The sequence below is a fragment of the Molossus molossus genome, unplaced genomic scaffold (assembly GCF_014108415.1).
Source record: "Molossus molossus isolate mMolMol1 unplaced genomic scaffold, mMolMol1.p scaffold_m16_p_7, whole genome shotgun sequence".
Lineage (NCBI taxonomy): Eukaryota > Metazoa > Chordata > Mammalia > Chiroptera > Molossidae > Molossus > Molossus molossus.
In genome coordinates this window covers 73,524,815-73,668,993 of record NW_023425401.1, presented here as the reverse complement: position 1 = coordinate 73,668,993, position 144,179 = coordinate 73,524,815, and the positions used below count along the sequence as shown (strand labels likewise).

The following is a 144,179-nucleotide window of genomic DNA, read 5'->3' as shown; positions in this document are numbered from 1 at the left end:
ACTTATATGTATTTGTTCTGGGTTGCTTTTCCTTTCCCCATGGTACTGGGTTCTGAAGGGTATCAGGTCCAGTCAGGGTTGTATGCTCAGATTTCTGTTGGAGATGGTGCATGTTCCTTGCAGGAGAGGAAGACAGTCTCTTCCTCTCCTTCCAATGTCTCAGTTCTGCCTGGGTCACTGACGCCCCACCCTAAGCAAGTGAGAATAAAAAAAAAAATTAATAATAAGGTAATACAAAGAATAAATAAATAAATAAATAAAATTTCCTGTGTTGCTCTTTAATGTTTCAGCAAGGCCAGCTTGCACTGGGCAGGGCTTCTGCCCAGGTTCCCACCTGGCTAGACATTAGAATCCCCAACTCATCATTCTCTGCCACTGGGCTGCAGATTTCCTGCCCTATGCTATTTCATAGGGTGGGGGTTCTGCTCAGGCTCTTTTTCGGTCAGATGTCCTATTCCCCAGCACATGGGGCAATGACTCTGGGGTGCCGATTCAGTTCAGACTGTTCCCTGGGTGAAGAGAGGAGTGCCTCCTCTTTTCTCCAAGTGTGGAGAAATGGGCCTTTTTCTCCAGGCACCACTTGGATTCCTCTTTCCAGTTGCTCTCATTTGTGAAGCTTTATGTGGTGCTTAGTTCTTCCTTTCCCAGGGGGCTGGAGCTGCACCACTTCAACCCTCTCTCTGTCTTCCATGTCATGCTGAGCTGTGCATCTGTGCAAGTTCACTCACCTACTTCACTGTCTTCTCCTCTCTCCTCTCCAGGGCCTCCTTGCTCACATTATTTCCATTCAGCTATTTTCAGGTAGTTTTTCAAGTTAAATGCTCTGGAGTTTAGCTGCAGGAACAGTCTTGTGTTTGGAGCAAGTGGACAGGACTTCCTTAGGCTTCTGCCATCTTGCCCCCTCACACCTCTTCACTTTCCTTAATAAGTTTTTTTCTTTTTTGATTTTAGAGAGAGAGAGGAAGTGAGAGGGAGATAGAGATAGAAACATCAGTGAGAGAATATCAGTTGGCTCTCTCCTGCATGCTCCCCACTGAGGACAAGGCCCACAACCTTTCAGTGTCCCAACTGAAAATCAAACTGGCAACCTCCTGGTGCATGGGTTGACACTTAACAGCTGAGCCACACTGACCAGATGAATGTAATGGATTTTTTACATTGATTTTTGTACCATGAAACTTTATTGTATTCATTTATTGTTTCTAATAATATTTTTTGCTAGAGTCTATCATTTTCTGTATAAAGAATCATATCATCTGCAAAAGTGACAATTTTACTTTTTCCTTCTAATTTGAATGCATTTTATGTCTTTCTCCTGCCTGATTGCTCTGGTTATGACTTTAATTACTATGTTGAATAATAGGGGTGAGGGTGGGTATATTTGTCTTGCTTCTGATCTTAGAAACAAAGCTTTCAGTTTTTCACCATTGACTATGATATTAGCTGAGGGTTTATATTGTCAAAATACTTTTTTTCTATGCACAATTTACTGAGAGTTTTAATCATGAATGAATGTTGTATCTTATCAAGTGCTTTTTCTGCATCTACTGATAAGATCATATGCCTTTTATCCTTTGTTTTATTAATGTGGTGTATTGCATTGATTGATTTGTGCATATTGAACCATCCTTCTGCACCTGGAAGGAACCCCACTTGATCATGATGCATTATTTTTTGATGTATTGTTATATTCACTTTGTTTTAGGATTTTGTTTAGGATTTTTGCCTCTGTATTCATCAGAGATATTAGTCTGTAGTTTTTTTTCTTTTTTCTTAGTGTTATCCTTGACAGGTTTTGGTATCAGGGTTATATTGGCCTTATAAAATGTTTTAGGAATTATTGCTTCGTTTTCAATTTTTTTGAAAAGATTGAGAAGACTAGGTATCAGATCTTATTTGAATGTTTGGTTGAACTCACTAATGAAGTCATCTGGTTCTGGACATTTACTTTTTTGGAAGGTATTTGATGGTTATTTCAATTTCCTCACTGTTGATTGTTTTATTTAGATTTTTTATTTCTTCATGATTCAGTCTAGAGGATTATATACTTTTAAGAACTTGTCCATTTATTAGGTTATTGAATTTGGTGGCATATAGTATTTTATAGTATTTTTGTATGACCCTTTATATTTCTGTGATGTCCATCATAATTTCTCTTCTTTCTTTTCTGATGATTTATGTTTGAGCTGCTCTTTTTTTTTTTTTCCGTAGGGAGTCTAGCCAGATGTCAAATTTATTCATCATTTAAAAGTACTCTCTCTTTGATGTATTCATTTTTGTATTTTTTTGTTCTCCATTTTTTAAAATTCTGTTATAATTTTTATTATTTTCTTCCTTTTGTGACTTTGAGATGCATTTGTTCTTTTTTCTAACATTTTAATATATAATGTTAAGTTATTTAGAATTTTTCTTTTTTTCTTGAGTTAGGCTTATAATGATATAAATGTCTCTTATTACTGCTTTTGCTGCATCCAAAAAGTTTTGATTTGTCATATTATCATTCTCATTTTTCTATGTATATTTTGACCTCTCCTTTTATTTCTTCTTTAACCCAGTTATATTTTAGAAGCATGCTGCTTAATCTCCACATGTTTGTGGTTTACCTTGCATTCTTTTTGCAGTTGATTTCCAAAATCAAAGCATTGTGGTCAGAGAATATGTTTGATATGATTTTAATCTTCTGAACATTTTTGAGGCTAGTTTGGTGTCCCAACCTATGGCCTATTCTTAAAAATGGTTCCTGTGCACTGGAGAAGAATGTATAATCTGTATTCTGGGATAAAAGGCTCTGTAAATGTCAATTATGTACATTTTTGTCTAACGTGTCATTTAAGGCCATTATTTTCTTATTGATTTTTTATTTGGATGATCTATCCATAGTTGTCAATGGGGTATTTAGGTCCCCTATTATGATGGTGTTTTTGTCAATTTCTCCTTTTAGTTGCATGAGTAATTGCTTTATATATTTTGGTGCTCCCTGAAGTGTTATATCTTCTTTTAGGTATTGTCCTCTTTATCATTATAAAATGTCCATCTTTGCCACCTATTACTTTTTATCTTGAAAATATATTTTTTTAGATTAAGTACTGCTACACCTCTTTTGCTTTGGATGCCATTTGCTTCAAGAATTATTTTACAACCTTTCACTTTATGTCTATATTTGTCCTTGTAGTTGAGAAGTGTCTCCCAATGACACTTGGGTCTGTCTGTTTTTGATCCAATCTGCTACTCTATGTCATTTTTTTAGTGATTATTTATATATGAGAATTTCCTATAGCCATTTTATCTTTTGTTTTTTGGTAGCTCTGTGTCGCCATTGTTTCAACTTTCTTGTGTTTATGTCTGTTGTTTCCCATTGGTGGTACTCTATAATTATTTTTCTTTATTCTCCTTATTTATTTAATTTTTTTACCCTCACCTGAGGACATTTTTTATTTTTTGCATAGAGTGAGAGAGAGAGAGAGAAAGGAACAGAGAGAGAGAGAGAGAGAAACATCAATGTGAGAGGGACACATCAACTGGTTGCCACCCACATGTTCCCAACCAGGGTGGGGACAAACTGTAACCGAGGTATGTGCCCTTAGTGAGAACTGAACCTGGGTCTCTCTGAACTGTGAGCCAACGTTCTAACCGTTGAGCCAAACCGGCCAGGGCTATTCCCCCTTATTTATTTATTTATTTATTTATTTATTTATTTAATATTTGGTTATGTGTCTCAATTTTGGATTTTTTTGTGTGTGGTTACCATTAGGTATATGCAAAAGAAAGTTACATGCATACAGTGATATTTTTTTCTTATGAATGAATTTTACCTCCATTCCCTTTTGCAATTATAGACCTTTACCTCTTCTACTTTTTTCCTTTAATCCTCCCCTGAGGATATGATCATTGATTTTAAAGAGAGGAAGAGAGAGAGAAACATCAATGTGAGAGAGAAATGTAAATCGGTTGCCTTCCATACGTGCCCTAACAGAGGACTGTACCTGCAACCCAGGCATGTGCCCTGACCAGAAATCAAACCCACAACCCTTTGGTGTATGACATGATGCTCCAACCAACTAAGTCATCTGGCCTCAGCTACTCTTTCCACTTTTGTTTTTGTTGTCATACTCATGGTTCACATAATTAGTTAGCATGCCAGGGTACAATTTTTATCAAATTATTTATACAAATTGCTCCACCAATAAACAACAGTCATGCACCACCACCCATGAAGTTGAGAAGAGCTAACAATCTGTCAATCCTGAACATATCCTATTAGTAAAGGTTTTGTACTAAAAATTTAATAAGAATTATATTAAATTGTCAATATTGCATGTTAACAATTTAGGAAACTGAGAGTTAGAAAATTTGAAAATCAGCTAAAAGGTGGCAGAACCAAGATATAAACCCAGAGATCTTTATTTCTATGACTCTGCTTATAACTCCCAAATATTTAAATTAGTATATTATTATATCTGTAAATTTTTATTATTATATTATTTGCATGACTGTATGATTAATAAATTTAGTAAATGTAATAATTCTATGAAGTATTTTGTTACTAATTTTCTCGAATACATAACGATATATTTTAGGTATCTTGGAATGACTATTCATGGCTCATGGTCATTAAGTTTGCTAGAAAAAGTTATTTCTACACCCATTTCTGTTCTTGAACAGTTGATGTAATCACTACCTATTCTAGCTATGTGGATGAAGTGAGGCCTAAATAATTTTATATCCTTGTTTTAAGCACTATTTATATTTAATTTTGAAAAAATAATTATTTGATTTACTATTATATGCAATTCAAATTATTCAATAAGTTATAAAGCTTTTACAAAGCTGTAATTTTAAAGAAATTATAATGTTGCATTTTATATATATATAAAATTGTCACATCTCAAACACATGTTTTTTTGTTTGTTTGTTTGTTTTGAGAACTTAATGTAATGACTAATGACATTGGTTCAAAAAATCCATACAAGTTTCAAGTGTACAACTCAATAAAACATTGAAACATTACTGGACACTGAATCATGTGCCCATCACCCCAAACAAAGTGTCTTTCTGTCTCCAGGTTCCTCAACTTTACCTACCTCCACTTAGCCCACACCTCTCTTTTTCTCTGGCTAACATCACATTGTTGTCTATTTCTATGTGTTATATATAAAGGGGATTGTTTTGCTTAGTCATTCACTTTTTTTTTTTAATTCAGCATCCCAACCTCCCTCCCATCTAATAGCTGCCAGTCTCTTTCATGTATCCATGACTCTGCTTCTATTTTGTTCATCAGTTTATTTCATTCATTAGATTCAACATATAAGTGAGATCATATGGTATTTGTCTTTCTCTGAGTGGCTTATTTCGCTTAGTATAATAATCCCCAGGTCCATCTATGCTGTCACAAAGGTAAGATTTCCTTCTTCTTTATGGTAGAGTAGTATTCCATTGTGTAAATATACCACAATTGTTTGGTCTACTGATAGGTACTTAGGCTGTTTCCAGATCTTGGGTATGTTCAATAATGCTGCAATAAACATAGGGGTGGATACATTCTTTTGAATATGTGCTTCAGTTTCTTTCTTCGTCCCTTCTTCCTTCCTCCCTTCCTTTATTCCTCCCTTCCTCACTTCTTCTTTCCTTTCCTTCCTTTCTCCTTCCTTCCTTCCTTCCTTCCTTCCTTCCTTCCTTCCTTCCTTCCTTCCTTCCTTCCTTCCTTCCTTCCTTCTTGATATATTTTCAGAAATAGGGTCACTGGGTCATAAGGCAGTTCTATTTTAAATATTTTGAGGTAACTCCATACTGTTTTTCTTAGTGGCTGCCCCAGTCGGCATTCCTACCAACAGTGCATTAAGGTTCCCTTTTTTCCACATCCTCACCAGAACTTGTTGCTTCTTGATTTATTAATGCTAGACATTCTGACAGGTATGAGATGATATCTCATTGAGGTTTAATTTGCATCTCTCTGATGATTAGTGATGATGAACATCTTTTCCTAAGTCTATTGGTCATCTCTATGTCCTCTTTGGAAAAATGTCTATTAATGTCCTTTGCCCATTTTTTAATTGGGTTGTTTGTCTTCTTAGTGTTGAATAGTATACATTTTTTATATATTTTAAAAATTAACTACTTATCAGATCTTTCATCGGCAAATATATTCTAATATACATTGGGTCCTCTTTACATTTTGTTGATGGTTTGCTTGTTTTGTTTTGTTTTTTCGTTTTGTTTTTTTTTTGCAAAGTTTTTAGTTTGATGTAGTTCCATTTGTTTATTTTTTTCACTGATTTTCTTATATGAGATGATATTATCAGCAAAAAATATTGCTTCAAGAAATGTCTGAAATTTTACTGCCTATATTTTCTTATAGCTTTCTTTATGATTTCTTTTTTTTAATGTGTCTATTTTTCTCTAAATTTTATACACACAAAATATTTGCTGATATTCTGTTTAATACTTGGATTACAATTGTCAGATTGTATTCCATTGATTAGTATTCTGATTATCAGTATTAAGTATTGTTAATACTTAAAATGAGATTGCTTTGGTGTGCATTTTCTGTTAATTTTAAGAAACATAAGTTTTCAACTTTGTAACATCATTTGGATATATCCTAGAAATCAGTGATTTTTTTTTATTAATATATTTTTGATACAGATGTTCCTCTTTTTTTCCAGATTAACACCCTCCTCCCCATCCTCCCATCCTGTTCCCAGCTTTGTTGTTCATGTCCATTTTTATGTGTACATGCATATAAGATCTGTGGTTTATCTCTTTCCTCTCCCCCAAACCCTCTTCTGAAGGTTGTACTTCTATGTCTCTGGGTATATCCTATTCCTCAGACTGTTATGTTCATTACATTCCACAAATAAGTGAGATCATGTGATATTTGTCTTTCTTTGCTTGACTTGTTTCGCTTAGAATAATACTCTCTGAGTCCCTTCATTTTGTCTCAAAGAAAAAGACACCTTTCTTTCTTACAGCTTCATAGTACTCCAATGTGTATATGTACCACTGCTTTATTTGTCTACTCATGCACACTTGGGCTGTTTCCAGATCTTCGCTATTGTAAATAGTGCTGCTATGAACATGGGGGTACATATATTCTTTCTGATTGGTGTTTCAGGCTTCCTAGGGTATATTCCTAGAAGTGGAATCACTGGGTTAAATGGAAATTTAATTTTTAATTGTTTGAGGTAACACCATATTGTTTTCCATAGTGGCTGCACCAGTCTGCATTGCCACAGGGTACTAAAGTCCCCATTTCTCCACACCCTCGCCAACACTTGTTGTTTGATGATTTTGTTGATGGTGGCCATTTTGACAAGTGTGAGGTGATACCTCATAGTTGTTTTAATTTGTATCTTTCTGATGATTAGTGATGTTGAGCATTTCTTTATGTGTCATGGACATTTGTATGTCCTGTTTGGAGAGGTGTCTATTTAGTTCCTCTGCCCATTTTTTAATTGGGTTCTTTGTCTTCCTCTTGTTGAGTTGTGTGAATATATATTTTGAAAATTAATCCCTTATCTGATGTATCATTGGCAACTATGATATCCCATACAATGGATTCCCTTTCTATTTTGATGGTTGTTTCTTTTGTGGTGCAGAAGCTTTTTAGTTTGATGTAGTCCTATGTGTTCATTTTTTTCCCCCTTTGTTTCTGTTGCCTTAGGTGATGTATCAGTGAAAATTCTGCAGTGCATGGTGTCTGAAATTTTGTTACCTACATTTTCTTCAAGGATTTTTATGGATTCACGAGTCACATTTAAGTCTTTTATCTATGTTGAGTTTATTCTTGTGTATGGTGTATGTTGATGGTCTCGTTTCATTTTTTTTTTTTTTTTGCATGTAGCTGTCTAATTTTCCCAACACCATTTATTAAGGAGGCTCTCTTTACTCCATTATATGCTCTTTCTATCTTTGTCAAATATTAATTGAGCTCATTGCCTTGGGTCCATTTCTGGGTTCTCTGTTCTGTTCCACTGGTCTATATTCCTGTTCATGTGCCAGTACCAGGCTGTTTTTATTACAGCAGCTTTGTAGTATAACCTGATATCCATTATTATGATCCCATCTAATTTGTTATTCTTTTTCAAGATGCCGTGGCTATTCGTGTTATAGTAGCTTTTAGTATAACCTAATATCCGGTATTGTGATCCCACCTGCTTAGTCCTTCTTTTTCAAGATGCTGTGGCTATTCAGGATCATTATGGTTCCACATGAACTTTTGAAGTATTTTTCCTAGTTCTGTGAAATATGTCATTGGTATTTTGATGGGGATGGCATTGAATCTATGGATTGCTTAGGGAATATGGACATTTAATTATGTCAGTTCTTCCAATCCATAAAGAATATGTGCTTCGACTTTTTTATATCTTTCTGTGTTTCTTATTTCAATGTCCTGTATTTTTCTGCAAATAGGTCCTTTATTTCTTTGGTTAAGTTGTTTCCTACGTATCTGAATTTTTTTGCTCTGATGGTAAATTGGATTTTTTTTTAGTTTCATGGACATGCCTGTCTTGTTTCTGTTCTCAAGGGAAATGCTTTTAATTTTTGCCCATTGAGTATGATGTTGGCTGTAGGTCTTTCATATGTGGCCTTTATTATGTCGAGATATGATCCCTCTATTCCCACTTTGCTGAGTGTTTTTCTCAGAAATGGGTGCTGGATTTTGTCAAATGCTTTTTCAGCATTTATTGATATGATTATGCGGTTGTTATTCTTCATTGTGTTTATGTGGTGTATCACATTTATTGATTTGTAAATATTATACCAGCCTTTCATTCCTGAGATGAATCTCACTTGGTCATGGTGAATAATTTTTTTTTATTTTTTTATGTATTGCTGGATTCCATTTGCTAGTATTTTGTTCAGGATTTTGGCATTTATGTTCATCAGGGATATTGGCCTGTAGTTTTCTTTTTTTGTAGTGTCTTTTTCTGGTTTGGCAATTAGAATTATGCTTGCCTCATAAAGTGAATTTGGAAGTCTTCTTCTTGAATTTTTGACATAATTTGAGGACAGTCGGTGTTAGTTCTTCATTAAATGTTTGGTAAAACTCTCCTGTGAAGCCATTTGGACCTCAGCTATTGTTTGCTGGGAGAGTCTTGATTACCTCTTCAATTTCCTTAGTTGTTATTGGTCTGTTCAAGTTTTCTGTCTCTTCCTGGTCCAGTTTTGGGAGACTATGTGTTTCTAGAAATGTGTCCATTTTGTTTAGATTGTGGAATTTGTTGCCATATAATTGTTCATAGAATTTGTTAATGATCCTTTGTGTTTTTGTGGTGTCAGTTGTTACTTCTCTTTTTTCACTTTTGATATAGTGTGTTTGGGTTCTCTCTCTTTGTTTCTTGGTGAGTTTAGGTAAGGGTCCATCAATCTATTTTACCTTTTCATAAAAACAGCTCTTTATTTTATTGATTCTTTTTTTTTTTTTTTGTCTCTGTGTCATTTATTTCTGCTCTGATTTTAACTATTTTCTTTCTTCTACTTGCTCTGGGCTTTTCTTTTTGTTTGCTGTCTACTTCTTTAAGTTTTGAGGTTAGATAGTTAATTAGAATTTTTTGTTTTGTTTTGTTTTGTTTTGAGGTAGGCCTGTAGTGCTATGAACTTCCCTTTCAGAACTGCTTTCACTGCATCCCACAGATTTTGTATTGTTGTGTGTTCATTTTTATGTTTTTCAGGAAGTTTTTAATTTATTTCCTAATCTCCTTGGTAACCCATTCATAGTTTAATAACGTGCTATTTAGCTTCCATGTGTTCAAATGTTTTTGCATGTTCTTCTTGCATTTGATTTCTAGTTGCATGCCATTGTGATTCGAGAAGATGCTTGATAAGATTTCAATCTTCTTGAACTTGTAGAGACTTAGTTTGTGTCCTAACATGTTGTCTATCTTTGAGAATGTCCAATGTGCACTTGAGAAGAATGTGAATTCTGTAGTTTTGGGGTGTCATTCTCTGTAGATATTTATTAAATCCGTTTGGTCTAGTGCTTCATTTAGAGTCTCTGTTTTCTTGCTAACTTTTTGTTTAGAGAATCTATCCAGTGATGTCAGCGGGGTGTTAAAATCCCCTGCTATGATGGCATTGCTCTCAATTTCATCTTTGAAGTCCTCCAGATGATTTTTAATATATTTTGGTGCTCCTATGTGGAATCCATGTGTTTATCAAGGTTATATCTTTCTGTTGGATAGATCTTTTCGTATTATGTAGTGGCCTCCCTTGTCTCTAGTTATGGCCTTCATTTTGAAATCTAATTTATCAGATATGAGTATTGCTACTCCAGCTTATTTTTTTCTTTTTGTTTGCTTGGAAGAAACTTTTCCATCCCTTCACTTTCAACCAATATGAGTCTTTTGTTGTGAGGTGGGTCTCTTGTAAACCACATATAGATGAAGTATGCTTTCTTATCCAGTCAGCTACTCTGTCTTTTTATTAGATCATTTAATCCATTTGCATTTAAGGTGATTATTGATATGTACTTATTTATTGCCATTTTTGTTTAGTGTGGTTATATTTTTCTTCTTATTTCTTCTACTAATTACAGCAGCCCTTTTAGCATACTTTGCAGTGCTGGTTTGAAGTTAATATATTCCCTAAGCCTTTTTTTTTTTGGGGGGGGGTCTGAGAAGCTCTTTATTTGACCTTGTATTTTGAATAATAGCCGTCATGGATAGAGTAGTCTTGGATTCAGATCCTTGTTTTGTTTTTCATGACCTTGATTACTTCATGCCATTCCCTTCTGGCCTGTAGTGTTTTTGTTGAGAAGTCATCTGAGAGCCTTATGGGGGTTCCTTTGTAGGTAAACTGTTGCTCATCTCTTGCTGCCGTTAGGATTATCTTTTTGTGTTTAATTTCTGGTATTTCAATTACCATGTGTCCTGATGTGGGCCTGTTCAGGTTCTTCTTACTTGGATCTCTCTGTGCTTCTTGAATTTGAATGCCTTCTTCCTTCACCTAATTAGCGAAGTTTTCTATCACTATTTCTTCAAATATATTTTATATCCTTTGCTCATTTTATTCTTTGGGGACTCCTATGATGTAAATATCATTACATTTCCAGTTGTCCCACAGTTCTCTTAAGCTGTATTCCTGTTTTTAAATTGTTTTTTTTTTCCTTTTGGTTTTCTGATTGACTGATTTTTTCTACCCTTCTTCTAATTCACTTATCTGGTCCTCAGCTTCCTCTACTATGCTATTTAGTTCTTCCAATATGTTTTTATTTATGCTATGTCATTTTTCATTTCTTCTTGGTTGTTGTTCATTTCCAGTTGGTTAATTTTCAATGTTTCTATGTCTTTACTCATGGTGTTAATGGTCTTACTCATGCTGTTGAGTTTCCTCAAGATCATGGCTCTCAATTCTATCTGTTAACTTGCTTAACTGCATTTCATTTGTCTCATCTTTGGTAAAGGTCTCTAGTTCTTTCATTGGAGATTTGTTTCTTTGTTTCACTATTTGCGAATCAGTGGGTTTTTGAACCTTCCAAATTTTCCATGTTGATGATGGTGTTCTGCTGTTTGTGGTTCCTTCTACTGGGCTTGAATTAGTGTGGGAGGACCCATGTTAAACACCACTGTCAAGTCTTACTTTCCTAGTTTGAGTTGCAAGTTCAGGAATGATCTAGCTTTTTGCCTAGAGGCTATTAGTTGTGGTTACTTGAAGAGCCTTGTTTTGTCATTTGAATAAAAAACTCGTTCATGTGTTCAGCATAAGGGGATTTCCCGAGGGTGGGTCAGATACTGGTTGTTAATGAGCCTCAATTTGTACTTAAATGGCTCACCTTTTTAGGGTTGAACCTCTGTGGGAAGGGCTACAGCCTTTCCCCACAGCCCTGGGAAGGAGAAAGATGGCCACCATCCTGTGTGGCCACAACTCAGGTAAAGCTCTGAGTGCCCTCCAAATCTCAAGTGTCTTCATGAAGTTTCAGTCCAGTCTGCTCTCTCTCTGCTGAAACCCAAGGTGAGTATCTGGGGCTATTTTAGCACTCAGTTTTGGCTCTCTGGGCTGTGGAGCAGGCTTGGAAGTTTAACTCCAAGGGTACTGCTCACAGCTAAGACCGCTGCTGTCTGTGGGCTCCCACCTCCCATCTCGCGCCTCCACAATCCTATCAGTGTAGATTCAGTGTCCTTGATTATATGGCCCTCAAAAGCTGCTTTTCTGTTGCTTTTTCCAGATGGTTTGTCTTTATTTTAGTTGTAATTCCACTTTCAGCCTTGGAGATGGTCTGTGTAGCTTCCATTCACTCCACTGCCATTTTGGAATAATCAGTGATTTCTTAACTAACATTTGTTTTCTAATCCATTTTTAGTTCATTTTTTCCTATGATGTAAATTGGTGATCTAGTTTCAATTTTTTCTATGTATTTGCCCAATTTTCTCATTATTATTTATTGAAGAGTGTTTTCACTTCATTGTATGGTCTTGCCTCCTTTTTCAAATATTAATTGACTATAAAGGCATGGGTTTATTTTTGTGCTCTCTATTCTGTTCCAATAATGTATATGCCTGTTCTTTTGGAATCCAAGCTATTTAATTACCATGGCCTTTTAGTATAGTTTGATATCTGATAGTGTGATACCTCCAACTTTGTTGTTGTTGTTGTTGTTTTTTCTCAAGATTGTTGAAGTTACTCTTTACTTTTTGTGATTCCATAAAAATTTTTGAAATATTTTTTTCTAGATTTGTGAGATATGCTAATATTTTAAGAGGAATTTTATTAAATCTATCAATTTTTTGGGGTAGTATGGATGATTTAATGATGTTAATTCTTACAATCCCCAGACATGGTATATTCTTCCACTTCTTGTATCTTCCTTTTTCTGTTTTCAATGTATAGTCATTTTCTGAGTATAGGTTTTTTAACTCTTTGGTTAAATTTATTTCTAGGTACCTTATTATTATTATTATTATTTTGCTATAATAGTAAATGGGATTTCCTCATAATTTATCTTCTTGATAGTTTATTATTGCTGCATAAAAATGTGATTTATTTATGAATATTAATTTTGTATCTTTCTACTTTGTCTAATTCATTTATTCTAGTAGTTATTTGATGGAGTCTATAGGATTGTTAAAATACAATTTTGTCCTCTGCAAATAATAGCTTTTATTTTCTTCTATTTAATTTGAATGTTTTTATTTAATTTTCTTGTCTTATTGCCATGGCTAGGACTTCCAGTGCTATGTTGAATAAGAATGGTGAAAGTGAACATTCTTGTTATATTCCTAATCTCAGGAAAAATGCTTGTCTTTTTTTTGTCCCATTGAGTGTGATGTTGACTGTGGGCTTGTCTTATATGGGTTTTATTATGTTGAGATGTGATGCCTGTGTTATCACTTTGCTGACTGTTTTTGTCAAAGAAGGGTGCTATCACTGGCCAGTTTTCTCAGTGGTTAGATCATTGGACTATGAAAAGAAGGGTCACAGGTTTGATTCCTTATCAAGGGTAGCTACCTGGGTTGCTGATTTGATCCCCAGCTCCAGTCAGAGTCATGTAGGAGGCATCTAATCTATGTGTCTCTCTCACATTGATCTCTCTTTCTCTTCCTCCTTTTCACCCTATCTAAAAATTAATGGAAAAATATATTTAGGTGTGGATTAACAAACAAAAAAAGATGGGTGCTAGGATTTATCAAATGCTTTTTCTACATCTAGTGATGAACTCATGTGATTTTTATGTCATTTTGTTTATGTGATATATCACTTTTATTATTTGCAAATATTGTACTAGCCTTGCAACCCCAGAATAAATCCCACTTGATCATGATGTATGATCTTTTTAATGTATTGATGGTTTTAGCCCTGGCCGGTTTGGCTCAGCGGTTAGAGCATCGGCCTGTGGTCCGGAGAGACCCGGGTTCGGTTCCCGCTAAGGGCGCGTACCTCGGTTGCAGTTTGTCCCTGGCCCTTGTTGGTCGTGCGGGTGGCAGCCACTCGATGTGTTCCTTTCACATCGATGTTTCTCTCTCTCTCTCTCTGTTCCTCTCTCTCCCTCCCACTCTACCTGAACAAAAAATGGAAAAATGTCTTCGGGTGAGGATAAAAAAAAAAAATGTATTGATGGTTTTAATTTGCCAATATTTTGTTGAGGATTTTAACATTTATGTTTATCAGGGAAAATTTTCTCTCCTTGTAGTTTTTCTCCTTGTAGGTTTTGAAATTAGGATGCTTCTGGCCTTGTAGAAAGAGCTTGGACATTTCCCCGCCTCTTGAAAATTTTGGAATAGTTTGAAAAGAGTAAGTATTACTTCATCTTTGAATGTTTAAAAAAATTTCATTGTAAAGACATCTTGCCCAGGGCTTTTGTTTGCTGGGATGATTTTCATTACTGCTTCAATTTCATTAGTTGTAATTGGTGTATTCAGGTTTTCTGATTCTTTCTGGTTCAGTTTTGGAAGATTGTATGTGTCTAGTTATTTGTCCACTTTGCACAGGTGTCCAGATTTTTTGCATATAGTTGTCACAGTATTTTCATACAATAATTTGGATTTCTGTGTTATCAGTTGTTTTTTCTCCGCTTTCATTTCTAATTTTATTTACTTTGCTCTTCTTTCTTTTCTTTTTTCTTTTTTTAGTTTGGTTAAATGTTTACCAATCTTATTTAAAAAAAAAAAAAAAAAAAAAAAACAACTCTTGGTTGTTCAATTGATCTTTTTTATTTTTATTTTGGTATCTATGTTACTTATCATCTCTAATCTTTATTATTTTCTTGCTTCTACTTACTCTGGACTTCATTTTTTGTTATATTCTAGTTATTTTAGGTGTGGGGTTAGATTATTTATTTGATATTTTTCTTGCTTTTAGAGGTAGGCCTGTAAAGCTAGAAACTTCCTTCTCAGTACTGCTTTTGCTGTGTTACATAGAGTTTTGTTTGGTGTATTATTTTGTGTCTTGGTAACATTTTATTTCTGTCTTGTTCAAATTGTTAACACATTTACTGTTTAACAACATATTATTTAGCCTACATGTTTTCAAAATTTTTAAGTTATTTTATTGTTATTGATTTCTAGGTATGTGAATATTCTGTAAATATCAATTAAATCCATTTGATCTAATGTGTCCTTTAAGGTCACTGTTGCCTTGATTTTTTTGGCTGGAACATGTATCTATTAATATCAGTGGGGTGTTTAAATTCCCTACTATGATTGTATTACTGTTGATCTCTCCCTAAATGTTCACCAAGATTTTCTTTATACATTTCAGTGCTCCTCTATGTTTAAAAGGGTTACAGCCTCTTTTCGGATTGATCCTTTTAGTGTAATGTAGTGACCTTCTTTGTGTCTTGTTATGGCTTTTGAATTGAAGTCTATTTTGTTTTGTTTTGTTTTGTTTTGTTGTTTTTTCATTAATTAATTTCTGTTACAGATGTTTCTCCTTTTTCCCCCACTGATTCCCCCCTCCTCCTCCCTCCTTGACCTGTCCCCAGTTTTGTTGTCCTGTCCATTGTTCATGCATACATTGTTCATGCATTCTGTGGTTTATCTCTCCCCCACCACCCTCTCTTCTGGGGATTGTCAGTCTGTACCCCACTTCCACATCTCTGGGACTACCCCATTCCTCAGACTGTTATGTTCATTATATTCCACAAATAAGTGAGATCATATGATACTTGTCTTTCTTTGTTTGGATTGTTTCACTTAGGATGATACTTTTCAGGTCCCTCCATGTAGTCTCAAAGGATAAGAGATCTTTCTTTCTTACAGCTGCGTAGTACTTCATTATGTATATATACCACAGCTTTTTTTGTCCATTCATCTACTGATGGACACTTGGGCTGTTTCCAGATCTTAGCTATTGTAAATAGTGCTGTTACAAACATGGGGGTACATACATCCTTTCTGATTGGTGTGTCAGGATTCTTAGGGTATATTCCTAGAAGTGGGATCACTGGGTCAAATGGAAGTTCAATTTTTAATTTTTGAGGTAACACCATATTGTTTTCCATAGTGGCTGCACCAGTCTGCATTCTCACCAGCAGTGGACTAGAGTCCCCTTTTCTGTACAACCTCGTCAACACTTGTTGTTTGATGATTTGTTGATGGCGGCAATTCTGACAGCTGTGAGGTGATACCTCATTGTTGTTTCATTTGCATCTCTCTGATGGTTAGTGATGTTGAGCATTTCTTCATATGTCTCTTACCATTTGTATGTCCTGTTTGGAGACGTGTCTATTTAGTTCCTCTGCCCATTTTTTAATTGGGATCTTTGTCTTCCTTTTGTTGACTTGTATGAGCACTCTCTCTATATATATATATTGGAAATTAACCCCTTATCTGATATATCATTGGCAATTATGCTCTCCTATACAGTGGGTAGCCTCTTCGTTTTGTTGATTGTATCTTTCGCTGTGCAGAAGTTTTTGAGTTTGATGTAGTCCCATGTGTTCATTTTCTCGTTTGATTCTATTGCCTTAGGGGATGTATCAGTGAAAATTCTGCTGCATATAATGTCTGAAATTTTGTTGCCTACAGTTTCTTCGAGGATTTTTTGGATTCATGAGTCACATTTAAGTCTTTTATCCATTTGGAGTTTATTATTGTGTAGGGTGTTAATTGTCTAGTTTCATTTTTCTGCATGTAGCTGTCCAATTTTTCCAACATCATTTATTAAAGAGGCTGTCCTTACTCCACTGTATGCTCTTGCCACATTTTTCAAATATTAATTGAGCATATTGCCTTGGGTCCATTTATGGGTTCTCTGTTCTGTTTCACTGGTCTATATGCCTGTTCTTATGCCAGTACCAGGCTGTTTTGATTACAGTGGCTTTGTAGTCTAACCTGAAATCTGGTAATGTGATCCCTCCAACTTTGTTCTTCTTTTTCAAGATTGCTGTGGCTATTCGAGGCCTTTTTTGGTTCTACATGAACTTTTGAAGTACTTGTTCTAATTCTGTGAAGTATGTCATTGGTATTTTGATGGGGATTGCATTGAATCTATAGATTTCTTTGGGTAGTATGGACATTTTAATGATGTTAATTCTCCCAATCCATGAACCAGGTATGTGCTTCCACTTTTTTATATCTTCCTCTATTTCTTTTTTCCATGACCTGTAGTTTTCTGCGAATAGGTCCTTTTTTTCTTTGGTTAAGTTTATTCCTAGGTATTTTAATTTTTTGCCACAATGGTAAATGGATTGTTTGCTTAGTTTTTCTTTCTGTGAGTTCATCATTGGTGTATAAGAATGCCATTGATTTATTGATGTTAATTGTGTATCCTGCTACTTTGCCAAATTCATTTATTAAGTCTAGTAAATTTTTGATGGAGTCTTTGGGGTTTTCTATGTATAGTATCATGTCATCTGCAAATAATGAGAGTTTCACTTCCTGCTTTCCAATTTGGATCGCTTTTATTTTTTCTTCCTGTCTGATTGCTGTGGCTAAGACTTCCAGTAGTATGTTAAATAAGAGTGGCAATAGTGGGCATCCCTGCCTTGTTCCTCTTTTTAAGGAAAATGCTTTTAGTTTTTACCCATTGAGTATAATGTTGGCTGTAGGTCTTTTATATATGGCCTTTATTATGGCTAGATATGATCCCTCTATTCCCACACTGCTGAGCATTTTTATCAGAAAGGGATGCTGGATTTTGTCAAAGGCTTTTTCGGCATCTATTGTTATGATCATGTGGTTTTTATTCTTCATATTATTTATGTGGTGTATTACGTTTATTGATTTGCAAATATTATACCAGCCTTGCATCCTGGAATGAATCCCACTTGGTCATGGTGAATAATTTTTTTGGTGTATTGCTGGATCTGATTTGCTAGTATTTTGTTCAGGATTTTGGCGTCTGTGTTCATCAGGGATATTGGCCTGTAGTTTTCTTTCTTTGTAGTGTCTTTTTCTGGTTTTGGAATTAGAATTATGCTGGCTTCATACAACAAGTTTTGAAGTCTTCCTTCTTGAATTTTTTGAAATAGTTTGAGGAGAATGGGTGTTAGTTCTTCTTTGAATGTGTGGTAAAACTGCCCCGTGATTGAAGTTTATTTTGCATGATAGTATTACTACCTCAACTTTCTTTTTAAGTCCATTTGCATGAAATTATTTTTTTTTTATCTCCTCATTTGTTGTCTGTGTGTCTTTTGTTCTGAGCTGAGTGTCTTATAAATAGTATATATATAGGTCATATTTGCTTATCAATTCAGCTACCCTATGTCTTTTGATTAGAACATTTCATTCATTTATATTTAAGGTTATTGTTGCTAGGCTCTCATTTATTGCTATTTTATTATTTATACCTATCTACCTCTCTTTTTCTTTCTTTTTTTCTTCCTCTTAAAGAAGGCTCTTTAACATTTTTGGCATTAGTGGTTTGGTGGTAATAAACTCCTTTAGCTTTTTCTTTGGTCTGGAAAGCTATTAGTTTGCCTCAACTTTTAAATGATTGCCTTGCTAGATAGAGTAGTCACGGTTGTAGGTCTTTGCTTTTCATCATTTTGAATATTATTTGAATTGCCAATACCTTGTTTTAAAGTGGGGTTTTTTGTTTGTTTTTTGTTTTTTTAGAAATCAACAGATAGCCTTATGAGATGTCCTTTTTAGATTAATACCTATCATTCTGTAGCCTTATGAGATGTCCTTTTTAGAGTAATACCTATCATTCTGTTTCAAATCTTAAGATTCTTTCTTTGTCTTTAACCTTTCATACTTTATTTATTTATTTATTTATTTATTTAATCCTTACCCGAGGACATTTTTTCATTTTTTGTTCTGATAGAGTGGGAGGCAGAGAAAGGAAGAGAGAGAGAGAAACATTGACATGAAAGGGACACATCGAGTGGTACCACCCGCACAACCAACCAGGGCCAGGGACAAACCACAACCGAGGTACACGCCCTTAGCAGGAACCAAACCAGGGTCTCTCTCAACTGCAGGCTGTTGCTCTAACCACCAAGCCAAACCAGTCAGAACTAACTTTTCATACTTTAAATATGATCCTAAGTGTGCTTCTTTTTGGATTTATCTTTATTGAGAATCTCTATACTACTTGAACTTGTATGAGTTTTTTTCTTCACTGGATTAGGAACATGTTCATCCCTTATTTCTTCAAAAAGGTTCTCAATCTTTTGCTCACTCTCTTTTTCCTCTGGAAACTTTGATATTATAATGCTTGATGTTTCTCAGACTGTTCTAATTTTTAAAATATCTCTCTTTTTTCTTGTTGCTCAGCTTGGGTGCTTACTATGATCTTGTCCTCTAAATCACTGATTAGATTATCTGCTTCCTCTAACCTGCTCTTGATTCTTTCTAGTATATTTTTCATTTCCAATATTATATTCTTTATTTATGACTATTTTTTTTTTTATTTTTTAATTTTTTTTTTATTTTTTATGGTTTCTATGTTCTATTTCAATGCTTACTCTCTCTAAAAGTTCTCACTGAGATCATACATTTTTCCCCCAAGGTTCTTGAGTATCCTTATAAACATTGTTTTAAACTCTGCATCTTGTGTCTTGGTTGCTTCCATTTCATTTAATTATTCTTTTACGCATTTCTCTTATTCATTCATTTGGGACATATGTTTTTGTCAACTTATTTTGTCTCTGTATATTACTTAGATTAGCTATAACTTCCAAACATGTTGGCTTTATAATGTAGGTGTCTTGTTGGGCTTATGGTATACTTTTCTAGATAACTTGCACTCCATGGTCCAGAAATGTTTATTTTGAATTGTGTGCATCCTCTTGTTGTAGTTGAGTCTTGAATACTGTTGTCTCTTTTGTAGGTGACATTAACACCTCAGGCTGGCAGACAATAAGAATAAATCTCTATGCCCTGACCAGTTTTGCTCAATGATTAGAGCATTGGCCTGCGGTCCGACCTGGGTTCAGTTCCCGCTAAGGGCACGTACCTTGGTTGCAGTTTGTCGCCAGCCACTTGATGTGTCTCTTTCATGTCGCTGTTTCTCTTTCTCTCTGTCTCTTTTTTTCTCTCCCTCCCACTCTATCTGAACAAAAAATGGAAAAAAATGTCCTCAGGTGAGGATAAAAAAAAGAATAAATCTCTATCACTGTGTATAATTCACTCTGAAGGAGCTGTCCTTGTGGCAGAGTTGTTCTCAGCAGGGTCTGGTACTTTCTGAGATTTTTCTTTTTTTGTGCCACTTATGTAGCTAGTTGGGTTAAGCTTTAGTGTGGTCTGAAGTTTACCACTGGTTGTGTTGGTTCTGGGTTCATTTGGGCAATTTTAGTACAAGTTGATATCAGATGTTGTATTTAACTGGCCTTGTGCTACCTGTCTGGAGTTCCTTTGCTATTCACTGATTATAGCTGCATCTACTTGGCCTGGCTGTGTATAGGAGGGGCCAATCTGTGTACAAGGGTAAGCATCCTCTAGCTTAAGTGTGGAGCACTTCTATAAAAGATCCTAGGCTCCTTGATGTCAGCATCCCCCCTGTTAGCTATTCTGGTTGCCTGGTCTTCTTCCAGAGACTTCTGAAGAAATAATGTAGAATGTGTCCAGGTCTGCTTTAATACACAGACATGTCCACAGTTTATGAACTTAGTAGGGTGGGATGACCAGGGTCAAGAGGATGGCTAGTGGGACCCCTCTAAGGGGAGGGAGCAGCTGTATTTTTAGGCACTAAAATGGCCCCTACTCTGGAGCCAAGCCACTTAGTTTCTGCCAGAGTCTCTAACTCTAGCTCCTCCAGGAGACACAGGCCATAGCTTCAGCCCATTTGCTATATAGAAGCAAGCTCAGCAAGGAAAAGCCACCTAGGATAGGAAGGACAGATACAAAGGTCTCCAGTTGGGGGATAGTGCTGGTTGAGCCTGCAGGAGTCTGCCAATCACACTTTCCCAATACAAGACAATCGCTTTTGAGGGACACACACTCCAACAAATGTCCCAGCTCCAAGCAGCACACTCTTTACCCTACAGAATTGAGCTCAGCAAGGAGTGGCCAATGGGACTTGGGAGGACAAATCCAAAAAACTTCCTGTTTGGGGTAGTCCTGGCAAATCTGTAGGAGGTGGCAGCTAAATCTACCCCTTCAGAGGATAGGAAGGGCTGCGCTGGTAGGAAATATAGAAGTTGCATTCCCTACAATGTAGCCACACAACCCAGATTCCTGCCTATCTGATTCCCAGACAAAAGTCTTTCTGGAAAATATGCTCATAAAGTGCCAGCTCTGTGCAGTACTCTGATCCCTTTGCATGACTGAACTAAGCAGGGCAGGTCCACAGAGTGGAAGGCTAGGCCAAGTGATTCAACAGGTGATGCAGAAGGGGCACCAGCTGTGCCCTTGAGGTGGGAAAGAATGGTCTGATTTCTAAAGCTACACATTTTAATCACTGTCTGAGTTTTGTCAAGAGCTTCTCCAGAAAAAGAGCACCCCAAAGGTTCCTGCTTAGTGCAACCAACAGACCCAAACATGGCAGAGTGGTGGCAACAGTAGTTGGAGCACCAGGCAATGCACTCCAGAGGCTTGTGCTATAATAATAGGAGTGCTTGATCTTAGGAAGGTGGCATCCAGGTCTCTAGCAGACCCTGTTCTCTTCTAGGCAGACTGAATCCCCACTTATTTTCACCACCAGATGTTATGTGGGATCCTCTTCCTGATTCTGTTGCTCTGTGTTGAGATCCTGTGCTCCTGAAAATAAGGAGCTTTGCAACCTAGATATCCCTTCAGCTTCTCAGCCACTGCATATGCATGCAGGGAGTAGCCCTTTCTGTGTTTCTACCTATCTTACCAGTCTATATGTGGTTTCTTCTGTAAATTCTTGGTTATAATATTTCAGTTCAGTTAGCCTTCAGTTGGTTATTCAGGTTGATTGCTCTATAACTTAGCTGCAAATCCTGTTTGGGACTGGAAGCAGGGGAATGTAGCTTCCACCTAATCGGCAGCCATCTTTGACTCTCAAACATATTTAAATTTATTTTAGTAAAAGATAAATTGAAAGAATTATCTTACTCATGGTTAATACTTCAAATAGTACAGAATATCTTAAACTAAAATTAATATTTTTTCCTCTACAACCCTAAACTGCTGTTTATTCACACTGATAATACTATCTTTGGTCTTTCCAAGAATTTTCTATGCACATACATGTGCACATTTTTTATTCACTCAGCCATTTATCTTGGTTATCTTTTCATTTCAACACATTAAGTTTACTTGAACCCCCCTTTTTTTTTTACTTATTTTTTTATTATTTTGTTTTTGTTACAGATGTTTCTCCATTTTTCCCTATTGACACCCTTCTCCACATCCCCCCCACCCATCCCCAGCTTTATTGTCTATGTCTATTGGTTATGCATACATGCATATATGTTCTGTGGCTTATCTCTTCCCCCCAAAATCCCTCCTCTGAGGTTTGTCAGTCTGTACCCCACCTTTATGTCTCTGGGTCAATTTTGTTCATCAATTTGTTTAGTTCATTATATTTCACAAATAAGTGAGATCATGTGATATTTATCTTTCTCTGCTTGGCTTGTTTCACTTAGCATAATACTCTACAGGTCCCTCCACGTCATGTCAAATGTTAAGAGATCTTCCTTTCTTACAGCTGCATAGTATTCTAATGTGTACATGTACCACAGCTATTTTATCCACTCATCTGCTGATGGACACTTGGGTTGTTTCCAGATCTTAGCTATTGTAAATAATGCTGCTATAAACATAGGGGTACATATATTCTTTCTGATTGGCATTTCAAGTTTCTTAGGATATATTCCAGAAGTGGAATCACTGGGTCAAATGACAATTAAATTTTTAACTTTTTGAGGAAACACCATACTGTTTTCCATAGTGACTGTACCAGTCTGCATTCCCACCAGCAGTGTGATAGAGACCCCTTTTCTCCACATCTTTGCCAACATTTGTTGTTTGGTGCTGGATTTTGTCAAATGATTTTTCAGCATCTATTGATATGATCACATGTTTTTTATCTTCCATTTTATTTATATGGTGTGTCACATTTATTGATTTGCAAATATTATCCCATCCTTGCATCCCTGGAATGAATCCCACTTGATCCTGATGAACAATTCTTTTAATGTATTGCTGGATCTGATTTGCTTATATTTTGTTAAGAATCTTGGCATCTGTGTTCATCAGGGATATTGATCTGTAGTTTGCTTTCTTTGTAGTGTCTTTATCCAGTTTTGGAACTAGGATTGTGCTGGCCTCATATAATGAGTTTAAAAGTTTTCCATCTTCTTGGATTTTTTGGAATAGTTTGAGGAGAATGGGTATTATAGCTTCCTTGAATGTTCAGTAAAACTTCCCCGTGAAGCCATCCGGGTCTGGGCTTTTGTTTGCTGGGAGTTTTTAATTACATCTTCAATTTCTTTGTTGTTATTGGTCTTTTCAGCTTTATTATCGCTTTCTGTTTCAGTTTTGGGAGGCTGTGTTTCTAGAAATTTGTCCATTTCCTCTAGATTGTCCAATTTGTTGGTGTATAATTGTTCATAGTATGTTTCGGTGATCCTTCATATTTCTGTGGTGTCGGTTGTTACTTCTCCTCTTTTATTTCTGATTATGTTTATATGGTGTCTCTCTTTTTGTTTCTTGATGAGTCTGGCTAACGTTCCATTGATCTTCTTTATCTTTTCAAAGAACCAGCTTTTTGTTTCATTGATCTTTTGAATTGTTTTTTTAAGTCTCTATGTTGTTTATTTCTGCTCTGACTTTTACTATTTCCTTCCTCCTACTAGCTCTGAGTTTTTATTTTTGTTTAGTTTCTAGTTCTTTAAGTGGTAGGGTTAGAAATTCAATTTTTTTGACATAGGCCTGTAGTGCTATAAACTTTTCTCTCAGGATTGGTTTTGCTGCGTTTCAAAGATTTTGTGTTTGTTTTCATTGGTTTCAAGGAAGTTTTTAATTTCTTCCTTGATCTCATTAGTAACCCATTCTTTGTTTAATAACATGCTATTTAGTCTCCAAATGCTTGAATGTTTTTGTGTGTTTTTATAGTAATTGTGTTCTAGTTTTATGTCACTGTGATCTGAGAAGATGCTTGATATGATTTAAATTTTCTTGAATTTGTAGAGGCTTCTTTTGTGTCCTAACATTTGGTCTATCTTTGATAATGACCCATGTGCACTTGAGAAGAATTTATATTCTGCAGCTTTGGGGTGAAATGTTCTGTAAATATCAGTGAAATCCAACTGATCTAGTTTGCTTGTAAGGACTCTATGTCCTTGTTAAGTTTTTGTCTAGAAGATCTACCCAGTGGTGTCAGTGACATGTTAAAGTCACCCACCATGATTGTATTGCTATTGATCTTTCCCTTGAAGTCCTCCAGAACTTTTAAAATATATTTTGGTGCACCCATATTTGGTGCGTATATGTTTACCAGGGTTATATCCTCTTGTTGGATTGCTCCTTTTAATATCATGTAGTGACCTTCTCTGTCTCTTATTATGGCCCTTGCTTTGAAGTCTATCTTGTCAGATATGAGTATTGCTATACCAGGTTTATTTTCATTTCTATTTGCTTGGAAAATTTTTTTCATCTCTTCACTTTCATCCTATGTGAGTCTTTTGTTGTGAAGTGGGTCTCTTGTAGACAGCATATATATGAGTCATGTCTTCTTATCCAATCAGCTACCCAGTGTCTTTTGATTTAAGCCATTTACATTTAAGGTAATTATTGATAGATAGTTATTAGTTGCCATTTTAATTTTATGTCTGTGTCCCTCTCTCTCTTTCTGTGTTTCTTTTTCTTACAACAGTCCCTTCAGCATTTCTTGCATTCTGGTATGGTGGTGGTAAATTCCTTTAGCTTTTTATTTATTTATTTTTTATCTGTGAAGGTCTTTATTTCTCCTTCAATTTTGAATGATAGCCTTGCTGAATAGAGTACTCTTGTATTCAGATCCTTGCCTTGCATTACTTCGTACACTTTGTGCCACTCCCTTCTGGCTTGCAGCATTTCCATTGAGAAACCAGCTGACAGTCTAATGGGAGCTCCCTTATAGGTAACTTTCTGTTTCTCTCTTGCTTCCTGTAAGATTCTTTCTTTGTCTTTAATGTTTGCCATTTTTATTATGATGTGTCTAGCTGTGGGTCTTCTGGGGCTCATCTTCCTTGGGATTCTCTGTGTTTCTTGGACTTGTGTGACTTTTCCTTCACCAGGTTAGGGAAGCTTTCTGTCATTATTTCTTCTAACAGGTTCTCTATTCCTTTCTCTGATTCTTCTCCTTTTGCTACCCCTATATAATGTGAATGTTGTTACGTTTTGTGTTGTCCCACAGCTCCCTTAAACTCTCCTCCTGCTTTTTAAACTTTTTTTTTTTTCCATTTGCTGTTCTGTTTGGGTGTTTTTCTCTACCTTGTCTTCTAAGTTGCTGATTCGGTCTTCCACTTCTTGTAATCTACTATTGAACCCTTCTACGGTATTTTTCCTAACAACTATGTCATACTTTATTTCCTCTTGATTTTTATGCATAGCTTCTACCTTTTTATGTGTAGTTTCTACCTCTTTTTTTAAGCTTAAGTAGTTCCCAGTGTGCTCTTTATAATTCTTATTAAGTTGCTTCTAGTTCTGACTAAATTGTTGGAGTACCCTTAAAATCATTGATTTGAATTCTTTATCTGACAAGTTGCTGTATTCCATTTCCTGTAGTTGCTTTTCTAGTGGTTCCTCTTTTTCTTTCCTTTGGGTGTTGTTTCTTTGTCTCCCCATTTTAGCCATCTGGCTGCTTTAACCCAGTGAGAGATGTTTGGATGTGTAGGCTGCTCACTGTATATCAAATAAGGCTACTGTGCCTCAAAGACTGTTCTGTTGCTTCTCACCTCTTGCCTGCTGTGAATCCTGGAAGATTGACTACTGGGGGCTGGTATTGGTGTGTCCTGGTAGTTGCTGCTGCTAAATCATGTGGGCCCCTCTAAAGCTGTGTTACCAGCTGATCGCTTGTGCCACCTGTAGCTGTATGGCTCAGGCCCTGTTGGAGCTGCCCTCCCTGCCTGCACTGTGGGTAGCTGTGTTGCACAGGCCTCACTGGAGCCCTGGCTCCCCGCTGATCTTGTGGACAGCTGGGTTGTTCAGGCCCTGTTGGAGCCCCCACTTCCCACTTATCTGTGTGGAGCTGGATTGCACAGTGCCTTCTGGAGACCTGGCTCCATGCATATCTTATGGGCACCCGGGTTGCACAGGCTTTTGTAGTGCCCCAGCTCCTTACCACTCTTGTGGGCCACTGTGTTGCACAGGACCCTGTCGAGCCCCAGGTCCCACCACTGGCGGCTGGGGAGTGCCACTGCCCAGTGGGGCTCAGTTCCTACTCAGCCTTTGCTATAGTTTTTGGGGATGGTTCTCAGCTGCTGATCTGTGCTTCTGTTGTTTGGGGATGGATGTCTGCTCCCTAGCCTCTGTTGCTGGGGGTATATCTTGACTCTGATCAGGCTGCTACTGTGGGGGATGGTGCTGAGCTCCTGGCCATTTGCGGTTTCCACAGCAGGCACCTTGACAACTCTGCTACTCTGCACTGGTCTGTGTTGACACAGGGTGTCCACTAGACCTATGGTACCAGGTGCACTGGTGGGCTCAGGTTGCTGGGCTCTAGCTGCTCCCATTGCCTCCTCCCAGGGAAGACCCAGGATCTTCCCAAATGGTGAGACCTCCCCACGGCACAGGGGTAGCGCCCTGAAGAGCCACTTACCATGTTAGCTGGCTGCTCCGTGTCCACAGCACAGGAACCTTCTGCTCTGCATCTCTGCACTGTAGGAGTTTGGTCATCCACCTTCAAGTCCACTCACACTCTCTCACACACCAGTTCACTCTCTCACACACTCACACTCCCTCCAGTCCTGCCCACCGCCATCTTCCTCTATTTTAACCCTTTTAATAATCATAAAATATTCTATCATATGGGTATAATATTATTTATTTAGTTACCTATTGATGGCTATTTCTAGAGTTTTTTTTTAAAGTCTATCATAAACATATATCTACATTTATCTTTGCATACCTATCCCATACTGATAAGGCAGATTTCTAGCTGGAGCATTCTTGGTCAAATTATATATATGTTTAAATTTTATAGGTTTTTACTCAATTTCTGTCCCCAAAGTAGGTTTTATTTTTATTTTTTTATATGACTTTTTATTTATTTTTTTGTTACAGATATTTTACCTTTTTACCCCGTTGGCACCCCCCACCCTACCCCCCCTCCACCCCGTCCCCGGCTTAGTTGTCCATGTCCATTGATCATGCATACATGCATATAAGTTCTGTGGTTTATCTCTTCCCACCCCCCCATCCCCCACCCCCATCCCCTCTTCTGAGGGATGTCAGTCTGTGCCCTACTTCCATGTGTCTGGGTCTACTGTATTCCTCAGACTGTTATGTTCATTATATTCCGTATATAAGTGAGATCATGTGGTATTTGTCTTTTTCTGCTTGGCTTGTTTCACTTAGGATAATACTTTCCAGGTCCCTCCATGTCGACTCAAAGGATAAGAGATCTTTCTTTCTTACCGCTGCATAGTACTCCATTGTGTATATGTACCACAGCTTTTTTATCCATTCGTCTACTGGTGGACACTTGGGCTGTTTCCAGATCTTAGCTATTGTAAATAGTGCTGCTATGAACATGGGGGTACATATATTCTTCCTGATTGGTTTTTCAGGCTTCTTAGGGTATATTCCCAGCAGTGGGATCACTGGGTCAAATGGAAGTTCAATTTTTAATTTTTTGAGGTAGAACCATATTGCTTTCCATAGCAGCTGCACCAGTCTGCGTTCCCACCAGCAGTGTATTAGAGTCCCCTTTTCTCCACACCCTCGCCAACACTTGTTGTTTGATGATTTGTTGATGGCGGCCATTCTGACAGGTGTGAGGTGATTCCTCATTGTTGTTTTAATTTGCATCTCTCTGATGATTAGTGATGTTGAGCATTTCTTCATATGTCTCTTGGCCATTTGTATGTCCTGTTTGGAGAGGTGTCTATTCAGCTCCTCTGCCCATTTTTTAATTGGGTTCTTTGTCTTCCTTTTGTGGAGTTGTATGAGCACTCTATATATATTGGAAATTAACCCCTTATCTGATACATCATTGGCAATGATGTTCTCCCATACAGTGGGTTGCCTTTCCATTTTGATGATTGTTTCTTTTGCTGTGCAGAAGCTTTTTAGTTTGATGTAGTCCCATGTGTTCATTTTCTCCTTTATTTCTGTTGCCTTAGGTGATGTATCAGTGAAAATTCTGCTCCGTATGATGTCCGAAATTTTGTTGCCTACATTTTCTTTTAGAATTTTTATGGATTCACGGGTCACATTTAAGTCTTTTATCCATTTTGAGTTTATTTTTGTGTATGGTGTAAGTTGATGGTCTAGTTTCATTTTTTTGCATGTAGCTGTCCAATTTTCCCAACACCATTTATTAAAGAGGCTGTCTTGACTCCACTGTATGCTCTTGCCACCTTTGTCAAATATTAATTGAGCGTATTGCCTTGGGTCCATTTCTGGGTTTTCAGTTCTGTTCCACTGGTCTATATGCCTGTTCTTGTGCCAGTACCAGGCTGTTTTGGTTACAGTCGCTTTGTAGTATAACCTGATATCTGGTATTGTGATCCCACCTATTTGTTCTTCTTTTTCAAGATTGCTGTGGCTATTCAGGGTCTTTTTTGGTTCCATATGAACTTTTGAAGTATTTGTTCTAGTTCTATGAAATATGTCATTGGTATTTTGATGGGGATTGCATTGAATCTATAGATTGCTTTGGGTAGTATGGACATTTTAATTATGTTAATTCTTCCAATCCATGAACAGGATATGTGCTTCCACTTTTTTATATCTTCCTCTATTTCTTTTTTCAATGACCTGTAGTTTTCTGCAAATAGGTCCTTTACTTCTTTGGTTAAGTTTATTCCTAGGTATCGTAATTTTTTTGGCGCAATGATAAATGGGATTGTTTTTTTCAGTTTCTCTTTCTGTGAGTTCATCATGGATGTACAAGAATGCCGTCGATTTCTTGATGTTAATTTTGTATCCTGCTACTTTGCCAAATTCATTTATTAAGTCTAATAGATTTTTGATGGAGTCTTTAGGGTTTTCTATGTAAAATATCATGTCATCTGCAAATAATGATAGTTTCACTTCCTCCTTTCCAATTTGGATCCCTTTTATTTTTTCTTCATGTCTGATTGCTGTGGCTAAGACTTCCAGTACAATGTTAAATAAGAGTGGCGAGAGTGGACATCCCTGTCTTGTTCCTGTTCTTAATGGAAATGTTTTTAGTTTCTGTCCATTGAGTATGATGTTGGCTATAGGTCTTTCATATATGGCCTTTATTATGTCGAGATATGATCCCTCTATTCCTACATTGCTGAGCGTTTTTATCAGAAATGGATGCTGGATTTTGTCGAATGCTTTTTCAGCATCTATTGATATGATCATATGGTTTTTATTCTTCATTTTGTTGATGTGGTGTATCACGTTTATTGATTTGCGAATATTGTACCAGCCTTGCATCCTGGAATGAATCCCACTTGGTCATGGTGAATAATTTTTTTGATGTATTTCTGGATCCGATTTGCTAATATTTTGTTCAGGATTTTGGCGTCTATGTTCATCAGGGATATTGGCCTGTAGTTTTCTTTCTTTGTTGTGTCTTTTTCTGGTTTGGGAATTAGAATTATGCTGGCCTCATAGAACGTGTTTGGAAGTCTTCCTTCTTCTTGAATTTTTTGAAATAGTTTGAGGAGAATGGGTGTTAGTTCTTTTTTGAATGTTCGGTAAAACTCCCCCGTGAAGCCATCTGGGCCTGGGCTTTTGTTTGCTGGGAGAGTCTTGATTACCTCTTCCATTTCCTTAGTTGTTATTGGTCTGTTCAAGTTTTCTATCTCTTCCGGGAATAGTTTTGGGAGACTGTGTGTTTCTAGAAATTTGTCCATTTCGCGTAGATTGTCGAATTTGTTGCCATAACGATCTTTTGTATTTCTGTGGTGTTGGTTGTTACTTCTCCTCTTTCATTTCTGATTTTGTGTATTTGGGTTCTCTCTCTTTGTTTCTTGGTGAGTCTAGCTAAGGGTCCATCAATCTTGTTTATCTTTTCGAAAAACCAGCTCTTTGTTTCATTGATCCTTTGAGTTCTTTTTTTGGTCTCTATGTCATTTATTTCTGCTCTGATCTTTACTATTTCCTTCCTTCTACTTGCTCTGGGGTTTTCTTTTTGTTTGCTTTCTAATTCTTTAAGTTGTGAGGTTAGACAGTCAATTAGAATTTTTTCTTGTTTTTTGAGGTAGGCCTGTAGTGCTATGAACTTCCCTCTCAGAAGTGCTTTCGCTGCATCCCATAGATTTTGTGTTGTTGTGTGTTCATTTTCATTGGTTTCCAGGAAGTTTTTAATTTTTTCCTTGATCTCGTCAGTGACCCATTCATTGTTTAATAACATGCTATTTAGCCTCTATGTGTTGAAATGTCTTTGCATGTTCTTGTTGCAATTGATTTCTAGTTTCATGCCATTGTGATCTGAGAAGATGCTTGATATGATTTCAATCTTCTTGAACTTGTAGAGATTTAGTTTGTGTCCTATCATGTGGTCTATCTTTGAGAATGTCCCATGTGCACTTGAGAAGAATGTGTATTCTGTAGTTTTGGGGTGTAATTCTCTGTAGATATCTATTAAATCCATTTGGTCTAGTGCTTCATTTAGAGTCTCTGTTTCCTTGCTAATTTTTTGCCTAGAGGACCTATCCAGTGCTGTCAACGGGGTGTTGAAGTCCCCTGCTATGATTGTATTGTCGATTTCTCCTTGGAAGTCCTCCAGAATATTTTTAATATATTTTGGTGCTCCTATATTGGGTGCATATATGTTTATCAAGGTTATATCTTCCTGTTAGATAGACCCTTTCAATATTATGTAGTGGCCGTCTTTGTCTCTAGTTATGGTCTTCAATTTGAAATCTATTTTATCAGATATGAGAATTGCTACCCCAGCTTTTTTTTGCTTTCCATTTGCTTGGAAAATTTTTTTCCATCCCTTCACTTTCAACCTATGTGAGTCTTTTGTTGAGAGGTGGGTCTCTTTTAAATAACATATAGATGGGTCATGCTTTCTTATCCAATCAGCTACTCTGTGTCTCTTTATGGGAGCATTCAATCCATTAACGTTTAAGGTGATTATTGATATGTACTTATTTATTGCCATTTTTTTTTAGTGTGGTTCTATTTTTCTTCCCATTTCTACTGCTAATTACAGCAGTCCTTTTAACATTTCTTGCAGTGCTGGTTTCGTGCTAATGTATTCCCTTAGCCTTTTTTTTTCTGGGAAACTCTTTATTTGATCTTCTATTTTGAATGATAGCCTTGCTGGGTAGAGTAGTCTTGTATTCAGATTCTTGTTTTTCATGACTTTGATTACTTCATGCCATTCTCTTCTGCCCTGTAGTGTTTCTTGTGAGAAGTCAGCTGAGAGCCTTATGGGGTTCCCTTTGTAGGTAACCTGTTGCTTATCTCTTGCTGCTTTTAGGATTCTCTCTTTGTCTTTAATTTGTGGCATTTTATTTACTATGTGTCTTGGTGTGGGCCTGTTTGGGTTCTTCTTACTTGGGACTCTCTGTGCTTCTTGAACTTGAATGCCTTCTTCCTTCACCAAATTAGAGAAGTTTTCTCTCACTATTTTTTTGAATATATTCTCTATCCCTTGCTCATTTTCTTCTTCTTCGGGGACTCCTATGATGCGAATATTATTGCGTTTCCAGTTGTCCCATAGTTCTCTTAAGCTGTCTTCCTGTTTTTTAATAGTTTATTCCTTTTGTTTTTCTGATTGGTTGATATTTTCTACCCTGTCTTCTAATTCACTGATCCGGTCCTCAGCTTCCCCTACTCTGCTTTTTAAACCTTCCAATGTGTTTTTCATTTCTGATATGTCGTTTTTTATCTCTTCTTGTTGGTTTTTAATTTCCAATTGGCTCATTTTCAGTGTCTCTATGTCCTTACTCATGCTGTTCAGCTTCCTCAAGATCATGGCTCTGAATTCTAGCTCTGTTAACATGCCTAATTGCTCTACATTGATCTCATGTTCGGTGGAGGTCTCTTCCTCTTTCATTTGGCTTCTGTTTCTGTGTTTCACCATTTTGGCTATCACTGTGGGCTTTGGAGCCTGTCAAGTTTTCCCTGTGGGTGTTGGTGTTCTGTTGTTTATGGCTCCCTCTCCTGTGTTTAGATGAGCGAGGGAGGACCCACGTTGAACACCACTGTCAAGTCTTACTTTCCTGATTAAAGTTGCCAGCCCAGGAAAGGTACTGTTATCCTCTAGCTTTTTGCCTGGAGGCTAGCAGTCTAGGTTACTTGATGAGTTTTGGGTTGTCAGTTGATTGAAAAACTCCCTCTGGTGCTCAGCCAAGGGGCTTTCACGAGGGTGGGGCAGATGCTGGTTGTTAGTGATCCTCAATTAGCACTTCAATGGCCCACAGGGTGGGGTTGGATCTCCGAGGGAGGGGCTGCTGCCTCTCCTCAGAGCCCTGGGAAGGAGCAATATGGCCACCGTCCTGTGTGGCTGCACTCAGCCAAAGCTCTGAGCGCCCTCCAAACCCCGAGTGTCCCGACACAGCTCCAGTCCAGTCTGCCCTCCCTCTGCCGGAGCCCAAGGTGAGTGGCTGTGGCTGTTTCAGCCTCTTTCCCGGCTGCGCTGTGGAGCCGCCTGGGAGTGTAACCCGCGGGCACTGCTCCCAGCTGAGGCCGCTGCCAAGCTGCCGACCGTGGGCTCCCAGCCCCTTCTCGCGCCTTCGCAAGCCTACCGGGATCGAGTTGGTGTCCCTCGTTGTATGGTCCTCGCAAGCTGCTTTTCTGTTGGTTTTTCCCGTCGATTTGTCTGTGTTATAGTTGTAATTCCAGTTTGGTTCTGGGAGACGGTCTGTGTAGCTCCGTTCACTCCACCGCCATTTTTCGGTCCTCCCCCAAAGTAGGTTTTAAATTAACACACAAAAAATGAGACTCTAAACAAGCTATTCATACTTTAAAACTCACATTGAACTCCAAGGTGTGAATAACTTCTATTTTGTGGGCATAATATAAAAATTTTTCAAAGATGAACATTTTAGTCTACATAGACATTTTATTTCTGGGCAAAGCTTACCATTGCTCACTTATATTTTCAAGTCAATAACACACATTACTTGTATACATTTCTTCATGACAATTTTTTTAAAAATTACTAATGTTTAAAATAATATATGTGGGTAATTATTTGTTCTAGACATTGAGTCATGCTACTTCTTACGCTTGGAAAATCCACCTCACTTCAATCCTGCATGTTGATGTCATACCTGCTCCTAAAGGTTTATTTTCTAATATTTATTTTTTTGTTAATCCTTATCCCAGGATAATTTTTTATTGACTTTTAGAAAGAATGGAAGGGCTGGGGAAAAGGGTAGAGTAAGAGAGAGGGAGAGGGAGAGAGAGAGAGAGAGAGAGAGAGAGAGAGAGAAACAATGTGAGAGAGACATATCAATTGGTTGCCTCCTGCATGTACCCCAACTGGGACAGGGATCAAACCTGCAACCAGGTATGTGCACTTGACCAGGAATCAAACCCATGATCTTTTGGTGCTCAGGCCAATGCTCTAACCACTGAGAACACCAGCCAGCTCTCATGGTTTATTTTAAATAATACCTTCTCCCTGTTTTCTTCCTCAGAACTTCCAACACTTATATTTAACTGTCTTATAGTTCACATTTCACATTATAAGTCCCTTATAAATGGTAGCTACTATTATTATTATTAGACACTGGGTATTTTCTGTTCCATAAATGTTCTTATTCTCTCTTATTGTGCTTACCTGCTTCAAGGGATTTGTTTAGCTCAAACTACATATGTAGCATTGTGATACTGCATTTATTTTATTTTAAAAGAAACAGGCCAAGATATTATTTTTAATAACAACTGGATAAAATGATATTTTTATCCTTAAGTTTCAGGTTTTCTAGTACAGCCAAGTGTCTCTTTGGAATTCAGCTGATAAACAACATGCAACTTTAAAAACTGAGTCAAATTTAAAACACACTGGTGAGAGTAACATGGATGTTATATTAAATGCCTTTGGAGGCAAGCTGGCATAGTTTACATTCCAACAAACTTATTTATAGAGCTGACTTCTTCTTATAATGTCAACTGTAATGTTATACTTATTATATCCTCTGTATCTCAAATATCAACCTTACTAGTATACAGTTCTCTCTTATTTGATATCAGAGAGTCCAATGGAGCCTTCTGGAGGACCTAGTCAGACTAACAAAGATAACTTTTTAGAAGTTCCTAATTTATCTGATTCTCTTTCTGAAGATGAAGAAGTTAAAGCTACCTTCAAACCTGGTTTTTCCCCTCAACCTAGGAGACGAGGTTCTGATTCTTCTGAAGACATGTATCTGGATACTCCATCTTCAGGTACAAGAAGAGTTTCATTTGCTGACACCTTTGGATTCAATCTTGTATCTGTCAAAGAATTTGATTGCTGGGATCTACCAAGTGTTTTAACCAATTTCAACTTAAGAAAGGATATTTTCCACCCAGAAGAATATGTGTTATCTCTACTATTTGACTTGCCTTCTTCAAAAGATCTTATGCAACAACTTCAAGTACAGAAAGCAATATTGGAGTCAGCTGAGTATCTTCCTGAGTCTACAAGTATAAAGGGCATTATTCGAGTTTTAAATATTTCTTTTGAAAAGTTAGTATACGTGAGAATGTCCTTAGATGACTGGAAGACACATTTTGACATTTTAGCAGAATATGTCCCAAATTCATGTGATGGTGAAACTGACAAGTTCTCCTTTAAGATTTCATTGGTTCCTCCTTACCAAAAAGATGGCAGTAGAGTCGAGTTTTGTATACGTTATGAAACTTCTGTTGGTACATTTTGGTCAAATAATAATGGCACAAATTATGTATTGATTTGTCAAAAGAAAGAACAAGAGTTGAAGCCTGTGAAACTTTGGGAAGAAGTTCCTAACAGACAAATAAAAGGCTGCTTAAAGGTAAAATCAAGGTGAGAATATATCTTACATTCTTTACTCTTTAACATAAAGTTTTTGTCATTATTCCATGTGTTGTTAAGAGATAGCTGTTCTGTTTAAAAATATACTGCTTGTTATATATAAAACAATGCTGCTAGGCCTTAACAAGGTCAATGCTGTTTAAATAATAACACTGTGTTATCTGTTCTCCAAAAATAAGAAAAAATATAGTATAATGTTATAGGTGGAGGGGGGTGCAATGTGTATATTGCTTGCCTAATGAGATATAAATTGCTTAAGTTGAAACTATGGAATCTAGATTCTTAACATGTAAAACTATTTTGTCATTTAAAATATATTTATTTTCAGCAGTTTTTAAATGTCTTTGTTGTACTTCAAGTCATTTCTGATCAACATAAAACTGTGCTTCAATGTACCTAGTACTCAGAAACCTTTAGACTTCCCCTAAAAGCTGAAATAATTTGTTTTGGAGTGATACATATTAAGTTAAATCATTAAAGCTATGACTTTAATGATAAATTAAGAGCAAGACATAGGTATATGAGTAATGTATAAATTATACTTAAAACATTATAATTATAACCAAATGTAACATGGAACACAGAGTAAATGGATGAGAATAAAAATTTTAAAAACACCCAATTAGAAATAAAAATATTGTTTTAAAGATTAGAGATTTTGAATATGACCCTTCGTTAGTACCCTTGCTCTGCTGTTAATATGAAAAAAGAAAGAAGAAAAAGAAAGGAAAGAAAGAGAGAAAGAGAGAGAGAGGGGAAGGAAGGAAGGAAGGAAGGAAGGAAGGAAGGAAGGAAGGAAGGAAGGAAGGAAGGAAGGAAGGAAGGAAGGAAACTGGCATTCAGATCTTTATTTTAGAGTTGGCTAATTTCCATGACACTAGGTTAGTAGAGGAAACATCCAGGAAGAGATAAATTTCTTCTCTTCGCAGAGTGTCCCAATAAGAAATTCCACAGTGCTCCACCAGCCACAGGCAAATGTTTGATCATCCTCTAGGTTGTGCATACTGTCATTAGATCCAAATATTCTTGTAACTGCACCAGGCATAGTATAATATGATAAAAAGGGAACTTCATTAAGGATCAAGACACTCAGATTCTAAGCAAAATTTAATAAAGACCTAGGATATGATATGGGAAATTTTTAGCCTCTTTATACTTTAATATTTTGATCTAAATGTGTAATTTTAATGCATCGATACACTAAATATAAAATACCTGGAAGCAATTATTTCTATTTTCATTATCTTTAAAAGTCATTGGAAAGATTAGCTTACTACAACTTTGTTAATTATCCCAACTTTCTTAGTCTAAAGAAAACTTTCTCAGATTTTAACCAATTTTATTAAGAGAAAAATATAATCATATCTCTACATGTGCTAAAATAATAATTTAGACATTTATTAAATTATTTGACGTTAGTTATACAGACAAAATAACTTTAATACTATTTAACAAACTAAATTTTATACATAAATATATATGTATTAAATATTTCCCAAATGTGATCATTACCATGATACCTATTAAACATGCTGCAACTTGCTCTTTATGTTAGAGGAAAACAAAATTTAGAAATGGCACAGTCTTATTATCAAAGAGGTCATAAAAGAAGAAATGTTTGACCCAGAATTTTTCTGCAAATTAAAGATTCAGTTTTAAAATTACAAGCAATACATGCCAAACTATGGTATAGATAGGGAATTCCTTTGATAAACCAAACTTTAATTTGTTATCAAGAACAAAATGGGCAACTGATAGTCGTCATCTATCCCAATCATCATATTATTGGAACTGCTAGTCTAAGATATATATATAACTATATACAGGGTGGAAGAAAATTAAGTTTACAGTTGTTTGTATGCAAAATAATTAATAAATAATACAAGAGTGAATTCTGCTTCATGTACTCACAGCTGTAGGCCTACTTTTGCCACACCCTGTATACATATCCATACACAGATTTGTATTCAGAACAGGTATCATTGGATTCATAGAGGATACCGTTCAACTTTTAATATTGCTTTGGGGAAAAACATGAAAACTAGCCCTGGCCAGTTTGGCTCAGCGGTTAGAGCGTCGGCCTGCAGTCCAGAGAGACCCAGGTTCGGTTCCCGATAAGGGCGCGTACCTCGGTTGCAGTTTGTCCCCGGCCCTGGTTGGTCGTGTGGGTGGCGGCCACTTGATATGTCTCTTTCACATCGATGTTTCTCTCTCCCTCTCTTCCTCTCTCTCCCTCCCACTCTATCTGAACAAAAAATGGAAAAATGTCCCCGGGTGAGGATAAAAAAGCAACCAAAAAAACCGCAAATACATTTTCTGCACTTCTGTAACTTAAAATTTCAAGCCACATTTTGAAATAAAAAAAATACCAGGAAGAGACCTTTTGCTCTGAGTTTTAGTCCAACATGAATTTTTACATCTGATTTATATACCACTAAAAGTGAAATGTGTAAAGGAAATCCTGACAGATCTTTAGAACAGAATGTCCAATTATGGAATATTTATACAGCTTTTTCACAATATAATTTATATGCAGTGGAGTTTCAAATATTCCTAAAACTCACACAAGAGAACATTATCCAATTTCTAAATGAGTATTACAAGTGGATTTTATTGTGAGGTATTTGGTTAGAGAAAAATGCCACACCTTATTAATGCTATTTTATAAAATGTGTACTTGGCTAAAATAAAAATGAACTACTACTTATTTGATAAATAATTAAAGTCTCTAAAGTACCCTCCTCCCCCTAAAAAGTTACAGAATCTAAATGGGCCTTTTTTTTTAACATCCCCACACTTCCTATGTCGCTTAATTTGGAGGCCATTTGTTTCTGAAGATAGAGAAGGGAAATGTATGTGAATTTTAGCTTCATACATTCAAGTAGGTTAATAATAGTGTACAATATAAGTCAGAGTTGAAATGAAAATAAAGTTGTCCTAATGTAGAGAATAACATCTAACTTGAATTTCTATTAATACCAAACTTAATTTGCTATCAGGGTCTTGGAAACTATCTTTTGAGAGTGTCAATAAACCCTTTTAATAAGTTCAAAATGAACTGTGAGAACATGTTTAGTAAGGTAGAATTTCAGTTAAGTCCATCATCCTAGGCAATATGTTCTTTTCTATGGAGGTTTTTTTTTCAGATCAGAGATTGCCTATTTTCTTTGATGTTTGTTAATTTATCCACTTTGGACAAAAAGAAACACCTAGAGGGAGAAGAAAGCAGAATTTGTAACTCATAGATATGTGACTGAGAAGTATTTAATTGCACCAATAAGGTATTTAATTGCACCAATAAGTCATGCATCATGAGATACTTGATAAGTGTTATCATATATATAGCACTGAGATATGTGCTGAAAAACTAAGCAGATTTCCGATCTATATCCGATGGGCTTTATTCCAAAGAAATAAATGGCATTGATATAATTTACATTAAATATACATAGATAAATAGGCTAAAAGTAGCATACAAAAGCAGTATAATAATCTTAAAGTTAAAATTATGGACTTCAGAGTCAAACATATCTGGATTTGAATCCAAGCTTCATCAAATACTTGCTGTGTGACCTTGAGCAATTTAAACTTTGTTTCCTCATCTGTTAATTAGGAATAATAATAGTAATATCTCATAGGGTTTTTTGAGATACATGAGCTAATATGTATATAAACTTCTGACACAGTGTCTGGAACATAGTAAGTTATCAGTAAATATTAACTGATGTAAAAAGACAAGGCTAAATCTAGTTTTAGGTGGATCTGAAAAATCCTAGAAGGGCTCAACCTTTCCAAAAGTTCCTCGCCTCTTTTCTTTCAGAGTTCCTAAATTTTCAGCTTTCAAGAGCATTATATTTGTCTCTTGCAGGATTTCAATAAATAAGCAAAACTAATTTAATTGCAAATTTTCTGAGATGCGTGTCACTTTATATCTGAAACATCTTAAAGTTAAAAGAGATCTTAATGACTATTAATATTTCTATATTTAATAGATAAAACAATGGAAGACAAGATTATAAAGGTTAAAAAACCATTAATTTTTGTCATTAAAAAGACATGTTAAGCCCTGGTCGGTTAGAGCGCCCGCCTGCGGTCTGGAGAGACCCGGGTTCGGTTCCCGCTAAGGGCATGTACCTTGGTTGTAGTTTGTCCCCGGCCCTGGTTGGTCGTGCGGGTGGCAGCCACTCGATGTGTTCCTTTCACATCGATGTTTCTCACTCTCTCTCTCTTCCTCTCTCTCCCTCCCACTCTGTCTGTACAAAAAATGGAAAAATGTCCTCGGGTGAGGATAAAAAAAAAAAAAGACATGTTAATTAATTCCAGTAAATGTATACTTACTAGCTATGTGACCATGGACATATCACTTAATTTCTCAAAGCCTCAGTTTACTCACCTATAAATAGGATAATGATGCCTGATGTTGTGATGATTGAATAAAATTAAAATGAGATTATCTTTTGAAATTTTTCAGTTTGGGGCATATATAGAGTAGTCATCAAAAGCCAACTATAATCTTATTCAGTTACTTTCCTGATTCTTGGACTTGCATTATTTTCCAGACATCACAGTCATCCTTGTTCAGGTTCTAAAACTCATTTCACAAGTGTTTTAGGGCCTGTGTGTCAGTACTGTGTTGTTGAGTATCAGTATCCAACTGAAAAACATGGCTGGAAACATGACCCTTGAAAACAAGGAGAGGCTCCTAGGAAAAAGACTTCAAAAAAGATGAAACAAAGAAGTGGAGAGAGAGAACACCAAAACCAAGCTCAGATTCTTTGGGTATACCATGAAAGCCATGGATTAAAAAAAGAAATAAGACCATTTACATTACATTTAGACTTTTCTAGAATGTGTGCTCTCTAACTGATCTTGTGTATTGGGTAAGGGAGTTACTTTTTCAGCAACTCTTTTGTTTTTCTACCAGCTGCTAAATGTATGTTTCCAACCGTTTGGTACATAGACTAACTTTATCTAGTTTTGTAGTTTAGTAAGAGAAACCAATTTATTATTATTTTTTCATTTATTTGTTCATTTTTAATCCTCACCCAAGGATATTTTTTAATTTATGATCGGATAGAGTAAGAGGGAGGGAGACAGAGAGGGAGAGAGAAAAACATTAATGCAAGAGAGACACATTGACCAGTTGCCCCCTGCATGACCCAACCAGGGCCAGGGATGAACTGTAACTGAGGTACATGCCCTTGACCGGAACTGAACTCGCGACTCATTGGTCCATGGTCCGATGCTCTAACCACTGAGCATGGCCAGGGCCCAATTTATTATTTTAAATAAAGAAACAGCATGACATAGGTTTAAATGACATTTATAACTTGGCCAGATGAATGCAAGTAAATTCCTAAAAAATTTAATGCCAAAGGAGAAAATTGATCAGTGATTCATATTTTTAACTGAGGAATAGAACTGGGTACATTAAAAAATGGGAAAGACAGAAATACTTTCTAAGGCATTATTTTAAGATTATCTTTCAGGGTGGTAAATCATTAAAATGAGGCCAAGAAAAGCATTGAAAAATAGGGCATAAAATATGATCATGTCGCATGTTCCAGTCAATGTAATTGAATGGTGAGATTAATTTACATTTACAGTATAATCTGGGATCCTGGTAATAGTCCACAGAAGTGTAAATAGCCCCACAAGGTCTTTAAGGTTTAATGTATTACATAGCTAACTTGTTTTGAGTCTACACTAATTGTCAAGGGACCTCTGTTAAGGCCATATAGAAACATAAAAGACAGCTGCAAAGAACCCATCAAAAAAACTGTTTGAAAGCTGCCAGCTGGTTGCAGCAAGGAGCCAAAGAGCTTTGAGTTTTCTTGGAAATCTACCAGGGTTTTCTGGTTTTGTGGAAACTCATAACATTTGGCCTAGACTTTTCCTAGAGTATTTGTGAATCTTTTCCGAGAGTTGGAGAAGAGGGTCTGTTCATTCAGGGTTTCTTTTAAGTTCTAGCTGAAGGGAATCACTATGAATATCATGCCTTGCATGGATCCTCTGAGATCTCTCTGAACCTAACTTCCCACCCAAAGCACATCTGCAGCCTGTAGAAAATGGAGCAGGAATCAAGAATTCTGAACCAATAAAGCTCCAGAACTACAGTAAAAAAAAAAAAAAAAAAAAAGATTGTGAAATGGGATACCATTTTTTACCTTCTTCCCATTCTGCTGACAGTGACGTTTTGTTCCTAGTTTTTATCCCAGTACCTCAACAGAAATAACATAAGGGAAGTGACTAAGAGGCACACACTTAAGGTGGGCCTAATTGCCCACTGTCAGGGTTAAAAGATCCTTTCTACTGTGATACCACACTTTGAAACTGTGCCTGAAAAATATATATGTGAATATATGGATATATGTGTGCATGCTTATATGGATATGTACACAGACATATCACACACACACATACACACACACACACACACACATAACCCCCCCCCCCTTTTTTTAAATCCTCACCACAGGATATTTTTCCATTGATTTTCAGATAAAGTGGGAGGGAGAGGGGGAAAGAGAGAGAGAAACATTGATATGAGAGAGACACAACAATTGATTGGCTCCTGCACTACCCCAAGCAGGGCCAGTGATCGAACTAAAACCGAAGTACATACCTTTGACCAGAATCGAACATTTTATTCTTTGGTCCATGGGCCAACGCTTTAACTGCTGAGCCACACTGGCCATGGCAAATTTCCCCCTTTTAAATGCAAACACCTCTAGAATGTCAGGGGTTATCCCTGTCATACCCATTAAGGTCAGTTGCACAAATGGGCTTTGACTTTGAATTGAGACCATGGATATAGATAATTTAAGAGCAAAATGCACTTTTAGGTTTCAGGCAGATTTGAGTACATAGTTATGGCAAGGGCTCTGATGAAGCCTGAAGACTCTGACGGTGTGGAGTGTGTATATGTGTGTGTGTAAATTTGAGGGGAACAAGGACTCAAAAAAACTGAGACATAATGGAAATAGCACAAGCTTTAAAGTGGGGCAGATTTGGGCTTTCATTCTAACTAATTACTGTGTAAATTTGGATAAATTATATTTTGTATCTATTTTATTCAGAATTACTGATATATATATATATATATATATATATATATATATATATATATATATCTCCTATATATATATACACACACTGGCATATATATACATATATATATATATATATATATATATATATATATATACACATACATACACATCCCAGTTGCTGACACTGTAGGTACTCAAACGTATAGGTGGTAAATTTCACATTTTAAAATCTTGTGTCATATACCTAAGATTTATGGAGAAATGCTTGCTTTTCTCTATATCATACTGCTGCCAGGACCCAGGATAATACAAATACTTTCAAAACTGGTTATGTTATAGGTTCAATAAGTTTTTAGTCTCTAACCAGTAAAACAAATGGATATTATGACATTGCTTCTATGGAAAAAACTATTTCCAAATTCTAGCAACTTTTGGGTTACAAAAGATTTTCAAACATCACATGTTCATAAGTGGGACACTAGATACTTTTAAAAAGTAAATGACAACGCATATTTTTCTTAAAGTAGTTCTTCCTAAGGTGGTTCTTTTGGACTAAATAACTGAGTTGGCTGCACACAATTCACCCTATGATTAGAAAATAAAAATAAATTTTATATAAATATTTTCCTTCAGGAAAATATATTATATACCATTACATTTAGGCCACTTCTTTCTTATAAAACATTCTTTCTACCTCACCAGTATATAAAAAAGTAAAAGCTCCTCAGAACATTTCTCAAATTGTTTCACATTTTTATTCTTCTCTAATAGCTTTGCTTCATAACTGGTATGGTAGTGTTAATAACTGGTTTTGAAACCCTCATCATACTTTCCTGCTATTTAACGATTTTATGACAAATGGAAAAAAATAGCAAAAGTGTTCTGCATTGTTTAGTGAGACAGACTAACTTTATATTAAACAAACCTGCCTTATAAAATTTTACTATTCTCTCCCCCATTAACTTACTCTGAAAATAGTCCATGTGTGTTGTACAGGACTGCTATTCAAATCACAACTAGAAGTAGAATTCTAACATCCTAAGACAATGATTGTCCCATGTGCAGTTGTGGATCTTAATTTTGCTTATTTTTTTGAAATTTGTGGTAGTCAAGAAGATCAAAATATTTGCCCAATTTACATGCCAAATAGTAAATGCTTTCCCCATTTAACACTTATGGTATTCTGATCTGTTTAACAAAATTGAGCCATGATACAAACCTACCCTAATGCATCTAAATCTATAAGAAAAACTCCAAGCTGATTTTCATTCTTAAAAATTAATGTGGATGTCTTTACACAATTACAAATCACATAAAATTGCTCAGGTAAATTTCAGCCTCATAAGCCATATGTAAAATGAAGCTAGGAAAAAAATTCATATTTTGCTAACACATTCTTTTGAGAATTAATGTTCATAAAAAATGTGTAATAGATTGTTAAAACTTAAATTGTTGAGTATTTATCAGTTGAAAAATTGCACAGATTTAAAAACTCATGTTCAGGTGTAGCAGAAAAAGAATATAATCTTCACATATAATCTTAAGTAGGTGTATAAAACTATTGCATTTAGTGTAAAGTTTTAATCATTGTTTCCAATGATTTCTTGACAATTTTCACTGAATTTTATTGTTATAGAAAATACCATCTAATGTTATCCTTTGTTTTTAGGCAGAATAATTCTGAAAACGATTCAAGCCAAATGGTTATAAATTTTCTTCTTAATTATTTCCTAGGATGATAGTATTCTCCAATAATGCATTCTATAGGAAATTCTATGTATTTTATATAGCCATTCCTATTTTTCTATGTCTTTAATCTTGTCATTTGTTTACTCCAATTCTCACTTGAATTAAATGTTGGAGTTCATACCATTACACTTTAAAATGCAGCTGTAAGAAAGAAAGATCTCTTATCCTTTGAGAAGACATGGAGGGACCTGGAAAGTATTATCCTAAGTGAAACAAGCCAAGCAGAAAAAGACAAATACCACATGATCTCACTTGTTTATGGAATATAATGAACATAACAGTCTGAGGAATAGGGTAGACCCAGAAACATGGAAGTAGGGTACAGACTGACAACCCTCAGAAGAGGGGGTGGTGGGGGGAGGGAAGAAATAAACCACAGAACTTATATGCATGCATGCATGCATAACCAATGGACATGGACAACAAAGCTGGGGAGGGGTCGGGGGATGGGGAGGAGGGTGTCAATGGGGTAAAAAAGGAGAAACAGTTTTAACAAAAATAAAATTAAAAATAAAAATAAATAAATAAATAAAATTTAGTGAAATTACATTGTTTCTGTCACTGATTATTTTATGTCAAATAACTCCAATAACTCTAATTTTTTTTTTGAGGTCCTAACTAGTAAACTAATAAAATAGTTGTAGTATTTTAATTAAGAATTTAGAAAAAAATTTTTAAAAAAATCTCATCACCAACTGGGTTTTCTTAAGTGGTTAATTATATTACTATTATAAGGACTGTGCTTTGCCAGCACTAATGTACCAATGGACAGCACAAAAGATTAGTAGCAGACTAGCTAAGGAGCTCTCCCTCTTTAGATTTAGGACTAAATATTAGAGGTTTTAATGTTATTACTATACTTCCTATGGGAGTCAGAGAAGGGAAAATACTTTTTATTTTTTAAAATAAAAACTGCAAAATTAAAGTTTTTTGGAAGATTATTCAGTTTATACCTAATCCTACCTCAATCCTACCTAAAAAGATAACCATTTGAATTTTTAAAACCCTCTTAGACATATGAAAATAATTTAAAACACTAGTTGCATTAATTTCTAGATATCTACTTTTTGAATATTTTATTTATTGATTCTAAAAATTAACTTTATTATTGAGAGCATTAGAGATATTCCGCCCTTTTTATTTCTCCATTGCCCCATCTACCTGGTTACTGCCCTACCCCAGGCTTTCACTACCCTACTGTCTATGTCCATGGGCAATGCACATAAGTTATTTGGTTAATATCTTCCCACACTCCCAAATCCCCCTTTCCTCTGAGATTTGTCAGTTTGTTCCTTGTTTCCATGCCTCTATTTTTATTTTATTCATGAGTTTATATTGCTCATTAGATTCCACATATAAGTGGGATCATGTGATATTTGCCTTTCTCTGACTGGCTTATTTTGCTTAGCATAATCATCTCCAGGTCCCTCCATGTTGTCTCAAATGGTAATAGATTCTTCTTTTTCACAGCTGCATAGTATTCCATTTTGTAAATGTACCACACCTTTTTTATTCATTCATCTGCTGATGGGTACTTGGGCTATTTCCAGATCTTAGATATTGTAAATAATGCTGCTATGAACATAGGGGTACATATATTCTTTCTGTTTAGTATTTTGGGATTCTTAGGATATATTCCCAGGAATAGAATTACAAAATTGAATGACAATTTCATTTTTAATTTTTTGAAGAAACTCCATACTGTTTTTTATAATGGCTGCACCAGTCTGCAATCCCACCAACAGTATACTAGGGTTCCTTTTTCTCCACATCCTCACCAGCACTTGTTGTTTGTTGATTTATCTCATAGTCCTTTTAGTTTGTATCTCTCTGACAATTAGTAACATTGAGCATTTCAAGAATGTAATTGCATAAGTTAGATATTGAAAAGAAATCTCCATTAGATATGTGAAAATCAAATGTAATATAGGTCAGCTGAAATTTAAACTTGTTATAAGTAGATTCTTTTATAAAAAGGTTAGTACTGTGTCTGTAGGCAGAATTCATTTTAATATATGTTAAATTTCTTGATATGTGTGTGTATGTGTGTACAATTTTAACTAAGAGCTATTTATTTGCGTCAATGTACATGTGCAAATCTAGTTGATTATTTTTAGTAAATTGAACATAGGTAGCAGTACACATTCGAAACATTTATATTTAAATTATCATTGATGTGTTTCTTTTTTAGTGGAAAAAATACACTCACATGTATGCATACACTTTACTTAAAACTTGTGTGTATGTATGTGTGTGTAATAACTATAATAAAGACATTCTTCAGTTAGTTCATTTTTTTCTAGTATGTTACATTTTTGTATTAGTAATATGCCATTCAAAACTAGCTTTGGCAAACCAAATTAAGTATTAGACAATGCTAGTTATATGAACATATAAATATTTGTTGTTTGTTGATTTATTGATGCTCACCATTCTGGCAGCTGTGAGGTGATATCTCATAGTTAGATATTTGTTTAAGAGATTTGTTTCCAAAACTCATGTAGTTCAACAGGACCCCTATTCCTATTGTTGATTTATCCACACTTTGAGACTTACTTTTGCCCTTTCATTTCTTTGTTATACTTCCTTTAAATTACCAGTATTCCTAAGAGCATTTTCCTATGAAGTAGCTACACCTAGGGTACAAAAAACAAAAACAAAAAACATTTCTTAAACAAAAGGGCTGCTATTTGCCATGTTTGAATATGGTGCAATTTATTTGTAGTTAATAATATTGACATTTAGCAAAAGATCTAATGTTTATCAGGTATTTTTTTCTGTCTGGAAGGAAGAGGACTTTTTCCATACTCCCTTCTATATCTGTTTAGGCAGCATGTTTAAATGATAACATTTACAAAATAGTGGCCTTTTCCTACACTTTTAAATACTTACGTGTGTGCCATCTTTCCAAATGGATTGCAAGTTACTTGGGTCAAGATTGGTATATTTGTCTAAACATCATTCTCCACAGTGACCAACACAGGGTTTAGCACATAAAAAGCTCTGAAAAAATATTAAAGGCAACTGGTTTTCTCATTGATAGTGCTGAGGCCAGGTGAAATACAAAATACCTTCTGAATTATCAGAGAATAAATTATATTTATTATGGTTTTAATAATAAGTACTTTTATTGTTTTCACAATCTTTAAAAATAAGATGCCTTCTGGACATCTCCTTCTCCATATCAAGGTGGTAAATTTATTTTCCTAAAGTTCCAAAACAAAGCTATAAATCTTCTGCAATCTTAATTCTTTTTTCCTTATTCTATATTTTGTTTAAAATCATAGTAATCATTCTTGTCATGAATATAAGAAACTTCAACATAACAACTGATTTCTGTTTTGCCAATGCTTTTTAAATTTTATACCTATATTCTATTCTATTCTATGACTGTGGAGGTAATGACTGTTCATTTGATAAAAAATAAAAATTACTTATAAATATATTATATATTATAAGAACAGCAGATAAAAGGAAACCTTGTTTTTGAAATAATTACATATATTTTTGTCTAATTTGACTCAACTGAACATATTAACCATGTTAATATCTTGAAGACAGACTAGATTCTACTTTCAGTTACCATAGAATCAATGAAGGGTCAAACTGCAGAATAAATTAATATAATCTATTATAGGGTATTCTCATTATTGTCTTTTCTTCTTTTTCATGCCTTCTAAGGAGATGATTTATTGAGTCACTACACTTTTTACTTTTCAGTAATGTCAGGTAGTCTTAATATCTCATAGGAAAGAAATATTCATTGTAGGCCTTTAACATGATTTATGCTGTGGTCCAGACCAGTGAGACCAGAACCAGAAAAATCCAAAAGGCTGAGTAATAAAAGACGAAAGGCAGATACTACATGTCCACTAATAAAAACTGAGTCATTCATTCTTTGTTTTTGCCAGGACCAGGACCAGGGCCAGAGATCCTGTTAGTTCTGCTGCTCATGTGGCACTCATGGATTCTGACATCAGTGGATCTGGCTCTGATTGTCCTGTCTGTTTTTTGTTTTTTTTTTTTTTTTAACCTTATTGACTTTCCTTTTTACCTCTAACAGATTCCTCCTGTGTACTTAAACATTATCAAGTTGTGTAGATTTCAGTGTTGGTCTTAACCTACATGAAAACTAACAAATAAAAAAGATTAAGGAGAGCAATGCAATGCATCTAAATATTTAACCTTAAAACCTACAAAAGGGTAGTGTGATCAATCTGCAACACTCTACTACTATTTCAAAGTATTTCATTTTGATATAATTTCAGATTTACAAAAAGCAACAACGAGAATATAAAGACTTCCCATATTCTTGTAGACAAATTGTTTTAAATTATATAACATGGGGTCCAGTTGCATTGATTCTTGGAGGCAAAATCTTTTACTGTTGAAAACTTTTAACAGTAGTAACTTTCTAGTTTGCAGCTAATTGCATGTTTTGCAGAATAGAAAATACATTTTTTTTTTATCCTCACCCAAGGACATTTTTGCATTTATCTTCAGATAGTGAAGGAGAAGGGGGGGGGGGGAGAAACATCAATGTGAGAGACACACATCGACTGTTTGCCACCCACACAAAACCAACTAGGGCCAGGGACAAACTGCTACCAAGATACATGCCCTTAGTGGAAACTGAAGCGGGACTCTCTGTGGGCCGACGCTCCAACTGCTGAGCCAAACTGGCCAGGGCTAGAAAGTACATTTTAAATGCTTTGTGAAAATATTAATAAACTCAAATGGAAATTACATTAATATCAAAACATATTATACAGCTTTTAAAACTTTTTAAATTATATTATTTTATAACAAACATTTATTTTAGGCAATAGCATAAATAATTATATATTTTATATGCTAAAAATAATAATACAATTAATCTTATTATATATAGAATATAGCTCTTATATTACCACTCTCAACTACCACCTCATAGTTTTCATTAAGGTTTTAACTATAATTTTCCTAATATCTTATTGTAAAGAAAACTAAAGTCTCTACCCAAAGTATACAGGTGTTGTTGAGGGAGATAACTTATGCATGGCATTTGAAAATGGTTATGTTTCACTTTCTCAGAAAACTTTCAATGAAATTATCTGAAGATTAATGTTTTATCATTTACATTTGCCGTTTTCCAATTAACTTTCCATATGTGGTTAGTTCCCACTGAAAATGTTACTTGTGAGTCTGAATTACATATTTTCTGAGAAAGGGTTAGTTATTGGCTGAGCAATCTAAATTTTTCCACAGTATAATATAGTTGTTTGTGATAAACTGTAACCTCTCAGGAAATTAACTTTTTTGGAAACTCTTCAAAACTATGTTGGCATGATTATAATAGTCAATTGTGTGTATGTGTGTAATTCCTAGGAAATTGCTTGGCCATTTATAGTAATTTTGGACCAATTTTCTTTCATTCTCCTAATTTTGTATCTACGAATCTGTAACATTTGTGAGAACTTGCCCCCAAAACCAGGTGAGACTTTCATCCCATGTATGGACTCTAACCTATTGATAGCTTTAATTCTGATATTTTACTACTATATTGAGTTAGTTTGTTCTCTTTGATTTAAAATTTTATAATCATATAAACTTAAAAAATGTATGTTTTAATTCTCTTATTACTATTTCCTAAGTGATATAAAATTATCTTTCATTGCATCACTTTTATATGTTGCAGTAAGCAAAGCCAATCCCTTTCACAAAAGAAGAAATTTAGGCAAAAGAGATTTATTTGATCAAGTGCAGCACATATACGAGAGAAGAAGCTGGGTTTGTGAGTTAAGATCTCTAATTCCCTGTGACTCTGACGAACAGTGCTTCAAAAAGCCAGTTATTCATAAAAAAATTATGGAGTTTTTATTTTATATGGACTCTTCTAGGTATTTCAAATGTTCAATAAAGCATTAATTTGGTTAAGAGACAATATTTATACATATGAGATGTTATGTATAATTGTACTACAGGCTGCCCTGATTAGAAAGAGCATAAAAAGGAATTGAACTTGACCTTGAAATGTTAAAGCTTGGGTTGATGGAGAAAATAAGAGAAGAGCACTCAGAGTAAAAATACTTTTGGAAATGGCAGCAAAAGGACAAGTTGAAAGTTTTGTTAGTTAACCAGACTGCCTGTAATGGAAAGAAGTATGGGACTCAAACTTGAAAAACAAAGTTGAAAAGAATTATACATCTTAGGTATCACCTCACACCTGTCACAATGGCTGCCATCAACAAATCATCAAACAACAAGTGTTGGCAAGGGTGTAGAGAAAAGGGGACTCTAGTACACTACTGGTGGGAATATAGACTGGTGCAGCAACTATGGAAAACACTATGGTGTTACCTCAAAGAATTAAAAATTAAATTGCCATTTGACCCAGTGATCCCACTTCAAGGAATATACCCTAAGAGGCCTGAAACACCAATCAGAAACAATATAATGTAACCCTATATTCATAGCAGCACTATTTACAATCGCTAAGATCTGGAAACAGCCCAAGTGTCCATCAGTAGAAAATGGATAAAAAAGCAGTGGTACATATACACAATGGAGTACTATGCAGCTATAAGAAAGAAAGATCTCTTGTCCTTTGAGACAACATGGAGAGACCTGGAAAGTATTATCCTAAGCGAAACAAGCCAAGCAGAGAAAGACAAATATCACATGATTTCACTTATTTGTGGAATATAATGAACATAGTCTGAGGAATAGGATAGACCCAGAGACGTGGAAATAGGGTACAGACTGACAGCCCTCAGAAGAGAGGGTTGGGGGAAGAAAGAGATAAACCACAGAACTTATATGCATATATGCATAATCGATGGGCATGGACAACAAAGCTGGGGATGGAGTAGGGGGATGGGGAGGAGGGTGTCAATGGGGAAAAAAGGAGAAACATCTCTAACAAAAATAAATTAATAAAAAAGTAAATAGGAAGAAATCAAGATGTAAAAAAATAAATAAATAAAAAATAAAATCTTAAACTCTTTAAAAAAAATTGAACATCTTGGTAGGTTAAAAATTTTGAACTTTAGTCTCTATGCTCAAGGACAAAGTAGTGTTTTAGTTACATTAATCCAGAAAAAGTATAAAAGGTGAATTAGATTAGAGAAAAAAATATGAATTAGGTTGAATGTAATTGTAAATGTTAACTATAACTTCTCTAATGTTTTTTCTCTTTAGGTGTTTTCCATTAATTATTTAAATATTATCATTGCCTTGAAAAGTTCTTAGGACATTTATGAATATCACCATACCTATGACTGTGTTTCAGTTGTGTCATGAATTAAATCATATATTTCTATGTTTATAGCCATGTGTTACTTACTGTCTCCATATGTAGGAATTTTAAAACAGAGGTTTTATTTTTTCCTAATTATCAATATTAATGATTGAATTCTGCTATAGATCATCTTTAACATAAATAAGCAGATATGAATATATACCTGTTTCATGGGTGATTTATTTTACTACTGTCATGCTTACAAATTTTTTTGCAACTAGTTTTGATCCTAATTCTTCTTTCAGAAATTAAGGTTGATATTTTAACTTAGTGAAAAAGATTAGCTCAGGTATTCGAATCTTTATCCTCTTGGATGTATAGAAATTACACTATTATGTTCTCTTTTATAAAACTAATGACCTCAAGATTAAAAAGCCTTTGGTCTTGGTTAACATGAAATAAAAATAACCATGTTAGTTGCAAAGCTCTTACTATACTTTTTAGTTTGTGTATTGATAGGGAGTAAAAAAATCAATAACTGGAGTAAAAAATCAATAACTGGAAGAAATTAATAATTTTATACTTTTAATACACATTTATTGAACACATATTATTTGCCAGGTACTATTCTCAGCATTCATCAGCAAAAAAAAAAAAAAAAAAGACAATCCCTGTCCTCATGTAGTTTATATTCTAATTGAGGAAACACTAGTAAGTAATCAACATAAAGAATAAATATATTAGAAGGTGATGATACATGCAATTGGGAATATAAAAATACAGAGCAACATAAGAAGAATAAGGAGTAAAGAACATTGTTCACTGAGAAGGTGGCAATTGAGACGCAAAGTCAGTCATGAACTACAGTTCAATACTAAATGAAGCAACCTGTGCAAATACACTAAACAGGTTCAAGTGATGAATCTTCCCTTCTGTTTTAATAGGATTCTCCTGTTCTTTAGGTCTCTTATAGACTCTTGGGCTTATTCCCCATAGGACCAGTCACTACCCACAGGGTTTCTGAGAGAAATGGGGAGTACAGCAAAAGCACAGATAAAGCATGAAGTCACCAGTTTGTTGTGGACACCAATTTTTTAAGATCCCTTTCTCCTTTCTCTAGCAGCTTTATGGCTTCCCATATCTCCATATCCTATATTTTACACTCATCTTTTCCACTGAAAATCCAGTTGCAGTTTCAGTGAAGGTGGAGTTTTGTTTTAGGTAATCTAATCAAATAGGAACTTCCACATTTGAGTTATCTTAAAAAGTACTAAATAATTGTCTCTATCAATGTTTTTATTTTAAAAATGTTTTGATTATCCTGAATATAGACTACTAGTATCAAACATGTCAAATACATTTATGTAAATTAGTATTTGTGAGAAAAAAATTTATAAAATCAACATCATATTCAGTCACCTGCTTCTTGTCTGTTGGTTCATAACTGGTTCTCAATTTGTCCTTCCTAAGCACCATATTTCTCTTGTACTAATCTCTAACTATAGACTTCTCTTAGTGAGCTCTTCTCACATTATTTTCTTAGGATATCCTGGTAATGAACTCTGCTCTATTTAATCAGAAATCCAAAAGTCTTTAACTGGAGGAGCCATCTTGGCACTGATGAGCTCTACACTGCCTACTCTATCTCTTCCAATGGTGGCTCTCCCAGAGAAAATAAGGTGGTGTTTGTACTGTAAGTTTCCCACATGAGTTGGTCTGCTTTCTTTGAATATGTAATTTCATTTGCATCATCTCTGAATCTGCTTATTCCAGTCTAGAACTTGGATGGAATGTTTTCCAGCATTTATTATTGAAAATAACATGAAACAGAATGTGAAAGTAATTAACTGCTTATGATAATTATGCTAAAAAAGATTATTTATGTTAAAATAATATTGCCTCCTATTTAAAGGGGTTTTGTCAAATAAATTTATGTAGTATCTTTTCAAGGTAGCAAAAACCTTAAAGCTACTTTAAAATTGTATTACTTGAGATAAACCACAAAACTTATATGCATGTACACATAACCAATGGACATGGACAACAAAGCCAGGGATGGGGTAGGGGGGATAGGGAGGAGGGTGTCAATGAGGTAAAAAAGGAGAAACATCTGTAACAAAAATAAAATTTAAAAAAAATGTATTACTTGGACATTATCCAAATTAAAAACTTTAGCACTTCAAAAGACACAATCAAGAAAGTGAAAAGACAACCTATACAATGGAAAAAATATTTTCAAATCATACATCTAATAAGTAACTTGTATCCAGATAAACTCTCACAACTGTATAATAAAAAGGCAAAGAACCCAATTCAAAAATGGGCAAAGGATTCAAACAGACTTTTCTCCAAAGAAGATATATTAATGATTTATGAGCAATTAAAAAGCATTCAGTATCTTTAGTAGCTAGGAAAATGCAAATCAAAACAACAATAAGGTATTATTTACCACCCACTGTAATGAGTGTAAATAATAAAACAGATAATAAGTGTTAGAGAAGACGTGAAAAAATTAAAATCATAAAATTATCCTAAACTCAACAATTCACTTATAGATATCTAGTCATTGGAAATGAAAATATATATCCACACAAATATTGCTTATAAATGTTCACAAAAGCACTATCCACAAGAGCCAAAAGGTGGAAAGAACTGAAATGCCCATCATGAATAAATTAATGAAGTCTGGAATGCAATTCGACAGTATGAAGGAAGTACTGATACATTGTAAAGCATTAATTAACTTGAGAAACATTCTCCTCAAAAGAGATCAGACACAAAAGAACACATATTGCATGATTCCCTTTATATGAAATGTCCAGAATAGGCAACTATATAAAGACAGAAAAAAAAATTACTGGTTACATAGGACTGGAAATGAGGATAAGAAATAACTCTAATGGGCACAAGATTTTTGGGGGGGTGCTAGAAATGTTCTAAAGTTAGATTTTGGTGATGGTTGCACAACCCTATAAATATACTATATATACTAAAAATCATTGAACACTAAAATGTATAGATTTGTATTATGTAAACTATACCTGAATAAGGCTATTAATTTAAAAAGTATATTAGCAAATTTCAGGTAGATGCAAATATTTTATTTTATTTATTTATTTTTATTTTATTTTATTTTATTTTTTTGATTAATTTTTGTTACAGATGATTCTCCTTTTTTTCCCCCACTGATACCCCCCTCCCCCTTCCCTCCCTGCCCCTTCCCCAGATTGTTGTCCATGTCAACTGTTCATGCATACATGCGTATAAGTTCTGTGGTTCATCACTCCCTCACCTCCCCACTCCTTAGGGGATTGTCAGTCTATACCCCGCTTCCACGTCTCTGGGACTACCCATTCCTCAAACTGTTATGTTCATTATATTCCACAAATCAGTGAGATCATATGAAATTTGTCTTTCTCTGTTTGGCTTGTATCACTTAGGATGATAGTTTCCAGGTCCCTCCATGTCGTCTCAAAGGATAAGAGATCTTTCTTTCTTACCACTGTGTAGTACTCCATTGTGTATATGTACCACAGCTTTTTGGTCCATTCGTCTACTGATGGGCACTTGGGCTGTTTCCAGATCTTAGCGATTGTAAATAGTGCTGCTACAAAGATGGGGGTACATATATTCTTTCTGATTGGTGTTTTATGCTTCTTAGGGTATATTCCTAGAAGTGGGATCACTGGGTCAAATGGGAGATCAATTTTTAATTTTTTGAGGTGACACCATATTGTTTTCCATAGTGGTTGCACCAGTCTGCATTCCCACCAGCAGTGTACTAGAGTCCCCTTTTCTCCACACCCTCACCAACACTTGTTGTTTGATGATTTGTTGATGGCGGCCATTCTGACAGGTGTGAGGTGATACTTCATTGTTGTTTTGATTTGCATCTCTCTGATGATTAGTGATGATGAACATTTCTTCATATGTCTCTTACCATTTGTATGTCCTGTTTGGAGAGGTGTCTATAGTTCCTCTACCCATTTTTTAATTGGGTTCTTTGTCTTCCTTTTGTGGAGTTGTATGAGCACTCTATATGTGTTGGAAATTAACCCCTTATCTGATATATCATTGGCAATTATGCTCTCCCATACAGTGGGTAGCCTTTCAGTTTTGATGTTTGTATCTTTCGCTGTGCAGAAGCTTTTGAGTTTGATGTAGTCCCATGTGTTCATTTTCTCCTTTGTTTCTATTGCCTTAGGTGATGTGTCAGTAAAAATTCTGCTGCGTATGATGTCTGAGATTTTGTTGCCCACAGTCTCCTCTAGGATTTTTATGGATTCATGAGTTACATTTAAGTCTTTTATCCATTTTGAGTTTATTTTGGTGTAGGGTGTAAGTTGATGGTCTAGTTTCATTTTTCGGCAGGTACCTGTCCAATTTTCCTAGCACCATTTATTAAAGAGGCTGTCCTTACTCCACTGTATGCTCTTGCCACCTTTGTCAAATATTAATTGAGCATATTGCCTGGGGTCCATTTCTGGGTTTTCTATTCTGTTCCACTGGTCTATATACCTGTTCTTGTGCCAGTACCAGGCTATTTTGATTATGGTGGCTTTGTAGTATAACCTGAAATCTGGTATTGTGATCCCTCCAACTTTGTTCTTCCTTTTCAAGATTGCTGTGGCTATTCGAGGCCTTTTTTGGTTCCATATGAACTTTTGAAGTAATTATTCTAATTCTGTGAAGTATGCCATTGGTATTTTGATGGGGATTGCCTTGAATCTATAGATTGCTTTGGGTAATATGGACATTTTAATGATGTTAATTCTCCCAATCCATGAACAGGGTATGTGCTTCCACTTTTTTACATCTTGCTCTATTTCTTTTTTCAAAGACCTGTAGTTTTCTGCGAATAGGTCCTTTATCTCTTTGGTTAAGTTTATTCCTAGGTATCTTAATTTTTTTGCCGCAATGGTAAATGGGATTGTTTGCTTAGTTTCTCTTTCTGTGAGTTCATCATTGGTGTATAAGAATGCCATCGATTTCTTGACGTTAATTTTGTATCCTGCTACTTTGCCAAATTCATTTATTAAGGCTAGTAAGTTTTTGGTGGAGTCTTTGGGGTTTTCTATGTACAGTATCATGTCATCTGCAAATAATGACAATTTCACTTCCTCCTTTCCAATTTGGATCCCTTTTATTTTTTCTTCCTGTCTGATTGCTGTGGCTAAGACTTCCAGTACTATGTTAAATAGGAGTGGCGAAAGTGGGCATCCTTGCCTTGTTCCTGTTCTTAAGGGAAATGCTTTTAGTTTTTGCCCATTGAGTATGATGTTGGCTGTAGGTCTTTCATATATGGCTTTTATTATGTCTAGATATGATCCCTCTATTCCCACACTTCTGAGCATTTTTATCAGAAATGGATGCTGGATTTTGTCGAAGGCTTTTTCAGCATCTATTGATATGATCATGTGGTTTTTATTTTCAATTTATTTATGTGGTGTATCACATTTATGGATTTGCGAATATTGTACCAGCCTTGCATCCCTGGGATGAATCCCACTTGGTCATGGTGGATAATTTTTCTGGTATATTGCTGGATTCGATTTGCTAGTATTTTGTTCAGGATTTTGGCATCTATGTTCATCAGGGATATTGGCCTGTAGTTTTCTTTCTTTGTTGTGTCTTTTTTCTGGTTTGGGAATTAGAATTATGCTGGCTTCATAAAACGAGTTTGGAAGTCTTCCTTCTTCTTGAATTTTTTGAAATAGTTTGAGGAGAATGGGTATTAGTTCTTCTTTGAATGTTCAGTAAAACTCTCCCATGAAGCCATCCGGGCCTGGGCTTTTGTTTGCTGGAAGATTCTTGATTACATCTTCAATTTCTTCTGTTGTTATTGTTCTGTTCAAGTTTTCAATCTCTTCCTGATGCAGTTTTGGGAGATATGTTTTTCTAGAAATTTGTCCATTTCGCTTAGATTTTCGAATTTGTTGCCATATAATTGTTCATAATAGTTGTTAACGATCTTTTGTATTTCTGTGGTGTCAGTTGTTATCTCTCCTGTTTCATTTCTGATATTATGTATTTGGGTTCTCTCTCTTTGTTTCTTGGTGAGTCTAGCTAATGGTCCATCAATCTTGTTTATCTTTTCGAAAAACCAGCTCTTTGTTTTATTGATCCTCTGGATTGTTTTTTTGGTCTCTATGTCGTTTATTTCTGCTCTGATCCTTACTATTTCCTTTCTTCTACTTGCTCTGGGGTTTTCTTTTTGTTTACTCTCTAGTTCTTTAAGTTGTGAGGTTAGGTAGTCTATTAGAGATTTTTCTTCTTTTTTGAGGTAGGCCTGTAGTGCTATGAACTTCCTTCTCAGGACTGCTTTGGCTGCATCCCATAGGTTTTGTATTGTTGTGTCCTCATTTTCATTGGTTTCCAAGAAGTTTTTCATTTCTTCCTTGATCTCCTCGGTGACCCATTCATTGTTTAATAACGTTCTATTTAGCTTCCATGTGTTAAAATGTCTTTGTATGTTCTTCTTGCAATTGATTTCTAGTTTCATACCATTGTGGTCTGAGAAGATGCTTGTTATAATTTCAATCTCTTGAACTTGTAGAGACTTAGTTTGTGCCCTAACATGTGGTCTATCTTTGAGAATGTTCCATGTGCACTTGAGAAGAATGTGAATTCTGTAGTTTTGGGGTGCAGTTCTCTGTATATATCTATTAAATCCATTTGGTCTAGTGCTTCATTTAGAGTCTCTGTTTCCTTGCTAATTTTTTGTCTAGAGGATCTATCCAGTGATGTGAGCAGGATGTTGAAGTCCCCTGCTATGATTGTATTGCTATCGATTTCTCCTTTGAAGTCCTCCAATAGTTTTTTAATATATTTTGGTGCTCCTATATTGGGTGCATATATGTTTATCAAGGTTTTATGTTCCTGTTGGATAGATCCTTTCAATATTATGTAGTGGCCTTCTTTGTCTCTGGTTATGGCCTTCAATCTGAAGTCTATTTTATCAGATATAAGTATTGCTACCCCAGCTTTTTTTTCTTTTCCATTTGCTTGAAAGATTTTTTTCTATCCCTTTACTTTCAAACTATGTGAGTCTTTTGTTGTGAGGTGGGTCTCTTGTAAACAGCATATAGATGAGTCATGCTTTCTTATCCAATCAGCTACTCTGTGTCTTTTTATGGGAACATTCAGTCCATTTACATTTAAGGTGGTTATTGATATATACTTATTTATTGCCATTTTTGTTTAGTGTGGTTCTATTTTCCTTCCCATTTCTCCTGGTAATTACAGCAGTCCTTTTAACATTTCTTGCAGTGCTGGTTTGGTGCTAATGTATTCCCTTAGACTTTTTTTTGTCTGGGAAGCTCTTTATTTGACCTTCTATTTTGAATGATAGCCTTGCTGGGTAGAGTAGTCTTGGATTCAAATCCTTGTTTTTCATGACCTTGATTACTTCATGCCATTCCCTTCGAGCCTGTAGTGTTTCTTGTGAAAAGTCAGCCTAGAGCCTTATGGGGGTTCCTTTGTGGATAACCTGTTGCTTATCTCTTGCTGCTTTTAGGATTCTCTCTTTGTCTTTAATTTTTGGCAGTTTGATTACTATGTGTCTTGGTGTGGGCCTTGGTGTGTCTTCTTTGGGTTCTTCTTACTTGGGGCTCTCTGAGCTTCTTGAACTTGAATGCCTTCTTCCTTCACCAAATTAGGTAAGTTTTCTGTCACTATTTCTTTGAATATATTCTGTAGCCCTCGCTTACTTTCTTCTTCTTCAGGGACTCCTATGATACGAATATTATTACGTTTCCAGTTGTCCCACAATTCTCTTAAGCTCTCTTCCTGTTTTTTAATCGTTTTTTCCTTTTGGTTTTCTGATTGGTTGATTTCTTCTAGCCTGTCTTCTAATTCACTGATCTGGTCCTCAGCTTCCCCTACTCTGCTTTTTAGACCTTCCAGTGTGTTTTTTATTTCTGATATGTCATTCTTCATTTCTTCCTGTTGGTTTTTCATTTCCAGATGGTTTATTTTCAACATTTCTGTCTTTACTCATGTTGCTCATGTCCTTACACATGCTGTTGAGCTTCCACAACATCATGACTCTAAATTCTAGTTCTGTTAACTTGCTTAACTGCACCTCATTTATTTCATCTTCTGTAGAGGTCTCTTGATCTTTCATTTGGCTTTTGTTTCTGTTTCTCACCATTTTCGTTATCACAGTGGGCTTTGGAGTCTGCCAAGTTTTCCCAGTGGGTGTTGGTGTTCTGCTGTTTGTGGCTCCCTCTCCTGGGTTTGGATGCACCAGGGCGGACCCACTTTAATCCCGCTAAGTCCCCTGTTCTCCGGGAGTCTGTGTGGCTCCAGCTGAGAGCTTAGCAGGCTACAGCATTCCCAGGGCCCGTGCAGGGTGTCAAGGGAGGCGGTGGGAATAATTTCCCGCTGAGTTCCCTGGTCCCGCCGAGTTCCCTGGTCCCACCGAATTCCCTGGTCCCGCCGAGTTCCCTGGTCCCGCCAAGTTCCCTGGTCCCGCTGAGTTCCCTGGGGCCCTCGAGTCTGTGCGGCTCCCGTGGAGAGTTTAGCCGGCTCCAGAGTTTCCAGGGCCGTGCACGGTGGGAAGGGATATGGTAGGATTAACTTCCCGCCGAGTTCCCCGGTCCCGCCGAGTTCCCTGGGGCCCTAGAGTCTTTGTGGCTCCATGGGAGAGTTCAGCTGGCTACAGAGTTTCCAGGGCCCGTGCACGGTGGGAAGGGAGATGGTAGGATTAACTTCCCACCGAGTTCCCTGGCCCCTGCCCAGGCCACTGCGGACCCTGGGCTCTCGGTCCCTTCTCCCGTCCTCGCAAGCCTACCAGGACTGAATGGGTGTTTCTGGTTAAGTGGTCCTCCAAGATGTCTTTCGGCTGTCCTTTCCTGACGGTTTGCCTTTATTTTCGTTGTAAATCCAGTTTGGTCTTGGGAGATGGTCTGTGTCGCTCCATTCACTTCGCCGCCATTTTTTCTTCGCAAATATTTTATGATAAATAAATAAGATATACATTTCTGTAGACCCACTGTAGGATGTAGGGTCCATGGAGTTTATAAGTTTAGAGATAGTAGTGAAAGATTGTGTTGTACTTTAGATTAGAATAAAATAATAAAGTGGCAAAATATATATAGATAGCAAATATGAGTAGCATATAAAGTTCCAAATAAAGAGTTGAAAGGCAGGAGGGGGACAGAAACAGGGAGGAGGTGGTCAATAGGGAAAAAAGGAGGAACAACTGTAATATATTCAACAATAAAGATAAGTTTTTTTAAAAAAAGAGTTATATTACACTGTATTTTGCATACATGGTATGTGCATAAGCTTCAAAAGTTATTTAAGTAACTTCATAAATTCTATACCCAATTGTGCATGAATGAGAAATATAAATTTGATTCTCTTCCTCATAGTTTGTTAATTCAAAGAAAAGCAATCATTTTTTTTTAGTTTGTTTGTTTATTGTTAATCCTCACCTGAGGATATTTTTCCATTGATTTTTAGATAGAGATAGAGTAGAAGGAAGGGAGGGAGGGAGAGAGAGAAACATCGATGTGAGAGAGATATATCTATGATTGTTTCCCACATGACCCCGACCAGGGCTAGGGAGTAAACCTGCCAACCCAAGTATATCCCCTTGATTGGAAATCAAACCTGAGATCCTTCAGTCCATGAACTGATGCTCTAACCACTGATAAAACTGACCAAGGCCAGACAACATTTTTTATTAAGATTTTTATCACAGATGTTATACTTTTTTTCCCTTTGACACCCTCTTTCCTTCTCCTGCCCAGCACTCCCACCACCTGCCTTAACCATATTGTTGTCTGTACCCATTGCTTAAGCATATATGCATATAAGTTCATTGGTTTGTCTTTTCCTGCTTCCTCTATTCTTCATCTCTCTGAGGTTTGTCAATCTTTTCCCTGCTTCTATGTGTCTAGATCTGTTTTGTTCATCACATATTTTGTTCATTATTTCCCACAAATAAGTGATATCATGTGATATTTGACTTCCTTTGATTGGCTTGTTTTGCTTAGGATAGTACTCTCCAGGTCCCTCCATGTAATCTCAAAGAATAAGAGCTTTTCTTTCTTACAGCTGCATAGCATTCCATTGTGTATATCTACCATAGATTTTTATACATTCATCTATTAATGGACACTTGGGCTGTTTCCAAACCTTAGCAATTGTAAATAGTGCAGCTATGAACATAGCTGTAGATAAATTCTTTGTGACTGGTGTTTCAGGTTTCTTAGGACATATTCCTAGAAGTGGGATCACTGGGTCAAATGGCAGTTCAATTTTTAATTTTTTGAGGAAACACTGAATTATTTTCCATAGTGTCTGGACCAGTCTGCATTCCCACTAGCAATGTACTAGAGTTCCCTTTTCTCCATACCCTTGCCAGCACTTGTTGTTGGATGATTTGTTGATGGCAGCTATTCTGGCAGGTGTGAGTTGATAGGTCATAGTCATTTTAATTTGCATCTCTCTGATGATTAGTGACATTGAGCACTTTTTTATGTCTCTTTATCATTAGTATGTCATGTTTGTTTCTTGAGGTAGGCCTGTAGAGCTATAAACTTCCCTCTCAGGACTGCTTTCGCTGAATCACATAGATTTTGTGTTGTTGTGTTCATTTTTATTGATTTCCAGGAAGTTTTAAATTTCTTCCTTGATCTCCTTGGTAACCCATTTGTTGTTTAATAACATGCTATTAGCCTCCATGTGTTTGAAAGTTTTTGTTGTAATTGATTTCTAATTTCATGTCATTGTGATCTGAGAAAATGCTTGATATGATTTCAATCTTCTTGAACTTGTAGAGACTTTGTGCCTAATATATGGCCTATCTTTGAGAATGTCACATGTGCACTTAAGAACAATGTGAATTCTGCAGTATCGTGATGTAATTCTCTGTAGCTATCTCTTAAATAAACCTGATGCAGTGCATCATTTAGAGTCTCTATTTCTTTTTTTTTTATTTTTTATTGATTAATTTTTGTTACAAATGATTCTCCTTTTTTCCCCCACTGATTCCCCCCTCCCCCTTCCCTCCCTGCCCCTCCCCCAGATTGTTGTCCATGTCCACTGTTCATGCATACATGCATATAAGTTCTGTGGTTCATCCCTCTCTCACCTCCCCACTCCTTAGGGGATTGTCCTCAAACTGTTATGTTCATTATATTCCACAAATCAGTGAGATCATATGAAATTTGTCTTTCTCTGTTTGGCTTGTTTCACTTAGGATGATAGTTTCCAGGTCCCTCCATGTCGTCTCAAAGGATAAGAGATCTTTCTTTCTTACCGCTGCGTAGTACTCCATTGTGTATATGTACCACAGCTTTTTAATCCATTCATCTACTGATGGGCACTTGGGCTGTTTCCAGATCTTAGCGATTGTAAATAGTGCTGCTACAAAGATGGGGGTACATATATTCTTTCTGATTGGTGTTTTATGCTTCATAGGGTATATTCCTAGAAGTGAGATCACTGCGTCAAATGGTTTTCTGATTGGTTGATTTCTTCTAGCCTGTCTTCTAATTCACTGATCCGGTCCTCAGCTTCCCCTACTCTGCTTTTTAGACCTTCCAGTGTGTTTTTCATTTCTGATATGTCATTCTTCATTTCTTCCTGTTGGTTTTTCATTTCCAGATGGTTTATTTTCAACATTTCTATGTCTTTACTCATGTTGCTCATGTCCTTACACATGCTGTTGAGCTTCCGCAACATCATGGCTCTAAATTCTAATTCTGTTAACTTGCTTCACTGCACCTCATTTATTTCATCTTCTGTAGAGGTCTCTTGATCTTTCATTTGGCTTTTGTTTCTGTTTCTCACCATTTTCGTTATCACAGTGGGCTTTGGAGTCTGCCAAGTTTTCCCAGTGGGTGTTGGTGTTTTGCTGTTTGTGGCTCCCTCTCCTGGGTTTGGATGCTCCAGGGAGGACCCACTTTAATCCCGCCAAGTCCCCTGTTCTCCGGGAGTCTGTGTGGCTCCAGCCGAGAGTTTAGCAGGCTATAGTGTTACGAGGGCCCGTGCAGGGTGTCAAGGGAGGCGGTGGGAATAATTTCCCGCTGAGTTCCCTGGTCCCGCGGAGTCACCTGGTCCCACTGTGTTCCCTGGTCCAGCTGAGTTCCCTGGGGCCCTCGAGTCTGTGCGGCTCCAGTGGAGAGTTTAGCTGGCTACAGAGTTTCCAGGACCGTGCACGGTGGGAATGGAGATGGTAGGATTAACTTCCCGCCAGGTTCCCGGGTCCCGCAGAGTTCCCTGGTCCCGCCCAGTTCCCTGGGGGCTGGGAATCTGTGCGGCTTCAGAGGAGAGTTTAGCTGGCTACAGAGTTTCTAGGGCCGTGCACGGGAAGGGAGACCGTAGAATTAACTTTCAGCCGCGTTCCCCGGTCCCGCCGAGTTCCCTGGGGGCCAGGAGTCTGTGCGGCTTCAGCGGCTACAGAGTTTCCAGGGCCGTGCACGGTGGGAAGGGAGGCGGTAGAATTAACTTTCCGCCGCGTTCCCCGGTCCTAGAGTCTCTATTTCCTTGTTAATTTTTTTTCTAAAGGATATATCTAGTGATGTCAGTGGGGTTAAAGTCCCCTGCTATGGTTGTGTTGCTGTTGATTTCTCCTTTGAAATCCTCCAGAAGTTTTTAAATGTATTTTTGTGCTCCTATGTGGGGTGCATATATGTTATATCCTCCTGTTTGATAGATCCTTTCAATATAAAGTAGTGGCATCTTTGACTCAAGTTACGGCTTTTATTTTGAAGTCTATTTTATTGGATATGAGTATTGCTACCTGTTTGTTTGTTTGTTTGTTTTCCCTTTTGTGTGCTTGGAAAATTTTTTTTCATTCTTTCACTTTCAATCTATGTGAGTCTTTTTTTGTAAGGTGTCTTGTAAACAACATGTATATGAGTCATGTTTTCTTATCCATTCATCTTTTTATTAGAGTGTTTAATCCATTTACATTTAAGATTATTATTGATATGTAATTTTTAATTATAAATATCATTTTTGTTAATTATAAATATCTGTCTTTTTCTTATTCTTCTGCTTATTACAGCAATCCTTTTAACATTTCTTAGAGATCTGGCTTGGTACTTTATATATTCCTTTAGACATTTTTGTTGTTGTTGTTCTGGGAAGCTTTTTATTTCACCTTCTATTTTGAATGATAACCTTGGTGGATTCAGATCCTTGTTTTTTATTACTTTGATTATTTCATGACATTCTCTTCTGGCCTGTAGTGTTTTTGTTTAAAACTAGTTGATAGCCTGATGGGGTTCCTTCGTAGGTAACCTGTTGCTTACCTCTTGCTGCCTTTAGGATTCTCTCTTTGTCTTTAATTTTTGGCATTTTAATTATTATGTGTTTTATTGTGGGTCTTTTGGGGTTATTCTTACTTGGGGCTCTCTGTTATTTGAACTTGTATACCTTTTTTGATCACCAAGCTAGGAAAGTTTCTGTCATTCTTTTTTCAAATAGGTTTTCAATTCCTTGCCTTCTTTCTTCTCCCTCTGGTACTTGCATGATGCAAATCTTGGTAAGCTTTAAGTTGTCCCAGAGGCTCCTTGTACTATCCACACTTTTTGGTATTCTTTTTTCTTTTTTGTAGTTCTGATTTTTTTTTTTTTTTTTTTGCTTTCTTATACTCTAAATTGACAGGTTGCTGCTTGGGTTTTTCCTACTCTACTATTGATTCTCTGTAAATTTTCTTTATTTCAGTTAGTGTATCCTTCATATCTGACTTGTCTTTTATTATGGTCTTCTGGTTCTCACCAAGTTTCCTTTCATTCTCACAAAGTTCCTTGAAATTATTCTTACTAAGTTTATTGAGCAGCCTCATAAGTAGTGTTTTGAACTCCGCATCTGTTACATTGCTTATCTCCATTTTGTTTAGTACTTTTACTGGAGTTTTTTTCTGTTCTTTCATTTGGGACGTTTCTTTGTTTTCTCATTTTGGCTGCCTTACTGTGTTTGTTTCTATGTATTAGATAGAGTTGCTACGTTGCCTAGACTTTCTAGGGTGGCCTGTTGTAGTAAGTATCATATAGGGTCCAGGGGCACAGCCTTCCAAGTCACCCAGCTGGACCCTTGAGGCACATCCCTTGTGTAGGCTGTCAACCCTTCTGTTGTAATTGAGTCTTTGATTGTTGTTGCAACATCAGTGGGAGGGATTTACTCAGTCTGATCAGCTGCAAAGACTGGCTGTGCTCACTGACCACCGACCTTCTACTATCCTGGATGATCAGCTGCACAGGGGCCCACCACACAGAGCAAGACTTACTTCAGCAGGGCTCTGATACCCACTGAGTTCATTCTTTGAGTGTGTCACTTATGGAGGTGGTTTGGTGGTTGTGTTTCAATGTGGTCTGAAGCTGTCCACTGGGTGTGATGGCTCTGGGGAAGGACAGCCACTGCCTGTGTTCTACCCAGAGCCACCAGGCATAAGCTACAAAGCAATCTGATGATGTTATTTTCTTGTGCTGGTCTTTGAGTTGCCCAGGCAAACCAAGCTGTGAACCAAGGCTGGCTGCTTCTAGTGCCAGACCTGGGGGCACTTAGAAAGAGGTATGGGGCTTGCTGTGGCCAGATGCTGCTTGTTTAAGATAATTTGGGAAAATCTGAAGCAGAAGCCAAAACAGGCCAATCCTATGGTAAAGCCATTGGAAACAGCTTAGGTGGGCCCAAAAGTTGGTGGGGCAGGGCCTTAGAGAATCACCAGAGTGGAAAAAACAATGTTAAGTAGGTTTGTGGAGTCCCATATATGGCAGCTATCTGCCAACTTCATGGGGGAAGGGCTCACCAAAGGAACAATAGCCTCTGCCAGCACATCTGTCTAAGAGAAAGCTGCCTGTCCAGCCCTTGCCCTGGTACCAAACAACTCAGTTCTTACCCATATGTTTCTGGTGCCTTTCAAACAGCCTCCCTTACTCTGGAACCAGTCTTGATGTGGCATCTTTTTTAATTTTATGGTTGTAGGACTTCCATTTATCTTGATTTTAGGTGGTTCTGAAAAATGTTTGTTCTGTAATTTAGTTTTAATTTTTATTGCCCCGGTCTTCTTTATTGTGTGGTTTATTTTCTCAACTTTCCTTGTAGATTGAGGTCTCTAAAATGCATTGAATCTATAGTGCCTGTCTTGTCTTCTTGGAGATTTCTGAAGTGAACAACAATCCATTGTTTCTTTGAATGCTGTAAGAAAATCCAAACCTGGGGATTATTTTTTCAAGTACAAGTTTTATTACCTCCATTGCCTTCTCAGATCTAGTAGAGTGAGCCTCTACCCATCCAGAAAAAGTGACTACAAAAAGTAATAAAACTTCAAAATTTCCCATGGTTTTAGGCATCTGTGTAAAATCAACTTGCCAGTCCTCAAATGGGTTTATCCTTTTATATTATACTCCCTTTCCTTTTGGGGCATGTTCTGTTTTAGGATTGTTTTTGAGAGAAAATTATGTCAAAGTTTTTGATTCCCCAAGCTGGAATTCTAGAGGTTGAAGAAACACCTGGTTTTGTAATTTTTTCAGTCACTCCAGTAACCAACACCACATCTGAACTTTTCTTAGTAAGTTTTGTATTTAGCACTGAGTATGTAGCTGCCATATGTACCAGAAAGTCAGTTAGCTTGTTTCCACTATCAATTATACCTGGGGCTCCTGTGGGGGAATAATAATAGATCAGGAGGTGTTTAGAGGAGCCCTTGGGCCTCCTAATTTATCATCAAAGTTTTCATTTCGTTCCAATATTTCACAATGAGAGTTTCTATCCTTTACATTTTTCTTTTTGAATTCCAGGCAGTCCTTTCTCTTATTTTGCAAAAAGTTCATTGATTAGTACCTGGTGAGTCCCTCCCTTCACCTTCTTGTCCCAATTCTCCTTCCAGTTTTTCCACATTGTTTCTAAGAAAACAATGGCCTGTTTAATTTTTTAGTTTCCCAGGCATGGTAAACTTAAAAAAAAAAAAAAAATGTTGACCAGCTAAGAGAAACTTATTACCAATGCCCTGTCTAAATGTTGGTGCTTCCTTCTGATATACAGGGTACTTTGCCCCAAAATAGTCATGTTTGCTATATAGACATTGTCTTGTGTCTGTAGGTCAGCAGTAGTGTGCTATCAACAGGCCTTATAGATATTTTCTAAAAATGGGGAAGGCTCTTTATTTTTTTTAATTAATTTTTGTTACAGATGTTTCTTTTTCCCCTACTGATTCCCCCCTCCAACTCCCTCTCTGCCCTGTACCCAAATTTGTTGTCCATGTCCATTGTTCATGCATACATGCATATAAGTTCTGAGGTTTATCACTCCACCACCACCCCCTCTTCTGGGGATCGTCAGTCTGTACCCAACTTCCATGTCTCTGGGACTGCCCCATTCCTAAGACTGTTATGTTCATTATATTCCACAAATAAGTGAGATCATATGAAACTTGTCTTTCTCTGTTTGGCTTGTTTCACTTACGATGATACTTTCCAGATCCCTCCATGTAGTCCCAAAGGATAAGAGATCTTTCTTTCTTACCGCTGCGTAGTACTCCATTGTGTATATGTACCACTGCTTTTTTATCCATTCGTCTACTAATGGACAGTTGGGCTGTTTCCAGATCTTAGCTATTGTAAATAGTGCTGCTACAAACATGGGGGTTCATATATTCTTTCTGATTGGTGTTTCAGGGTTCTTAGGGAATATTCCTAGAAGCGGGATCACTGGGTCAAATGGAAGTTCAATTTTCAATTTTTTGAGGTAACACCATATTGTTTTTCATAGTGGCTGCACCTGTCTGCATTTCCACCAGCAGTGTACTAGAGTCTCCTTTTCTCCACACCCTCGCCAACACTTGTTGTTTGATGATTTGTTGATGGCGGCCATTCTGACAGGTGTGAGGTGATACCTCATTGTTGTTTTAATTTGCATCTCTCTGATGATTAGTGATGATGAGCATTTCTTCATATGTCTCTTAGCCATTTGTATATCCTGTTTGGAGACGTATCTATTTAGTTCCTCTGCCCATTTTTTAATTGGGTTCGTTGACTTCCTTTTGTTGACTTGTATGAGTACTCTCTATATATTAGAAATTAACCCCTTATCTGATATATCATTGGCAATTATGTTCTCCCATACAGTGGGTCACCTTTCTGTTTTGATGATTGTAACTTTTGCTGTGCAGAAGCTTTTGAGTTTGATGTAGTCCCATGTGATCATTTTCTCCTTTGTTTCTATGGCCTTAGGTGATGTGTCAGTAAAAATTCTGCTGGGTATGATGTCTGAAATTTTGTTGCCTACAGTTTCTTATAGGATTTTTATGGATTCATGAGTTACATTTAAGTCTTTTATCCATTTTGAGTTTATTTTTGTGTAAGGTGTAAGTTGATGGTCTAGATTCATTTTTCTGCATGTAGCTGTTCAATTTTCCCAGCACCATTTATTAAAGAGGCTGTCCTTACTCCACTGTATGCTCTTGCCACATTTGTCAAATATTAATTGAGCATATTGCCTGGGGTCCAGTTCTGGGTTCTCTATTCTGTTCCACTGGTCTATGTGCCTGTTCTTGTGCCAGCACCAGGCTGTTTTGATTACAGTGGCTTTGTAGTATAACCTGAAATCTGGTATTGTGATCCCTCCAACTTTGTTCTTCCTTTTCAAGATTGCTGTGGCTATCGAGGCCTTTTTTGTTTCCATATGAACTTTTGAAGTACTTGTTCTAATTCTGTGAAATATGCCATTGGTATTTGATGGGGATTGCGTTAAATCTATAGATAGCTTTGGCTAATATGGATATTTTAATGATGTTAATTCTTCTAATCCATGAACAGGGTATATGCTTCCACTTTTTATATCTTGCTCTACTTCTTTTTTCAATGACCTGTAGTTTTCTGCGAATAGGTCCTTTATTTCTTTGGTTAAGTTTATTCCTAGGTATCTTAATTTTTTTTTTTGCCGCAACGGTAAATGGGATTGTTTTCTTAGTTTCTCGTTCTGTGAGTTCATCATTGGTGTATAAGAATGTAATCAATTTCTTGAGGTTAGTTTTGTATTCTACTACTTTTCCAAATTTATTTATTAAGTCTAGTAAATTTTTGATGGAGTCTTTGGGGTTTTCTATGTATAGTATCATGTCATCTGCAAATAATGATAATTTCACTTTCTTCTTTCCCATTTGGATCCCTTTTATTTTTTCTTTCTGTCTGATTGCTGTGGCTAAGACTTCCGGCACTATGATAAATAAGAGTGGTGAAAGTGGGCATCCTTGCCTAGTTCCTGTTCTTAAGGAAAATCCTTTCAGTTTTTGCACATTGAGTATAATGTTGGCTGTAGGTCTTTCATATATGGCAGTTATTGTGTCTAGATATGATCCCTCTATTCCCACAATGCTGAGCATTTTTATCAGAAATGGATGCTGGATTTTGTCAAAGGCTTTTTCGGCATCTATTGATATGATCATGTGGTTTTTATTCTTCATTTTATTTATATGATGAATCATGTTTGTTGACTTGTGAATATTGTACCAGCCTTGCATCCCTGGGATGAATCCCACTTGGTCATGGTGGATAATTTTTTTGGTGTGTTGCTGGATCCAATTTGCTAGTATTTTGTTCAGGATTTTGCGTCAGTGTTCATCAGTGATATTGGTCTGTAGTTTTCGTTCTTTGTAGTTTCTTTTTTCTGGTTGCAGGATATGAATTATGCTGGCCTCATAGAACGTGTTTGGAAGTCTTCCTTCTTCTTGAATTTTTTGAAATAGGTTGACGAGAATGGGTGTTAGTTCTTCTTTGAATGTTCGGTAAAACCCCCCCGTGAAGCCTTCTGGGCCTTGGCTTTTGTTTGCTGGGAGAGTCTTGATTACATCTTCAACTTCTTCTGTTGTTATTGGTCTTTTCAAGTTTTCTATATCTTCCTGGTCCAGTTTTGGGAGACTGTGTGTTTCTAGAAATTTGTCCATTTCGCTTAGATTGTCGAATTTGTTGTCATATAATTATTCATAGTAGTTGTTAATGATCCTTTGTATTTCTGTGGCGTCTGTTGTTACTTCTCTTCTTTCATTTCTGATTTTGTGTATTTGGGTTCTGTTTCTTGGTGAGTCTAGCTAAGGATCCATCAATCTTGTTTACCTTTTTGAAAAACCAGATCTTTTTTTCATTGATACTTTGAATTGTTATTTTGGTCTCTATGTCATATTTTTCTGCTCTGATCTTTACTATTTCCTTCCTTCTGCTTGCTCTGGGGTTTTCTTTTTGTTTGCTCTCTCATTCTTTAAGTTGTGAGGTTAGATAGTTTATTAGAGATTTTTCTTGTTTTTTGAGGTAGGCCTGTAGTGCTATGAATTTCCCTTTCAGAATTGCTTTCCCTGCATCCCATAGATTTTGTGTTGTTTTGTCTTTATTTTTATTGGTTTCCAGGAAGTTTTTAATTTCTTCCTTGATCTCCTTGGTAATCCATTCATCGTTTTATAACATGCTATTTAGTTTCCATGTGTTCGATTGTCTTTGTATGTTCTTCTTGCAGTTGATTTCTAGTTTCATGCCATTGTGATCTGAGAAAGTGGTTGATATGATTTCAGTGTTCTTGAACTTGCAGAGACTTAGTTTGTACCCTAACATGCGGTCTATCTTTCAGAATGTCCCATGTGAATTTGAGAAGAATGTGAATTCTGTAGTTTTGGAGTGTATTTCTCCGTAGATATCTATTAAATCCATTTGGTCTAGTGCTTCATTTAGAGTCTCTGTTTCCTTGCTAATTTTTTGTCTAGATGATCTATCCAGTGATGTCAGCGGGGTGTTGAAATCCCCTGCTATAATTGTATTGCTATCGATTTCTCCTTTAAAGTCCTCCAGAAGATTTTTGATATATTTTGGTGCTCCTATATTGGGTGCATATATGTTTATCAAGGTTCTATCTTCCTGTTGGATAGATGCTTTCAATATTATGTAGTGGCCTTCTTTGTCTCTAGTTATGGTTCATTTTGATATCTATTTTATCAGATATGAGTATTGCTATCCCAGCTTTATTTTCTTTTCCTTTTGCTTCGAAGATTTTTTTCCATTCCTTCACTTTCAATCTATGTGAGTCTTTTTTTTGTGAGGTGGGTTTCTTGTAAACAACATATAGATGAGTCATGCTTTCTCATCTAATCAGCTACTCTGTGTCTTTTTATGGGAGCATTCAATCCATTTACATTTAAGGTGATTATTGATATGTACTTATTTATTTCCATTTTTGTTTAGTGTGGTTCTAATTTTCTTCCCATTTCTACTGCTAATTACAGCAGTCCTTTTAACATTTCTTGCAGTGCTGGTTTGGTGCTAATGTATTCCCTTAGCCTTTTTTTTTTTTTTTTTTTTTTGTCTGGGCAGCTCTTTATTTGACCTTCTATTTTGAATGATATCTTTGCTAGGTAGAGTAGTCTTGGATTCAGATCCTTGTTTTTCATGACCTTGATTACTTCATGCCATTCCCTTCTGGCCTGTAGTGTTTCTTGTAAGAAGTTGGCTGAGAGTCTTATGGGGTTTCCTTTGTAGGTAATCTGTTGCTTATCTCTTGCTGCTTTTAGGATTCTCTCTTTGTCTTTAATTTTTGGAAGTTTGATTAATATGTGTCTTGGTGTGGGCCTGTTTGGGTTCTTCTTACTTGGGGCTCTCTGTCCTTGAACTTGAATGCCTTCTTCCTTCACCAAATTAGGTAAGTTTTCTGTCACTATTTCTTTGAATATATTCTCTAACCCTTGCTCATTTTTTTCTTCTTTAGGGACTCCTATGATGTGAATATTTTTATGTTTCCCGTTCTTCCACAGTTCTCTTAAGCTGTCTTCCTAGAAGGGTCTTCATTTCATTTCATTTGAATGTCCTGTGTCATATTCAGGGTCTTTTGTTTAGACTCTTCTTTCTTAAGCTCTTCTAATATGCACATTTGTAATGTTCTAGTGAGGATAAGTGCCCACAATTTGGGTCCAAGTTTAGCTCTGTCAAGGAAATTGTCCTGGGTGGGTCTCATTGGGATTTTCTTGATGGAGGCAATAAGCCTCTTCATTAGCCTTATTTATAGCTAGCAGTCTTTCACCTATCATTAGCAGGATGTTAAAGAGGGCCTATACATCTGCCCAGTTTAGATGATGACTAGCAAAAACAAAGGTGATAAAATGCACCAGTTCTTATATGAGGGGTTGGCATTCTTCCAGTTCATTAAACCTAAAGTAGAAAAGAAAATATCAGCCGAGTAGTAGCCAGTGGGCTGGCCCTCCTGGTTTATTCCTCCTATAGGGTATTACCTCAAAGGGAATTTCTCTGCTCCAAATAGGGTTGTTCCCATGCCAAACTGTGTACACCACAAGGTCTTTGAGGGGGAGACCATTCCTTTATCATAAAGATATGGGGTTTTCATCCCCCTGGGGCCCATGTCATGGGTATCTAGCAGCTAGTATTGTGGTGGAGAAAATATTCTGCTGCTAATCCCAAGTTCTATAGGTTCAGGGCATTAAAGTGACTCATCTCCTCATTTTTCTTTTCATTCTGTGTCTTACTATCAGGGAGGGGTTTTGAAGTTTATTCCCTTTTCTGTATCATTTGTTTGTTCCCTTTGTTTGGTGATTCTTTATTGTGTAAAGAAATAACTGCCTGGACATAAGGAATTTCACCCTATTTCCATGACTCTTGGCAAAACAATTCCAACTATTTGATAATGCAGTAATTTAGGGAATATTTAGGGGTCACTATTCTCCCTCATATAAAGAATGTATAGGCCAAGCAGTGTTATAATGGTAAACCAATTCCTTTTTAGTCATTGGATAATAACTTTACAAGGACCAATCTGCTATAATTTGGCCCAGTGAGCTCCCTTAAAGAGTCAAAACAGAACAAGCCCTGATTGCACAAAAGTACAAACCCAAAGCCATAAATATAAAAAGACCACAGGAAAAGTGGGAACATTTGAGGAAAACTTGGATTTATAATTCCAAACAACTGCTTCAAGTATATCTCAGTGTCTTATCTGCTGTCAACTGATACCACAAGTGGTCCAAATCAGACCCAAATGAAATGAAACTCAAGTGGCACAAAGTCCAAGTGGCAGGAAGAGTCTACCAAACGGTACCTCAATCCAAAGGGACACTCTCCAAAGCACAGTATTTTAAAATGTCAAAAATTGCCCTGTCCAGTTTGGCTCAGCAGTTAGAGCATCCACCTCTGGACCAGAGAATCCTGGGTTCGGTTCCCGCTAAGGGCATGTACCTCAGTTGCAGTTTGTTCCCGGCCCTGGTTGAGGTCATATGGGTGGCAACCACTGGATGTGTCTCTCTCACATCGATGTTTCTCTCTCTCCCCGCCTTCTCTCCTTTTCTATCTGGGGATAAATGCAGAAATGTCCTCGGGTGAGGATTAAAAAAAAAAAAAAAAAACTGTAAAAAATGAATGACAAAAGAAAAATTATCAAAGCAGCCAGGAGAAAAAAGAAAGTGACCTACAAAGAAAACCCATCAGAGCATCACCCAACTTTTCAGCAGAAATGCTACAAGTCAGAGGAGAGTGAAAACAAATATTCAAACACTTGGAAGAGAGAAATTACCAGTCAAGAATAATATATGCAGCAAACTTATAGTTTAAATATGAAGAAAAGCCCTGGCCAGTTTTGCTCAGCAGTTAGAGCATCAGCCCACAGACCAATGAGCTGTGGGTTTGATTTTGGTCAAGGGCACATACCTTGGCTGTGGTTCATCCCCAACCCTGGTTGTGTTGTGTGGAGGCAGCCAGTTGATGTGGCTCTATCATGTAGAGGTTTCTCTCTGTCTCTCACTCTCTCTCTCCCTCCCACTCTATCTGATAATAAGTAGAGGAAGGAAGGAAGGAAGGAAGGAAGGAAGGAAGGAAGGAAGGAAGGAAGGAAGAAAGAAAGAAAGAAAGAAAGAAAGAAAGAAAGAAAAAAGAAAAAAAGAAAGAAAAGGATTTTCCCAGACATATAGAAGTGGTGAGATTTTATCACCAGAAAACCTACATTACAAGAAATACGCAAGGGAGTTATTCTACCTGAAACAAAGACCACATGGTCACATTATGAGTAAGATCACCAAAAACTTACAGCATAAACTGGGACAATTTGTGACAACCCAGACATAAAAGGGGGTGGTAAAGGTCCAAACTGGCAAAAAAGTTTGGAGATCAGATACACTTATAAGAGAAACAAACAAACAAAAAAACAAAACAACAACAAAACAAACTGTATATATGCAATTTTATTTTTCATAAACCTAATTATAACCATATACAAAAAAACAAAACCAAACCAAGTTACATAGCTTATAAAAAGTGGAAATGGAGAAAAGCAGTATGAAATACTATAAAACAAAAACAACAGACAAAAACACAAAAGAAAAGAACCAATGTAGGCATGGAGCTACCAGAAATCAAAAGATAAAATGGCTATAGGAAGTCCTCATACATAAATAATTACCCTAAATGTAAATGAACTGAATTCACCAATAAAGAGGCACAGAATAAAAGATTGAAATAAAAAACAAAGCCCAATTATATTCTGCCTTCAAGAGACACGTCTAAGCTGCAAAGACAAAAGTGGATTCAAAGTGCAAGGGTGGAAAATAACTTTTCAAGCAAATAATATCCACAGAAAAGGAGCTGTAGTCATATTTATATCTGACAAAATAGATTTCAAGATAACAAGAGACAAATGTGGACAGTATATGATGATAAAGAGGACACTACATCAAGAAAGCATAACACTTCTTAAAATATATGCACTGAATCAGAGAGCACCAAAATATATAAAGCAACTACTCATAGAACTAAAGGGAGAAACAGATCAAAACACAGTCATAATTTGGGGCCTTTATACTCCATTGACAGCTCTAGATAGATAATCTAAACAGAAAATCAATAAATATCAACTTTAAATGACACAGTAAACCAAGTGGACAGAATTGATATTTATAGAGCCTTTCATCCCAGAACATCAGATTATACATTCTTCTCCAGTGTGCATGGAACATTCTCAAGGATAGACAATATGTTGGGTCACAAAATTAGCCTCAATAAATTCAAGAAGATTAAAATTATATGATTATATTCTCTGACCATGATGATTGAAATTATAAATTAATTGCAAAATAAAAGTAAAGGAAAGCACAAATATGTAGAGATTAAACCAAATACTACTAAAAAATAATTGGGTCAGAGAAGAAATAAAAAGTGAGCTCAGCCCTTGCATATTTGCTCAGTGGTTAGAGCATCAGCCCACAGACCAGAGAGTCCCAGGTTTGGTTCCTGCTAAGTGCACGTACTTTGGTTGCAGTTTTTCCCCAGCCCCGGTTGGGGTTGTGTGGGTGGCAACCAGTCAATGTGTCTCTCTCACATTGATGTTTCTCTCTCTCTTCCTCCCACTCTGTCTGAAGATAAATGCAAAAAATGTCCTCAGGTGAGGTTAAAAAACAAACAAAAACAAAGAAAGTGAGATCAAAAGATGTATAAATACAAATGAAAATGACAAATGACATATCAAAACTGGGATGCAGTGAAAGCAGTAATAAGAGAGAAATTTATGTCATTTCAGACCTATCTCAATAAATAAAGAAATCCCAAATAAACAATCAACATTACATCTTAAAGTACTGGAAAAAGAAGAACAAAAGCTTCCCAAAATTATCAGAAGTAAGAGAATAATAAAAATTAGAGCAGACTTGATGAAATAGAGAACAAAAAGTCTATACAAAAAATTAATACAACAAAAAGCTGGGTTCTTTGTAAAGATTAATAAAATTGATAAACCTCTTGCTAGAGTCACATAGAAAAAAAAGAGAAAACACTCATATAAATAATATCAGAAACGAAAGAGGAGAGGTCACCACAGACATCAGAGATACACAAAGAATGATACTAGCACACTAAGAAGGACTATATGCCACCAAATTCAATAACCTAGAAAAATGTATGTACATATATTCCTTCTAGACTAAATCATAAAGAATTAGATATTCCAAATATTGATTAGCAGTGAGAAAATTTAAGCAATAATACCTTCCCCCCACCAATAATCCAGGACCAGATGGCTTCATCATGAATTCTACCAAATGTTCAAAGAATCTTTAAATATATCCTTCTCACTCTTCAAAAAAACTGAAGAACAGGTGATATTTTCTAACATGATTTATAAGGCCATAAACCTGATACCCAACGCTGTCAAGAATAACTTCAAAGAAAGAAAATTACAGAGCAATATCTCTGATAAATAAAGATGCAAAAATCCTAAACAATATACTACCTAAATGATCCAGCAATGCATTAAAAAATAATGCATTACTATTAAGTGGGGTTTATTCCAGGGGCACAAGGAGAGTTCAACTTACTCAAATTAATTAATGTAATGTAATATCAACAAGAGAAAGGATAAAAATTATATGATCTTATCAGTAGATGCACAGAAAGTGTTTAAGACACAATATCCAGTTATGATTAAAACACTCAGTAAAACAGGAATAAAAGGTATGTACCCCAAAGTAATAAAGTCCATATATGATAAATTCTGAGCCAATATTATACTCAGTGGAAAAACAAAATTTTTTTCTCTAATATCAGGAACAAGACAAGATGACCACTCTGACCACTCTTATTCAACATAGTTCTGGAAGTCATAGCAAGAGCAGTAAGGCAAAAGAAAGAAATAAAAGGCATCCACATTAAGAAGGAAAAAGTAAAAGTCTCACTTTCTATACATGAAAAACTTTAAAAACTCCACCAAAAAACTATTAGATACAATAAACAAATACAGTAAAGTTCCAGGATAAAAAAAATAAATGTACAAAAATCCACTGCCTTCCTGTACACTAACAATGAAACTTCAGAAAACGAACAAACAAACAAAAAAAGCAATTGTTTTGCAATCACAACCAACAGAATGAAATACCTAGGTACAAGCTTAACAAAGAATGTAAAGACCAAATTTCAAAATGGTGGCTGAGTGAATGAAAGCTACACAGACTATCTCCTAAAACCAAACTAAGATTACAACTAAAATAAAGATAAATTGTTGGGGAAAAGCAACAGAAAAGCAGCTGGAGAGGACCCATATAACCAGGGACAGAAGAAAAAGACACTGAATTAAGACTGGTAGGTCTGCAGAAGTGCAAGAGGGTGGGCTGGGAGCCCATGGTCAGCAGTTGTTTTAGCTGTGAGCAGCTCCCTTGGGGTTAAAATCCCAAGCTGGTTCCAGGCCCCAGATGGAGCACTAAATTAGCTACAGCCCCTTACTTTAGGCTCCTGAAGAAGAAGGGTGAACTGGACTGGAACTGTGTGGGGACACTTGGGATTTGTAAGGTGATCAGAGTGTTTGCTGAGCCACAGCCACACAAGATGGTGGCCATCTTGCTTGGGGAGCCTCTCCTGGGAGCTCTAGGGAGAAGCAGAAGCCCCTCCCTAGGAGATTTAACCCAACCCATCTGGGCCAGAGAAATGCAAATTGAGGCTCATTAGCAACCAGCATGGGCCATGCCCTCTGGAAATCCTCTTATGCTGAACACCTATGGGAGTTCTTTATTCAGCTGAGGTATACAACCCAAGGCTCATCAACCCCAGGCAAAAAACTAGAAGATAAGTGGAGCTTTCCTGGGCTTACTAATCTACCCAGAAAAGTAAGACTTGACAGTGCTGCTTAATGTAGGTCCCCCTACACTCATCCAAACCCAGTACAGGGAGTCACAAACAATGGAACACCAACACCCACAGGGAAAATTTGGCAGGCTCCTAAACACACTGAGATAGCCAAAATGGTGAAACAAAAAAACAAATGCCAAATGAAAGAATAAGAGAACTCTACCAAAGATGAGATCAATGAAATGCAGTTAACCAAGTAATCAGAGGCAGAGTTCAGAGCCATGATCTTAAGAAAGCTCAACAGCAGGAGTAAAGAGATCAACACCATGAGTAAAGATACAGAGACATTGAAAATCAACCAATTGGAAATGAAAAACCACAAAGAAGAAATCAAGAATGACACAGCAGAAATAAAGAACACATTGGAAGAAATAACCAGCAAAATAGAGGAAGCTGACAACCAGAACAGTGAATTAGAAGACAGAGTATAAAAAAAATAAACTAATCAGAAAACCAAAAGGACAAAACAATAAAACAAACAAACAAACAGGTAGACAGCTTAAGAGAACTGTGGGAGAAGAGAAAATGTAACAACATTCACATAACAGGAGCTCCAGAAGAAGGAAAAAAAGAACAAGGATTAGAGAATATATTTGAAGAAAGAGTGACAGAAAACTTTCCTAACTTGGTGAAGGTATTCAAATTCAAGAAGCACAGAGATCCCCAAGTAAACAGAACTTAAACAGGCCTACACCAAGACACATAATAATTAAAATGCCAAAAATTAAAGACAAAGAGAATCCTAAAGGCAGCAAGAGATAAGCAACAGGTTACCTATAAAGGAACCCCCATAAGGCTGTCAGCTGACTTCTCAACAGAAACACTATAGGCCAGAAGAGAATAGCATGAAATAATTAACGTAATACAAAACAAGGAATTGAATCTAAGACTACTCTATCCAGCAAGGCTATCATTCAAAATAGAAGGTGAAATAGAGATTCCCAGACAAAAAAAAAAGCTAAGGGAATATATTAGCACCAAACCAACACTGCAAAAAATGTTAAAAGGACTGTAGTAATTATTGCAAAAAAATAGGAAAAAAAATATAATCACACTAAACAAAAATGGCAATAAATAAGTACATATCAATAATAACCTTAAATGTAAATGAATTGAATGCTCTGATCAAAAGACACAAAGTAGCTAATTGAATAAGAAACCATGACTCATATAATTGTTGTTTACAAGAGATACACCTCACAACAAAAGACTCACATAAGTTGAAAGTGAAAGGATGGAAAAAAATCTTCCAAGCAAATAGAAAGAAAAAAAAAAAAACTAGGGTAGCAATACTTATATTTGATTAAATAGATTTCAAAATGAAGGTCATAACTACAGACAAAAAAAGCCACTTCATAATATTGAAAGGATCTATCCAACAGTAAGATAAAACCTTGGTCAACATATATTCACCCAATATAGGAACAACAAAATATATTAAAAATCTTCTGGAGGACTTTAAAAGTGAAATGAACAGCAATACAATCTTAGCAGGGGACTTCAAAACCCCACTGACATCACTAGATAGATCCTCTAGACAAGACATTAACAAGAATACATAAATGACACACAAGATTAAATACAAATTTACAGAGAATTATACTCCAAAACTGCACAATTCATATTCTTCTCAAGTGCCCATGCGACATTCTCAAAGATAGACCCAGGTTAGGGTGCAAAGTAAGTCTCTACAAGTTAAAGAACATTGAAATAATATCAAGCATCTTTTCAGATCACAATGGAATAAAACTAGAAATCATTTGCAACAAGAACATGCAAAGACACACATGGAAGCTATATAGCATGTTATTAAACAATGAATGGCTTACCAAGGAGATCAAGGAAGAAATTAAAAACTTTCTGGAAACCAATGAAAATGAACACAAAACAACACAAAAATTTATGGGATGCAGTTAGAGCAGTTCTGAGAGGGAAGTTTATAGCTCTACATACCTCCAGATACAAAACAAAATTGTAAATGACTATCTAACTTCATAACATAAATAACTAGAAAGCAGACAAAAAGAAAACACCAGAGCAAGTAGAAGGAAAGAAATAGTAAAGATTAGAGCAAAAATAAATGGCATACATAACAAAAACACAATTCAAAAGAGCAATGAAACAAAGAGCTGGCTCTTTGAAAAGATAAGCAATGTTGATGGAGCTTTAGCTAGACTGACCAAGAAGCGAAGAGAGATAACCCAAATACACAAAATCACAAATGAAAAAGAAGTAACAACTGACACCGCAGAAATACAAAGAATCTTTAACAAATACCATGAATAATTACACACCAACAAATTGGACAATCTAAGCAAAAGGGACAAATTTCTAGATGCACATAGTCTCCCAAAACTGAAGCAGAAAGAGATAGAAAATGTGAACAGACCAATAACAACTAAGGAAATTGAAGAGGTAATCAAGACTCTCCCAGCAAACAAAACCTAGGCCCGGATGGCTCCAGGAGGGAATTTTACTGAACATTCAAAGAACTAACAGCCATTCTCAAACTATTCCAAAATATTCAAGAAGAAGGAAAACATCCAAACTTGTTTTATGAGGCCAGCATAATTCTAATTCCAAAACCAAATAACAACACTACAAAAAAAGAAAACTACAGGCCAATAACATTGATGAATATAGATGCAAAAATTCTGAACAAAATACTAGCAAATCAGATCCAGCAATACATTCCAAAAATTATTCACCATGACCAAGTGGGATTCATTCCAAAGATGCAAGGCTGGTACAATATTTACAAATCAATAAATGTGATACATCACATAAACAAAATGAAAGATAAAAATCACATGATCATATCAATAGAAGCTGAAAAGGCATTCAACAAAATTTAGCACCCATTTCTGATAAAAACACTCAGCAATGTGCAAATAGAGGGATCATATCTTGACATAATAAAGGCCATATATGAAAAACTTATAGCCAACATTATACTCAATGGGCAAAAACTAAAAGCATTTCTCTTAAAAACAAGAACAAGACAGGATGCCCACATTTGCTACTCTTATTTTACATAGTACTGAAAGTCTTATCTATAGCAATCAGACATGAAGAAAAAATAAAAGGGATCCAAATTGGAAAGAAGGAAGTGAAAATGTCATTATTTGCAGATGACATAGTATTGTACATAGAAAACCCTAGACTCCATCAAAAAATCTACTACATTAATAAATGAATTTGGCAAAAATTGCGGGATATAAAATTGATGTCAAAAACTTGATGGCATTCTTATACAACAATGAACATACAGAAAGAGAAACTAAAAAAAAAAAAATCCCATTTACCACTGTGGCAAAAAATTAAGATACCTAGGAATAAACTTAACCAAAAAAAGTAAAGGAACTGTTTGCACAAAACAACAGAACATTGAAAAAAGAAATAGAGGAAAATATTAAAAAGTGGAAGTACAGCCCTGGCTGGTTTGGCTCAGCGGTTAGAGCATCTGCCTGCGGTCCCAAGAGACCAGGGTTCGGTTCCCGCTAAGGGCATGTACCTCGGTTGCAGTTTGTCCCCGGCCCTGGTTGGGTTGTGTGGGTGGCAACCACTCGATGTGTCCCTTTCACATCAATGTTTCTCTCTCTCTCTCTCCCTCCCACTCTATCTGAACAAAATATCAAAAAAAAAAAAATGTCCTTGGGTGAGGATAAAAAAAAAAAAAGTGGAAGTACATACCTTGTTCATGGAATGGAAGAATTAAGATCATTAAAATGTCTGGATTGAGTCAGTGTCCCTGGTTAGGTGGTCCTCCAAGGTGTCTTTCGGTTGCCCCTTCTTGATGATTTGTCTTTATTTTCGTTGTAAATCTAGTTTGGTCTGTGTAGCTTCCATTCACTCCGCTGCCATTTTTCTCTGATTTCTATTGTCAATATTTTTGTTCTTCTTCTTCTTCAAGAAGACCCATCAACATTTCACATAATACTGGTTTGGTGGTAATGAATTCCTTTAGGTTTCTCGTCTGGGAAATTCTTTATATGGCCATCAATTCTAAATGATAGTTTTGCATGATAGATTAATCTTGGTTGTAGGTTGTTGCTTTTCATCACTTTGAATATCTCTTACCACTCCTTCCTGGCCTGCAAAGTTGCTTTTGAGAAAGCAGCTGATAGTCTTATGAGTACCATTGTAGGTAAGTAACTGCTTTTCTCTTGCTGCTTTTAAGATTTTTCTCTTTGTTTTTAACCTTTTGTATTTTGATGATGAAGTGTCTTGGTGTGGACCTTTTAGGATTCATCTTGTTTGTGACTCTCTGTGCTTCCTGGACTTATATGTGTTTCCTTCACCACGTCAGGGAAGTTTTCTATCATTGTTTTCTAAAATAGGTTTTCAACTTCTCGCTCTCTCCCTTCTCATACTGGCACCCCCATGATGTGAATATTGACATGCTTGAAGTTGTCCCAGAGGCTCCTTACACTATATTTATTTATTTATTTATTTATTTATTTATTTATTTATTTATTTTATTTTTTTGGATTATTTGCTCTGATTGGGGGTTTTTTTGGTTCCTTTTATTCCAAATCAATGGTTTGCTTCTTAGAGTCACCTACTCTACTATTGATTCCCTGTAAATTATTCTTTATTTTAGTTAGTGCATCCTTAATTTCTGACTGGTACTTCTTTATGCTCTTGAGGTTCTCACTAAGTTTCTTAACATTTTCACTAAGTTCCTTGAGCATCCTTATAAGCAGTGTTTTGAACTCTGCATCTGTTAGATTGCTTATATTCATTTTGTTTAATTCTTTTCCTAGAGTTTTCTTCTGTTCTTTCATTTGAGACATATTTCTTTGTCTCTTCATTTTGGCTGTATCCCTGTGTTTATTTCTATGTATTAGGTAAAGATGCTATATCTCCTAGGCTTTGTAGGGTAGCCTATTATAGTAAGTGTCTTGTAGGGTCCATGGGCACAGCCTCTCTGGTCACCCCAGCTGGTCCCTCAAGATGCACCCCTCAGGTTGACTGTCCACCCTTCTGTTGTAATTGAGTCTTGATTGCTGTTGGCATATCAGTGGATAGAATTTTCTCAGGCTGATAAGCTGCAAGGACTGGCTGTGCTCACTGACCACTGACCTCTGACTACCTTGGAGGATTAGCTATGTAGAGGCCCATCACACAGAGCAAGAATTACTTCAGCAGGGTTCAGTTACCCACTGTGTCCATTCCTTGAGTGTGTTGCTTGTGGAGGTAGTTTGGTTGTGGTGTTTTGATGTGATCTGAAGCTGTCCACTGGGTGTGTTGGCTCTGAGGCAAGGTCATCCTCTGTCTGTGTTCTACTTGGGACCACCAGGCATAAGCTACAAAGTTATCTACAAATGGCTGCTTCTTGTGCTTGCCTTGGAAGTGCCCAGGCAAAACCACTCTGTGAACCAAGGCTGGCTACTTTTAGTGCCAGGCTTGAAGCCAGATATCTAGAGGTGTGGAGGTGGGGCTCACTGAGGCCTAGTATTGTTTGTTTGAGAGAATTTAGAAAAATCTGAATCAAGAGACAAGACAAGCCAATCCTATGGTAAAGTCATTGGAAACAGCTTGGGTGGGCCTGAAGGTTGGGTGGGGCAGGGCCTTAGGGAATAACTAGGGTGGGGAAAACAGAGTAAGCCAGGTTCATGGAGTCCCAGATATGGCACAAGTCTAACCGCCCTATAGGGGAAAGGCTCACCAGAGGAACAATGGCCTCCACAAGCATGTCTGTCTGGGAGAAAGCTGTCTCTCCAGCTCTTGCCCTAATGCCAAAAAACTCAGTTCTTCCCTATATGTTTCTCATGTCTATCAAGCCTCCTGCCTCATGCTGGAGCCTGGAAGGAGCAAGTCCAAGTAAGTCTAGAACAATGCCCTTTTAGAGGAACTGCTTGAAACTCCAGCAGCCTTAGCCTCCCTGAGCTTCAAATCCCACTGGATTTTATAGCCAGAAGAAATGGGGACTTCTCTTTCTGGTATTAGAACCCTGAGCTGGGGTGCCTGATGTGGGATGGGGTGCCAGTGCTCTTCAGGGAGGACTTTTCCAGTTGAGGTATCTCTCTTGATTTTTATCCATCACATTTGTGTGGGACTAGCCTGTCTGCACCTCTGCCTCATCTACCAATGTCAATATGGCTTCTTTTTTAATTTCATAGTTGTAGGACTTTCATTCAGCTCAATTTCAGGCAGTTCTGAATGATGGTTTTTCAGTAGTTTAGTTGTAATTTTGATATGGTTGTGGGAGGAGGCAATACCATGTATACCTACACTGCCATCTTGACTGGAAGTTCCTCTCTCTTTAATACTATAAATACTTCATTCCCATCTGGCCTGTAGTGTTTTTGTTGAGAAATCAGCTGACAGTCTTATCAGAACTCCTTTGTAAGTTACTCACTGTCTCTCTGTTAATGTTCTTCAGTTTCTCTCTCTGTCATTAACATTTGCCATTTTTTATTTTTTATTTCAAATTTTAGAGAGAGAGAAAGGGAGACAGAGAGAGAGAGAGAAACAGTGATGAGGCTGCCTCCTGAATGCCTTCAACTGGGGATTGGGCCCACAAACTGGGCATGTGCCCTGACCGGGAATTGAACTGCAACCTCCTGGTGCATGTGTCGATGCTCAACCACTGAACAAAACCTCCTGGGCAACATTTGAAATTTTAATAGTGACATGTCTTGAGATGGGACTCTTTGGGTTCATCTTGATTGGTACCCTCTGTGCCTTGTTAACTTGTATAGCTCTTTCCTTCACCATATTAGAAAGTTTTCTGTTATTATTTCTTTGAATAAGTTCTCTATCCCTTAGATTCTTTTCCCTCTGGTATCCCTATGATACAGATGTCCCATTTTATATAGTCCTAAATTTCCCTTAAACTGTCCTCCTGCTTTTAAAATAGCTTTTCTTTTTGTTGTTCAGAATGAGCGATTTTTTCTACCTTGACTTTCCTTTTAATATGCTTTTATTATTTGTTATTTAAGAGAGAGGAAAGGAGAGAGGGATACCAACATTAATCTGAGAGAGAAACATCAATTGGCTGCCTCCTGAATGCCCCCTACTGGGGAATAAGCCCACAACCTGGGCATGTACCCTGACCAAAAATCAAACCAGGATCTCTCAGTCCATGAGGGAATGTTCAATCCACTGAATCATACTGACCAGGCTCTATCTTGTCTTCTAATTCACTTATTCAGTACTCTTCTTCATTGAGCCTGCTTATAATTCCCTTCAGCATATTCTTGATGTCAAACATAGTATTCCTCATTTATGCCTGCTTCTTATTCATAATTTCTTTATATTTTTTCGTGTTTATGCAGCTTTCCTAAGTTCCTTGTAGTTACCACTAAGTTCTACATAGTTTCTATTAAGTTGTAGTTCTCACAGAGTTCCTTGAGCATCTTTATAACCATTACTCTGAACTCTATATGTGATAATTTGCTTACCTCCAACTGATTTGGGTCTTTTTCTGGTGATCCCTTCTTTTCTTTAACTTTGGAGTTGTTTCTTTGTATTACCATTTTAGATGTATATTTGTGTTTGTATCTATGTATTAAATATATTGTTATTACACCCAGTCTTCATGGGGTGTGCTTTTGTAGTAAATTTGCTGTGGACCCAGTAGTGTAATTTTATTGTACTACTGGGCTGTATTCTCTATACATGACCCCTTTGTAAATTATTTGTGTTCTCTTGTTGTAATTGGTCTGTAGTGTTGTTGTCCTGTTCATGGGTGAATTCTTCTCTAAGGCTGCATAATTGTAAGGCTCAATCACAACCACACCATGTGAGTTACTGCATGGATGCTAAGAGGACAAAACAAAAAACTACTAACCAAACAAAAATGAACACACAAAACATCCTAACAATAACAGCAAAAGCAACCACAAATTAGGCAAAAATAGAGAGGACATGAATCATAAATAAAAAAGAAATAGACAAAATATAATATTGCTAATAGTAAAATAAAAAATAAAATGGATACTAAAAGAGAAAAGGGGCAGATAAAACATTGTTAAAGGAAAATGGGGAGAGCAAAAAATAACAGTAAAGAGTAGAAAAAAGAAAATGGCAAAAACAAAAAAGACAACAAGACAGAGAAAGTAAGAAAAAAAGTTATGCAAAAGTAAACAGAAGAAAGAGAAAAGTAAAGCAAAAGAAAGAAATATAAAGAAAAAGTGTGGAAAAAATAGAGTAAGAAGATGAATGAGGCCAATGAGATATGAATGAAACAAGAGATAAAAGAGCAAACATGTTAATAACAATAAAATTAATATCAAAACAATAAAGCAGAAAAAAATTAAAAATATTGAAAAAAGAACAAAAGCACAATGATTTCAAAAAAAACTAGCTAAGTGAACTTTGTTTAGGCAGATTATTTTGTCTGAGGATCACTGTTTTGTATGCTGATTTCAGGCCTCCTGGGAAGTATTTTTGTGTGAGCCAATGTCAGGAGCTGTCCACGTTTGGTTCTCAGCATCCTGTTATAGCTGTGGTCATTCTGAGGCTCTCTGAGAACCACCTCCACCTGTCAGCTACTCCACCTGTCCCCTGAGGTTGCTTGGTCTTCCCTCAGTGTCTTCCCAAGAGAATACTTAGGGTTGACCAGGCTAGCATAGCTAGGTCTAGTGGGCCACCTACTTAAAGATTTCACCATCAGGCACGCAATGAGAGACAATTAATCTCTGCTTCAAAGCCAAACTCCTCAGTCTCTACTATATCCTTTAACACTAGTTCCCTCTAAGGTGGACTGGTATAGGTTCAGGTTGGACATAGCCTGCTGCCTTTTTTTCAGGAGAAGATTCAGCTTCCCTGGGCTCAGTGGGTTTGATCTGAGCATGTTGCCTGTCCAGCCCACAGGAGGGATCTAAGCATTTCCTCCTGTTTCCAGACGATGGCCACTGAAGGTCTTATTCTTAGAATGTCCTTCTATGAATTATTCTCCTTACCCCAATGGATCTGTATCTAGCAGGGGTATCTGGGGCTTTAGAGATCTGATTCAGACTCTTTCCTGTCAGGGGTAGTATTTTAAGCCTGCAGGTGGGGTAGACATGCTACCCTCCTCATTCCAGGGACTGGCTGGCTGGACTCATTGAGTGCCCAAATCAACTTCCTTGCAATGCAGTCACAAATACCAGCTCTTGCTCATCTGTATCCACAACACAAGCCTTCCTGAGGGATGCTGTTAGATGCCATGCAAAAATTTAAAAAAAACCAAAAACAAAAAAAAAACAACACAAAAATCCCTACTATGTCAGGACTGTGATACAGGTCCACGCAGAAGGGGTTACAAAGTCAGTCCCACCCAGGATTCCAATCTCTCCACAAATCTGGTCTCAGAACTGGGGCCAAGAATCCCAGTTCTGCTTGTGCTCCCAATTCACCTCAGTGTAGGCCAAAAACCCTGATATATCCTGCCACCAGCTCCATGGAATGGAGCAATTCTCACACTCCACATTTGAAGAATCCAGCTCTGGAAGTGAGAGAGTCTTCAGCTTCTTCCTGCACCACACAGCCCAGTCATTCTCTGGGGCTTTGTACTTTCAGAGAAGCAGAGGGTATCCCAATGTCACTGCTAGGTACAGCCCTCCAACCCCTTTCTATTCTGGGGCAACACACTTCAGCACAACCTTTTCAGCAGTCAGAGATCAGGATGAACCTCTCTTACTGGGGCTGCCAACATTAGGCACATTCTTTCACTGGGAAGTTATGGACCCAGCCTCCCAGGCAGACTGAATTGCCTTGCATCCCTCTGCCTGATGCTGTGTAGACTCTCCTTTCAGTTTCTGCTATTCAGGGTTTGGGATCCCTGCATGGAGACATAAGCCCATACTCTCAAGGGGAGGGAACTTTGATGCTTTTATCATTGGTCCTCTCAACTGACCATCAGCTCCAGGGAGCTCCCCCTTTTTTATTTAAAAAAAATTTTTGATTTTTAGAGAGAGAGGAAGGAAGAGGGAGAGAGAGAAACATCGATAAGAGAGAACATTGAGCCCCGGCCAGTTTGGCTCAGCGATTAGAGCGTTGGCCTGCAGTCCAGAGAGGCCAGAATCAGTTCCTGCTAACAGCATGTGTCTCAGTAGCAGTTTGTCCCCAGCCCTGGTTGAGTCATCTGGGTGGCAGCCACTCAATGTGTTCCTTTCACATCGATGATTCTCTCTCTTTCTCTCTTTCTCTCTCTCACTCCCTCCCTCCCACTCTATCTGAACAAAAAGTGGAAATATATCCTCAGGTGAAAATAAAAAATAAATAAATTTAAAAAAAAAGAGAGAGAGAACATTGATTGGCTGCCTCCTGCATGCCCTCCACTAGGGATCAGGCCCACAACCTGGGCATGGACCATGGCCAGAAACTGAACTGGCAAGCTCTTGGTGCATGAGTTGAATGAGTTGATGCTCAACCACTGAATCATACCAGCTGAGAAAGGAGGCTCCCACTTTCTTACCAGTCTCTACATTGTTTCTTCAATAATCCTTAAACAAAATATGTTTAATCAGCTAAACTTCTCTTGTTTTTTCAAGCTGACCATACAGTATTTCAGCTATAAATCCAGTCCATGCCTGGGAGTAAGGACACTCAACCTCCTGTTATACTGCAGCCATCTTATCCCCTGAGGGGAGAAAAAAAGAAATTTTATATTGAATATTTCACAATGATATTTATGAAATACTCCTATTAGTTATATGAATATAGAATTCTAAAACTGGAAGGCATGTTTTTAATATCAAAATTGAGAACTGTTTCTATTTTGAACAATTAAGGGATAGATTGGTAGTGGCTACTGGGCTATGTGGAGAAGTGTTACCCTTAATCTGTATCACTGTTTGCCATGGGTGCTAGACAGAGGCAAACATGAAGGTACTGTATTTGACATACGTGATCTAATCCAGACTTTATCTTTGACGATAAGGAATATGATACCCACAAAAGCATTGTTCCTTACCATGTTAGTTTTAGCCTCCATATTCCACATCCAAGGGCAATATAAAGTCAAAAACATTCAAACATATTACTATTGGAAAATGGCTGCAGGCAGGACCAGAGGGAGGGTGAGTATGTGACAGGGTGAGCAACAGTGTGAGAGAGTGTGAGTGGACTTGAAAGTGGACAACCAAGCCAAGCAGTGCAGAGCCACAGAGCAGAAAATTCCTGTGCTGTGGATGGGAGCAGCCAGCGACCATGGTAAGGAGCCCTTCAGCATGTTTCGCCCTGTGCTGAGGGAGGTCCCAACATTTTGGAAGATCCCAGGTCTTCCTGGGAGGAGGCAGTGGGAGCAGATAGGGCACAGAAACCTGAGCCAACCAGCGCACCTGGCACCATCAGACCAGTGGACACTCTGTGTCACCACAGACCGGTGCACAGTAGGGGAGTTCCCAAGGTGCCAGTCACAGAATCCTCAGACATTCCTGAGCCCAGCACCTTCCCCCATAGTAGCAGGCTGATCAGAGTCAGATATACCCCCAGCAACAGAAGCTGGGGAGCAGACATCCATCCCCAGGCAACAGAAGCACAGACGAGCAGCTAAAACCCATCCCCCAAAACAACAGCAAAAGCTGAGCAGGAGTTGAGCCCCAAAGGGCAGCAACACTCCCCAGCCACCAGCTGCAGGACCTGGGAATCCACAGAGCCCCGTGCAGTCCAGGAGCCCACAAGAGCAGTAGGAAACCAAAGCCCAAGACACTAGTGCAATCCAGCTGCCCTCTTGTGAAAACTGCAGGGTGGGGAGCACCAGAGAGGCCTGTGTGACCCAGCAGGGACTGTGCAATCCAGTTACCTACAAGACCTGCGGGGTGCTGAAGAACCAGAGAGGCCTGTGAGACCCAGCAGAGACTGTGATATCTAGTTACCTGCTGGACCTGTGGGGTACTAAAGCACCAGAGAGGCCTGCGTGACCCAGCAGGGATTGTGCCATCCAGTTACCCATAGGACCTGTGGGGTCCTGAAGCACCAGAGAGTCCTGCGCAACCCAGCTGCACACAAGATAGGCACAGAGGTTGTGAAATTGGAGGCGGAGTGAATAGAAGCTATGCAGATGATCTCCCAGGACAAAATGAGAATTACAATTAAAATAAAGACAAATCCTCAGAAAAAAAAGCAACAGAAAAGCAGCAGGACAGGACCATATAACCAGGGACACTGGTAGGATGTGCAGAGGCATGACAGGGTGATGAGCTGGGAGGCCACAGACAGCAGCAGACTTAGCTATGAGCAGTGCCCTTGGGGACTAAAGACAAAGCCTGTTCCAAACTGCAGAGAGCTGGAACAGAGTGCTATAATAGCCACAGCCACTCACCTGGGGGCTTTGGCAGAGGGAGGGCAGATTGGGCTGTAACTCTGTGGGGACACCCGGGATTTAGAGGGCAAAGATTTTGCTGATTTGTGGCCACAAAGATGGTGGCCAGTGTACTCCTTCCCTGAGCTGTGGGGAAAAGCAGCAGACCCCTTCTCAGAGATTTAGCCTTTCCAGGTGAGGCAAAGAAATGCAAATTAAGGCCCATTACAACCAGCCTCTATCTCACCCTCTGGAAATCCTCTTACGCAGAACACCAGGGCTATATTCAAAGGCACCAAGTAACTGAGACTACTAGCCACCAGGAATAGGCTAGAGGATAACTGAACCTTTCCTGGGCTTGCAAATCTACCCAGGAAAGTAAGACTTGACAGTGGTGTTTAACATGGGCCCACCCAGGCTCATAAAAACCCAGTAGAGGAAGCCACAAACAGCAGAACACCAACACCCACAAATCAATTGCAACAGGAACATGCAAAGACACTTCAAAATATGGAAACTAAATAGCATGTTATTGAACAATAAATGGGTTACCATGGAGATGAAGGAAGAAATTTTAAAATTCCTGGAAACCAATGAAAATGAACACACAACAACACAAAACCTACGGGATGCAGCGAAAGCAGTTCTGAGAAGCAAGTTCATAGCACTACGGGCCTACCTCAAAAAGCAAGAAAAATTTCTAGTAGACTATCTAACCTCACAACTTAATGAACTAGAAAGCAAACTAAAGAAAAACCGAGAGCAAGTACAAGGAAGGAAATAGTAAAGATCAGAGAAGAAATAAATGACATGGAGACCAAAAAAAAAAAAAAAAAAAAATTTCAAAGGATCCAAACATCTGGTACTTTGAAAAGATAAACAAGATTGATGGACCCTTAGATAGACTCACCAAGAACAAAAAGAGAGAACCCAAATACACAAAATCAGAAATGAAAGGAGAGAAATAATAACTGACACCACAAAAATACAAAGGATTATGAACAAATGTTATGAACAATTATCCAGCAACAAATTCAACAATCTAGGTAAAATGGTAAAATTTCTAGAAACACATAATCTCCCAAAACTGAACTGGAAAAAGATAGAAAACTTTAACAGAACAATAACAACAAAAGAAATTGAAGATGTAATCAAAACTCTCTCAGCAAACAAAAGCCCCAGTACAGACGGCTTCATGGGGGAATTTTACCAATCATTCAAAGGACTAATACCCATTCTCCTCAAACTATTTCAAAAATTTCAAAAAGAAGAATGACTTTAAAACTCGTCTTATGAGGTGAGCATAATTCTAATTTCAAAAAAGGAAAAGACACTACAAAGAAAGAAAACTACAGACAAATATCCCTGATGAACATAGATGCCAAAATCTTTTTTTTTATTTTATTTTATATTTATTACAGATGTTTCTCCTTTTTTACCCCATTGACACCCTCATCCCACTCCCCCAGCCCTGTCCCTGACTTTGTTGTCTATGTCCATTGGTTATGCATACATGCATATAAGTTCTGTGGTCTATCTGTTCCCACCACCCACCACCCCTTCTTCTGAGGATTGTCAGTCTGTACCCTACTTCCATGTTTCTGCGTCTACCCTATTCATCAGACTGTTATATTCATTATATTCCACATATAAGTGAGATCATATGGTATTTGTCTTTCTCTGCTTGGCTTGTTTTACTTAGGATAATACTTTCCAGGTTCCTCCATGTCATCTTAAAGGATAAGAGACCTTTCTTTCTTACAACTGCATAGTACCCCATTGTGTACATGTACCACTGTTTTTTTATCCATTTGTCTACTGATAGACACTTGGGCTCTTTCCAGATCTTAGCTATTGTAAATAGTGCTGCTATTGGGGTACATATATTCTTTCTGTATGGTGTTTCAGCCTTCTTAGGGTATATTCCTAGAAGCAGGATCACTGGGTCAAATGGAAGTTCAATTTTTAATTTATTGAGGTAACACCATATTGTTTTCCACAGTGGCTGCAGCAGTCCGCATTCCCACCTGCAGTGCACTAGAGATGCCAAGATCTTGAATAAAATACTAGCAAATCGAATCCAGCAATACATCAAAAAAATTATTCACCAAGTGGGATTCATCCCAGGGATGCAAGACTGGTACAATATTCACAAATCAATAAATGTGTTACACCACATAAACAAAATTAAGAATAAAAATCATATGATCATATCAATACATGCTAATAAAACATTCGAAAAAATCCAGCATCCATTTCTGATAAAAACGCTCAGCAATGTGGGAATAGAGGGATCATATCTCGACATAATAAAAGTCATATATGAAAGACCTACAGCCAACATCATACTCAATAGGAAAAAACTAAAAGCATTTTCCTTAGGAATAGGAAAAAGGCAAGGATGCCACTTTCACCACTCCTATTTAACATAGTACTGGAAGTCTTAGCTACAGCAATCAGGAAGAAAAAATGAAAGGTATCCAAATGGGAAAGGAGGAAGTGAAACTGTCATTATTCACAGATGACATGATAATATATGTACAAAACCCCAAAGACTCCATCAAAAATTTACTAGACTTAATAAATGAACATGGCAAAGTAGCAGCATACAAAATTAATGTCTTAGAAATTGATGGCATTCTGATACACCAATGATGATCTCACAGAAAGAGAAACTACAAAAACAATCCCATTTACCATTGCGGCAAAAAAAAAATTAAGATACCCAGGAATACACTTAACCAAAGAAATAAAGGACCTATTTGCAGAAAACTACAGGTCATTGAAAAATTAAATAGAAGAAGATATAAAAAATGGAAGCACATACCTTGTTCATGGATTGGAAGAATTAATATCATTAAAATGTCCATACTACCCAAAGCAATATATAGATTCAACGCAATCCCCATCAAAATACCAATGACATAGTTCACAGTACTACAACAAATATTTTAAAAGTTTATATGGAACCAAAAAAGACCTCGAATAGCCACAGCAATCTTGCAAAAGAAGAACAAAGTTGGAGGGATCACATTACCAGATTTCAGGTTATACTACAAAGCGACTGTAACCAAAACAGCCTGGTACTGGCACAAGAACAGGCATTTAGATCAATGGAACAGGATAGGGAACCCAGAAATAAACCCAAGGCAATATGCTCAATTAATATTTGACAAAGGTGGCAAGAGCATACAGTGGAATAAAGACAGCCTCTTTAATAAATGGTGTTGGAATAATTGGACAGCTACACGCAAAAAAAAAAAAAAAAAATGAATCTAGACCATCAACTTACACCACTCACAAGAATAAACTCAAAATGGATAAAAGATTTAAATGTGACTCACGAATCCATAAAAATCCTAGGAGAAACTGTAGGCAACAACATTTCAGACATCATACGCAGCAGAATTTTCACTGATACATCACTTAAGGCAATAGAAACAAAGGAAAAATGAACACATGGGACTACATCAAACTCTAAGGCTTCTGCACAGCAAAAGATACAATCATCAAAATGGAAAGGCAACCCACTGTATGGGAGAGCATAATTGTCAATGATATATCATATAAGTGGTTAATTTCCAATATATATAGAGTCCTTCTACAACTAAACAAAAGGAAGACACAGAACCCAATTACAAAATGGGCAGAGGAACTAAATAGTCACCTCTCCAAACAGGACATACAGATGGCTAAGAGACATATGAAGAAATGCTCAACATCACTAATCATCAGAGAGATGCAAATTAAAACAACAATGAGGTATCACCTCACGCCTGTCAGAATGGCCGCCATCAACAAATCATCAAACAACAAGTGTTGGCGAGGGCGTGGAGAAAAGGGGACTCTATTACACTGCTGGTGGGAATGCAGACTGGTGCAGCCACTATGGAAAACAATATGATGTTACCTCAAAAAATTAAAAATTGAATTGCCATTTGACCCAATGATCCCACTTCTAGGAATATACCCGAAGAAGCCTGAAATGACAATAAGAAAGAATATATGTACAATAGCTAAGATCTGGAAAGAGCCCAGGTGTCCGTCAGTAGATGAATGGATAAAAAAGCAGTGGTACCTATACACAATGGAGTACTATGCAGCTGTAAGAAAGAAAGATCTCTTATTCTTTGAGACAACATGGAGGAACCTGGAAAGTGTTATCCTAAGCAAAACAAAGAAAGACAAGTATCATATAATCTCACTTATTTGTGGAGTATAATGAACATAACAGTCTGAGGAATGGGGTAGTCCCAGATACATAGAAGTGGAGTGCAGACTGACAATCCCCCAAAGAGGAAGTGGTGGGGGAGAGATAAATCACAGAACTTATATGCATATATGCATGAACAGTGTACATGGACAACAAAGCTGGGGATAGGGCTGGGAGGGAGATGGAGGGATCATCAGTGGGGGAAATGGAGAAACATCTGTAACAAAAATAAATAAATAAATTAATTAATTAAAAAATGCATTACTATTAAACAAAAACAAACACACAAACAAAGTGAACATTCAAATACATGGAGGCTAAACAAGATTGTATTAAGTAATGAATGGGTTACCAATAAGATTAAGGAAGAGATCAAAAACTACCTAGAAACAAATGAAAATATATTTACAACAACCCCCAAATTTATGGCACACTCAAAAAGCAGTCCTGAGAGGGAATTTTATAGCACTACATGCCTACTTAAACACATACAAAAAAATTCTAATAAACTATCTAACACTACAACTTAAGGAATTAGGAAGAGAACAACAAGAAAATCTCAGAGTAAATAGAAGAAAGAAAAAAAATAAAGATCAGTGTGGAAATAAATGATATAGACTAAAAAACAATTTTTAAAAATCAATAAAACCAAGACCTGGTTCTTTAAAAAGACAAATAAGATTGATGATCCTTTGGCCAGATTCACCAGGAAACAAAAGAGGAGGACCCAAATAAATAAAATCAGAAACATAATAGGTGAAATATTAAGGACATAAGAAAATACTATGAACAACTTTATGCCAAGAAGCTGGACAACCTAGACAAAACTGAAAAATTTCTAGAAAAATACAATCTTCCAAAGTTGAATCAGGAAGAATCAGAAAATCTGAAAAGGTCAATAACAATTAATAAACTTGAAGTGGTGATAAAAAATTTAAAAAATAAGAAAGATCCTAGAAAACAAAACCTCTGGTCTGGGCAGCTTCACAGGGGAGTTTTACCAAACAGTCAAATAAAAACAAACAACAATCCTCAAATCATTCCAAAAATCCAAGAGGAAGGAACACTTGAAAACTCTTTGTACGAGGCCAGTATTGTACTAATTCAAAATCCAGAAAAAGATACTATAAAGAAAGAGAATTATAGGCCAGTATCCTACATGAACATATACTAAAATCCTTAAAAAAATATTAGCAAATTAAATCTAACAATATATTATAAAGATCATACACAATGACCAAGAGGGATTTATTCCAAGGATGCAAGGATGATACAGTATTTGCAAATCAATAAATGTGATATATCACATAAACAAAATGAAAGGTAAAAATCACATATACAATCATATCAATAGATGCAGAAAAACCATCTGACAAAATCCAACAACCATTTTTTGACACAAACACAGAAAAGTGGGAATTGAGGGATCGCACCTCAATATAATGAAGATGAAATATGACAAACCAACAGCCAATATAATACTCAGTGGACAAACACTAAAATAATTTCCCCTATGGACAGGAACAAGACAGGATGTCTGCTTTCACCACTTTTATTCAACATAGTATTGTAAGTCATAGCCAGAGCAATCAGACAAAAAGAAGAAAAAAAGCACCCAAATAGGAAAGGAGGAAGTAAAACTGTCATTATTTGCAGATAACATGATATTATACATAGAAAAGCCTAAAGACTCCACTAATAAAAAATACTAGATTTAATAAATGAATTTAGCAAAATTAAGCCCAGAAATCTATGGTGTTTTTATACACCAATAATAAACTATCAGAAAGTTAAACTAAAAAAAAAAAAAAAAAAAATCCCATCTACCAATGCAACAATAAATTAAGATACTTAGGAATAAACTTAACCAAGGAGGTAAAAGACCTGTACTCAGGAAACCACAGGACATTGAAAAATGTGAAAGAGGATGATATGTGCAAATAGAAGAATATACTGTATTCATGGATTAAAAATATTAATATCATTAAAATGTGCATACTGTCTGAAACAATCTATAAATTCATTGCAATCGCTATTAAAATACCAATGGCATATTTCACAGATCTAGAACAAATATTCCAAAAATTTGTATGAAACCAAAACACAGCCCGAATACCTGCAACAATCTTGAAAAAAAAAAAAAAAAAAAAAAAAAAAAACTAGGAGGGATCACAATACCAGATAGCAGATTATTCTACACAGCCATAAAAAAATAAAAAAAAAAAAATGCTAGTAATGGCACAAATTCAGGTATATAGATCAATGGAACAGAATAGATAACCCAGAAATCAACCCAAGATGTTATGCTTAATTAACTTTTGACACAGAAAACAGGAGCATACAATGAAGTAAAAAGACAGTCTCTTCAATAAATGGTGGTCAGAAAATTGGAATGGTACATGCAAAAAAATGAAACTAGACAATCAACTTACACCATACAAAAGAATAAACTCAAAATGGATAATAGCCTTAAATGTAAGTTGTGAAAATATAAAAATCCTAGAAGAAAATATAGGAAGCAAAATTTCAGACATTTTATGTAGCAGAATTTTTATTGATACATTGCCTAGTGCAAGAGAAACAAAGAAAAAAAATAAGCAAATGAGACTACATTAAACTAAAAAGCTTCTGCACAGCAAAAGAAACCAGTATCACAATGAAGAGAGAGCCTACTGTTTGGGGGAACATATTTGCCAATGATACATCTGTTAAGGGGTTGATTTCCAAAATATAGAAAGTAGTCATACAACTCAACAAAGGAAAGACAATCTAATTTAAGAAATGGTCAGAGGGCCCTGGCTGGTTTGGGTCAGCAATTAGAGCATCGGCCCGTGGACCAGAAAGTCTTGGGTTTGGTTCCTGCTAAGGGCTTGGTTGTAGTTTGTCCCCGACCCCATTTGGGGTTGTGTGGGTAGCAACCACTAGATGTGTCTCTCTTACATGGATGTTTCTCCCTCTCTCTTTCTCCCTTTCTTCCCCCCATGCTATCTGAACATAAATGCAAAAAAATGTCCTTGGGTGAGGATTAAAAAAATAGTGGTCAGAGGACCTAAATAAACATTTCATCAAAGATGGCATACAAACGGACAAGAGCCATATGAAAAAATGCTCAACATCACTAATCATCAGAGAGATGCAAAATAAAACAACGAGATACCACACCTTTCAGAATGGCTACCAACAATAAGTCAACAAACAAGAAGTGTTGGAGTAAAGGGAACCCTAGTACATTGCTGATGGGATTGCAGACTGGTACAACCACTATGGAAAACAATATGGAATTTCCTCAAAAAATTTAAAATTGATTTGCCATTTAACCAAGTGATCCCACTCCAAGAATATATCCTAAGAATCCTGAGATAGCAATCAGAAATAATATATGCACCCTTATGTTTATAGTAGCATTTTTCACGATAGCTAAGATCTGGAAATAGCCCTAATGCCCATCAGTACATGAGTGGATAAAAATGCTGTGATACATATACACAATGGAATACTAAGCAGCTGTGAAAAATAAGGATCTATTATCCTTTGAGACAGCATGTAGGGACCTGGAGAGTATTGTTTTAAACAAAATAAGCCAGTCAGAGAAAGACAAATATCACACAATCTCACTTAAATGTGGAATCTAATGAACCAAATAAACTGATGAATAAAACAGAAACAGAGGCATGAAAACACAGAACAGACTGACAATCTTCAGAGGCATGGGAGGAGGGGAGATGGGAAGAGATTAACCAAAATACATGCATTACTCATAGATATAGAGTATAGGTTGGTGAAGGTCTGGGGGGTGAAGGGGATGGAAACTGAGAGTAGGTGGGCAAAAGGGGGAAAAGAGGGATACCTGTAATACTCTCAACAATAAAGTTTTTTTTTCTTTTAAGTAAAACATATCTCAAAGACCTTCAATAGAAGTTATCCTCTTGCCCTGGCCACTTGGGCTCTGTGGTTAGATGCTGCCCTACAGACCACAAGGTCAGGGCTTTGATTCCAGGTCAAAGGCACATACCTGGGTTTCTGGTTTTATCCCCTGGCCCTGGTTGGGATATACGACGGAAGCAACCAATCAATGTGTCTCTCTCACATCTATGTCTTTCTCTCTCTCTCCCCTCCTCCCTCCCTTCCACTCTCTCTAAAAATCAATGGGGAAAATATCCTTGGGTGAGGATTAGAAAAGAAAAAGTAGTCATCATCTTTCTTTCAACCTTGTTTATCCTCTTGACTTCTCCAGCTCAGGTAATGTGAGTTGCATCCTTAAATTCTCAGACTAAAAGTCTGTGCTTCACCTCTTATTTCTACCTAGTCATACATATTGCCTAGATAGTAACAAAGAATGCTACATATACATAAAACCAGTAAGAAGTAGGAGAACTAGATTTGGGGCCAGGAGTCCAACTAAATGGGGGTGGGTGGAGGACTCTACCAACGGCCTAGGGAAGGGACAGTCTAAACTAAGTCCAATGGGCTTAGTGCTCTGACATACATCATTGTGTATATTAGATGTTTATAAATCTAGCCTCACATCAAAACCATTTTAGGAGATTCCCAGTTTCATCATTCTCCATTCCCTCTCCCCACCTCCATGTGCAGGTCTATTAATTTATCATTGACAGAGATAGGACCTGGTGCTTCTGACATAAAAGGTAATTTGGGAAACTACTGTTATATTTAAATGTTATAATATTCATGGGAGAAGGGAAGGCCAAGTTAGCAGGGCTCTTGAATAACTGAGATGTTTCAAGGTCTTTTATGAGCTTAGTTTCTAGTTTCATACAAATTTATCTAGGTAGAATGCCTAAATCTAGCAAAGTAGATTGGCTACCACTTACAGGTTGGTTAAGAACTACATAGACTGATCTGGGCCCAGGTGAACAAAATATGGCTGAGTAAGCATTTTATTTTTCCCCAGTGAAAGACTAGAATTAAAGTCAGGAACCTAGGCATAATTTGCTAGTCCATGCTTCATCGCATGTACCAGAGATTAAGGAGGAAGGTATTTTTCAGGAGAAACTTAGAAGCAAACCCTGCAGCCCATAAAGCATCAGAAACCAGACTTCAGATTAATTTAAGATTTTATTGAGTTATATTGCAGGAGCTCCAGTTAATCACCACACTTAACTCTCCCTTGATAAGGTCTTAGAAGGGAAAATACTAGATTTCTAAAGCTCATGCATGAAACCAAGTTCAGGCAGAGAGAGACATTAAAAATCTATTTATAGGACATTGATCAATAAATCATATTGATGCAACATCAAAAGTTGTAACTTAAATGTTATTCCTCTTCTCTTTCCTCATTGCTGTCACATTTAATCCTCATCATTTTGTGCCTGAAATATTTCAGGAACCTCATGACTAGTCTTTTTGCTATATTGTGGCTCATTCCAACCAGGTGTTCTAAATATACTTCCAGAGATTGGTCCTAAGTATAAATCTGACCATGTCTCTCTCCCATTCAACTCTCCATTCCCCACTCCCCAACACTGATTAAAAAGCACATGAAGTATTCAGCCCCACTTAGTATAGCTGAAACTACCCTTAGTTCTGTTCCTTGGCATTCTTTCCCCCAAACACACTCCAAATCTCTGAACATCTCATTGTTCTCAAAGCGTATCTTGTCGTGGGGGTGTTCTTACCTTTATTTATTTTTAAAGTTTATTTATTTTTATTTTTACTTTTTTGGTAAACAGTTAAAGTTTTTTACCAAATTTATTCATTTTTAAATTTATCTTTATTTTTAAGAGTATTACAGGTGTTCTTCATTGACCCCCGTTACCCACCTCCATCTGGTTCCCACCCCACCCCAGACCTTCATCACACTATTGTCTGTGTCTATGGGCAATGCAAATATGCTTATAAATTCTTTGGTTAATCTCTGCCCACCCCCCTTCCCCACTTCCTTCTGAAATCCATAAGTCTGTGCTTTGCTTTCATGCCTCTGGATCTATTTTGTTTGTTGGTTTATTTTTTAAATTAGATTCTACATATAAGTGAGATCATGTGATACTTATCTTTTTCTGACTGGCTTATTTTGCTTGGCATATCTTTGTCTACTTGTTATTCCCATTGAAATTACCTTACCATTTTTTTTTCTAATTGAGGAATTTCTATGCCCCTAAAATTTAACTCAGAATGTTGCTTTCTTTGTGAAAAATTCTCTGATTTTCCCCAACACAGTGCTTTCCTCATTACTGTCCTCTCTTTTTTCTTAAGAGAATATCTATCATATCATATTATTTATTATAATATTTATTATTTATTGTAACAATTGCCTATTGATGTGCTTTTCTATCAATTAATTATAGCTTCTTTGAAGTAGGAAGCTATAGATTATCCATGTGTAATTTCCCAATTGCTTATTATAATTTATGGCACATAATGGGTATTCAAAATATCTATTAGATGAATAAATGACCCCATGTTATGATTAAATAATTACAAGCGACTACTTTGTGATTTAAGGTTCATTGGAAATTAACTGTTTCTCCACAAAGTACATACACTTTTTATTGAAAATTATTTTAATGTTCACAATATTGCCTTTTTAATTTCTAAATATATATTAGAATTAAAATTTTTGTTTCATTATTTGAATTCCTTTTTTTTTTTGTTACAGATGTTTTTCTTTTTTTCCTCCATTGACACTCTCCTCCCAATCCTGCCACCCACCCTCACCATTATTGTCTATGTCCTTGTTTATGCATAGATGCATATAAATTCTGTGGTTTATCTCTTTCCCCTACCCACATCCACCTCTTCTGAGGTTAGTCAGTCTACACCCAACTTCCATGTTTCTGGTTCTATTTTGTTCCTCAGCTTGTTTTGTTATTATATGCCATAAATAAGTGAAATCAGATCATGTGATATTTATCTTTCTCAGATTGGCTTGTTAGGATAATACTCTACAGGACCTTCCATGTCCTCACAAAGGATAAGAGATCTTTCTTCCTCATGGATGCATAAAATGTACCACAGCTTTTTTATCCACTCATCTATTTATGAACATTTGGGCTGTTTCCAGATTTTAGCAATTGTAAATAGTGCTGCAATGAAGATAGGGGTACATATATTCTTTCTGATTGGTGTTTCAGGCTTCTTAGAGTATATTCCTAGAAGTGAGATTACTGGATCAAATGGCAGTTCAATTTTTAATTTTTTGAGGAAACACCATATTGCTTTCCATAGTGGTCACACCAGTCTGCATTCCCACTAGCAGTGTACTAGAACCCCCTTTTCTCTACATCCTTACCAGCACTTGTTGTTTGATAATTTTTTGATGGCAGCCATTTTTGCAGGTGTGAGGTGATACCTCATAGATGTTTTAATTTGTATCTCTCTACTCATTAGTGACACTGAGCATTTCTTCATATGTCTCTTGGCCATTTGTATGTCCTTTTTGGAGAGGTGTCTATTTAAGTCCTCTGCCCATTTTTTAATTGGGCTGTTTGTCTTCCTCTTGTTGAGTTGTATGAGTACTCTATATATTTTGGAAATTAGCCCATTATTTGATGTATCATTTGTAATTATGTTCTCCTTTATAGGGGTACCTTTTTTATTTTGAAGGTTGTTTCTTTTGCTGTGCAGAAGCTTTTAAATTTGATGTAGTCCCATGTGTTCATTTTCTCCTTTGTTTCTCTTGCCTTAGGCATTGTGTCAGTGAAAATTCTGCTGCATGTGATGCCTGAAATTCTGTTGCCTGAAGTTTCTTCTAGAATTTTTATGCAATCATTGGTGACATTTAAGTCTTTTATTCATTTTGAGTTTAATCTTGTGTATGGTGTAAGTTGATGGTCTAGCTCCATTTTATTTTACATGTAACTGTCCAATTTTCCTAAAACCATTGATTGAAGAGGCTGTCTTTACTCCACTGTATGCTCTTGCCACCTTTATCAAATATTAATTAAGCATAATGACTTGGGTCAATTTCTGGGTTCTCTGTTTTGTTTCATTGTTCTATATGCCTGTTCTTGTGCCAGTACCAGGCTCTTTTCATTACTGTGGCTTTGTAGTATAACCTGATATCAGGCACTGTGATCCCTCCTACTTTGTTCTTCCTTTTCAAGATTGCTGTAGCTACTTGGGGTCTTTTTTTGTTCTGTATAAAATTTTGGAGTATTTGTTCTAGTTCTGTAAAATAAGTCATTGGTATTTTGATGGGGATTGCATTGAATGCATAGATTGCTTTGGGTAGTACAAACATTTTAATGATGTTAATTCTTTCAATCCATGAACAAGGTATATACTTCCACTTTTTTATATTTTTTATTTTTTTGTTCAATGTCCTGTAGTTTTCTGTAAATAGGTCCTTTACTTCTTTGGTTAAGTTATTACTAAGTATCTTACATTTTTTGCCACAATGGTAAATGGGGTTGCTATTTTAGTTTCTCTTTCATTGAGTTAATTGTTGGTGTACAAGAATGCCATACATTTCTTGACATTAATTTTTCATCCTGCTAGTTACCAAATTCATTTATTAAATTTAGTAGATTTTTGATGGAGCCCTTAGGGTTTTCTATGTACAGTATCATGTCAACTGCAAATAATGACAGTTTCACTTCTTTCTTTCCAGTTTGGATTCCTTTTACATTTTCTTCATGTCTAATAGCTGTGGCTAAGACTTCCAACACTATGTTAAATAACAGTGGTGCGAGTGGGCATCCCTGTCTGGTCCTGTCCTTAAGGGAAATGCTTTTAGTTTTTGCCCATTGAGTATGATGTTGGCTGTAGGTCTTTTATATATGGCCTTTATTATGTCTAGATATGATCCCTCTATTCCCACATTGCTGAGTGTTTTTATCAGAAATGGGAACTGGATATTGTGGAATGCTTTTTTAGCATCTATTGATACGATAATATGGTTTTTATCTTTCATTTTGTTTATGTACTGTATCACATTTATTGATTTGCAGCCTTGCATCCCTGGGATGAATCCCACTTGGTCATGGTGAATAATTTTTTTAACATATTGCTGGATCCTATTTGTTAATGTTTTGTTAAGGATTTTTGCATTTCTGTTCATTATGGATATTGGCCTGTAGTTTTCTTTATTTGTAGTATCTTTATCTGGTTTTGGAATTAGAATTATGTTGGCCTCATAAAATAAGTTCGGATGTCTTATGTCTCCTTGGATTTTTTGGAATAGTTTGAGGAGAATGGGTGTTAGAGCTTCTTTGACTATTCAGTAAAACTCCCCCATGAAGCCCTCCAGGTTTGGGCTTTTGTTTGCTGGGGGTGTCTTTGTTAAATCTTCAATTTCTTTAGCTATTATTGGTCTGTTCAAGTGTTCTATCTTTTCCCAGTTCAGTTTTGGGAACTGTGTGTTTCTAGAAATTTGTCCATTTCACCTAGATTGTCCAATCTGTTGGTGCGTAATTGTTCGTAGTATGTTTTAATGATCCTTTCTATTTCTGTGGTGTCAGTTGTTACTTCTCTTTTGCTTTTGATTTTGTTTATTTGGGTCTTCACTTTTTGTTTCTTGGTGTGCCTGGCTAAGGGTCTATCAGTCTAGTTGATCTTTTCAAAGAACCAGCTCTTTGTTTCATTGATCTTTTTATTTGTTTTTTTTGTTGTTGTTTGTTTGTTTCTATGTTGTTTATTTCTGGTCTGACCTTCACTATTTCATTTCCTCTACTTGCTCTGAGTTTTTCTTGATGTTTACTTTTTGTTCTTCGAGTTCTAGAATTAGAAAGTCAATTAGGAATTTTTCTTGTTTCTTGAGGTAAGCCTGTAGTGCTATAAATATCCCCGTCAGGACTTCTTTCGCTGCTTCCCATAGATATTATGTTGTTGTGTGTTCATTTTCATTGGTTATCAGGAAGTTTTTAATTTCTTCCTTGATCTCCTTTGTAACCCATTTGTTGTTTAATAAGATGATATTTAGCCTCCATGTGTTTGAATGTTTTTGCATATTTTTGTTATAATTGATTTCTAGTTTTATTCCATTGTGATCTGAGAAAATGCTTGATATAATTTCAATCTTCTTGAATTTGTGAAGATTTACTTTGTTTCCTAACATATGGTCTATCTTTGAGAATGCCCAATGTGCACTTGAGAGGAATGTATATTCTGCAGCTTTTGGGTGAAATGTTCAATAAATATCAATTAAGTCCAGCTGATCTAGTTGGTCATATAAGGACTGCGTGTCCCTGTTAATTTTTTTGTGTAGAAGATCTTTCCAGTGGTGTCAGTAGGGTTTTAAAGTCATCTATTATGATTATATTGCTATGATCTCTCCTTTGAAGTCCTGCAGAAGTTTTTTTAACATATTTTGGTGCTCCTGTGTTTGGTGCATGCATGTTTATCAGGGTTATATCCTCTTGTTGGATTGTTCCTTTTAATATTATGTAGTGGCCTTCTTTTTCTCTTATTATGCCCCTTATTTTGAAGTCTATCTTATCAGTTATGAGTATTGCTACACCAACTCTTTTTTTTTTATTTTCATTTCCTGAAAATTTTTTTCCATCCTTTCACTTTCATCCTGTGTGAGTCTTTTGCTGTGAGGTGGGTCTCTTGAGAACAGCATATATATGGATCATGTTTTCTTATCCAATCAGCTACCCTATGTCTTTTGATTGAGGCACTTAAGCCATTTACATTTAAAGTTATTATTGATAAATACTTATTAGTTGCCATTTTTATTTTCTGCCTGTGTTCATCTCTTTCTCTATCTATATATTTCTCTCTCTCTCTCTCTCTCTCTCTCTCTCTCTCTCTCTCTCTCTCTCTCTTTCTTCTTCTTCTTACAACAGTCCCTTCAGCATTTCTTGCAGTGCTGGTTTGGTGGTGATAAATTTCTTTAGCCTCTTTTTTCTTTTTTTTTTGTTTGTGAAGCTCTTTATTTCACCTTCACTTTTGAGTGATAGGCTTGCTGGATAGAGAAATCTTAGATTCAGACTCTTGCCTTTCATTCCTTTATACACTTCATGCCACTCTCTTCTGGCCTGCAGTATTTCTATTGAGAAATCACCTGACAATGTAATGGGAGCTCTATTGTAGGTAACTTTCTGTCTCTCTCTTGCTTCCTTTGAGATTCTTTCTTTGTCTTTAATGTTTGCCATTTTAATTATGATGTGTCTAGATGTGGGTCTTTTTAGGTTCATCTTGCTTGGGATTCTCTGTGTTTCCTGGACTTGTGTGACATTTTCCTTCACTGAATTAGGGAAGTTTTCTTTTATTACTTCTTCAAACAGGTTCTCTAGTCCTTTCTCTGATTCTTCTTCTTCTGGAACCCGTGTGATTATGTTGTTGCACTTTGTCTTGCACTAAAGCTCCCTTAAACTCTCCTCCTGTTTTTTTTAATTTTATTTCCCATTTGCTACTCTATTTGGGTGTTTTTTCTACCTTGTCTTCTAACTCACTGATTCAGTCTTCAGATTATTCTAATGTATTGAATCCTTCTAAGGTATTTTTCATATCAGGTATGTTATTCTTTATTTCCTCTTGATTTCTATTCATAGCTTCTACCTCTCTATTTAAGCTGATGTAGTTTCTCTATAATTCTCATTAAGTTGCTTGTAGTTCTCACTAAATTTTTTGAGCACCCTTAAAATCATTGCTTTGAATTCTTTATCTGGCAAATTGCTTTTTTCCATTTCATGTAGTTCTTTTTCTGGTTATTCCTCCTTTTCTTTCATTTGGGTATTATTTCTTTGTCTCCCCATTTTAGCCTTCTCGTAGTTCTAGACATGGTGAGGGATGTTGGGATGTGTAGGCAGGTTAGTGTGTATCAAATAAGGCTTTTATGCCTCCCAGACTGTTCTGCTGTGTTGTGCTTCTTGTCTGTTGTGGGTCCAGGAGGATTGGCTGCTAGTGGCTGGTTTTGGTTTCTCTTGGTAGGCACTGCTGATGTATCATGTGGGCTCCAATGAAGCCAAGCTCTCCACCTGTGCTGCAGGCTTCTGTATCACACTGGCCGCGCTGGAGCCCCGTGTCCCACTGCTGGTGGCTGGGGAGCTCTGCTGCCTGGTGGAGCTCAGCTCCTGCTCAGCCTCTCCTGATGCTTTTGGGGAATGGTCTCAGCTGTGGATCTGTGCTGCTGCAGCCTGGGGATGCTCATTATTTAAATTTTAATAAAAACCATTGTCATGAACTTTGGAAGTGGTGATATCTGAAGCTTTATTATATATACAAAAATATGCATAATTTAATTTATTACATGGAATCTTTTCTAAAATTAAGTTTTAATAAGGAAGGAGAAGAACAATATTATGATAGTATTCACAAGAAATGTAAAGAAGGAAAGAGTAGAAAGGATGCTGTGCATTTATTCATTTATTGTGCCACTATTATGTGTGAAGCACTGTGTTAACCACTGGGAATAGAAATAAATAAGAAACCAAAAGGACTCAGGAAAAATAAAGAGAAGACTAGAAAGATTTAATAATATGTTTCTTTTATATCACAGTTGTATATAAACCTGGGCCCTATCATCATCTACTATCAAGTTTGTCTTTTGTCATAAATTTTCTAAAGTTATTTTAATTATACTCTTAAATGTAATTGGTCTTATAATGGATACTTTGAATTTTCAGAGTGGAATTTTATTTATAGATATTGTCTAATCTAGGCCAGAGTACAACCCACTTGTCTTAATTAATTATCTAAAACTAGAATTTAACTATTTAGATATTATAAATCATGTAATAAGCACCTTCAAAGCTACCACTGAAAACAGTAATTGACTCTAACCATTTTTTTCCTCATTTCTGTCCCCTGATGAAAATCAAGCTTTCTTGTTTATATAACTTTTAATTATATGTCATATGTTCTTTGGTATATATATTTAAATTATATTAGATATGTTTAGTTTAAATAATAAAGAAACATCCTCTGCTGTGATTTTGGATCTGTTCACAATACTATTTTGGTAAGACTTATTTATATTGTTGTAGGTCTCTGTGGTTTATTATCTTTGAATAGTATACAATATTCTTTCTATGATATGGCCGTTTTATGTCTACTCATTTGATGAGCATTTAAATTGGTTCAAGTTTCTGCTATTGATAGAAATTTTTATCAATTAAATGGCGTAAAAGAGTATCTCCTTATGGTGATGATTTTTATTTCTCTATTCTTTGATAATGTTGATCATGCCTTTGTGTACTTATTGGATAAGTGTATTTTATCTTCTGTGAAATGTTTTATCTCTACCCTGATTCTATTGAAATCTTTGTGCTTTCTTATTGATTTGTAGGAGTTCTTTATATATTTTAATTTTAATATTTATTTGTGTTGGTTCTATATGATGCAAGCATTTTCTCCCAGTTTGTAATTTATATTTTTTCATTATAAAGGTGTCTTTTAATTAACAAGTTTAAAATTTTGAGCAAGTTAAGCTGACAATTTATTTTTATAGTCACTGTTTTGTCCCCCTTATTTAATATAACATTTTCTACTCTGAGAACTGAAAGATATTTACATATATTTTATAATAACAATTTCAAGTTTTTTTGATATTTAAGATCATAATCAATTTTGAGTTGATTTTTTAATATATTTTATACTACATCTTTTCCCATGAGTTGCATTTTCCCTATCACCATTTACTGAAAAGTCCCTTATTACCCTGCTATCTGACATGCTCTGTTTATCATATACCAAAGTTTGCTATGTGTAGATCTAAGTTTTTCAATTGCCATCTGTCTCCATGCCAAAGTAATTATCTTAACTAAATCTTCATAAAACTCTTAAAATTAGATACAACAGATTCCTTCTTTCTGTTATTTCTCAGAAATATTCCAGCTACCTTTAGCTCCTACATTTACTTTCTTTAGAATCATATTTTCAAATTTAGTAAAAATCTGTATTGGAATTTTGATAGAATTAATTAAAAGTAGATGAGTTTGGGAGATAATATCTTTATAATACCTTCTTTCTATCTATAGACATGGTATATTTCCCAATTTTTCTAGGTCTTGATACAATTGTATTTTTTAGGAGTCTTATTACACATCTTCCATTTGTTTTTTTTAATAGACATTTGATATACTTAACTTTCAGCTTTTCTTTCTTGTATTTATCACTGAATGTAATATCTTCCCCTATATTTGTGTATTACATGTTTTTATAAGACATCAATATAATAATGCACAGTTTGGTACCTAATTATTTGCTCTCCAAATGAGCTAAAAGCAGGGTCCTTTCCTTTTGATGCAATCATTTCTTAAAAATGGAAATATCTTAGATAATTGAGTTAAAAAAACAATTGATAGCATTTTAGTTAAGCAAAAACAAAAGTCTTTAAATTACTCTTATTTTCCCTCTACAAATGAGATTTTTTTCTGCATTTTTATAAGAATAAAGAGCAAGCAGAAACAATTATGCAATGTTTAATGATTTGTATATTTTTAAGCCCATATATATTATTTATATAAAGAAGGAAAAGTGTATCAACTTGCAGTTATATTCCACAAAAATGGACTTTTACATAGTTATTGGTATTAAACAATACAGATTTGTACATTAAGTCAGCATCAATTATATAAACACTATATTTTTCTAATAAAATTATATTTATATAGAAATATTATTTTCATTCATGGACGCACTGGAAGTTACCAAATATTTTAGATTAACATAAAATTAAACATCACAAATACAAACAATACTGAATTACCTTCAGGATGAAAGAATTTGCCATTTTCTCATTTTTAGATGAAATAAAATTAACCCTCCTGGGATCTGGATCTACATTGTCCATTGAAAAATAGACTCTTTGCACATATTTATCAGCCATTGCCAACTCTCTAAATTTCTTTTATTGCAGATTCAGCTGAAACAGAACAAGAAGATCTGATAGATTGACTTGTGACTTAACTATACATAAAGTGGGATTTTTCAATAAAGTTTGTTTTGTTTTGTTTTGTTTTGCCAAGTGTCATGGACAAATCAAATTTCATGATTCCACAAAAACACCCACAAACAAATTACATTTGAAAGTAAAAGGTTTTTTTTAAAAAAAGTTTTTTCTTTATTGATTTTTTTTTTAGGGAGAGGAAGAGAGAGATAGAAACATTGATGAGAGAGAACATCAATTGACCGCCTCCTGCATGCCCCCTACTGGGGATTGGGCCCACAACCTGGGCATGTGCCCTGACCAGGACTCAAACCGGCAACCTCTTGGTGCATGTGTCAACACTCAACCACTGAACCACACCAGCCAGGCAAAAGTAAAAGATTTTATCTTTCTCAATCAATATGCAGAATATGATAGAAAAGAGAATGTACCTTAAATCATTTTGAAGAAAGAAAATACATGCTTTCGTATGAGCAATCTGAAATGTTGGTTATAAAATTTGCCTGTGGCAAAACACACATAAAGTCTTTTTTTTTTATTTTTTTTTTTCTTTATTGAGTTTCAGAGACAGAGAAAGGGACAGGGAGAGAGAGACAGTAACATCGATGAGAGAGAAAATCAATTGGATGCCTCCTCCATGGCCCCCATTAGGAGTTTGGCCCACAACCTGCGCATGTGCCCTGACTAGGAATTGACCCCGCAACCTCTTGGTGCATGGGTCAATGCTCAACCACTGAGTTACACTGGCCAGGCCACATAAAGTCTTTTAACTGAGTATAAATTAAGCTGCCTTTCAGTTTTTATTAAGTTTGGGGTTTTTTTGTTTGTTTCCCTCTCTCTTTTTCTGGAAAGAGCAAAATTACAATACCAACTGAGTTTTTGATTAAGATAGAATGCTAACAAATTAATAACTAAGATGTTAGAAAGCAATTTCCATGACTACAATATACTGCCAGTTCATAAAACTTTATAATTTAAACTAAGAGAAATATGTTTTTATTTGCAAACATTAAATTCATGAATGATGGAATTAATCTGCATTTACATATACATATATTTTTTATTATATAAGTTTTAATACAAGCAACACAATCTTCATTAGAAATATGGCATTGTGTAAATTACTTTTACATTTTTCTACAACTAATATATACCTTTGTATCATTCTAGAGATCAACTTTATTTGAAAAATATACAAAGTAATAAAAAAATATGAAAGTTTACATAATATTTATTTGGCTTGATTTAGTTTGAAATCCCCCATTTATAAAAATACTTAGAAGATATTGTCCCAGAAAAATGTTTAACATTTTTTTTTTAATTTAACAGTAAAGAAGAATCATCAGTAATACCATATGAGAATAACTTTGAGAATTCAAAGATTACAGGTAATCTTATTTAATTTTTAAACAAAATCTGTTGCTTTGTTAAAGCCTATAATTATAATAATCTTACATAGGTACAATTATATTAACTTTTCAGATACCCATATCCCAATAATTGTTTGTTCTCATGAGGAGAATGAAGACTTGAAAACCAGTATTCAAAATGTAAAAGATGTAAAAAGGGACCATGATGAAAAAGAATTAGAGTTGAGGGTAAGTGCTCTGGTTGCCACGGTATGAGAGAAAATGAATTCATTTATGCTTCAAAGATGATGCAATGCTAGCCTTTCAGTAGCTTCAACTAATATAATTTGCAAATGTGAAAGCACAACCTATTCTGTCCTTGCGTCTCTAGCTTGATCAACAAGGCACTTTGATTTCAGTATGCTGCTTCTGTTCTCTGCAGTGGCAAATTAATAACATTCATTTTTTATCTCTTTACCAGCAGCTCTGGGTAATATTTTATAAGAATTGCGGAAGAGGGAGCACTATTCTGATGCGCATTTCTAATCTTGTGACATGTGTACTCTTAGCATAAACTCATCTGTAAAATGATAGGGCTGGACTAGATAATTGTTAGGGTTTTGTGCAGCACTACAAGTATTTCATTTAGCAGCAGTTTTTTTTTTTTAACTTACATCTTGTAAGAATCTCAATGTTCTATATTATCAGAAAGTATAATATTATAAAATAGAGAGAAAATATCCTGTGCCATATTTTTAAACAGGAAACAAGTGTAGTACTGTACAACTCAGTATTAAATTTGTTATAATTTTCACACTTGGTGACAGTTCAATCTATTTGAAATTTGAGGGGATGGTTTAGATAGCATTTTTACTGCAAGGGAAGAAACAGGAGAAATGAATCATGTAATGTAATTTATCCTTTACTGTATTTGGTTGGAGCTCTTGTCATAGATTCATAATCACCTAAGATTAAAATTTGCCTTTTCAAGTGTGAGGACTGAAACAGAAAAGAAGTAGAGTTTATCTTTTCCCCCCACATACTCCCTTTTCTATAGTGATATGGAAGCTGCATCACTAAAGTATGCAATTTACTTTGCTCTAACTTTAAGAAACTACAAAGTTGTCACCCATTGTGAGAGTTCTCAGCAGCTGAAAGTTAACACTGTCATTTTTTTCCAAACAACAAAATATAATAAAAGGGCCCTAAAAAATTACATACTTCACCAATACATCTCACTACAATGAGCAGGCTCAAATATAAAAGTTTGTTTAGAAGTTACTGAGGTTGTGTCTCCAGTAAATGAACAGGGAGCTATAATTTAGAAGCTAATTTGCTCCATGCTGACATTAATGCATAAAACAATGAAGCTCTATAATAGATAGAAATACAACCAAATCTGTGGAACTCACTGGCATTGGCTTACAAGACAGCTGTGCAGTTGACAAGTAACATGAGCCTCATGTGAGAAGAAGGGGAAAACGTAAGATTTGCATATAATTATTGAGATCATGCAAATGTCAGTTATAAGGAGGGGGGAAAAAAAAAAACACAGGCATCTCACGGTTAAATTCTGACAGTTGGCATCACTGAAAAGCTCAAATACATTTGAGTACCAGTTGGCAGAGGGTCATTAAAACAGAATTTGCAGACATTAACTCCCTCGCTTTTCTTTGAGTGACGTTTTGCTATTAATAGTTTGCAGAAGCTTTGCAGAAAACATATTAATAAGAGAAACTGTAAGACGGGCACCTACAGCAAGTGTGAAATACAGTAAGGGGCACCCAGGAAGCTGCTCTCTATTTGATTAGCATGGAGCTATCAATGTGTATATCCTAAGTGAGGAGAAAGTGCAATGACAAGCAAGAATAGTTGAATAATGTAATATAAAATTTAGAAAGTGAAAAGGAGAGTGATTAATTTTGGCCCCTTATTAATATCATTCATAAGTCATACCCTACAAGGATCCCCCAAAACACCTACCTTCCAGAATTTGTACTAAATCTACAAATGAAATGAGACAGGAAAATCTAGCCAAATTAATAAAACCTATCTAATTCATTTTGTATATTTAAAATAATTTGGTCATTACTTCTTTTCATTTTTATTCCTTAAGATAAATCAAGGCTTAATAAGAAGCACTGCTTCCAGAGATGAAAAGAATTCATTTTCAACAGATCCAGTCAGTTTTCCAAATAAAGCAGAGATATTAGAGAAGAAGCATATTCATGATGAAGTATACACTGACTTGCTTAAAAGGACTTTGTCTCCAAGTTCATCAGTAGAAAGCTCCATAAAGGAAGATTTTTACTGCAATGAAAAATATTTCTCAGGAAATAAGGGTAGTCATCAACCTACAGAGGAAATTACTTCAGAGATGAGAAAAATCAAGCCATCACTGGGAAATACTGATAGTGATGAATTAGTACAATTAGTGCATATTAGTAACAAAGAAGTATTGAATGATAATGTTAATCCAGCTCAAAGGAAAGGCAGAGTGCAAATGTCCTGTCCCTCCTCAGATCAGCTAATAGCAGACAATCTTAATAAAAAACATGAAGGAGGAGCTATGAAAATTAAAATGAAAGATCAGGAATGTTTAAGAAGAGATTTCCATTTGAAAGAATCAATAGAAAAAGAATTTTCCCAGAAAGATTATGAGAATGGTAAGAATGAGAAGGAAATAATACATCTAGGTATTAATGAAAAACAAAGCAAAAATCTTCAATCAATCTTACATGACCAAGAAAAGATGAGCCACTCTGAAATAAGTGTGAAAGGGATTGGAGTTAGTAGCAGAGGACTGATTGTTCTGCCCAGTAAAGATATCACAACTCTCAACCAGGCATTCAGAGCAGATTCATCTCAAAGGCCCAGAAGAACTCTAAGTTTGGAAGAAGCTGTGTTAACAACCACAGAACCTGATCTCTCGACTAGTAAAGGTACTGCTTCAGAAGAGAGGCCTAATCAAGTTTGTTCACCAAAAAATGGAAATATTTTGAGGAATGATGATATTTTCCAAGTGGAAGGAGAAAATTTAGATATGATTAATCCTGAAGATCACAATAACACACAGCATAAACAACGATGGAATTTTCTGGGAAGTCAGAGAAAAACAAGAGAGGATAAGACAAATACAACCCAGCAGGTCAAAGAACATGGAGAATGGGAAGACATGTGGGAAAAAAGAGACAATACAAGGATTATGACTGCTACGCCTACAGAAAAATTGTTTACCTGCCAAGAAACAGTGAGCTGTGAACTGTCTTCTTTAGATGATCACATTACTGAGAAAACAGAAGCAGGTACAGCTTATATAATTAAGACAATATCAAAAAGTACTCTAGAAAGCATGTCTGCTAGAGAAAAAGCAATAATTGCTAAGCTACCTCAAGAGACAGCACAAAGTGACAGGCCTATTGAGGTAAAGGAAGGAGTGTTTGATCCACATGAAGGGAGAAATGATGATTCACTTTATACCTTTTGTCAAGGAGATACAGTAGGTATAACCTATGACAGTGATTTTGAAAAAAAATCATATTTAGGTATTTGTAATGCATATGTAGATGAAACAGAGAGTGAAAAAACTATATCTATGTACAATCCTGTGAAGACACATGACAGGAAGAAACATAGCACTGGAAATATAACATCTGTAGAAGAATCCTTACAGGTAATTAGAAGCAATCAAAACACAGCCTCAAAACTGAATTTGCATTTAGGAATGTTACCAACAGACAAAAAATTATTTCCTGAAAATAGAGATCATGGGCAGATCCAAGAATTATCAAAGGAAATAGATATAGATGCCATTATTCATTCTACTTTAAACTCAGACACTAATAGAGCATCTGTAAATGGCTCTTACATTTTCAATCACCATGCTAAAACGTCAGTGTTATCTTATGAACAGGCCATTGCTGTAGATAATACAGTTACTACCATGACTTTCCAATCTATTCCTACTAAATCAGAATATAATTGTAATCTAGCAAGTGAAATTCAGGGTATTGAGAAATACCTGCATTCTGGGAATACAGGTGAAGATATTTCCAAAAGTTTAGGAACAGTGAGATCAGTTAGTGGAAGAGAAAAATGTATAGGACTGATTTTCCAACAAGGAGAATATAATGTGAAAAAGTGTTTAGGACCAACAATTTTAATCACTGAAGCTGTTGAAAACATAGAAGAGACAAGGCATAACAATGAAGGATTACTAAACTCTGGACAATCACCATGTTTTTCAGGTGACAAGGAATCTGAGAGTTCTGCTTCTGCACATCTTCCTGCCCAGGAAAGTCAAGCTCAAAGCAGTGAATCTCTGCTTTTGAAATACATCAACTCAAAAATACCTTATTTCCTTTTGTTTCTGTTATTTCTTGTAGCTGTCTACCAGTATGACTTAATGATTGGCTTGGCATTCTACCTTTTTTCATTATACTGGCTATACTGGGAAGGAGGAAGACAAAAAGAGTCTGTCAGAAAGAAGTAATCTCAGCACTATTACTATTCTCTCTTCAAAGATAAGCTATTTAGTCCCAAACATTTGGATTGGTAAAAAAGACTATTCATTGTTCAAAGAGCCAGTGCAGTTTTTTCTCTTAAAGGATCACTTAAAGAGGAATGTGTATGATGTTTGCTCCTTCATATAAGTAATTATTCTATATAGAACCATTATTTTAAATCATTAAATACTTATGTAAATATGAGATCTGAAGCACGTCAAGTTGAAATTAGGTACAGCTGTTGCTTCTTAAGAAGCTATGAAATTACAATGATTCATGTCTCTTCACTACTTCAAGTGCCATTTCTTGTATTCATTACTTTTGCAGTAAAGCTTTATTTTTCCCCCTAAGAATACTATAATTTTTAAAAATGGATAAAAAATGGACAATGGCAAAGAACTTGTATTGTTTATTCAGTATTGACCATGAAATTTGCGTTAACCACTGTATCATTTGTCAGTACATTTTGATAGATCAAATCTTTCAACATCAATTTTAAAAATTTAACACACATGTATATTAAAATATGTAAATTTGCCCTTGCCGGTTTGGCTCAGTGGTTGGAGCATCAGCCTGCAGACCAGAGAGTCCTAGGTTCGGTTTCCACTAGGGGCATGTACCAAAAAAAAAAAAAAAAAAAAAAATGTAAATTTAAATTTAAATAAAAGAAACACATTACTTGCTTAGATAATAATTCATATACACACATACCTTTCCACTCCCTTATACCTACAACATCAGGACATTCATACGCCAAATCTGAGAAAGACTGAAATAATTTGGGGATGACCTTTCAATTCTACAAAATTTTGTGGGTGGCCAGTCTTTAAGCAGTTTCTCTCTTACAAAGGGAGACTATGTAACATAGTTGAACAATTTTAATGTCAACTATTATAAAGAGTTGGAAATTTCAAAGTTCTGCAAGCATTGCTTTAGAATAAAATTATACCTATAAAGCTTTAAATAATAATAATTTATAAATACTTCCAAATAAACATAACAGTCTGAGGAATAGGGTAGGCCCAGAGACATGGAAGTAGGGTACAGACCGACAACCCTCAGAAGAGGGGGTGGTGGGGAGAGGGAAGAGATAAACCACAGAACGTATATTCATGTACGCATAACCAATGTACATGGGCAACAAAGCTGGGGACATGGTGGGGGGGATGGGGAGGAGGGTGTCAATGGGTTAAAAAAAAAGAAACATCTGTAACAAAAAAAAAAGAATAGCAGATCTGGGTAATATATGTATATAAACTATTTCTGCAGTGTGACCAGCAATCCCCTTGTGGAAAACCAAACCTTCATTAAACACTTAGCCTAAAATATATATATATATATTTTTTAATAAAATATATATATATATAAAATATATATATAATAGAAAAATATATATAAATATATATATATATATACTTCCAAATGAACTATTCTAGTTGGTAGTATTTTTTGTCCTCAAACAAATTTTTGATCTTTTCTTATTATAAGACAATAAATAATCCCTCAAAGTGTATTTAGATGAACAACTAATCACTGATGATAATTATTATATAATTATTAGGTTTGTTAGATAATAACTCAAATTTTAAACTAGGAAAATAAGTAGATAATGGAAATCGGCTAAGGGAGAAATGATTGTCCAATAAAGCAGTGATTTTGGCTGGTGTTATTATCCATGGCTAAGTCTGTGAAATAATGGAACTAGTCATTTTAGTTACATGGAGACAATGCAAATATTCTTATACAATTAATTTAAACAACCATTACTGAATGACTGCTATATGGAAAACCCTGTGCTCTATTCTATGGCAGAGCACACTATCTTTGATACCCTGAATCGCTAGTCCTCAAGGAGGAAGCATAAGTATATAGTCTGAAACTTGTGACTTGGCAAGGAATATGTAAAAGAGTCGCACTGAGGGGACCCATTTGGGTGATTTTTTTTTCATATGAACTTTGTTCTTGTAGCATATAACATTGATCTTTAGAGACAAAAAAGTAATTTATTTTCCTAAAAAAATAAATTCAATGAGTAAAACTTATATATATAATTCCACATGTCTAAGAAACATGCATTTATGGGAAGAAAAATTAGAGTGAAGCATCTTAACTGATTTTCTATGGCAGTAAATTATTTCTGTAATTTTCATTAGGTACATAACCATTTCCGAATACCCTAATTGCATCTTTTCTCAAGTCCCACTGAAATTGAATGCTTGACTTTAATTTTTAGTTGAACTAATATAAATATCATGAAGTAGAACTTAGGGCAAATATTTGATTGAGAAAGCACATTTTTATTAAATACAAGTGTAATACTGTAGACTGTACCTAGAATACTATTTCTAAAATCTCTGTCCTGATAACTTTGTTGACAGATCTAAATTACAATGGCATTAAGGTTAGCATTTCTTTGGTTCTTAATAGCTTGGCTTTTCCATTCTATTTTTTTTTTTTTTTTCATTATTGATTTTAGAGAGAGAGGGAGGGAGAGGTAGAGACATAGAGAAATCAATAGGAGAGAACATTGATTGGCCTTCTCCTGTATGCCCCCACCTTGGGATCAGGCCCAAAATCTGGGCATGTGCCCTGACCAGGAATGAAACTTGGTGACCTCTTGGTGCATGGATCAATGCTCAACCACTGAGCCACACCAGCTAGGCTCATTTTATCTTTAAGAGTTTCAGTCAAAATACCATATCATATTAATACAAAAACACTACATTACTTAATGAACACAGGTGCATGGACTGTAATTATTTATAAAAGAATGTAACTTATTTTATCTCTTTTATTTGACTTTTAGCAACATAAACTTATTAACAGACATATTTGTAATATTACAATCAAAAGATTAAAATACTTAGTTATGCTTTTTTCTACATGCAATAAAAAAATGGTTATTTAACTGACTTTCCAAATATTATTTAAGAAGCATTTGAAATCATCATAAGAACTTAAAAAAGTTAATCATCATAGCAAGGATGATTTCTGCATGCATAGCTGCCTTTACTGTATCTTACGAAGTATCTAACTTTGATCACATTTTACAAGAAATGTCATTTTAGTGTGTTAAAACCTTATTAAACAACTCTTTAAAATGTTCAGTATTTTTATTTTGTGTCATTTCTATACTTATTAAATACATACATATTACATTCATTTTTCAAATATAAAACCATATATTATGTGGAAATTTTCTTAAGTCTTTTCCTAATATATCAAATTCTTTATATCTATGATAAAGTAAAGAGGGGCATGGGAAAATCAATAATAAAATAATTTTTATTGGCTGAGATGTTTCCAAGATCTGATTTTGCAATTTATTTCAATGCCTAATTATGTTACTGGTCTTGATTGGAATTAGTGCATCAGCTTTGCCCTTCATATCATCCTCCCTGCACCACGCAGCCTTATTTCCACTGCTCTCTGCTTCAAGTCCTCTGTCAGTCAAGCCAGTCACATTGTCCCTAGAATATGCTCATCTGGTTTCTTTGTGACTGCTCATGTATGCCCCTCTGTTTACAGGTCACTTTCAGTTGTCTTTATCCATTTTTCTCTATCCAACTCTGCACATTTTCTGTGTACAGCTCAAGCCCACATCCTTTTGAAATCTCCTACTATTTCAGATAGTGGTAGGATAACTCTATTTTCAGATCTGTTAGGACACTAATTTTTTGCATGCACTGGGCATTTGACTTACTGGACTGCCTTCTTGTTCAGGACAGGGACGATGGTTTCTTCTTCCCTCTTATACCTCTCAAGGCCTGGTGTATTTTGTAGGAATCCTTAGTCAACTCAACACTTGTGGCTAGAATTGAATTGCAATGCTGTCTTCTTCCTATCCTGTTCCAGAAATGTGAATAGGATACTCTGAGGTCTGACTTTAAAATAAATAAACTTAATTAAAAAAAGAAAAAGAAAAAAGCTAGCATGTTTTAGTAAACTACCAAAGATAAGGTAGAAAGATGCAAAGAGATTGTGGAGACAAAATATAGTAGTATGGTTGGTTTGAGATGTGGAAAGAGAGACAATCCTTTCTCTCCATTCCTCTTAACAATTAAATTGATTTTCTGTATGTATGAATGCTTCCTAGAACATAAAACATCCTCTTCATTTGATTTCATAGAAAGTAATGTATAGAATGTACATTAAAAGGATAATAATGTATATCTTTGTTCATTGGCTAATGTGATAATTAATAGAACATGACATGTTTTCAGATAAAGTAACTCAGTAACTTAAAAATCAACAAACATCACAAGGTATAAAGTGTAAGAAACTCAATCTTCCCAACAGTTGCCATGCCCTTTGAAAATGGCTGACCTCTCAATTTCACACCTGTTCTGCAGGCCAACTTTTAGAGTAAGCAAATTGAACAATTAGCAAAAATAGTCAGTGTTTTTTTTTTTTATTATTTTAAAGTAACAGCAGTGAACATAGCCAACTAACACAATGTTTAGTGATTATATCTATATATCTATATATAGATATATATGTGTGTGTGTGTGTGTGTGTGTGTGTGTGTGTGTGTATAATATGTAAAAGGTTTATCCTTTTCTTGGAGAATCTCATGTTATCATATTCAGATATAAAATTAAAATGATAATACAAAGATATGCCCATTTTTGAGTCAGAGTCTAAAGGAAAGCAGAATATGGCCTGGAAATACAGTTGTAACTTGTCATATAACAGCTTAAGTTCACCAGCAATTAGTCTCAAGACTTAAATAAAAGCTAGATACTTGTCTACCATATTGTAGAATTCATCAGTATCTTTTATCAGTTGGCTTGGCTCTGAGTGGAAACATTTAGAATTTGTTAAAGACACACTCAATTAACATAGTATTAAACAAATGATGCTTAAAAACCATTATATGAGATTAGAAATTATCTTTGTAAACACTCAAGTAACCCATTATCTACTTTTAACAATTTTATGTAGGAGACTTTCAATGTACAGTTTATAAAATATTTTTAATATGTAGCATTTATAAAAATATTACAAATTTAAACCATTTTTATGTATACACTCTAAAAAATGATATGTATATTTTGTTCTTAAACATTAAGTGATCTTCCCAATTAATTCATAAATCTTTGGAAAATGAATTTGTCGTTTTTAAATTATGCACATAAATTCTCATGTTTAAACAAAACAGTTCTGCATTAAAGATAAAATGAGCTATTATTTCAGAGATGTAGTGAGAATATTTTAAATATATTTCTACTCTTTGAAAGTTGGTTAGGAATAGAAGAAGAGATTATAAATGTCCTCCATATTTATTTTGCAGTCTTCAATAATATCTGGGCTCAGATGTATATATAGATTTCAAGTCAGTTGTCTTCTTCCATGTGAATTCTTTGACCTACCTGATCTTATTCCCATCTTTAAATTAGTATTTCATTTAGGTGCAACATATTGATATTTTTATTACATGAATAAGCAAGGAACCCATTTGTAGTCTGAATCTTTGAGTATAATATATACATCTGTATCTCTATTGATCTGTGCATACGAGGTTCAATCTTTAATAATAATAATAGTTATAATTATTATAAGACCATAGCTGACTCTTTTGTGTTTATAATAATTGGACATTATTTAAGTTCTTTATGTGAAACAACTCATTTATGTTTTACAATTCCATAAGAGAAGTACTATTACTTTCCCACTTTACGGATGTACAAACACTAAGTGTCAAAGTCTAGATTCAGACTCTAGCAGTTTTTCTCCAGAGTTGATGCTCTTAACCATTGTACCATGTTTTTCCTTCAATCGGATATACCAAGTTATCTTATGAATTGTACAGTAATATATTAGCATGCTTCTTGGAGCTATATTACTATATAAGTACATTATATGTAATGGACCATATCTTTTGCACAAATGATCCTATCTTTAATAATGCACCTAGAAAAAAAAAGTTTCTAAAAATATTCTGTTCTTGTGAATTTATTCATATAAACTCAATTTTAAAAATGTGTATTGATTCCCTTCTAGGCCACAAGCAATGTTCTAGTCCCAGGAGATGAAGATATAAACCAATAATTGCAATATTTTGTGACCAGTTCAATAATAGAGGTAATATTTAGGAACAGAGGCAGCACATAGGAAAGACTGTAAGCACTGTGCTACTTATATTTCAGAGATTTGTCATATTCTTAACACTATAATTTTAAGTATGAAGGGAACCACAGTAAATCCCACCAAATTCTTCATTATGATTAAATTTACAAACATAATAACTACAATGAACATGTTTAGGCACTGCAAAAAAACAGAAAAGGTGTTATTGGACAGCCCCCTGAGTTGAAGGGAAAGGGCTGTCCCTTCCGTGGCTCTTGTCAGTCTCATAGGAAAGAATTCAAATGAGTGACTCCAGACAATTGCGTTCCAATAAAGCCAATTTATTAAAAAGTAAAGCAAGTACATTTGTTAAAGAAAAAGAGCAATGCAAGCTAATCCATCAAATACCTTTGGCTTTTAATGCACAGATGAACTTACCAGCTAGTCTGAGAAATGAATGTGTTGGGTGTTCAAGGGGTTATATACCCTTCTGACTATAGGTTTCAAAATTCCTCTGCTGGATATCTTGGTACAAATAAACTCTCAAGGTTTCCTTTTTACTTTGTTATGGCTTTCTAAGAATTTATGAGAAATTTCTAATGATTTTATCTTTAACAAGCCCAGAGACCACTGAATTCTCTGTTTAAATAGAGAGATGAACATTCCCTCTTCTCTCATCCTTCCCCAGAATGGCGGACTTTTTTGAGATAAAGCTCTCCCTTCATTTCTTTCCCTTTTCCCCTCTTTTCCTGCCTTTGGTTAGTGAGGAGAAAGATATTAACCATTTAACCATTTGCTCTCAAGTGTCCTAGAGGAAGATTAGGGATTGTTATTTACAGGCTAGATGTAAACTGCCCAAACCGTTTGGCTTTGCTTAATTTTCTTGACTCAGTTTTCCTATTTCTCCTGCTCTGGAATTTTTCTAGCTTCTCACTATTATGTAACAACGATACATCTTGATGTGATTGGTATAATGCTTATTTATATGAATATCATCTACAATTTACAGATGGAATTCTTATCCTTAGTGTCAAAGAATATTATACAAATGTACCAGGCCCTGGTCAGCCTAGGTAAAGTAAAACAACATTTTTGCAGATTCAGTATTGCAGAAGGCAATGATAAAAAAACAAACAAACAAACAAAAAACCCACAACCGGTAGGAACATTAACAAAAAAATTTCACTGGCCAAAATCCATTAAAAAGAAGTAATTTACATACTGATGCCAGATAATTATACTATTGTGAAACCAGATACTATATCTTAGAGCCTATTCAGAGAGTTCAGGACATAATAATTCCATCATCTAGAATAGCTAAAGTGAGACAAGATAAGAGAAAATTTTGCAAAAGTTATTGAGGCTATTGTGTTACTCAGAATAATAGTGGTATATGTTGCTGGAGGCCATATTATGAGTACACATTCAGCTAAACATCTGTAAGAAGAAAAAAATAATTTGGAAAGAAACTAAATCATATTTCTGGCATTTAACAGTCATGAAGTAAGCCAATATAATTACAATAGCAATAATAGATTAACATATAAACAAAATGTCCAAGATATTCAGTAAGAAACAAGGACATTTTAAGGCAGAACCAGTGTCATGCCATTTAGTTTTGGCCTTTGCAATACCTTTACATTTGGCTTCACTTCTTACAGGTATGCAGTGCTAAGACTGAGTGACAATAGAACTACATTGCCTTCCCTTCTAATTAAGGAATATGTGCTTTGGAAATTTATGCAAAGAACTGTATAGTTTAAGACTATAGAAGATGTTCATGCTAAGTAAATAGCAAAAAGCTAGTTTTCTTGCCCTAAAAACCTTTATAGCTGTATCTCTGCTGACTTCAATCCAACCTTACTTACACAAGACATAGAGAAATAGTTTCTACAGAGCAGATTTTTTTCAGGATGACCTGGCTGCTCTCCCATACTGCTGGAAATATTGGAATAAACGCTCATATACAATTCAACCTTGTATCTGCTTAATTGGCTCAAGTTGTGATAGGCAGCCCAGACCCATTGTTGTCTGGTTTTATTGTCTGGCAACTCTGGTGGGATGACAAGTGGGACTACTCTAGAATGAGTATCTGGCATCCGCATGCTGCCAGGACTGGGAGTTGCTGGGGCTGAGGCCTAGACTCTTTTCCGGTTTTGAGTCTTGGCCTCAGCCTCAACAATTCCCATTGTTTTACCTAAAGTTGAATTGAGTATTCTAGCTCTGTAACTCTCTAATTCTGTAACAAAAGGCATCGGTTGTCTGTTGCCTCTCATCTGGCAGAGCCTGATCAGATTCTGGTTGCAAGTGACCTCTCATGGTCTTTGCCTGGTCTCTGAACCTGAGCCTGATCAGTTTAGGGTCAAGACACTAGCTCTGTGTGATACAGGGCATTCTGTCTGGCCATGCACAGTGTCAACGTAAGAAACATAAAAACCCGGGAAGAATTTTGTGAGTTTATTTGAACCAAACTGTCGACAAATTCTGGAAAGCAAAACCTCAAATGATTGAGATAATGCTCCATAAAATGCCAGTTTTGCATCTTAATTTTCACATTACAATCAAAAGAGAAGATGTAAGTGGGTTACAGGAAATTCTATCGTTATAGATTAAAGAGGTGGGAGAAAGCAAAATGGAGAAATCTCTGGGATTGGATAAAAAGTAAAATGATGGACACATCCTTTTTTTACATAGGTGGGTACAGGATAGTTAACAGCTGAAAATTAAAATGATAATAATAACAATGAGGGAATTTGTGGTTTCTGCCCTGGTGCATAGGTTGTGCCCTGGGGAGTCTGGAAAACAAGAAAGTTACCCCACATTTCAAAGTTATGTTATCTTAGATGCAAAAAAAGGGGTGGGGGCAATAGGCTCAATTAAAGTGAAAATTAACCTCTTCAAGGAATATGTCAGCCTAGGACATAACTACCTGCCACAAACTGCTTTTAGTTCAAAAGTTTACATTTCAGACCAGGCTTTAGGTCTTTAAGTTAGCAAAGCTGTCATGCAGGCCTTCCCTGAGTTTGTCAAGTTAATGTGTGGCCCCTTTTGTCCACACATTCCCTTTTTGGTCAAACGATGCATTGATGACCAACCTTTTGGTTAGATAATAAGCCCCACATTGCTAGGAAGGCTCATTTCTAGGAAGTCTCAGTGCTAGTGTGTGTCTTGTTGAACAGGGTGGACCACTGGGGATAGGTCAAGACCATAACCTTAGATGGCATTCAAAGTCAAATTAGTATTATTCAAAATAAAGACAAGTGAGTGGGAGGCAATCAGATCCTATATGTCCTTGTTATAAAGTATTCTGAGTCATTTCTAACTTTTGAGCTATCAAGATCCAAATCTTTTTACTGGTTGTCTTAAGTTTTGTTTTCCTTCATGTAGTATAATATTTATAAACCAGGAATAAAAGCAACAATATTAAACCAATAACACCAATTAGAAACAGCAAATATTCAATACTAGACGAGGAAAGGTCTGAGGGGTACAAGCATCCCAACCAACCAAAAACTAATTTCCTTATCACAACTGATAATCAGAATGTTGTGTCAAAAATTTGGTCAGTGGGAAGAGACAGACTGCATGCACTCAGAGGATTAGAAAGTGACTGTTGAATGCACACTGGTGCTGGCCCAGCAGAGTCACTTCCAAAGGCTGAGCCCCATGCCCGGGTTCCAGCTGCCTTTTATACATGATAAGCTTCTGGGTATTTGGGGGCTTTCTAGTTCCACTGTAGTTTAGGTGGTTGGTGAATGTAAGGGTATTACAAAAATCCGGGGTGGGGTTTCTACACCATGTCTGTACCCAATTTGCCTTCTCATTTCCCACTCTTGATTCTCAAGCTGCTCCTAGCAGACTTAGAGAATATCTTGGACAGGAAGTTCCTTTAGTGCCACATGAGGAAGGATCTCTCTGACTGCTTTGTGCTGAATAGGGATATTGAAGAGGAGGGATGCAGCAACTAGAGTTTTTCACCATCCAGAGGAGAGTAATGGTAGTTGGGGGTCCGTTTATTTATTTATTTATTTATTTATTTTATTTTATTTTATTTTTTTAATCCTCACCTGAGGACACTTTTGCATTTATCTTCAAATAGAGTGGGAAGGAGAGAGGGAGAAAGAGAGAGAGAGAAACATCAATGTGAGAGAGACACATTGAGTGGCTGCAACACACACGACCCCAACCCGGGCTGGAAACAAACTGCAACTGAGATAGATGCCCTTAGCAGGAACCAAACCCAGGATTCTCCTGTCTGCAGGTCAATGCTCTAATGCCTGAGCTAAAGCAGCCAGGGCTGGGGGTCCTTATTTGAAGTGTCATTTGTAGCTTTATTGTTTCTAAGTGAGAGAAAATGAAACAAGTTAACATGTTGAGAATACAAGGGCCAAACAGGAGCACTATAAAAAGCATTAAGAGAGGACCAGCTAATGGGAGTACCAAGATGCCCAGTTCCACATGTTACTCCAGGAACAACAAGAATCCAATAATTTCTCTCTTTTGTAATTTTTTCCTTTAACTGCTGGGTATGTCTCTAACTATTCCTGATTGATTAATATAAAAGCAACATTCCTCCTTTAAGAAGAGGCTTATTCCTGATCCTTTTCAGCAGTTAGTAGGTCTGACCCCCTTCTATTGTGTAATACTATTGCTGTTAAGGAGTCTACTTGATCTTTTAAGGCTACCAAGGATACAGAGTTTAGTGCTGGGATCAATCCAGCAGGTGATGACTATCCATTCTAGTGGAGAAGTCTGAACTCTGGGGTTGGTAGGCCATGTGAAAATTTTATTGGATGCCTAGAGTTTTGGCTACCTGCTGTACTATTTCTGCTACAAAGGCTGGGCCATTGTCTGATACTATAGTCAATGGCATTCTATATCTCGGGATGATGTCTCTCAGTAGAGATTTGGTTACTTCTCTTGCTTTTTCCGTACATGTCAGGTAAGCTTCAACCCAGCCTGAGAAAGTAAAGATGAAAATCAAGAGATATTTATTTTCTCTGCTGAGTACTATTTCTGAGAAATCTATCTCTAAACCTTCAAAGTGTGCTTGGCTGCTGCACTGGATCCTGAGGGTCCCAGTGGGGCTTTGTGTAGTGCTATTTTGAGCATAGAGGAGATAGCATTGGGAGACTGAGGAACAGAGGGATGGAAGTTGAGCAATCAGGCAGTACCAGCTTAATAAGGCTTCTAGGGTGGGTTTCCTAGATGGGTAAGTTCATTTTCTTGGAGAACTAACCATGTTCTGGCAGATAAATTCTGTGGTCTGGGAGTATCCATCATCCTTCCTTCATTATATTTCTCCCCTCCTGTTGTGCCCATTCTTCCTCTTGGGCCCTGTATTTTGAGATTACAGACAGTTCAGGAGCCAACATAATTTTTGATGAGGCTGCCTATTCTCTTGCAGCTTGTTTAGCTGCAGCATCTGCCCCACAGTTTCCTTATGACACTTAGTCTCTTCCCTTTTGGTGTCCCTTACAGTGGATGACTGCTACTTCTCTTGGTTCCCAGATCACCTCCAACAATTTTAGTATTTACCTTGGTTTTTTTATTTCTTTCTCCCTGCAGTAAGGAGCCCTCTTTCCTTGTATATAGCCCCATGTATATGTAGGGTGGCAAAGGCACAGTGTGAGTCAGTATATATGTTGGCTTGCTTATTCTTGCTAAGTTCCAATGCCCTCACCAGGGCCCATAGTTATGCTCTTTGGGCAGACCATCCCTCAGGGAGAGCCCTTGCTTTCAGTCTCAAAATCTGAAGCTATTGCATACCTAGCATATCTTTTGCCCTCACTCATAAAACTGCTACCATTTATGTACAGCTGTCTTCTTGATTAGCAGAGTAGTGTCCGCTAAGGCCCTCATACAGGGTGGTCAGCCTGCCCTAACTGGGTCAATTTGCTTTGAAAGATAAGCTACCAGTTTTTGCCAAGGCCCAAATTCTAGGGTTAGGACTCCCAGACATCCCTGGGAGTCCCTAGGCTGCTAACTCTGTGAGCATGGTAAATATTTTCTCTTGATTGGGACCACAGATAAAGGGTGCCTTTTCTTCTCCTTTCAGGGCCTCATAAAAGGATTCTGCCAGTTCTGAAAATCTGGATATCCATATTTGACAGAACTCTACTGCTGCCAGGAATTCTCAAATCTGTTGATGAAAAGTGGGAATCGGAATAGCACAGACTGCCTGTTTCCTTTTGGCCCCTAGCATTTGTTTGCTTTGGGTGATCTAGAAACCTAAGTCTGGCCAGTAGAGGCTTGATGGAACAGAATTTCCTGGTTTTCATCACTGGCAGTTGGGGCACTCATTTTTCTGCCTCCTGCATGTCCCCCACTAGGGATTGGGCCCACAACCTTGGCATGTACCCTGACCTGGAATTGAAACAGCAACCTCTTGGTGCATGGGTTGGTGCTCAACCACTAATCCAAACTAGCTGGGCTGAGGACAGGAGGGAGGCCAGCAGCTTCAGAGACAGCCACACCAACCCAGGGATGGTCACAGTGGGGAGCAGCAGACAGGGTTGGGATGTGGGTCCGTCTGGGACATGGCAGGGTGCTGAAGCTGGGAGGGACTGAGGCTGTCTGGGCACCACATCCTTTCACACCCTGGCTTTGAGGAAAGCTCTTCTCTGCAGCCTGGGGCTAGGACTAGTGCCAGGGTTGGGGGCAGAGTTTTAAAGGGGCTGGGGACCTTCAGATGAGATGGGGAAAACTTGCCCTTTGGTTTGGGAGATGTGCCTAGTGGCCTGGCTCCTGGAAACCCTCCTCTTCTCTCCTGTATCTTTGTCTCTCCCTGCCTCTGTCTCCCACAGCTTCTCTAGCCTCTCTCTATTTGCCCTAAACTCTGGCTTCATCTGTGTGCCTTTGTCTCTCTTCTGCCCTCTCCTGTGTCTCTGTGTCTGTGGGTCTCCCTGAGAGTTTCTCATCAGGTAAGGCCTCTCGTGCCTAGGCATCTATGTCTAGATGTCCAGCTGGCACCTGGGTCTGGAGCCACTTTCTGGTTTCTATAACAATCTGCTGGTATTCTTCTGTGTTGAATAGGGTGAGTAAGAGTTGTTTACAGTCAACCTAGGTGGGGCAATGAGTCTAGAAAACAAATCCCCCCTCTTATAGGGTCCCATCAAGGCCCATTCTCTGTGGACCTCTTGTCTTATGCAATGGTAATTGCATTGCCACTGGGGGTTTTTGTCCCCATGTCACTGACCTGAGATGTCTTTCCACTGGCTATGGTGACCCTGGTTCCAGCAACCCTGGCTCCAGCAGCACATTGGCCAGTTGCAGGGGTGAGACAGATGGAGGTGGGCTGTTGAGCAGAAGAAGTTCTCCATCCCTAGATAGCAGGGCATATAGCAGTAGAAGTGGAGGGGCCTCTTCCAAAGTCCCTTGTAATATAGGAGGCTGCTTAATTCACTGTGAAGTCTTCCTTTCACCTTGTGCCACGGAGACCTTACATGTCCCTGACTAGTAACACAAAATCAGACCCAAGGAGGCCTTATTTGGGCTATTTACAACCAGTGGTCTAAGTAGAAAAATTGGCCCAGAGGGCCAGTGTCTCTGGTGACTACCATACACACAGCCTGGACTGTGGGGACATCAAGGGTGCCTTTAGAGGGCCATCCCACACCAGAGGTGGGCCATTCTAATTCACAGAGGGCGTTCAATTTTCCAGGAGTCAATTTGACCCCATAATTTCCTGAGAACACCTTTTTAAAATTCTTTATCATACATTCCAGAACAGTGGCTTTAGAGGAACTTCCCCCATAATGACATCTAAGATGGTTAGGCAAACCTCCCAGTGAACAGTGTCATGAGACAAACAGGAGGAAACTCTCTTTTTGTCTGCTCCCCTCTCGAGGTCTTAGGCACCTCTTGTCATTGGCAGGTCAGTATAAGCCCCTGACTCAGATCGGATTTGCTGATGGAGACAATGTCACCAAGAACCTGATATTGCCCTTAGTCATATGAGGTAACCACTGACTCGCAGGTTGGGACTCATGCAGGCTCCATAATAGGCATTGCAGAACACAGTCACTCACACACACAATCACACAGAATTTAAACTTTCCACCCAGGAATTTCCTATTCTGTGTGGTGTCTGTACCACCTAGAAGGTGCTCAAGCTCCCCTTCCACCTTAGAAGGGGGCCTGAACTCAGACTGGGTCCCCATAAACACTTACTGATCTGATGTCCTGGCAGGCTTTTCTATCCCCCTGGAGTCCATTCAAGTGCAGCAGTGTCCAACTACAGTTGGGCCTGGCAAGGGTCAGGGTTCAGTAAAATCACCAGAGGCACAACTTTCCTTCTGTCAATGGGGACACAAATTAGTGGCTCTTTCTGGTGGCTTCAACAACAGTGGCTCAATAGGCCAGTGCAGCTATTGGCTTCCTGGCCAATGCACCAAAATGTTGTGGCAGAAATTTGGTCAGGAGAAAAAGACAAACTACACACACTCAGAGTATTAGAAAATGACTGTTTAATGTGCATCAGTGCTAGTCCAGCAGAGTCACCTCAAAGGCTGAGCCCCATGCTTTGGTTCAAGCCACCTTTTATACATGATAAGCTTCCAGGTATTTGGGGGTTTTCTAATCTGCTATAGTTTAGGCAGTTGGCAGATGCAAGGGGATTACAAAAGCCAGGGGTGGGTTCTCTGCATTGTGTCTGTACCCAACTTGCTTTCTCAAGAATATTGTTATCTAGTAGGTAAAAAAGATTAGCAGGTACCCAAGTTAAATTTCTCATATGTAATAAAGAAGGGATCTGGGAAGACAGATATTGTTTCCACTAGGAAACCATAAGCAGGATAATAACAATGTACAGGTAATCTTATGTACAATTCAATCAACAACAATTAGGTGATATAAGAACACAATCTGAATAGCTTCAACATGTGAGCATGCAGGCATTATTGGTGTCTTGTGATAGCTGTCTGGTTTGTCGTTGGCAGTTTCTCATTCTTGAAAAGTCTTTGATCTCCACTGTAGATGAAGGTACATGTCAGAGATGGAAGTAGCCATTTGCAGTATGATACCTGGTATGGTCCCCTCCAATGAGGTAGAAGAGAATCTTCTATTTGATGTCTTTTCTAATAAACCAAATCTTCTGGTTGTAATCCATGATCTTTGAAATTTTTGTCTCCCAGGAGCACACTGTTAAATGAATCAGTTACTAATATATCCATCCCTATAACATTGTCAATGAGCCTCTGATAATAATGCAGAATGTCTCCTTTTAGTTTTTTTTTTTTCCCCTTATATTTGGAACACAAAAAGACTTAAGAGTTAGCAATATTTAAGTCAGTTATAAGAATAATAATTATCCTCAGTTCATTTAGCCACATAACTATTTTTTGTTTATCCTGATTATTTGCCAGTATTTTCATGAACTCAATTATTCCTTAGAGATCTAAAAAACTTCATCCAGTTCAAAGATATGACCTGCTTAAAAACCTGTAATTTAGAGTAAGTCAGAGTCTTTTTTATAAACCTTTCCAAAGGTGTATTTTTGCAAATACATCAGAGTAAAACAATGACTCTACAAATGACAAAACTTAAAGTGGCATGGTTGTAAGTTTGATTATAATGCAATTGATTAAAAAAAGCTTTGCTTTTTTATATAAACTATAACATTCCCAAACAACAATTTTTTGGTACACAATTACTGTAAAATAATATAGAAAATAATATGAAGTATTTCTCTCTCTCTGGTACACACACACACACACACACACACACACACATATTTTTAGGTTAAAACACAATTTTAATGGATAAAGAACAAATATGCATTTTAAAAATATTGTACATGGCCATATATTATACACCTACAAAAGAAATAAAGACTATACATAAAGATTATACACATAATCCAAATTATGTGTAGAGAAGACACAAGATTTTTTTCATTTGCTTCTTATGACTTTTAGAAAAAGGGAGGAAATTTCTAAACACCAAACAAGAAGACTCTCAATAAAACAAACAAACAAACCAAAAACTCAAGGGCTATGGGTGAATGGTGGAAACAAATGAAGTCTTGGCTCCAATCTAAGAAATAAGCAACAGGAGAGAGCTGGGCTGTTTGTTTTGTTTTGTTGTATGCATAAAGAAAATTTTCACAAACTTTTATAGCCTTCATAACATTTTACAAATCTTTCTACAACTTTCACAAATCTTCTTAACCATTTAGAAATAACTATCCTTAGAACAACTCACTTTCTTCCTTTTTTCTGAAATAAATCTCCATCCCTTAAGCCTCCTATTACCCAAACCATATAATTTCTTTCCAACTTAATTAGAATTTCTTACTTTTAGAAACCTCAATTTTCAGTGATAACCAAAAAAGTAAGCAATTATCCTTTTCTATATTGACTTTTATGAACATATTTTATAACCATAGGAAATACAGTTTTCTCTATTGGCAAACACACCTTTAAGAAACATGTCAAACAAAGCACTAAAAATTTATTAACAGCTCCAAAGTTACTCCACAACCCATCTTCAACAAAAGCCAATAGCAAGCTTTGTCTAGCAATCAATGTTTTAATATTTCATGTTATTTTAAAATATCTAGATATTAATAAGTCTTATCAAATTTAGTAATTTAGAAAGGAATGTCTAAAATAAGTAAGATAGATTTGCTTAGATGGCTAAGTTTTGTTTTGTTTTTTTCTTTTCAATACGGATTACCTCCTAGAAACTTGCATTTTAAAAGATGGCCCAAATAAGATTTGGTGGGCTTTGAATTGTTTCTGGAGCCAGACTTCTGGCTCTGTGAAGACTTAATTGTACTTTATATTGGGGCCAGGTTGTGTTATAAAAAATTAGCTTTTTTTTTGAAGGACTCAAGGTCAAATTTCTCCCAGTTGGTGAGCATATAGCACTATGGACTGGTTCCCCTTCTATGGAGAGATAATTATGTAGTAAAGTGAGAGTTTATAGTCATCTCTGCAAGTCTCTAGGCTATTTTGGACTATTCTGAGCAGAGCCAGTACCCCATTAAGCCATTCCTGAGGCTCTCACTGAAGTTAATAATAAAGAAAAGATGGTTGGCATACATTCATTCAGTCAGTCTCAAGATTAGCTTCCTCTTTGGGGTTTTTTTTAAAATCATTATTTTCCCCTTTGGTTCAGTATCTGGTTCATTTAGCTCTAAATTCATGTTATCCTTCTAGAGAAAAGCATATGTGGACATCATTTATTTTAAAAAGCTCACCTTATCCTGGGCAATGTGGCTCAGTGGTAAAGTGTCAATCCATGCACCAAGAGGTCACCAGTTTAATTCCTGGTCAGGGAACATGACCAGTTTGTGGGCCAGATCCCCAGTGTGTGTGTGTGTGGGGGGTTATGCAGGAGGCAGCCAATTGATGTTCTCTCTCATCAATGTTTCTATCTCTCTCCTTCTCCCTTCCTTTTTCTCTAAAATAAATAAGAAAATAAAAAGCTCACCTTAACAGGTGAGTTGGGGCAGATTTTACTAGAAAAGAATATATATATATATGGTTCCATAACATTCCCTAATTGAAAGGGGACAGGTTCTGAATTAAAAACAATCATTCGTTAGTTAGACACCCCTGCCATTTGTATAAAGGCTTTATTCTGAGGGAGAGGGAAACTTAGTTTGGTAAGGTTAAGAATAGATAAAGTGGCCCCAGTATCTACAAAGGCCTTAGTAACTTCCCCTTTTATGATCATTTCAATTTCTCCTAAAGTATTAGTAAAGAGAAGGGGAAATACCCTCTCATAGCCCTCAGAGCAGCCTTATGCTGGCCTCTGTTTATTTTCTCTCTGGAAATCCCATTTTAGTTTTCTAAAACCTTTCTTTTGGTGACCTGGCTTTTTATAGAACTGCCAGTTTATCAGCATGGGTGGTCTGCCAATTTAATTTATATTGTTTGATTAAAGTTACAGGTTCTTCATTTAGTCCTTCCAAAAATGCCAAATTTAGTAAGGGATAATTTTGATAATCCTTAAATCTTCATGTTGTTTGAAAGTTTTTTTTTTTTAAACATTCAAAGAAATTAAGTACTGGTTCATCAGGCTTTCTTGTACATTGCTGGATCTTGGTCCAGTCCACTTTCTGAGAAAAAATCTCAGGTATAGCTTTGTAAAGCCTGTGTGCTAATTCCCTGCATTTTCGCCCATCTGTCTCTCTGTTTTATAAAATCCTCTACATGAGCCTTCAAGGGAATTTTGTTCAGCCATTCTGTTATTTTACTCCCAGAAACCAGTAGGTGTATTAATTGGAATAAATCTGAATATTTGGGATCATATATTCTAACAGTTAAATCAAACTATTTTCTTTTTTTCAAATCTGTATTGTTGGATGTAAAATGTATTACAGATGTTCCACATTTTTCCCCCATTGACCCCCTCCTCCCCACTCCCGCCCCCCTCCCACCTTTTCCCACACTATTGTCTGTGTCCATTGGTTATGCATATAAGTTCTTTGGTTTATTTCTTCCCACACCCCCAACCCCTTTCCCTTTGAGGTTTGTCAGTCTAGCAATGAATTTGTGCTTCTTAATCCCTTCACCTTTTTCACCCATTTCCCCAACCCCCTTCCCAACTGGCAACCAACAAAATGCTCTCTGTATCTATGAGAATGTTTCTGTTCTTCCTGCTCACTTTCTTTGTAGATTCCATTGTTGATAGATATGTATTCATTGCCATTTTGTTTGTTCATACATTTTATCTTTTTCTTCAAAAAGACCCTTCATCATTTCATATAATAACGGTTTGGTAGTGATGTACTCCCTTAACTTTTCTTATCTGGGAAAGTTTTTATATGTCCATCAATTCTAAATGACAGCTTTGCAGGATAGAGTAATTTTGGTTGTAGGTTCTTGGTTTTCATCACTCTGAATATTTCTTGCCACTCCCTTCTGGCCTGCAAAGTTTCTTTTGAGAAATCAGCTGACAGCCTAATGGGTACTCCTTTGTAGGTAACTAGCTGCCTTTCTCTTGCTGCTTTTAATATTCTCTCTTTGTCTTGAACCTTTTGCATTTTGATGATGATGTGTCTTGGTGTGGGCCTCTTGGGGTTCATCTTGTTTGGGACTCTCTGTGCTTCCTGGACTTGTATGGCTGTTTCCTTCACCAAGTTAGGAAAGTTTTCTGCCATTATTGTTTCAAATAGGTTTTCAATTTCTTGTAATAATTTACACAGCTTCAATAATAGAGTATGTAAATCCAAGGAGCAAACCATCAATTTGGAATATAAGGAAGCAAAAAATCCCCAATCAGAACAGCAAAAAGAAAAAAAAAAATCCAAAAAAATGAGGATAGTGTAAGGAGCCTCTGGGACAACTTCAAGCGTGCCAACATTCACATCTTGGGGGTGCTCGAAGGAGAAGAGAGAGAACAAACTATTTTCTAAACCCATTAGGGTCCTGGAGAAGGTCAGGGAAATCTTTAGTTAAATCTATTAATTCTGTTCTAGTCCAAGGAACATACACACACTCTGCTTCTCCTCTATCTGAGAGAAACTTTTCTCTGAAAGGAGCTGTTATAATTTCTGAATGGTCTTTCTCTGAATTTCTGTTTCCATTTTTCTTAGATCAGTAGGAAATGGTAGTGGAGGAGATACAGGAGAAGAAAAAAGGGAGGTGGAGGGCAAATCTATACAAGGAAGCTCAAAGAGCAAAGGGTATAGGGGAGGAGCTGTAAAAGGAGGAAGAATGGGGTCTTGGTATTTCTTGGGTTCAGAAGCATCTTTAATTCAGAGACAGTCACCAATATTTTCTTATTAACTTCCTGTAGGGGAGATATTTCATCTGATCCTCTCTTAGAAGCTTCTAAATTCCAATCAAGATAGGCATCCCATTCATTAAATTTAATTTTAGAACAGGCTTTTCCTAATTGAGTGCGCGCGCACGCGCGTGCACGTGTCAAAAGTTCCCCACTTTGGCCTTTTCAAGCTGATATAATTTTTTTAGTTAAATTTTCTCATTTCCATAGATACTTGCAAGCTGAGATTCAGTATAAATTGTGCATGTACCTTGCCAGAGTATTAATGGGGAGCTGGGATTCTGGGGCTCATTAATCTTAGAGGTGCAATTTTTCATTTTAATTTTAGTCTTTTTTTGGATATCTGCAGAGTCTGAGCAAATTTTCTAGGGATGTTATATAGTGGGTTGAAGTATGCTGTTTATGGGTTGAGCTCCATGAGGCTCTCACCCCTTGAGTCACATTCAATCTTCTTATGTGTCTCAGTTTCTCTCCCTGCATCTAAACCAATTGGAAGGGCTCTGGGTGTGGTTAACAAAACTTTCATGTGTACTCCCCTGGACATGCCAGTCAGTTAATTACAGTTGAGTTGGAATTCCCTATGGGACTCCTACATGTCATGAGGAATGACCTATGACACCCAGAGAAAGATTCTTAGTTGTCTAAGACCACCTGAGATCCAGGCTGGAGGGAGGGCATGTCCCTTATCTTCAGAGTTGAATGAGTTCAGCTCTCATTTATAGGGCAAAGGATTTTGCTCAGACTTTCACAAAGCATTCCAATTGAAAAGCCAAAGTCAAAACCAGCTACCCATTTTTAGCTCCTGTCTCACCTTAGCCGGGGTTCTGTCAACCTTTAACCTTGAGGATTTCAAAATACAGCTCAAATAAAGTCAGACCCTCTACCACAAGCAAGGGAAGGTTCTAGATCCAAGAGACAACTCACCCAAGTTCACACTATGCAGCAGGAAGCCAGTGGAATTTAATGGGCCCCTTGCTGGATCCTAGCACCTAGTCCAGGTGCACAAGGTGGCTCTAGGTGAGCTTCTTTGGAATCCTGCCAACTACACCAAGTAAAATCAACATAAGAAATGTAAAAATCTGTGAAGAATTTTGTGAGTTTATTTTAGCCAAACAATTCACAAATGCTGGGAAGAAAAACCTCAAATGATTGAGATAATGCTCCAGAGAATGGCAGTTTTGCACCTTAATTTTTACATTACAATCAAAAGAGAAGATGTAAATGGGTTACAGGAAATGTTATGGTGATAGATTAGGGAGGTGGGAGAAAGCAAAATGTGGAAAGCAAAAGTAGAATGATGGACACATTTTTTTTTTTAACATAGGTGGGTATAAGATAGTTAACAGTCAACAATTAACATGAGAATAATAACAATGAGGGAATTTGTGGTTTCTTCCCTGGTGCATAATAGGTTGTGCCCTGAGAGGTCTGGAAAAAAGAAGGTTACCCCACATTCCAAAGGTACGTTATCATAGATGCAAAAAAGGGGGGCAATAGGCTCAATTAAAGTGAAAATTGACCTCTGTCAGGGAAGATGCCAGCCTAGGACATAACTACCTGCCATAAACTGCTTTTAGTTCAAAACTTTACATTTCAGACCAGCCTTTGTGGTTACTTTAGGTCTTTAAGTTAGCAAGGCTGTCATGCAGGTCTTCACTAAGCTTGTCAGGTTAGCATGTGGCCCCTTTTCTTCTACAATAGTAAGCTACAAATGGTTGTCTGCCTATTATGCACACTTGTAAATATTATATACCAGGGTGATTTTGTTTTTGTTTTGTGTGACTTTGCCTGTAATTTTTCTTAATTTGTTTAAAATGGGGGCATATCCAATTTAGCTGGGGGCCCCAGCTGCTTCTAGTGAGCTTACCCCATGGCAAGAATTGCAAGAAATTTCCAGCAGCTGCTGAGAGTTTTTTTAATCTTGGGGAATATCCCTACTCTCCCTCTCAAGGTATCAGCCATCCAAAATACTTAGCTAGTAAAAGATAACAGGTTTGTCTGTTTAAGAGCTAGTAAGAGTTTTTCCTATTTGCAGTGTAACTTTGGTTTTGTATGTTCTTTGCTTCTTATCTGTTGGGGACTTGGTTTGCCCTTAACTCTTTTATAAACACAGGAAATCCTGTCTCTACTGTTTGGGCTTTGTGTCACTTAGACATTGTGAGGGTCATTTTGCTGTATTGGTTGGTGTGAGAGAAGAGTTCCCCCTTTTTTTTTTTTTTTTTGAGTACTCATTTATTTACTTTAGGTGTTCCTTTTTCTCTTTTGAGGTGGGATAGGATCTCTTATTACATGATCTCTTAAGATCAAGTTTTTATGTTATTACATTATAAGAATTCTACTCAGAAAGATCTAAATTGATGGTTCAAAGAGTGGAAAAGTTCTCACTCCCCTTCCAGAGAGTAAAAGGTGCATCTAAAAAATACTAATTACTTGCTTTTAGTTGTCACTAAAATTAAGGTTTCTAAGCATTTAGAATTCTATGTAAATTACAAAGAAGTTTTGTGGTTTTGATAATGTAGAGTTGATATTGGATGGTTCTAAGGCTGGTTGTTTCTGAATAAATTAAAAAGAAGGGAATTGAAAGGGACTAGGAAAGTCACAGAGAGTTTGTATAAGTTGCAGAAGGTCTGTGCAAGTTAAAAAAGATTTATATAGAGGGAAGCTCATGGATTCTGGCTAAGCCCAGTCCTTCTATGGCTCAGAGCTCTGACTTAGCCCTCTGGGAATGTTCTCCAGCCTAGCTGCAAACAATGTTTTTTCCTTCCCTAGGACAGTGTTCTTGCAAACAGCTAAAAGATCCCCCAAACAAGCCCTAAAATTTTTTCTCTTCTCCAGACCTACAGGTTTGCAGTGCTTTGCTCTGACCATGTGTTTGTTCTGGGAAGGAGGACTGTGGAAGAAATGCTAATTAAATTTCCACTGTGATCTTACCTGGCAAAGAAGTTTTACAAAATGCTGCAGGGACCCCAACCTCTCCCTACTCTATCACGACCCAGGGGGCTGCCCCTGGAAAGCATACAGACTGGCTAACTATAGGTTGTTGCTAGGTTCTGCCATTTTGGTCAAGGGCTGAGATTGTCATGAGATTGCTTTCACTAAAAGGTGGAAGCCCAATCCTTTGCCATATTGTTTATTGGAGCAAAGGGTTATAGTCAGACAATAAGTTCAAACTACTCTGCTGCTTTTAGCTCAATGTTTTAGTAATGCTTGTTTTCTTTTCCAAACACAATTATGCTGTTTTTAAACTGTTAGAATTATTACTGCATATTAACAAATGTTGTACTTCCATAGGTATGGTTAATAATAAAAAGGTTTTAAATGTAGTGTTCAGATTTTTTAAAAAAAGGCTTTTGAAAAAGTTTTTGAGTAATAATTATATATATACCTAAACAGAGTTTTTCAAAGTCTTTGGAAACTTAAGCTTTGTAGTTTGCTGGGTTAAATAATTAAAATATTAAATATCAAGATAATTTTAAAATAACAGGATACTAAAATATTAATCTGAGTTTGCCTACTTTTAGCTTATTACAGAGAAGTTAGAGGATGGCTTTACATCTGTTAATGAATATCTTATATTTAATTTGAAAAATGTCTCTTGAAAGTATGAATATATTTGCCAGTCTGAGGATTGTTAATCTTTTTACACACACACACACACACACACACACACACGAAAGATTATAAAAGTTAAAAGTTCAAATTAAGTTGGAAAAAAAGTACATGGGTTTGGTGGTAGAAGTTATTAGGTATGGAGATTTTTTTTTTTTTTTTAAAGAAAGAAAAGAAAGTTGTTCTAGAACTGGTTACTTCTAGAATGGTTAAAAAGGTTTATAAAAGTTATAAAAGGTTTATAAAGAGAACCCTTGAAAGGAAATCAGAAGTAAGCTAAATAATAAATTTAATTAAATAAATTAATCTAAAATGTACTAATATAGAATTATTTGGTTCTTTGTTAATCTGTTTAAAGGGAAAAAGTTCTTTTTTTCCTATTTTAGACCAACGAGACAGACCAGATTCAGACTCCAAACTGGGTTCAAATTAAGAGAGCTATATTAGCCATACGATGGCTGTCCCATCCTATGCAGAGGAAAGAGCAGTCCTGAGCTCAGAGGGAGAGTTGCTTATATAGTTGTCTTAGCCCCTGTTAAGAAATTTGGGCTAAAGGTTTGCAAGCAAGCAAGTATTTACAGAAGCAGATATGTGTGGTTAGCCTGAGGGAGCAAGCAGTTTCGGTTTGCACAATGCAATGGTAATCTATACAATACAATGGTTATCTATTAACTCTAGCTGTTAGTTGTTGTTATTCTCTTCAAACCCAAGGGGTAAGGACTGCCTAGTGGGAAAATTTTTTACTGTACATTCACATAGCATGTGTTTGTCCTTTATACTGTATTTGCCTGGGAAGCAAAGGTTCTATATATTATTGAAATGGTTATATGTTATGCTATGTTAATCAGATACTTCATTATTTAAAAACCTGTCTTAATGGTAAGAAATGGAGTTTCACTAACCTATGTTTGTGTTTAATATTTTTTGCTATCACTTTGACTGAATAAATAATTAAATACTGCTTGATAATAATAACAATATATATTTTGGTTAAATATATTTGGCAACCTTTCCAGGGTTTGAATCTTAAAAAACTTTTTCTTGACTTAGAATTAGCTTTAGATCATTCCAATAAGCCCTGGAATGCCTGAACAATTTGTTTTCTCTCCTTATGAAGGAAAAAAATTATGCTTAAGGTACATAGGCAGTTTTGTTAAATAAAGAAATAATAACTATATGTTCTAGAGATTATTTGAAAATCTCCAGAAGTCTATAAATTCTACCATACTTTCTTTTATAACTAATTGTTTTCTACAATATTGTGTTTTACCAAAAAAAGGACATGATTCTATGTCAATCACATTGCAATTAAATCTATAAGTATGTCATTATAAAAAAAAGAGAGAGAGAAAAATAGTTTCTAAATTCTGTCTTTTTATATCTACTCTTTGCTCATTTACAAAATATCAGTGGCACCCAGCTGGTGTGGCACAGTGGTTGAGCAACAACCCATGCCCCAAGAGTTCCTCAGTTTTGTTCCCAGTCAGGGCACATGCCCAGGTTGAGGACTATATCCCTAGTGGGGGACATGCAGGAGGTGGCCAATCAATGTTCTCTCTCATTGATGTTTCTATCCCTCCCTCCATCTTCCTTTCTCTCTCTAAAATCAATAGGAAATAATTTTTAATAAAAAAAAATCAGTGGCATCAATTTTATATCTGTATAAGCTATTCTCATATTGAAGAAATTATAGGCTATTCTAGTTTATAGAGTGGGCATTATCCTTTTTAATTGTTAAGGCCAAGGGAGATTTGATAATAGTCGACCTGTATCGTTCAAAGCTCTTGGTTGAAAATAACCAAAACCCTTCAAAGCAGTTTAAACAGAGTGGTTTAAACATAAGGAAATGTGGTACTTTGGGGCTGGAAGTAAAAATAGACATCTCTAAGGACAAAAACCAGGACAAAAAAGCCATCAGAAATAAAGTTTCTCCTGGCTTTTATGTTTTCTCATCTTTTATTTTTCTGTTTCTCTTAGTGAACTATGTCTTCAAGATACATGGTTCCTAAAATAGAATTTTCCAATGGTAGTCTTATATTTTGATTATATACATTCAAGAATTAACTGGTTAGAGCGGTCTGGATTTCAGTTTTAAACTCCTAGAAGAGAGAAATTCACTGATTTGGTATGAATCAGATATATATTCCAGGTGCAATCCATTATATCCCAGTAATTGGAGGCAAAGAATTTTCCATTTTCTCATGGATAATGTGATGGAGGACTTGCTGTAAAGGAAATGCTTTCAAGGAAACTATTTCAAAGAATAGTTGGGAATTAGGGATTTATAATGTGTGTCTATAATGTACCAATTCTCAAATTTTTATGCATGTTTCAGCCTTCCTTTTTCTGTATCTACATGGCCTTTATTTCTATAGCTTTATAGTGGACTTTTTTTTTTTTTTTTTTAATGTTTACCTGAGGACATTTTTCCATTGATTTTTTTTTTTTTTTTTCAGATAGAGTGGGAGGGAGGAAGAAAGAGAGAGAGAAAGAGAAACATCCATGCTAGAGACACATATCAACTTGTTGCCTGCTGCATGACCTCAACCAGAGCCAGGAATCAAACCACAACCAAGGTACATTCCATTGACCAGAATCAAACCCATGACTCTTTGGTTCCTGGGCTGACAATGTAACCACTAAGCCAAAATAGCCAGGCTGTAGTAGAACTTGATAACAGGTGAGAAAAGTTCCTCTACCTTGTTTTTAAAATTATGTAACTCTTGTGAATTGTAGGATCAGCTTATCAAGTTTTATGAAACCCTTGATTTTTATTGGAATTTTACTGAACGTTTACAGTAATGTGAGAAGAACTGATATTTAAAAAATATTTAGGAGACCGGGAAAAATGGCGGCAGAGTGAATGGAAGCTACACAGACCATCTCCAAGGACAAAACTGGAATTACAATAAAAATAAAGATAAATCGTGAGGAAAAGGCAACCGAAAAGCAGCTTGGAGGACCACATAACCAAGGACACTGTCTCAATTCTGGTAGGCTTGCGAAGACACGAGAGGGGGCCTGGAGCCCACGGTCTGCAGCGGCCTGGGCTGGGACCTGTGGCGGTCTCGGCTGAAACCTGCAGCCTCGGCTGGGACCTGTGGGCTTGGCTGGGACCTGAGGGCTGGGCTGGGACCTGCGGCCTTGGCTGGGAGCTGCATCCTCCACTAGGTGCTATGACCTCGGCTGGGAGCAACGGCTGTAACTGGGAGCAACGACTGTAACTGGGAGCAGCACCCTCAGCTGAGAGCGGAGCCCTAGGGTTAAAGTCCCTAGCAGCTCCACAGAGCAGAGCCAGGAAAGAGGCTAAATTAGCAGCAGCTACTCACCTTGGGCTCTGGCAGAGGGCAGTCAGACTAGACTGGAACTGTGTGGGGACACTTGGGATTTGGAGGGCACACAGAGCTTTTCCTGAGTTGCAGCCACACAGGACTGTGGTCACCTTACTTCTTCCCAGGGCCCTGGGGAGAGGCGGCAGCCCCTCCCTAGGATATTCAACCCCACCCGGTGGTCACTGAAATGCTAATTCGGGCCCATTAACAACAGGCATCTGCCCCACTCTCGGGAAATCCTCTTACACTGAGCACCTGAGGGAGTTTTTCAGTCAACTCAGAACCAAGGTTCTTCAGGTGACCCCTACCAATGGTAGTTATCCTCCAGGCAAAAAAACTACAGGATAACTACCATTCCCTGGGCTAGCAACTCTAACCAGGAAAGTAAGACTTGACAGTGGTGTTTAAAGTGGGTCCTCCCTACCTCATACAAACCCAGGAGAGGGAGCTGCAAACAGTAGAACACCAACACTCATAGGAAAACTTTGGCAGGCTCCAAAGCCCACTGTGATAGTCCAAATGGTGAAACACAGAAACAAAAGCCAAATGAAAGAACAAGAGACTTCTACCAAAGATGAGATAAATGAGGGGAGGTTAAGCAAGTTAACAGAACTAGAATTCAGAGCCATGATCTTGAGGAAGCTCAACAGCATGTGTAAGGACATGAGCACCATGAGTAAAAACACAGAAATGTTGAAAATCAACCAGTTTTAAATTAAAAACCACCAAGAAGAAATGAAGAATGACATATCAGAAATAAAAAGCACATTGGAAAGTCTAAATAGCAGAGCAGAAGAAGCTGAAGACCAGATCAGTGAATTAGAAGATAGGGTAGAAAAAAATCAACCAATCAGAAAACCAAAAGGAAAAAACAATTAAAAAGCAGGAAGACAGCTTAAAAGAACTGGGGGACAACTGGAAACGTAATAACATTTGCACCATAGGAGTCCCCGAAGAAGAAGAAATTGAGTAAGGGTTAGAGAATATATTTGAAGAAATAGTGACAGAAAACTTCCCTAATTTGGTGAAGGAAGTGCCAAAAATTAAACACAAAGAGAGAATGCTAAAAGCAACAAGAGAGAAGCAACAGGTTACCTACAAAGGAAACCCCATTAGGTTCTCAGCTGACTTCTCAACAGAAACACTACAAGCCAGAAGGGAATGGCATGCGGTAATTAAGGTCATGAAAAACAAGGATCTGAAACCAAGTCTACTCTAACCAGCAAGGCACTCATTCAAAATAGAAGATCAAGTAAAGAGCTTCCCAGACAAAAAAAAAAAAAAAAGGCTAAGGTAATACATTAGCTCCAAACCAGCACTGGAAGAAATGTTAAAAAGACTGCTGTAATTAGCAGGAGAAATGGAAGAAAAATGGAACCATACTAAACAAAAATGGCAAGAAATGAGTACATGTCAATAATAACCTTAATTGCAAATAGATTGAATGCTCTGATAAGAAGACACAGAGTAGCTGATTGGATAAGAATGCAGGACGACTCACCTATATGTTGTTTACAAGAGACCCACTTCACAACAAAAGACTCACATAACTTGGTAGTGAAGAGGTGGGAAAAAAATTTTCTAAGGAAATGGAAAGGAAAAAAAAAAGCTGGGGTAGCAATACTCATATCTGATAAAATAGATTTCAAAATGAAGACCATAACTAGAGACAAAGAAGGCCACTACATAATATTGAAAGGATCTATTTGACAGGAAGATATAACCTTTATAAACATGTATGCACCCAATATAGGAGCACCAAAATATTTTAAAAACATTCTGGAGGACTTCAAAGGAGCAATTGATAGCAATACAATCATATCAGGGGACTTCAACACCCCGCTGACAGCACTGGATAGATGCTTTAGACAAAAAATTAGCAAGGAAACAGAGACTCTAAATGAAGCACTAGACCAAATAGATTTCATATATATCTACAGAGAATTACACCCCAAAACAGCAGAATTCACATTCTTCTCAAGTGCACATGGGAAAGTCTCAAAGATAGACCACATGTTAAAACACAAACTAAGTCTCTACAAGTTAAGAAGACTAAAATCATATCAAGAATCTTCTCAGATCACAATGGCATGAAACTACAAATCAATTGCAACAAGAACATACAAAGACATTTGAACTCATGGAAGCTAAATAGCATGTTATTAAACAATGAATGGGTTAAAGGAAGAAATAAAAAACTTCTTGAAAATAAAGACACAACACAAAATTTATGAGATGCAGCGAAAGCAGTTCTGAGAGAAAAGTTTATAGCACCACAGGCCTACCTCAAAAAATAAGAAAAATCTCTAATAGACTACCTCACAACTTAAAGAACTAGAGAGCAAACAAAAAGAAAATCCCAGAGCAAGTAGAAAAAAGGAAATACTGCCCTGGCCAGTTTGGCTCAGCGGTTAGAGCGTCGGCCTGCGGTCCGGAGAGACCCGGGTTCGGTTCCCGCTAAGGGCACATACCTCGGTTGCAGTTTGTCCCCGGCCCTGGTTGGTCGTGCGGGTGGCAGCCACTCGATGTGTCCCTTCACATCGATGTTTCTCTCTTTCTCTCCCTTCCTCTCTCTCCCTCCCACTCTATCTGTACAAAAAATGGAAAAATGTCCTCGGGTGAGGATAAAAAAGAAAAAAGGAAATACTAAAGATCAAAGCAGAAATAAACAACATAGAGTCCAAAAAAAAAAAATATTCAAAGTATCAATGAAACAAAGAACTGGTTTTTCGAAAAGATAAACAAGATTGGTGGACCCTTAGCTAGACTCACCAAGAGACAAAG

General features: G+C 36.5%; 1 protein-coding gene across 1 annotated transcript; it reads left to right on the top strand.

Moving 5' to 3' along the window:
- The first annotated feature begins 34,107 nt into the window (after nucleotides 1–34,107).
- On the top strand, nucleotides 34,108–115,142 carry PPP1R3A (protein phosphatase 1 regulatory subunit 3A). The gene is made up of 5 exons (XM_036246322.1): nucleotides 34,108–34,917; nucleotides 110,124–110,182; nucleotides 110,277–110,392; nucleotides 112,260–113,448; nucleotides 114,391–115,142. Exons 1-5 carry the CDS (start codon nucleotides 34,133–34,135, stop codon nucleotides 114,633–114,635), a joined length of 2,394 nt encoding a protein of 797 aa, XP_036102215.1. The 5' UTR covers nucleotides 34,108–34,132; the 3' UTR covers nucleotides 114,636–115,142.
- Nucleotides 115,143–144,179: the final 29,037 nt, after the last annotated feature.

Bases quoted from the DNA above. Each gene is read 5' to 3' on its own strand.
- PPP1R3A (XM_036246322.1), top strand. From the start codon at position 34,133: ATGGAGCCTTCTGGAGGACCTAGTCAGACTAACAAAGATAACTTTTTA. The intron at 110,393-112,259 runs GTAAGTGCTCTG...TTATTCCTTAAG, and splicing joins AAAAAGAATTAGAGTTGAGG to ATAAATCAAGGCTTAATAAG. The intron at 113,449-114,390 runs GTACAGCTTATA...CATGTTTTTCAG, and splicing joins TACTGAGAAAACAGAAGCAG to GTGACAAGGAATCTGAGAGT.